General features: G+C 40.1%; 4 protein-coding genes across 5 annotated transcripts; 3 read left to right on the top strand and 1 right to left on the bottom strand.

Moving 5' to 3' along the window:
• Positions 1-4,325: 4,325 nt before the first annotated feature.
• LOC141773524 (D(1)-like dopamine receptor) lies at positions 4,326-7,010 on the top strand. Its single transcript, XM_074645375.1, has one exon. It carries the CDS (start codon positions 5,132-5,134, stop codon positions 6,632-6,634), a length of 1,503 nt encoding a protein of 500 aa, XP_074501476.1. The 5' UTR covers positions 4,326-5,131; the 3' UTR covers positions 6,635-7,010.
• Positions 7,011-21,781: 14,771 nt separating this feature from the next.
• LOC141774411 (fibroblast growth factor-binding protein 2-like) lies at positions 21,782-29,902 on the top strand. Its single transcript, XM_074647074.1, has 3 exons — positions 21,782-21,898; positions 26,351-26,630; positions 28,590-29,902. Exons 2-3 carry the CDS (start codon positions 26,356-26,358, stop codon positions 29,020-29,022), a joined length of 708 nt encoding a protein of 235 aa, XP_074503175.1. The 5' UTR covers positions 21,782-21,898; positions 26,351-26,355; the 3' UTR covers positions 29,023-29,902.
• Positions 29,903-45,506: 15,604 nt separating this feature from the next.
• ppp1r3cb (protein phosphatase 1, regulatory subunit 3Cb) lies at positions 45,507-48,076 on the top strand. Its single transcript, XM_074647073.1, has 2 exons — positions 45,507-45,690; positions 46,073-48,076. The coding sequence occupies exons 1-2, from the start codon at positions 45,677-45,679 to the stop codon at positions 47,097-47,099; spliced, it is 1,041 nt and encodes a 346-aa protein (XP_074503174.1). The 5' UTR covers positions 45,507-45,676; the 3' UTR covers positions 47,100-48,076.
• A 39,066-nt stretch (positions 48,077-87,142) lies between these two features.
• On the bottom strand, positions 87,143-139,027 carry hectd2 (HECT domain containing 2). Of its 2 annotated transcripts, none has more exons than XM_074647071.1 (22): positions 138,504-139,027; positions 133,038-133,179; positions 127,004-127,142; positions 126,748-126,850; positions 126,443-126,532; positions 125,363-125,427; positions 124,950-124,995; positions 122,809-122,918; positions 120,615-120,763; positions 120,316-120,439; positions 119,466-119,562; positions 118,629-118,736; positions 117,683-117,815; positions 113,958-114,046; positions 107,228-107,292; positions 106,625-106,718; positions 103,946-104,020; positions 99,113-99,200; positions 97,486-97,592; positions 91,650-91,765; positions 90,729-90,872; positions 87,143-89,669 (listed from the first exon to the last, which is right to left on the bottom strand). In XM_074647071.1, the coding sequence occupies exons 1-22, from the start codon at positions 138,585-138,587 to the stop codon at positions 89,549-89,551; spliced, it is 2,289 nt and encodes a 762-aa protein (XP_074503172.1). In that variant the 5' UTR covers positions 138,588-139,027; the 3' UTR covers positions 87,143-89,548. The 2 variants fall into 2 exon arrangements, with proteins under 2 accessions (XP_074503172.1, XP_074503173.1); XM_074647072.1 differs by lacking the exon at positions 138,504-139,027 and adding an exon at positions 134,005-134,146.
• Positions 139,028-144,179: the final 5,152 nt, after the last annotated feature.

Below are 144,179 nucleotides of genomic sequence, written 5' to 3'. Positions count from 1 at the left end.
CCTATAGGCAAATGAGCAACACAGTAGTTGTTTGTTCTTTAATATCACACATAGTTATGGACACACACACTCGCACACTCAAAAACACACACGCAAAGACATGAAAAGATGTAAAGAGAAAGAGTGTACACACACACACACACACACACACACACACACACACACACACACACACACACATACAGAACACTTACACAAGCATCCCACACACACACCAAGCAGCCGTCCCCGCCCCTCATCAGGCGTACCAAAACAGTCATTAAAGGTTCAACTCTTCAACCGTCAGCCGCCGCCAGATCTGCCACCAGGCGTGACTACGGCCGAGGAGGAGCAGCCCGATCGGCCCGCCTGCGTCAGAGGTGACTCTGCCCTCGCCTCGCGGCAAAGTGCAACACACACGCACACACAGATACATAAAACATAAATTAAAAACAAAGTGTACAGTAGCAACCACAAAGAATTAGAGGTTGTAAAAAAAGAAGAAGCAGAAAGTTCAGGTATGTGCAGGTACGCAGTCTGACACACACACACACACACATACACACTGTTCAGACATGCACATACCTACAAAAACACACCCACGGAAGTATACGCTGAAAAATGCAAACAAACAAACAGTAAACAATGAAAATGCTATCATGCACACAACCGGTCTGACAGATACAAGTTTGTACACTTCTATAATTGTGAGGACCAAACTCTCAGAACTTGAAGAACTGATGACAGGACAAATGTTGTCACTCTCAAGGTCTAAAAGTCAATTTTGGTCCCACAAACATTGAAGTAAAAGACAACACACACCGAGTCTGACCTTATCATGATCTCACAGCTCCCTACAAACAGGTTAAGTGAAGGTGTTGACATTACTGTGATCTCCAGGCCGACAAAAAAAAATGCATGCTTCTGGTCTTTATGGAAGTTAATTTGAGGACAGATTAATTTCACGCTTGAGGGTAGCATTGGATTCCTCAAGAACAATAGTGGAACTAAAACTGTGCCAATAGTAGAGCTCCGATTAGGCAGCAAGAACTACTGCGAGGCTTGGGGCTCCATTTTTGTTGTTGATATTTCAGTCCCACAAGTTACTCTCAGAACTCATCTGATTAGACAGTGGAGGAAAACGTTGTGTTATTTTTAACTCGGGGTATTAGGAGCAACATAAGCAGCACGCTCTACACACACTTTGATTTTTTGCCACTAGGATAAAAAAGTTTTTTTTTAGAAATCTGCAGTCCTGACATTTGACCTTAAAAAAGTTGTTGTGGCTATCATGCTACCAAACAACTGCTTATTTATACACCCAACAGATTCAGAGCAACATTATCATCCTGTTGGAGTCGTGTTTGTGTCCACCTGATGAATGTAAACTCCAATAGTCACTCTCCTTCTAGTTCTGGTTTGGTCTCCCCCAACTCCTGAGGGGAATATCTATCCGTTTAGCTACTAAATGCTCCACTATGTTCACCAGCTGGTCTCTACCTGCAGATCGTGTACAGTGGCTTCATCACAGCTTGATAAAAATAACTACCTGCTGCTGCTAGAAACACTGAGACCAGATAGTATAGGCCTAAATGTGTTGAAAACAAAAAACTACAATCTGCAAGAATTTAAAAAGCTCAGTGAAGCTGCAGTGTGTCTTTGACAATCTTAATCATAAAAAGGATACTAATACACAAAGCATTGATTCATATAGCTTTAACTATAACCACATTTATGCCTACACTCCTGCTCACTGCAGTCCAAATCATTCTGTTATGCTTTAGATTGGTTTGTAGCGTATAACCTTTTACTAGTAAATTAAACCTGAAACACTGAAAAGGCGAACTTACCTTAGATATGTGATCCATCACAATGAACACTGAATTGCCTTTATTTTACTTATTTTGTCATGTTGTTGTAACTGAGGTCATTTTGAAATCTCTCTTTTGAGGTGCATTCAAGAACAGCTGCTCAACAACAACACTTTTAATCCAGTAGTAATAAGTAGTTCCAGTATGCTGAGGCCCACAACTTGTGATGTGTTTATCAGAGAATAAAAGTTTGAAAAGGACAATAATGAACTTATGAGTAACTCTGAATATCTTAGTCAACATGTGTTGGAGTATCAAGACACAGCAGCAGACTGGTGGCGCCATCTGGTGGTTACAAAATGTCCCAAATTCACCTTCATCATCTCAGGTCATTTCTTAGTTGATGTAACTTCACACTAGCACCATAGTTATGAGTACTGAATCCATCAACTCTCAGTGGGCTTCCTTCATTACACCTCTATCAATCACAGTGGAGGAGATGCAGATAACCAGATGAAGGAGAAGACAATGAAGGTGTTAAGGGTTTTATACCATCAGTCTTAAAGCTTTATGGTTATTGACCAGGCAGCCTTTTGCAGCTAGTCACACTGGTGATGATACAGGACAGCTGTGCTATGAAGATGTTCAGCACAACCTAAATGACAGTATCGTTTGTGTTTTACTGAAATAAGTGTTACTGAGCCGCAAACTGTGTTTTCAGAGTTCCCTTGTACAGAAATAAAGCTGAGGTCAGAGGTGGATGTGCAAATTTGAGGCCCTTATTTTGTTGGAGCCACAAAAATGAAAACCTTTTTAAAGTTTGGTCCTTTAAAACGAATGCCTTGGCTTCTTTTATCCTAAAACAGACTCTACCCTACACTTCAATTCATGTTGATTTTGTGATTGAATTTGTGGTTCTAGCATGAGTGTCTGGATTGTAAGGACTCTTTGTGAACACAACTGTAGCTGGATGAGAAATAAATTCCTGGTAAAGAATGTAATTCACTTTTAAGAAAAAGTAACAACATCCCTTTATCTTCTGAGTGTGTCTCAGTTCACAAGGCTGCTGTTTAAAACCGTATCTTCTTCTCTGATGGATTTCTCCTGCTGTGTGTGACAAGAAGCCCTCACTCTTTTTATTCGGCACAATAACCTGAATTGAACCATTTACTGATGATGTTTTAAATCACTGAAACATTTTCTTCTTTCAGACTCTCCTGGAGCTGCGGAGGATATTTGATGTGACTTCTCAGAGACGACAGATGGCCACTAAAAAAGACAAAGAGACAGAAATGCAAAGCTTAGGTGTTTTTTGGTTCAAGTAATATTCTGTCCTTTAAATAGAATAACTCTCACTATGAACCCGAGATGCAGCATATATCATTCACTCATCCCAAAGAGACTTTTATCTGAGAGAATATTCATCCCTCATTTCTTTTCAGTCTCAGCTGAGACCAGCAGAGGGCCTCATAACAACCCACAGCATTATCTGCCATATAATGATCATTAATGGTTGTACAAGCAGCACATGCATTCAAAGAGATATGGGAAAGAAATTAATCTAATTAGATCCTAATTTGATTAGAAATTTGATTCAATGTTTTTCTACCACACAGAAGTGCCAATTCTTGGTAATTTATCTTATATTTTTGATCAATTAATTATTGTTTTGTGGTCTTTTATACGAGAATGAGCATTTAGTCATGACTGGGAAATGACACTTCTCTGTCATCACAATAACATTGTCAAATTGGTCTTGAACAATGTAAGAGATGCTTCTGCACGACTGCATTCATCTGTGAAAGACAAACAGTGAAAGAAATTGGAAGATGTTATGTTGATTCAGTTAGTTAAGGAACAACAACAGGATGTGAATGTGTTTTCTTGAACTGTCTGTGGTGCTGAAGTGTTCACTTCTATGTATGTGTGTGTGTGTTCAAAAGTGGGCTGTGGACAGTGTGGACAGGGCTGCAGTCATTGTTACATGTTGTGTTTTGTTGCTTATTGTCTGCGGAGATAAGAAAAAAAAAGGATCACCAATGTTGACTGAAAAACAACAGTTTTCATCATCCTATTGTTATTCTAGTCTCTATTTGTTAGCTCATATAGAAAAACACAACAGCAGAGAGGGCAAAACATCACAATGAAGATTTAGGAGGAAGTAAATTATATATATTTTATTTTATTCCAGCCTGCTTCTTATGGAAATAAATCCTACTTTCTTTTCTGTCAGCTTGTTTACTTCTGCATTTTGAAATGAGTGTTGACACAATCTGCTTCTATTTGAAGAGTTCATGCAGATCCTGTTATATATTAATGTAATGATGGTATTAATAGTGGTATTATAGTAATAATCAGTTTGGTTTGTTAATGATGTTTTATCATCTGTTGAAGGCATGATGTCAGATTTGACGAAAATCTCACTGTTCCTTGTAAATAACTGCACACCATTTCCGATTCAGTTAAAATAATATCATAGAAAATTCCTTTTATAATCATATTTATCTTCTTTTTTTTTAATTAGTTATTCTTTAATTAGCTTATTTGTTTCTCCCAGAGAGCATCTGTGTGCTTTACGCACATTTCCTAGGACCTAAATGGGGATTATCTCATAATTCAGATATGCATTTTTCATTTGGACTCTTTATTATTATTCAAAGCTAACAAGCTAGACACTGAACTGGATGACAGACAGTAATCTATTACCTGAGCTGAGGAGGTAACGAGCCCTGCAGATGTTTCCACCTGCTCGGAGTCTGAGCGTCACACTGAGAGAGGTGAGTCCACTGTGAGTCACTCTGGGACAAAAGACCGGGACAGAGACCTTTTTACCCTCCTGTGAAGACACTGAACTTCGACAGGATTCATTAATATCACTGCTATTAAGTTATTATCAATGGTGTTTTTTTTAAATCTTTATTAATATTTCAATTTCTGAGGATAAATACGCGCTGGGTATTGCTTTACGCATCGCTTGTCCAGAGAAAGGATCTCATTTTACGCACAGACGCATGAAGGATTCTTATTATTGAAGACAGTTTCTCTCACTAGTTTTCTTCTTCACTGTTATTAAGTAATTATCAATTCTTTTTTCAATTTCTGGAGATAAATACTCGAGGAGCGCTTTTCTGGGTATTGCTTTGCGCATCGCTTGTCCAGAGAAAGGATCTCATTTTACGCACAGACGCATGCAGGATTTTTAATTGAAGACAGTTTCTCTCACTAGTTTTCTTCTTCATTGAGAGATCAGAGGATGATTTGTGCGTCGAGAGCTGCTGGAAAGAAGAGAAGCGGTTTTCCTTGTGGATACTAACCACCTGTCACCACTTTCAATCAAAAAAATGGAAAACTACACGACGTGGAGTAATTTCACCCAAGTTCTGTCGGAGCTGGACGGTGAGGAAGAGGAGGACGACGAGGAAGAGGAGGAGGGCGGAGTTAGCGGCGGAGCTAGCAGCGGACTGCGCGTCCTCATCGGCTGCTTCCTCTTCCTGCTCATCGTGTCCACGCTGCTCGGCAACACGCTGGTGTGCGCCGCCGTCGTCCGGTTCCGCCACCTGCGCTCCAAAGTCACCAACTTCTTCGTCATCTCGCTGGCCGTGTCCGACCTGTTTGTGGCCGTGCTGGTGATGCCCTGGGAGGCCATCACTGAAGTGACCGGTACGTGGCTGTTCGGACGCTTCTGTGGGGTCTGGATCGCCTTCGACATCATGTGCTCCACGGCCTCCATCTTGAACCTGTGCATCATCAGCGTGGACCGCTACTGGGCCATCGCCAGCCCCTTCAAGTACGAGCGGAAGATGACTCACCGCGTGGCGTTTGTCATGATCGGGGTGGCGTGGTCGCTGTCCATCCTGATCTCCTTCATCCCGGTGCAGCTCAACTGGCACCAGGTCGGGGAGGAGGAGGAAGTGATGGAGGAAGTGGTGGAAATGATGGCCGCCGACGGAAGGAACTTCACAAACAGCAGCAGCAACCTCAACGCCAGTGTCGCCGCCAAGAGCTGTGTCGCCAACCTGAACAAGACCTACGCCATCTCTTCCTCTTTCATCAGCTTCTACATCCCGGTGGTGATCATGATCGCCACCTACACGCGGATCTACAGGATCGCTCAGACCCAAATTCGCCGCATCACGTCTTTGGAGAGGGCGGCGGAGCAGGCTCAGAACCAGGGCGGCCACGGTGTGAACCGGAACCAGCAACAGCACAGGCCCAACGACGAAGCCTCGCTGAAGTCCTCGTTTAAGAAGGAGACCAAAGTCCTCAAGACCCTCTCCATCATCATGGGGGTGTTTGTCTTCTGCTGGCTGCCGTTCTTCGTCCTCAACTGCACGATGCCGTTCTGCGACCCGCCCTGCGTCAGCAACACCACCTTCACCGTCTTCGTGTGGTTCGGCTGGGCCAACTCTTCCCTCAACCCGGTCATTTATGCATTCAACGCAGACTTCCGCCGGGCCTTCGCCACCATTCTGGGTTGCAACCAGATGTGCTCCAACAACACGGTGGAAGCTGTGAACTTCAGCGACGAGCTGGTTTCGTACCACCACGACACGACGCTCCACAAGGAGGCGCTGGTCCCCGCGCAGCCGCAGCAACATCCTCAGCAACATCCTCGCACCATCAACGTCGGGTCCGACCACCTGGAGGACATGAGCCCACAGTTTGACGAGGAGTCGATCATCTCCAACGGTTCCCGGAGCCACAACAGACTGCTGCTGCTTCCCGCCACCGTCCAGCTCGAGGACGACCCGGAGATCTCCTTGGAAACGATCACGCCGTTCACCTCGGCGGCGGGGCTTGAGAGTGATGCTCTAATACCAGGACAAGTCCACCAAGACGAATAGGACACAAACTGCATCGAGCTGATGGCCATAATTAAACAGGAAGTTGGGCTGTGTTGCCTTCAAAATAAAAGCATAAACTTGAATTGAACTGTAATCAGACTTGTCCGCCAAAATGTTTGCTGTTGATTCATTTGAAATAATGCAGGACTTTGAGGACTTTAGCGAAACATAACACAAGAAAGCCTCGTCTGTATAGCCTATAAGCTTCAGATAAAATGCCAATATTAGAATTTACTGAGTTTTAAGTGACTGCTGGATTGTTTTGTTCAATTTCTGTGTTTGCACTTCGTTAAAAGGAAGCAGATTTAGTTGAAATTTACTTGACACAGTAAAGTTGGAGTTTGAATGTTGATTTTTAGGGAAACAGAATGCTTTGTCAGACATTAAACCTAATTTATTACACTGAAGCACTGAATGTTTCACTTATTCAATTTCTGCAAAGTATGCACATGTAAAGCTGGTATCTGCTCTTTTAAGAAAAAAGGTTGACACAATGAACGAAGGTGAAGTTTTAAGTTTAAGGAGTGAGACATCAAGCTGTGTTGTTTCAGGCTCTGCTTCCTCTGAAGGAAGCATCCAGCGTAGGTTGAGCCTCTGGGTGGAACGGGCCTTGTCAGACTGTGATGAAGTGTTCAGTGTTGAAATGAGTGTGAAGAAGGCTTGAAATGAGACAGAGCAATCAAAATATACCAAGGACCAACATTTGTCTCGTGTCAACAGAATTAAAAGAAGGAAACTGCAAAGTCCAAAAGCACCTTTAAAGGTCAGTATTTTGGCTTCTTTTAGCTCTAAATTGCCTATATTTAAAATAACATTAAGAGGTCCTCTGCTTTCCAGAAGGAAGGTCATTAAATCAATTAATTCAAGTGAAAATTAAATTTGCAGAAATTCAGCGTTAACCAGGGTAACCAGGCAATGTTCGCCGAGATGTTCATATTTGGTATTTAACATTGATGTCCTGTGGAGTTGCAAGCAGGGACTTTCACTGTCGGTGCATTCAAGGACGATCCAGCATCTGAGAACTGAGAGACGGCTGCTGCAACAGCAACCTCTCTGACCAAATTCACGTTATTCTCTGCACATGTTTTTGACTTCTGGATTCCTTTTTTTTTTACAACAGAGTTCATCAGTGTAATCGTTTTGGTTGTCGATGATCATTTCTCAGGTGTTGGAGCATACTTGAATGTAATGATACCCATAAATACACCGTTCATAGCTGTACCTACGAAAACTAAATGCACTGATATTCGTAAATATATCCCACAAAATCAATTTGTACGTAATCCACGTAATCATGAGCCAGGAAGTAGCCTATAAAGAGCGACAAAGGAAGGGATGAGGTCCGGGTGAAAGGGTGGGTCAAAAAATACCGGGACTTTCATGTCCCGTGTGAAACCAGAAGTCAGTGTTGATTTATTTGTCACGTAACTTACATACTTAAGGTACGCCACTTCCAGAGTTATTTTAACCCAAACCACGATCGTTTCCTAAACCTAACTAAATAGTCTTTGTCACGCCACTTCCGGTGTGGCGACTCTGAACCATGATGTTTTCCTAACTAAATAGTTTTGTTGCCTAAACCTAACCAAGTCAAGCTTTTTCAAAACCTAACTGAGTAGTTTTTGTCAGGGAACTTACATACTTAAGTTACGTCACTTCCGGTGTGGCATAACTTAAACACAACCTTTTCCTAACTAAGTGGTTTTGTTGCCTTAACTTAACCAAGTTGTTTCCTGTGAAGACGGAGGTTAATTGAAGCGGAAATTTACGCTGTACATTTGTAGGAAAATGCACATAAAAATGAGGACTCACTTTTCACAAGACATCATACGAAACATTGTATGAGGATACGTTGTATGAGGATACGTTGTGCAGTGGTACGTTGTGTTACACAGTGTTCGGGCATACACATATATTACATTACTTGCCCACCGCCCCCTCCGTCGTTTGGGTCCAATCAGAAACATTTACCACTGAGATTGATCCATTCCCAGCTCTACATCACCTCACCACCTGCCCGTCTTCTTTTTTCGGATTAAGAATTAAAGTAGCTAATAAGGAATTAGTGTGAAAGCTGTTTTAATATTAATGCAGAGAACGATAACTGCTGATAATCTGTTTGATACGTGCTTCATTGCAGACCTCTGAGGAAAAGTAAGCCATGAATTACTCAAGTCATCAACCACGTTTGAAAAGCTCAACAAACCATTTGAGAGTCGATTAAAGCTGTTTGCATCTGCAACAAAGCAGAAAGTGTTTTACTGAGGTAATAACTGCAGCCAGAGCTCAAAACGCTTTCCCAAAGACTTAATATATAAACATGAAAACATTACAGATCAGACAGAACCATTAAAACCACCCGACCACTTGAACTAATGTAATGCTTTACATGCATTACATGTTATATCTGGGGAAAGAAATCAGGCTCATCAGAGCCAAAGAGAAACTTGTTTGCAGTTATCAGAAGCTCGTTTCAAACTGCAGCAGCAGGAGGCGTTTTGTTCCTGCAGAGCTCGAGTGGACCGGAGGAGAGTTCAGGAAGTCTGGTCAGGTAACCTCTGATTCATTGAACAGCCTGCCCTCCCCACACCCTGCAGATACATTATGCTGCATTTCTGCGGTTGTTCTCAAAATATGAAGGGACTCAAGTGTAATGAGATTGCTTTTTTCTTTATGCTATTGTTTCTTTACATTCTGAGATGGATTCTGTTCTGTTTGTTGGTGCAAAGGTTGCTTAGCTTTGTGAAGTCAACTTTTCCCATGCACTTTTGCAAGGTCTTAACATAATGTAACATTCATGTCATTTCTAATTGCAATATTTACAGAACAATACAACTAGAAAATATATGCTGATTTGTTGCAATAACAATGTTTTATGGTCATTTCAGTATTTTGAGAAAGCTTACCACATCAATATTTTTCTACAAACTGCATTTTAATAAGGTCAGAAGAAAAGATATTGCAAGAGATTTTGCAGATAGAGCAGTTGCAGTCTTTGACCCAAACAGTGAGGAAGTGTCAACATCTCATCTGCTCATAAGCACAAAGACTCCCTCTGCTTTAACCACCTGTGCTTTTCTGTTTTTTTGCATTTAGGTATTGATGTTATGCTGATTACCTTACAGTGAGTTCAATAACTGAACGAACTCCCAATTCTTACATAACTAAACCTGTAAGGAGACCAACGGCCAGGTCATAAGAACCTCTCAGAAATGATTGATGATGAAATAAAAAAACTAGTTTAGATATGAAAACAGAGTGAAGGGGGATTCTGGGCTTTCCTCTGTTTTTCTTTTTCCAGCGACTCTCTGTTTGCTCCTTTTATCTTCAGTCAGTAGTGGAGTTGAAACAGAGCGGAGGCACCCAGGGGCCACAGAGGGGACGACACCCTGAACCCCACAGGTGTCCTCTACAGGTTCAGCTGTTCAGTCTCACAGTGCTTCATCACAGTGTGTCTGTATGTGACTGAGAGAGACGAACATGGAGGTTTAGGCTGTGGCTCAGAAGGAGCGGAACTATATAATTACAGTTCAGGCTGGTCTCATACACAAAGTTTATTTTGAAAAGAGTGTATGCATGTAACGAGCAGAAATTGACACGTGTTGCTGGATATTTGTAGGAAAACGAACGAAAAAAGATTAATAACTTTTTACCGTTATATGATATATATACGTTGTTATATTATATACTTTGGTATATTCCAAAAAAACATAACGCGTGTGGAGGTTGGGGTGGTGGATGCATGATTGATTGTGCCTCCAGTTTTCACATCAACGATTAATGATTGCAGTTTTTTCTTTTAAATTCTGACCATGAGCTTTCTTTAGACTTAACCAAATAGAGATGCCAAACCAGATAACAGGCCATAACCTTACTGTCTGTATGGATATTGCAGGAATTATGCGAGTAGAAAGATACATTACAGGCAGATAAATAATCCGAAAATCAGTTAACTGAGCGATCACAAAAGAAGGCAGACAAAAGCAGAAAAATCTACAGTTACAAGACAACCAATATGGCAAAGGTCAGGCTGGGATATATATATATATATATATATACATACAGTATATATATACACTGAGACTAATGATCTAAAAGGAAGCAGGTGTGTGAGCAGGTGACAGGTCAGGTGAGGGGCTGGACTCAGACTGGGAACAGATTGTGGGTCTGCAAAGACAGGAGAAGAGGTGCAATATGACAAGAGAATGAGGGCAGAGAATCAGAATCAGATGGTGAGTCACAGATAAGACCATGACAAGAAACTAAATAAATAATCTAACGCTCCGGGCAGGGACACTTCTGTCCTGCAGCAGAGAGAAGCAGAAACCCTGATTTAATTGCAACATCAGCGTGTAGCTGAAAGCGACTACCGTATATCGAAGGACGCCAGTAAAACATCCCGCCTACAAAGTGCCGTACAAATGTAAAACAAAATTATTTCTATTCTATTGTCATTTATTTAATGCCTCTACCAAAATGACCTTTGTTGAACAGTAGAAGTATTATAAATATGCATACTATTAAAACTATTACTGATTTATTTATTAAACTTTTTTGCCGGCCGCTCCCCAGAGGAGCATAAAGTGAACGATGGACAGAAATGGAAGTTAGAAAAAATCCAGCACACAGATTTTGAGAGCAATCTCAACTTCTTCATATGAAGGACCTAAATAGATGCACAATAGACCACAGACCATGGATGTATAAGAGGTTGTTCCCTGTGCTTTTTCCCTGCGTGTTAAGCCTACAACTAATAGCCAACTATTTTAAATTCTGTTTATGTTGTACTACTAGCTACTGTTACTTACAACTAAATGTTCATCAACTAAATTAACACTCATATTGGCGTCTATTTATAAGGTATTTAAAGGAGCTTTCAAGTGTACTGTGCCTGTGGGGTAAAGTAGGGTTACTCTCGGGTTTCTGATCCAAGTCAGGAGATAAATGGCTTTGTTTTCCTCACACAGTTATCTACAGACAGAAAAAAAAAATCCAACATCGTAAACACAGACACAGTTGAGTGTTTTCATATTATGATACGGTCTGCTGCCCGAAGTCACCTCCCGCCCACAGGACGGATCCAGAAAAATAAAAAAACATGTCATCACTTGACAAACTTGGCCCATCCTTTAAAAACAGAGCAAAATGTAATTACACAAAACATCCACTGGGAAAATATCAAGATGAATATAAAGTTAACATATAGACAAATGACACCATTATGCTATGCTTTAATTATAGATAGGTTGAGGCAGTTCTCTCGCAGTTATGAAATCTTTCTCACACCTCTCTCTGTCTTCTCTTCATGTCTGCAGAGAGAGAGAGAGAGAGAGAGAGAGAGAGAGAGAGAGAGAGAGACTTTCTATATGACACAAAGGTCACTGTGACTTCACATCGTCTCTCTGTCCGTTTGTCTGAACAGGACAGAAAACTAAATGTAATGATGCTGTTCCAGAGGCTCAGTGGTATTTAAACCACATTCATTACAGCACTCACGTACCAGGCAATTACGGCACACACGCACACACACACACACACACACACACACACACACACACACACACACACACACACACACACACACACACACACACACACACACACTATACTCTCCTATATAGTCTAATGGCTTTTTGGCCCATAGGTTGGTATACTGTAAACTGCCAGAGAAAGTTACCTGCAAATACCCTCCATTACACTGCTTATCACACTACTCCAACCAAGTGTGGACTCATTCTGTTTCTGGTCAAAAATAGAATAGAAAATGGACTTTTCCCAGAATATTACTGCAAATGTGCTTCTTAATTCAAAATAAATTGCTAAGAGGGGACTTGAATCCTTGAGCGATGTCTACCTATCAAAGAGGGGCCTTCAGCGGAACTGTCTGTACCCATTCTTGTTTACCACAAAAAATTTCACACACACACACACACACACACACACACACACACACACACACACACACACACACACACACACTATGATTTGCATCCATCAACAAGGAACGACTTGAAAACCAGACGAACGAACACAACTGCATTAGTCAGTATAGCCTGACAGTAGTGCATGAGACAGGTAATCTGAAAATAATCATGTGCCTCTGTGTCCTCCGGTGCTCCTCACAGCATCTGCAAGATTTCACAGACCGGAGGAAAACAACCAATCAGAGCTGATCTGGAGTCTGCTGTCCAGCTGCTGTCTATGATCACTCGCAAACTCCGATCAAAAGGTCAAACTCGGCAGCGCTGATCAAATATGAATCAATATTGTGTTACTGTTATGCCTATTTCTCGCCTCAAATGTTTTCAGAATCATCTTGTAGTGTACTGTTCAGCTATAAAATGAGAAAGGTTGTGATCCAGCGCTATGTTGAGATAAGTTGAGGAAATACCAAGCACCGTCCACCAGCCGGAGCACAGCCAATAGGAACGCTATCTCTCTGAAATGACCTGTGATTGGCCAAAGTCTCCCGTCACAGGCTAGATTTTCTAAAGCCTGAAAACAGAGCCATGAGGAGGTGCAGAAGTCTAGTTTTCTCTCAGAACACTTGAATTACAATATGCTGAAAGGTTATTATGGAATTTCTGCCCAATGCTGCCACAAATATACTGCCTACTCCCACTTTAAGTAACAAGTAACAAATGTACTTATTTTACCTTAACCATGAGCTTTTCCTAAACCTAACCAAGTAGTTTTGTATCAATTCATAACGTTAATCACGTGTTTAAAACTGTGACTGTTTCACATCGTGCGCCTGTCGCTGGTATTCTCCAACGGTCATATACGTCGTTTTGGGAGTCATTGGCAAATTAGCTATTCTGTTGTTTAGGTATGAGGACGTGTTGGTATGTTAAAATTTTTTGTATGTTAGCTTTTGGTCTCACACGGGACACAAACGCCGTGTTTGTTTGATCCATCCATCACTCCTCCCACCACCGTTAGAGCAACTGATGTTTATAAAGAGCAAGAAGTCCTCTGAGTGTCTAATGACGGTTTACATTGGAGTTAGTTGAAAGCCTTGTGCGTTGGTATCAAGACGCCGAGGGTCGGTATTTGACGCCCTGCGAGTGAGACCAGGCTTCTTTAAACTGTAACTACTAGCTACCTGGGTCGGTGATACACTTGTGTGCCCCTTCCAGCAGCCTTCTCACTGTTTGTGTCATGCTCTTCCAATGAAGCCTGTTGGTGTAATTTATACTTTATCAGGCTATACTAACATTTGCAAACTTTCATGCAAAATCTGATGCAACCCGAGGCAATGTTTGTACTTATTACAGTAGCCCATACACTGTTCACTGACCTATAACAGTGCAAAGCAAGATACAGTAGCAAAAGAAAAAAAATGCCCAGTGAGCTGCAGTAAGGGCAGAATCAACTTTTAAAAGAGTTAAAAAGGCAAAAAACTAATATATAATGTTCAGTTATTCAGTGGGTTACTTCCAGATTTTGCATAAACCTCTTGATGCTGCCTGAGGAAGAGCACTGAGCTTGAACCACATTGAAATCCAAAGTCGCTGCCAATCTATGCCATTTTCTGTTTTAATAATAATGCCATCGAGGCCTTTATTGTTAAACATATTTAGCATATTGAATATTGTCTCCTCTCTGCATTCAATGGCTCCCCTCCATTTTTCTTTGCATGACTGAAATGTCCAAACCACGAATTATAAAATTAGAAAATAAAGAAAAAACAAAGAAAACAAATGGATGTTTTTTTTTTTTAAATATGCAATTTTAACTTCGCTGACATTTAATAGAAGAATAAAGGAAGTATCTGAGACGACGTCCCTCTGTTGAAATACGATTTGAACCGGTGATAGAGCTCATAATTTACGTTGCTATGTTAATATTTCACAACTCTATAATTGTCTCCTAAATCATGTGACACCGGGGGTTACCATTAATCAGAACAAGCTCTGTCTCCTCTCTCGACACCCACACACACCTACACCCACACACATTGTCTCCCTCCCTTCCTTTCCATTAGGGCCCTTTTAACAGCTGCTGTTAAAATGCAATCTGCATCAGGCTCTATTCAGATAAAAAATGATCAGGTCGGCGCCCTGCATTCAAACCTGGTGTTTTATCTGTTTCCTCCATATCTGCATTCGGCCCACATAGTGATTTCATTCTGTGTTTGGGAGAAGTACAATTTAAGGTTGGTGAGTAGATGGGGGGCGACAGAAAGTAACTAATTAGGAGGAGAATGCCCTCAACAGAAACATGGCAGCATTGTTGCAACACTCACAAATGACCTGACAGCGACAAACAGACAAACAAGAATGTCTTCCCAAGAACAGCATCAGTCGCTTCAGCCACAGACTCTATATAAGAAGTGGACGTAGTTAGTTAGTTTGTGGACTGCCTTTTTGAAGCCTCGAGTTTGGCTTTTTACCGTCGCCATCTTGGTTTTTTGCAACCAGACGAGACACGAGAGGGTGGAGCTAAGTACAACCGAATGCTGAATAAAATATTTTTAGGTGACCAAAAAGATTATAATTAACTTTCATGAACTGAAAACACTTTTCAGGGTTAAAGTTGTAAGACAAAATCACAGACAACTCCTAGACCGGACAACGCCGTGGTAGCGACCTGTCAATCACAAGGTAGCCCCGCCCTACAGCATCCCCTGCTTTATGGTCTATTTGACTTTAAATGGGACCATAATGTCACACCTTAGACGAGACAGGGCTCATTGCTTTGAGTAAACTTTAATGACATTTCATCTTCAAGCATCAGTGGCTTTATTCACTATCTTCTTTTGTTAAAAGGAGATGATTATAACTCATTTTTTGTGCCTTCACAGCCTCTTACTAACACAGGGAGCTTCATTTGATCCATTTGTATTTGCAGCATAGCTCCACCCAACTCCAACCTGAGCAAAAGTCTCATTAGTTAGTGAAAACACCTGCGTCAGTGTGCATGGCCACCCGTGGTCGTTTAGTTATTCATTTCTCTCACTCCCACTGCACATTGCGAAACGGCATGATCCTGAACAAATGCTACGGATAAATATCAGAACTTGATTTATTGAAAATTAAATGTATCTGTGTTGTGAAATGTATGACTGAAAGTACTTTAGAAACATTTCAGAACACATCTCAGAACATCTGGCTGCAGCAGGTAATTATTCTGTACTCACACAGCACTTCACCCTGGCTTTAACGTTGCTTTGCTAATGTAGCATTTCAATTACGTGACAGACAGAGTGAACCAGTTCATCTGAGACTGGTGAGGCAGTGATGAGGGTCAGTCAGACAGTTGTCATGGAAACGCCCCTTAAGGTCCTCAGGGAGGGCTGTTAAAACACATTCATCCAGCACTTCACTGATTAATCTCTAAGCCATTTATCGTTTTGTGGATTTCTTTTTATATGTGTCTAAGTGAGATTGTAGCCACCTGTTTTTATGCATTTTTACCATTTGCATTCAAAACAACAAAAAAAATATATTTACAGCTCAACTAATCATATGTTTTAATACTACTAGTGAATCAAACAACTACTTAAAGGTACCCTGTGGCCCACACGGGGTGTATGAGGTTGTTCTAAAGGAGATATCCAGACAGTTCACAACAATACAAGTGACTTTTTACTGAATAGTGAAGATGATCAAAGGTTTGTATGTTTAGGCTGGAGTAGAGTATAGCAGGGATGTGATGCTGTCCTGCAGCTGGAAGGTCTCTGTGGTCCTGAGGGTGCAAAGCAATAAGACTTTTTTTCAGAAAAATGGTCTCTGTATAGTCTCATTTCTTTTAATAAAATGCTGTTGTATCATGTGTCACCTCAGCACTGAACCGGGTTCAGAAACACCAGATTCATCTTGGATAATACATTTTGGAAGAAACTAAATGTCACTTAGGTAAAAATTTTGTATCAATTTAATGACAAAATGTTCTTCTGGATGATATGTCAATATTGTTCACCTTTCTTCCTCACAGTATTCACCTTTCTTTGGGTTTAGACAAAATACATGTTAATGTTTAAGAAGGTCTTAACTACTAGGTGAAATGATGTCAATAAAAATGCTGTTGAAATTACATTTATATGTAACCTATAGACATTTAAAACACTTTGAAATGTCAACCGAATTTAGTCCAATTTAGAATAGACAGAATAGACATTTAATTGTCCACTTGCATTGAAATTTGTCTTCACAGATGTGCATACACTTAAACAACTTCACAGACATACATACAGTGAAAAGCTTCCTTTGCCATGGGTTAAATTACATGAGATAAAGAAAAGAAAAAAATAAGTAAGTAATAGCCTATGGGGGCCAAACGGTTGGGATGGAAGTGCTAAAATATTAACTATTAATACATATCTTAAATAAACATCATAAAAAAAGAGCAGCCGTCATTAATATCTAATACAATCACTTGTTAAGTAAGATGACAGAGGATGAAATAAAAGGATTAAACCTGAACATTTGTATATGTCTTGACCTCCAAATCACCACCTAAACCATAAACAACAAAAATTGTCAAAGAAGACCTGACCTGAGCACCATGGCTGTACTTCCTGTATTAACTGGCATTGCACAAAAAAATAAATGTAAATTGCTAGGACAAAATAATTGCATATGAATATAATTTGTTTATGTGCAAATAAAAGACAGAAATGGAGCATGAAATGAATTCCAACATCTCCAACTCAACCGTCCTTACTGCAGCTGAGACATGTAACATCCTTCTCATCATTAGCAGTTTAAACATGCCAACAGAGAGCAGCTCTCTCAGCTCTAAATGGGTTTTCAATGACAGGCAGCTCTTTTTCATCCTCTTTCCATCTCACCTTCTATCTATCGCCCCTTTTGTCTCTGTAAAACACACACACTCATACACACACACTCTTGGTGGTGGTTTGGTGTCATAATCATGGCAGTAATCATGCCAGAGGAGGTGACGGCGGCGATGGAACGCTGATTGCGGCCGCCTCTCAACGACTGTTGAAGACTAGAAAGTGGTCGCCTGTGTTTGCTGTCAAGGGCTCCGAGTCGTCATCACCAGCTCATCTCGCTCACACACACACACACACACACACACACACACACACACACACACACACACACACACACACACACACACACACACACACACACATACACACACACACACACACACACTGTTAGAGACAAGATAGTGACCTTACAGACGCTCCCGTCAGGTTTTCTGTCTTGTGGGGGACATAAAACAGAATAGTAAAAAGAGGGAGAGATTGGTAGCAGGTTGAGGGAAGCAGGTGTTGAAATCGATCCTCCAGGAAAAAGGAACAAACCCTGCAGCATGTAGAAAACTTGATAATTTGTGCACAAGAACATGACCACATTGTTAAGAATACTCCTGCCACTCCAGTTAAGATTTGTCAGAGGTACTGTAGAGGTTTCAGTGATTACAGAATTTAATGACAATGATAACTTTATGTATGAATGAAAACATGGTGTTGCATGTGCTTTGTGGCAAGAACAAAACGTGTAGAAGTTTGCACAAAATCTTAAATCTGCAGTTAATTTTAAAACAGAGGGACAGGTAATGAAATGGAACAACAGAATTTGGCATATTTGTTCTTCATGCCATTCAGCCTTCAGCTTTTGGACCTCTAGCAGATTACCAGATGAAGTGTTTCTTTTTCTAATCAGCTCTCTTGATTGTGTTTGTTTCCAGAAACCATCAACAGGAGGCAACAGAGTCCCACATACATAAATATCTGTTCTCCAATGAATTGCGACATGTAACAAATATAAAAGGACAGTCTCCTGGATGAAAGCCTTGTGTTGTTGGACACATCCACCTCCCTTCCCCTCCCTCCCGCCCGCCCGCTCTGTGTGTCTCTTTTACTCTTTAAACTACGTCACCACAGCATTTTACTTGTGCATTTATGGATGCCGCGGATGAGATGACATTGTAGTTAACGTAAGGCCTGCTGTGTCTCATACCGCTGCTAAAGGATGCCTTGTGTGTCGGTATCTAACGCAGATAGCTGTGACAAAGCGTCGGTATTTGACGCCCTGGGACTGAGAACGGATTGAAGCATAAGGGATGTACATGGTGTGTAAACATACAGATGTGAAATGAAAACTTGTTGGAGAAGCAAAAAATTAGGGTTGAAAAACATTTCAGTTGTGCACAGTATCTATTTATGAGTCACACACAAACCGACACCACTGATCTGCTTTTGACAAAACTTGAGTAAATGATGCTCATCATCCCCATCGCTACGTTCTGCCAGCCGGCTCAAGAGCGATGTGTACTTACAGCTGAAAATAAGGTGACATATTTGTTCCTGATTGGCCCAGACTGGGCGGAACAACATGTTTACCGTCGTTGGCTTGTTTTTCAGAACATCCTTCTCTCGCCAAGCAGATTTTTGGCAGCGTGCACGAAGAAAGAGCCGTCCTCGGATCTCCAGCAACCCCTGAGCTGAATGAGAAGGAGCTGGGCGGCAGTGACAGGGTGTCGGCGGGGGGTTAAGCCGTGACCCAGATTCCTGCACGAGTCTTTGTCCTGGAGGAGAGAGAAGATTCTCCTCATTCATCTCGCTGAGGGCTGAGCTGCTTACTCTTATAAATGCAGTGACAGAGGGAGAGAGAGAAAGAGACTCGGGCCAATAGAAAAGTGACTTTGAGTTTCGATGTTCTTTCATGAGACGGGCCATGCATTATGAATTATTTTGGGGATACGTAATGAGAAGCTCACTAGATTTTTGTTTATACTGTGTTTGTTTATGTCTCATTGTAAAATCAGCTGTAGATTTGTGCTGTAAAGGCCAGCGGCTCTGCAGGAGCTCATGTCACATTCACATGCAGTTTTGGTTTCCCTGATTCGTTAGTCCTTCTACATATTTACCATAGTCAGAGCTGTTCAGAGTTCAGAGCTGCTTTACAATGACAGATGTTAAAACAACAGCTACAGTACATATAACCTTGTGTAGATGTCTATAAAGTTTTACTTTTCCACTAAATTTAACTCAATTTTGACCTGAACTTTTGGTAGTGTATTGACCTGCAAATATTTGCTTACAGAGGCGTCAATCACCCAGACACAATAAATATATGACTGCATAAAAATGCTGAAATTGTTATATATTCTATTGTATACACAAAGTAGACAGTCAGTCAGTAGAGCAGATAAAAAACAAAACAAACATTATTTGCTATTTTTAGCAAGGTTATTACTGCCTATAATCATTCATTGGGTGCAACCAGGAAATTGAATTTATTATGCATACATGGGGATATTTTCTTTTCTTTTTTAAATTACATCAAGAGAGGACTCATTTTGGTGATTCAGCAAAGAGAAACAAACACTACAGCAAGCAGCCATCCCTCCTCTGCTCTAATTTGTTGGTGGGTTGTTCTGAGCATACTTTTGTGTCAATAATTATGCCATCCTCTATATGGTGAGTGGGAAGTTCAATCTGTCACGTGCAAGTCACAGACGACCCAGATCGTCACCAGACAGTAATATTTTGGCAGCATTTTGTCATATTAAAATTACAGAATGATGGTTTAAACCAGTGACTCTCAAAGTGGGGTCTGGGGACCCCCAGGGGTCGGTGGCACTCATGTCAGGAGGTCATTGAAATAATTTGCTATAAATTATAAAATTGCGCTGTATCATCAAAAAGTATTTATCTACAGATGGGGACCATTTGAACCAATAAAACAAGCATATTGTGTCAATTACTCCCTCCCACATTAGCTTTGGGCCAATAGAAACTCTGATATGATCGTGACACGTCACGTCAATCTGGCATGAATCAGACACTTCACTCAGTGCGCAACGAACCGTTCCTGCTGCTGCTTAGCTCAGCTTATTAGCCAGATAGCTAGCTGGCGAGCACGGAGAAATACTTGAGTCAGTCCATATCGTCAAGTGACGCTAAGCCCAAACGAGCTAAATTGAGAAAATATGACGCAGACGACCGGAGACCAAAATGCATCACGTGTCTTCAGGTGCTGACGAATGAAGCCATGAAGCCGGCCAAGCTAAAGCGGCATCCGATTACAAAGCACCCGGAATATCAGGGTAAAATAAAGTGGTGTTAACATGATTCAAATTGAAATGTGTTTTTGTTTTAGAATACAAATAGTTCCAATGACGTCTAAGAGTAAGAACGGTAGGAAGCATTATGCTTAATCGGTGTTACGATTTAAAGGACCTATATTGTAAAAAATTTGATTTTCATGTCTTTTATATCATAAAGCAGGTTAAAGTGATATACAAATACTGTGAAAGTATCAAAACATTCAATCCATGGAGAAATACACACAGACCTTATTCAGAAACTGTGTATTTGAAACAAGCCGTTAGGATTTCTGTCCATTTGTGATGTCACAAATCTACAATATTTATTTCCTGTTGCAGTGTATGCGAATGACATCAGCTGCTGTGTCTGGCTATGTATGTGCAGAAACATGTGCCAAAACTGTGCAAAATTCAACAGCACAGCAGGAGGAAAAGAAGAAAAATTACCATCGAGATATTCATGGAGAAGCTGGCGTCGTGGATATTCAAGAACGCAAAAGTGTACTGGACCATTTTCCAGGACCTGTGTAAGAAGTGGGGCGGTGCAGCTATGGTGCTGATCAGCTTGAGATTAAGGGGAACTAGCACCGGAAAACTGCATTGCTTCCTCTGTCAGAGATCACCTGATGAAGTCACAGGCAGGACGTGAGCTCTTAGGACCACCTCAGTGGTCTACATCGTTTTGTCTACTGTGATGGTAGGCTAAGTATGCTTTTCTTCCGGGCAGCTCCGGTTTTCCCACATTCAGTGCAAATAACATTAATAATTGATTTAATAAAATTAAAATAAATAAAATAAAATACGTTTCTGTGTATCTCTCATCATTTGCTGTAAGAGATGTAAATATTTAACTCAGACTGAAACTGATTCAGTTAAATTTTTGAATTTCACATTTGTATAAAGTACAAAGAAAACAGTGTGTTATTTTACAACAGTGTTTTTCATGTGAAAACCACTTGCATCAGCATTAAAGTTATAGTCATGATCCAAAATTGGTAGTAGATAACATTACTGTGACGTTGGTTCAACAGAAACATAGAGGGTTTTGTCAGGAGGGGTGAATGTGGGAGGTGTTCTTGGTTTTGGGTGGGCAGTTCTTCGTATAGTCCTCCTCATTCTCCGAACCCCCTCCTTCCTCCAGCCCTCCTCCTTTATCCTCGTCTTCTCCCCTCTTTTAGTCAAGTGTTCGTGGTCCCCACATTCCCACAGCAACTCAGAGCCGTGGAGCGTCACATGGTAAGAACACCGGGCCTCTGCTCACACTGAACAACAAACCCTGAACAACAAACTACTACTCTGCATTTCTGCTTCTTCCTAAAACTGTCAAATCAAATATGAGAGCGCGAGAGACAACGGAGAAAGATTTGTGTTTTTGTCATGACTTATTGATGAGGGCTGTATGTGGAGGAGTGGGGGGTGTGCTTTGAAAGGGGGGATTATTTATTTTTTTGGTGCTGTGTGCGTCTTTGTTTTTCATCTCCTAGAAACTCCTGTTAAAATGCTGCAGTGGAAACTGACTCATACTGATAAAAGATATCTGTTTTTATTCTTATTTCAAGATGAACATGAACTTGTGAAAGAAAATCCTGAAAATGTTCAAGGAAGAACTGAAAGAAAACTAATCATACCAAATTTGAGAGAAAAAATTGAACACTATTTTATAATTATATACAAAGATTTTTTTAAGCAACACACAGCGGCTGAAATCAGTAGTGGACTTGTTTTCCTCTTTTAAAAGATGCGGTTTGCTGTTGTTTCTCGATGTCATTGCAAAAATAATTGACTTCGGGAAATGCAATGACATTTTCTGTTTTGTGAATTCATTTATCCAAACTCGATGTTTTTATATCAGTTACATCACGCTAACGCATGCATGTGAGTCATGACAATCACCTCCGACCTCCTCTTTGTTATTGAACATCAGATCACTTCAGGCTCGGACACAATATTAAATTTTACAAATGATGAAAAACACGTAAATATACAAAAAATATATATTTACAGTCGACTATAGAATGATATGAAATGCTGACTGACATTGATCCCTCTTTGACTATAGATGCACAATGAGCCGTTATGGAAGGACAAAGCACAAAGCAGATGGTTTCCCTCTGTGTGTTATGCTTTATAACCGCACAGGCCGGAGTGGATTATCATCTTTATACCATGACCACTTATCACTATTCAAAATCAATTATTTCTTTAAATATACCATGGCCTCTGAGAATTCTCAATTGTGATTGGCTCGCAGGTGTCCCTTAATTTCTTGTAATATACCGGCAGTGTAGACCTTGTGGTACACTTTACATGCTGGGAGACAGGACAGGACCTTTTCAAATTGGATTCAGTCACATCAAAATGTTGGAAATATAAATATTAGTTTGTATTGTTTACGATGCCATTGGTAAATGTGGTATTTTGTTAACTTGCCACACAAAAAGTACAAGCGGCATGTGTCTTTTTGTGTGCTGCATTCAAATGGAGTGGAACCCACCCAGCCCTTACCTGTGCAGCCGTTTCCCGCTACCAGCTCTTTGATGCTGTTGGTGATTACCATAACTACACCTTGTCTAGTAACACAAGCGGAAGGATTTTAATTGTGTAGTAAATATATTTGTGATAAACTAACTATATAAGTAAATGAATGACAGATATTTTAAAATTTTATAACATATTATAGTTCAGCCCGTTTTACAAGAAAAGGCATATGAATGCCACGATAATGCGCAAGGCATGCAATAAGAATGCCTTTCTTGCTTCTCATTTGTACGCTTTGTGACAATGTGCAATGTCAATGCATCCGTGTCAGTATGCTAGAGTTCAGAGCTAGTGACGTAGAATAAAAAGTATTGTATTGTTTTAATCAATACATACCATAGACTGTATCCTATACAAGAAGTGGACGTAGTCACCGATTGGTTTGTGGACTGCTGTTTTGAAGCCTCGAGTTCGGCATTTTGTCCGTCACCATCTTGTTTATTTGCAACCAGAAGTGACACGAGAGGGTGGAGCTAAGTACAACCGAACGCTGAATAAGACATTTTTAAGCATCCAAAAAGTTTAAAATTAACTTTCATGAACTGAAAACACACTGTGAAAGGGTTAAAGTTGTAAGACGAAAACACGGGCAACTCCCAAACCGGACAACACCGTGGTAGCGACCTGTCAATCAAAGGTAGCCACGCCCTAAAGTATCCCCTGCTTTATAGTCTATTTGACTCTAAATGGGACCATAATTTACTAAATGAACATCATGCTGTATTGAAGAAGACTTGAAACTAGCGATTGAGACCATAAACTCATGTTTACAATGTTTACTGAGGTAATAAATCAAGTCAGAAGTAGGCTCATTTTCTCATTGACTTCTATACAATCAGACTTCTTTTAGCAACCAGAGGAGTCGCCCCCTGCTGGCTGTTAGAAAGAATGCAGGTTTAAGGCACTTCAGCATTGGCTTCACTTCTCAGACCCGGATGTAGCCCACTGATACAGACCTCAAGCACAAACAGAATTAGCTGCCTTACTATATCCACTGCAGGCTTAACAAAATCCTAAAATGTCATTTTCAGTTTTGCAGTAAGTTTTGGACAATGAGCCCGAAAACTCTGAGATCAGTTCATTTGTTTGTCTGTTTTGGTTCCCAATGTGAAATATAATGTAGATAGAGAAATAATAATAATATTGTACTAAAGTGCTGGATTGTAAAGCCCATTCATTTGTTTGTGGAGCGCTTTGGCTTCAACCGAAACAAAAACAGCACGAAGCTCCGGAGCAAAATTCTCTTTTTGATTTAATTTTCCACCTCATTACAACACAAACACATCAACATTATTAATGGAATTAATTATAACACGACACAACCTGTTTTGTTGTTCCAACTGTATCACATCATTATCAGTATGGTGGTACAGGGAAGCAACCTGTTCAGTGTTTACTGACCCAGGGGTGCAGCGGTACACAGGATATGAATGCTTTCACTCTCATCAATCCAGACTCTAATTGTTTGTTTTGCTGAATGCAAATGCAGTTAATTAAACACACGACATCTAACCTGAGAAACAGACTGCAGGCAAAACTAACAGACAAGGACAGTCTGATCACTGACTTAATTTTCACATTAGAATTCTAATAATCATGTTTAGTAAAGTAAAGATTAACAAGCCGATCTTATCAGCTGATATTGGTCATTAGTTTTGATAAATATGCAAAAAGACACTGCAGAGCATTACAGTTGTTATATTTATGCATATTTGATTACAATTGTTTTGTCTGTATGTGTTAGATTTTTTTTCTTATCATTAAAATAATTTTAATTTCATGGATTTCTTTTTTTTTCTGTTCAAAATATTTATATATTATAAAACATTGTACATTTTCTTGATATTTGTACATATTGTTCTAAATTTTTCAAAAAGAGAAATACATGTTGAAATAAATTATTAACCATGAGTTGAGCTGTAATCCTCTCCTCCACCCTCCCTCCCTCCATCCCTGCTTGTTGTTTGACAGCTGCATGTCCGGTCCGGACTCTTCTTGGGGGAGTGTTTCTGACGCTTGGCTGATTTTCAATAAGCCGCTGACAGAGACTCACACCCTCGCTCTGTGTCCATTGTCCATTTTTATTAACATTTAACACGTGTTGTGCCCCTCCACAACCCGGTCTCACAGGAAGGCGTGTAAATAGCATGACATTACACGGACAGTCCGCATGTCATGAGGACGCATTTTAGGCTTTTCGTGTGTCATTTTTATGCCACGCAACAAAATTGGTTGGGTTGAGTTGCATTGTGGGACATGTAAGATCCAGTGTTTTGGGAGCTTGATTATACTTGGGACTAAAAAGTAAGATATCTCAGACTCTGCTGTCGGCATAGCTCAAGGGATGGCACTGTCGGGACCCACTATCGTCTATGTTTTATACAAATATTAACCGTCCTCAGAGGAATGAAGGCTAGTGAGTTTGGTGATAATCTGATTTTTCCTCGAGCACCACCATGATGTTGACATTAGTGGTTTTCGAGTGAAATTTCTTGACAACTAATGGGTGGATTGCCATGGACTTTGGTACAGATATTCAGGACCCCCTCAAAATGAATTGTAATGTCTTTGGTGATCCCTTCATTTTACCTCATCAACAGCTGATAACAAATTTAATTTGTCTTTGGTTTATGATCAAATACCTGCAAACACTGATGATCTTCTCATCAATCTCAGCTGTGCTTTGTGTTTAGTATTAAATTGGCATGCTAACACGCTGAAGTCTGTTTTTAAAACAGAGCTTTTGCACAAGAAGAAACATCAAGATTAGAAAATAAAAATCTAATTTAGCCATGTTTGACCAATACAAGTCTCTAAAAGGAGCTGACAGAAACACATAGTTAGCAAATAGCTGCTTATTTCCACATTCAGCAAAGAGAGTACTATGATCTGATTGGAGTGGTGTTTGTGTCCACCTGATAAATCCCATATTCACTGTCCTTTTAGCTCTGTTTTTGGTCTCCACCAACTGCTGGTAGCCATAGGCAGATAGTGTTCATGGGTTTTTCTTTGCAACAAAAAACTTAGATCTAGAAGAGACTAAAACATCAACATTCAAATCAAATCTTAAATTAAACACAGGTGCTTCAGAAAATAAATTGGCCTCCATATTTTCTCTTTTTTTTACTGTGTCCAAATGTCTCCTCCCAGCCACCATGAGTGTCCTGCCGTGCAGTTTCCTCTTCGTCCTCTTCCTCTGCCTCCCCGTCCTCACCGAGGCCAAGCGGCAACCCGGCGAGGCGAAACCCGACAAACCCCGCACGCCTCCGCCGTCCCCCCAACCGGCCAAGAGACCTAGAAATCGCTCGGTGCCCGGCTCTGGAGAGCTGACCACCAAGGAGGGCCATAGCTGCACCTGGCAGACGTCTGGTGAAGGCCTGGTGAGCCTGCTGGTCAACTGCAGCACTGAGACACTGGGAGACCCGCTGAGGTGAGGGAAGCATTAACAGTAATATCTCATCTGACTCGACTCTTGGAAGGCCTTGATAGCACAATAACGTAATTCACCTTTAGTGCCCTTGAATTCATGTTGCCTATGAAACTGACTAAAGCCTCATTCTAATTTAAAGTCATTTTCAGTCATTTGAATATTTCAGGGGGAAACTTGTGAGAAGTGAGAAGGACACTCCAAACTGGAGCTTATTATTCAAATCCCTCCTGTGCTGAGTAGTTTAATTCTGGACTGTCTAATGGGGAACATTTGATACATATTTATGATTTAGACAAAACAGCTGAGTCGGTACAAGTTGGACAGTTTGTTCGAGTTTGACGCTAGCGGGAAGATTAAGTCATACAGTGTGTGATTAAGGATTTTACTTTTCAGGGCAGTCTTTGTCTTAGTAAAACTCAAATATGTCTGACACACTTGGACACCAGAGACCAGGCTCACATCCTCCATGTGGTTAGACTGGCTGTGCAGGGCAACGGGGACAGGACCCAAACGCAGACTGAGGAGGCTGCAGGGTGACTTCAGTGATTTTATTGATGAAATGGCATACAGGTAGGCAGACGGGCAGGTACACAGGTACACAGGCAGCCAGGTAGACAGATCCAGATAAACATACAGAAAATAGACACTTCAACACAAAAGCATGACGCAAGAAAGCAACTAGGACAAACCGACAATGTGCCGGTTAAATATGTGGAGGACTGATGAGGGAAATGAGGACAGGTGAGCAGGTGGGCGGGGTCAGTCAGGTAACTGCAGGGCTGATTAGGAAAGTGGAAACAGGTGAGTCAATCAAGTGATAAGGAAAGGAGGGAAAGTCCAGGGGCATCCGGTGGATGGATGGAAAATGGCGATGAAGGTGCCTGGGGAGGAGGGACAGAGAGAATGACTGTGACACACAAGAAGCTCAGGGAAAGATTGGGTTTTTTGAGATTATAGTTCGTTTTTGTCCATATCTATCCATCCACTATTTCTCTTGGATTGGGTGCCTTTTTTCTTCCTTTTTCTGCACAAATTTCAGCACAAAGAAGCATGCAAATATATTCATTGATTATTATTTTATCTAGACTTCAGGTCTCCTTAGACCCAAGACTGAAACCAACAAAGCAACAATAACTCTTGTTAGGTTAAATGAATGCCTTGGCAGTAAAGGATTACACTTAATAACTGTACAATAAAACATTTGACATACGTTTAATAATGCAGTTTTCATTGTTTCCTTGAATGTTTTGAACATCATGAACAAAATCAATTCTTCTTTAACATCTTTGACTGAATTTTTACAGGAGTGTTTTTGTAAAAAGAAAAGGAATATTTTTTTTAGCTGTACCTACTCAAACTGGTGACACTCTACCTCAGTGTTGCCTTTTACTATTAGAGGATGTTGTTGCAATTACAGATTCAGAGAAAAGGTGTGTTAGTGATCCCTAAATAGTCGTAGCATTTGTAGTCCGTTAATTGATGCCCATAGCACACACCGGAGGAGACAAAATTGCCTCCTACAAAGCTTTTTAAGTAAGAATGACTGAGCTCATTCTTTGGTAATCCTTTTTAATATGCAAGAAGACGATTAAGTTTTGTGCTTGTCAAGACACAGGTGTGCTATAAACGATAAGAAACATCTAACACAAAGTCCCAGGTGGTTTGCCTGAAAGTCATTTAAAAAATTTACCAGAACTCATTAAGTGGATTGTTTCTTTCATTAAGAAATGTCAAATTCTTCATTATTAAGAACTGATTTATTGTCAGTTAAAGACAAAAGTCAGATAGATGGCGACAGAAAAAAGGTGAATAAATTGGAAGAGAAGTTTCAATCCTTGCATGTATTTTGGTCAATTACAACATTTATGTACTCCTCTCCTGTCTCCCAATTTGTTGTTGTCTTCCACTTTGTTTTTCTCCTTTTCTTTCTTGACCTCTATACTTCTGTTTCTCCTCCAGGTATTGGTGTCGTTACGCCGGTAAACCAGACCTCTGCCAGGCCTACGGGGTGAAGTCCAGCCAGTACTGGAAGCAGCTGGTGGGCAAGCTGAAGAAGAGGCAGAACGCCTGCGAAGGAGAGAAAGTCCTGAAGGCCAAAACCTGCAAGAAGGCTCCCGCCGAGGCCCACATGAAGCTCGCCCAACGCAGTGGCGAGGAGGAGAGGAAGGGGGGGAAGAAGAGAGGACCGCCGGCCAGCAAGAGCTCAGACGGAGGGAAGGCAGAGAGGAGGAAGAAGAAAGAGGAGGAGGAAGAGGAGAAGAAGAAGAAAGAGGAGGATTGGACTGGGTTTGACGAGGAAGGAGTGGTGAATGACATGGAGCCGGTGCAGAGCTACTGCAGCGAGGGATGGCACTCTGTCTGCTCGTTCTTTGTCAAGTTTTTTGAGGGTTGATGGGAAACGATGAGGAAAATGAAAAGCTCATTTATAATACATGATGCAGCGAGTTCACAATCTGAAAACAACCTGTAGAAAGATGTTTTTTTTTATATAGCTAAGGAAACACCAGGCAGCTTATTTGTATTTTTTTTAAATTTTATTTTATCTTCAACTTTGAACTGCTTAATAGAGTAAAAGTGGAGATTTCAGCCACATTGACTTGGATTTGGGCGTAAAACAAAACCCTTTTTTAACATGAGCTTCTTCATAAATTATGAACATTTTACAAATGGGACCACCTAGCATCTAATTTGCAATGTTATAGTGGAGCGACGATTCAAACCTGGCAATCTGAATGATATAGAATCATTAAATCAAACCTATCAACACTGAATGGAAGCCACAATTCATTATAAATGTGCCTCCCAGTCATCACACACACACACACACACACTGACATCTGCTGATGTGGAGTGATAATGTATTTTAATGGAGAGAAATGAACCAATCTGATTAAATTTGACTCCAGTTTGAGTTAATTGAGAATATTTAGCTTTGTCGTATAAAGTGAGTTGTAGTTTTGCTCTCTAGAAATGTTAAATCAGCTGTATAAACTGTGTAATGTTGGAACCTTTTGACTAACAAATAGAAGTGTTTTGTTAGTAGTGTTTTGGTGAACAATCAGCCAATGATCATCACTGATGATGATGATGATGGCGATATTTTTGTGATGTGTAACTAATGTTTTCTATAAACTTTGTGTAATTGTTCTGTAAAAACAACCTGGTTAATGTTGGATGGGATTTGTGGCAGTTAAGCCCGTCGGCATTTTTTTTATATTCTTAACACTGTTTCTGGAATTCTACAATAAAAAACAAAAAATGCTTTAATTGTTTTCCGGTTCTACCATGTCATTTAAAACACTCACACATTCACCTCAGAGATGCACTTTATTATATACGGATATAATGAGATGATATCTTGACAATAACAGGATAATAATGTAGTAATACCATGGAATTTACAGAGGTTATAACTAGGACTGTCAGAGTTAACGCGATTATGGCGCGATTATAATGCGATTATAATGTGATTATAATGTGATTATAATGCGATAACGCAAACTTGTTTTAACGCCCACTCATTTATGTAATGCATAAATGCCACTTAGTGATTTTTAGGTTGTAGTGGCTCAGTTTAAAGTTAGAGTGAAGATACTGGCATCATATGAAACTAGAAAACCTAAAGAATCCATTGATGCCAATACTTTGTTGTCGGCAAGGAGGCTAAATAACGCTCCAAATTTATGTTAAATTTTGGCGAGGAAAAAAATGGCATTGCTATTTTCAAAGGGGTCCCTTGACCTCTGACCTCAAGATATGTGAATGAAAATGGGTTCTATGGGTACCCACGAGTCTCCCCTTTACAGATATGCCCATTTTATGATAATCACATGCAGTTTTGGGGCAAGTCAAGTCAGCACACTGACACACTGACAGCTGTTGTTGTCTGTTGGGCTGCAGTTTGCCAAGTTATGATTTGAGCATATTTGTTATGCTAAATGCAGTACCTGTGAGGGTTTCTGGACAATATTTGTCATTGTTTTGTGTTGTTAAATGATTTCAAATAAAATACATTTGCATAAAGCAAGCATATTTGTCCACTCCCGTGTTGATGAGAGTATTAAATCAAATCAAATATCTTGGTAATAATAGGGTTTGGTTTATGTAGGAGGTTTCTGAAAGGGCAAAAAGAGTAAGGGCTCACAGTGATAATTCCTCTAATCTGATTATATCAGTGTGATATTCTTTTAATGGTGTTACATCAGTGCAATAACGTAACAAGCACATACAAATTCCAGTAAATAATCAGTAATTACCAGAAAAAAACAGCACAAGTTCTGTTTTTTTTTTTTTCTTTTTTGCACCGAGCCTTCGATCAACCAACCTGTGAACGGGGGATTCAGTCTGGATTCAGGTAAACCTTTCAGGCGTAGCCACATTTCAGATATTTCATTGTTCTATCTCATAAAGTTATAAATTATGGATGAGGAGTGGTTGTTCAGACTGACCTTATGTGTCCTCTCTTCCTGTTTTTTTTCACTTTCAATCTCCTTCTCTCTGTGTCTCACATTAAGTCACCCTTCCTCATCTTTCTGGTAATGTTCCAGTTTGTTGATTGATTCACGCCGATGCAGTATTTCAGCATAGTAGTAAAGAACAGAGAATTACAGCAGAAAGAGTAGAAAAGGGAAGGAAATGAAAGGTGAGTGGAGGAGTTATAGAACACCACTGTTCCTCCATCTGCAGCACTTTCCTTGTTTTGGTTCTTCCACTGATCTCTGGCTGCATTGTGCTGCTGTAAACTGCTCTGTTGTGCTCTGTGAAGTGGAAAGAGACAACTTGAACTGCCAGAAAACAAATAAAGAGCTCCCAAGGTTAAGAAAGGCTCCACACAAGACAGATCTATGGGGGATTCATGTGCCGCATAACTGTAATCTTGAGAGAAACCTCCCACCTTCACAGCGGAGGGAGGTCAGTACCATGTGTTTCTTTAAAAATCCTCCTTTACTGCAACAACAGGACTGTTCAGTATAGTAAATATACTGCAGAGACACACGTTTTCAGCCTCTAGAGAGCGGAGCATCCTCACTAAAGCAGTCATTGACAGCACAAAGTTTTTAAACGCTTCAAGGTCTGCTGCTGTAATGGGTGCATGGTGGCGATGTTGACCAAGAAAAGAAAATAACAGTATCAGTTGTTTCAGTGAATGCCCCCAAAACAACGTTTAGGTTTAAGTGACCAAGACCTCTACCTCTACCACCTCTAGTGGTGGAGCAAATAGTGTGACCTTGTTATAGAGCCACAGGACGTCAGGGTGGTTGGATGGACTTTGACAAGGCAGACTGCTGTTCACTCCATGTTTACTACCAACGGTATCGTTTAAAAAAATGACGATGCCAGTAAATTTTGATGCCGATACCAATAAAGTACTTAATTTGATACCCATCATGTGAATGGAAGCTGTGTTTGTCCCATTGCTAATCGCCGCCACACTGTTTTTATTTAATTTCTTCTAGACCTGGGCACAAAAAGGATCAATTGCAGGTATTGTTTGACTGGAGAAGTTTCGATACTACTCTCCTGGTCCTGGCAGAGCCTTGCAGAGGCAAAGCACAACGCAGGTATAATATGCCATCAAAAAGCGTGCAAGGAACGCCATTCACTGTTTCCAGGCAACAACAACAGTTGCAGCTGTTATCTCATTGGTTGTGCTTTAAGAGGTCAGGGGCAAATTTGAAATAATTTGAACTTTGAGCGCAGCGCTTTTATGGCAATTTCAAGCGGAGCGCCACGCCAAGGGTAGTGCTTCCTCCTAGTCAGGCTCCACCGCTCTCCCAATTTGAAAACAGTGGCACAGCCAGCGCAGAACGATTTTATCACTGATCATGTGTGGGCTGCTTTAAGGTATTGAGTACCGATACCAGCCCTAACCAACAGTCAATGATGGTTTCTTTTAAGTATGACTGGATCTTTCCCCAACCTTAACCAAGTAGTTATTATTTGAATCAGGATGATGAAGGCCCCTCACCAAGCTATTTTACCCCAAACCATGTTTCCCTCCTCCTAACCAAGTTGTTTTGGGCTTTAACTTTATCAATATCACATCAGATTATGGTTTTATTTTGACGATTTATCTATTTAACTAGTAAGGGACCAAGTACAATATTAAACAATTTTTAACATTTGAATGTGGAAAGCTCGGATGAATTAGTCCTCCTGATAATTGTGGCATCAGATGAGTGAATGTTTATGTAAGTTGTTCAGGAGGGCAATAATAAACAGCAAGGGTGATGGTGTTGAAGGGTGTATGGTGTGGTGGTTTATGATTTTGGCTCACGTAGGCCTACATACAATTGTGCTAATTTGTATGCACTCAACAGCTTTAAAATTTTCAAGTACCACTGTCCATTCGGCACACCGTCTACAGAAGGACAAAAAGGCTCTGCAGCTTTAAAAATAGAACATTTAACTTTGCAGTGGAATGAGTCCCAAGGACAGAAAAAAGAGGGAAGAGCCGGGAATTTGGAGAGCCTGGACACCTCTCAGTGGTTACCATGCCAACAACCCAAGAGGCGGAGTGTGTGTGTGTGTGTGTTATAGTGGGATCTATGGCAATTTGGCAGGATCTATAGCCTGGAGTAGCCGGCAATTTGTTAAAAGGGGTTGTATGACCCTGTGGGCACAAGTGTGTGTGTGTGTGTGTGAGAGAGACACACACACACACATACACGCGCACACGCCCACACAAACTAATCTAAAGAACTTCAGTGTGAACTTGGAGAACTTTTTGTTCAGCTTTAATAGACCTGGTGATCAGGCATTTCTTCCCGATTCTGCATCCATTCATGTGTCTATTTATCCATTAATTAATCCATTCCTTCATTCATTCATGCGGTCATCCTAAGAACATGCTGACATGATAAAGTTACAATTCTGCCATTAGCATCCATACTGCAACAGCATTCATACTATAATAATGTTGAAATATAGTTATTTAAATATTGCTCAAATAACAGTTATATGTAACATGGACATCTTAAAAACATTCTTTTTTTAAAGAGGACCTATTCTGCTTATTTTCAGGTGCATACTTGTATTTTGGGTTTCTACTAGAACATGTTTACATGATTTAATGTTAAAAAAAAAAAATGCTTTACTTTTCTCATACCGGCTGCAGCACTTCTGTCTGAAACGCTGAAAATGTGTTACTTGGTGACATCACCACGTTACGGAAGAAAAGGCAGGACTTCCATCAAGGTGTTTCTGACAGTTCGGGAGCAGAGTTTCTGTGGGGGAGAGTAGCTCATTTTGGTGTGGACTTTGGGATTTGTAACTTTGCAGACCTTTTACATGCACAAACAAACCCTATATAACACACTAAAGGAAAGGGAAAAGCACTAGGTCCCCTTTAAACCAAATGCAGCCTTCTTAGGTGTTGAGACATCTCAACCAGCACGTCACAAAATCAAAACTCACCGAGTTATTGTGAAATAAGAATATGTACAGAGTTGATAATTAGCACCTAAGCTCTGACTTCATCACTCCCTGCAAGGACAAACAAAACAGAGAGAACTTAGACTCAGAGCCATTAGGTGGATAAGGGTGGTGGATAGTATTGTGAAAATCTATAAGAACAAGAGCAACAGTGATTCCAGCAGTTACTGCACAGTTTGCAGGTGAGCAGACTGTCATCCTCTGCATGCTAATAAAACCATCCAGTGAACTCTGTATGGAGCCATATGGTTCTTCCTTTAATTTGTCACCTATATTGAGTATATGATGTTAAAGTAGCACCACACTCAATTTGTCTGTCTCAACTATACCACCGGCTTGGCTTTGTATTTTGCTCACTCTCCACTTTCCACATGAGTATCTCTGCTGTATTTGGACACTCTCTGCTGGACCACCCCAGAGTAGACGCCAGTGTATCAGACGTAGAAATAGAACAGACACATAAGAGCAAAATTGGAAAAAAGTAATCAGGTGGATTGCCCGCTATTACAGGATTTTCACCTCCAGGACTCCAATACCCACATTATAACCACCTCTCCCACTTCACATCTCCACGGTGGACTGATTGTTCTTGTACAACACACACACCCACACACACACACACACACACCTTGGCGTGTGATATTGAAGCACAAGGCTTTCAAGTAACTACAATGTAAACCCATCCGGGTCAATATGAAACACTCAACACACAGAAAGTGGTCGGGGAGTGTGGTGACGTAACACACATAGGGTCGCCATAAAGTGACGCCAAGGGGTCTGACAAAGCGTCAGTATGTGAGGAGTTGGGATGAGAATGTGTTGCGCGCACACACACACACACACACACACACACACGCACACACGCACACACACACACACACAGCAGGGAGCAGCATGGGTCAGATCCTCCATAGATTCGGACACTAAGACCCCCCATGTTGGACGCTGGCTGTCTGCCCGTAAGGACTCAGGCACAGTGAGGGTCTGGCAGCTCTCGCCGCGGCTCAGCTCAGCTTTTATTCCTCAGCTTTTCTCTACCATCTTCATTTTTCCTCTTCCCCCTTTTTTAGTCACTCACTTCCATGCACACTGCCAAACAAATCCAAGGTTCTGCTGAGCAGATGGAGTCACTAAACCTTTCTGGGACACAGATTTCTCTTTCATCCTTCAAGAAACTTAAAGAGACAAATTTGGAGTCTAACAGTTAAAAACGGAGCTTCCAGAGCACCCGTTTCTTGTCTCTTGGTTGGACTGTATATTTAAAGTTGCAGACCTCTCTTGTCACCAAACATCCTTCTTCACCAGCTGAACGATCAGGACTCATTGAGTCTCATCAGCTTTTACACAGAAAATGAAGATTCTGATCAGCTGATGTTCTCATTTGAAAATGATCAGAATCTTCATCACAATCAAAGTCTTACTCTTAACCTTATCTACAGTAGTATTATAGTCTGCATATATACTGCCATTTTTAAACAGTCCTCCAACTTCAGCGAAAAAACATGTAATTCGTAAATGCTTAAAAACAGTCAATTTGAGTGTTTTCTTTGCGACGCATTTTAGTTCTTTAAGAGAATAAACAAAAACAGGTCCTACAATCTCCTTTGCAAGAGAGACCTGAAGAAGAGATAAGACACACAAGAGAACACATGCAAACAGCATCAGAAACAATCACATACAGTACATCTTCAAAACGTTCAAAATAAAAGTCTAAATTCATCCGATGCAATGAGACTTTCAAGTTTTAAAGTCCTTTGGGAGGTCATTCCATTAACTCAGTATAAAGTCATGGAAGGAAATCTTTCCAACAAATTCAGCATTTTCTTGTTGGGTATCAGGAGTAAGGCAGTCCTGGAGAACATTAGATTTTTTTGGGGAGAGAAGTGATACACTGAGGCAGCTTCATTCATAAGTAAAAATAACAGTGTGTAGTTCTCTTCTTGTCGCTAGTGAGGACCAGTTTACTTTTTCCTTTACTCAGCAAAGAGTAAGATATTTATTATTGACTCAGTGAAGAGAGAGTTTAATAGCAGTTGTGTAAATCTCGGGTAAAATCAATAAGTTAGGTATAGGTATCAGAGGACAAACATCTGCAGCTTTCCTTCCAGTTAAACACAACAGCAGCTGATCACAGATCAGTTCCTGTTTTCTCTCTTCAAGATGTTTTCATCAGTGAAATCAGCTGCTGCTGCTTTCCTGTTTGATTGGGACTAAAGACTAAAGACTAAACACTGCAGACACTCCTTAGCTCATGTTTTTTCCAAACCCTGGTTTATATTTCCAAGCAGCTGCATTAGTTTTAGTTCAGCGGCTCTCTGCTGCCTTCTGCTGCACAATGTTTAGAATTGCAAAATGTCTGACAAATTCCAGCTTAACAACTCCAGAATAAAGTGTTAATATTTACCATGAATTAATGAAGGAAATTCTTACTGTGTTATGACACAATACTGATATGTAATAAGGTCTGGAAAAGATTAATTTCAGCACATATTTACATGAGTAAATGCATGAAACTTAAAATCTAGAAAAAATAAACAATAAATATATATGAAAAAAAATAATGCTTGAACAAATCTCAGAGCTTTCTCGAACAAAGATAAAACCTGATCCATTGAGTGTTCATTATGGGGTGGTTTGAATGTTATTAATAAGTTGTTAATAAGGTAATTCTCAAGGGGTGTTGGTTAACTTTTTACAGTTTTTGCACAGCAACAGACACATGACCAGCTACTATTTTACCACCAGAGGTCACCGCTGGATCACTGAAGTAAAAACATTACATAATGTGGATGAGTGAGCAGAGCAAGACCTAATGGAGATACAGTTCAGTTTATGCAACATAAAGATTTGAATGACAAATTATTCATGTGGACGACAAGTGAGGGACCGAAATAGAGATCCGCTTAACATTCCCTGCAGTCACAGACGACTGACGTCACCCCTCATCATCAAAGTAGCGCCCAACAGTAAGAAAAAAACTGTCCTGCTTTAAGAGGAGCAACACTTTATTTCATTTCATTCACAAGACGCAAGTTTTATTTGTATTAAATGTTAAGCTTTTAAACTCTCACTGGTGATCTACTATTTTAAAATATTGATAAGGTGAGTTTAGTGGGTTTTGCCCCTTATTTCATCAGCTGTCTTATCTCAGTTCTGACCTGTTCAACAGTGACTGTCCACCTGATAGCAGCATGACAGTCAAAAAAGTGAAAAGTGGACATTTCACACAGCTGCTGCCTCTCACCTGCTTTCTTCACTCAGAGGTTGAGCTACAAGGCTGCTAACTCATACTGGCCTCATTGTCATCGCCACCTGTGCGATAACTGAGTTTAACACGTCTGGCTACTCATTAACTTTAAGACACACAAATCACTCCCATCCCCCACATCCAATATTACACTCTCTGAGCAGGAGAATGATATAACGTCTGTGGTCTGTCCTGCACTGTAGTATCAGTGGGGGAAAAACTTAGGAGGAATTGTACTATTAATGTCATTTTCACAACAATATAGGACTCATATTATAAAGCTTAATTGATAACTCATGAGAAAACAATACTTTTATTTATACAGAGACACCTATATAGAAGTAAAACGATATTTTCTAAGCAAATAATGAGACAAAGACAGCATGTCCTGTTCTCCTAAATGTTGGCGTGAAAACTATAGTTGTTTACATAATTTTGGATGAAACCATTACACCTCACTGTTTGAATGCAGTGGATTTTGAGTGGGCTTTCTGTTTGCACTCCTAAAAACAAACAAACAAAAACCTGTGTAGGTACGGTAAACGTGGGTAGGCACGTGTTTGTTTGTTTATTGTGGGGAGAACAAATTGCCCCCTCTGTGGAAAATCATTTGCCTCAAGAGACTTGAGACGGAAGACAATGACATCCCTTGTGATCACAGCCTTCATGAGTGAATTCATGCTGTAACCGGTCTAACTACTTTACGTAACACTCACGGACAATGCATCATATTTGATGAGCTGGTTAATGCAGCTTTAAAAAGAAATATGCAGGAAGTTGTACTACATTTCCCTCTGAAATGTAGTGGGGGAAAAATAAAAACACTAATATTACATTTTTCATTACACACTAGAAAACAAAATCATTGGATGGATACAAAACAGAGACAAAGTGAAGGCTTACTTTGTCGCCTCAGCTGTACTTATAGGCTCAGATGAATGACTTCAGTTTTGAGTGCTACTAGTAGCATGCTAACACACATCTTGCTAAACTTTTGTATTTAACATGTTTGGCAACTATTGAATGTTATCATGCTGTGTATTTGAGCATTACCATCCATGCTCACAGTTAGCATGTTTATAATGTAAGCATGTTAACATGCATGCAGCAACATTCTACCATTTTGCATACAGTATTAGAATGCTATGAGTACCGCTGAGGCTGACCAACGTATCCTCATCCCAACTCAATATGAATCAATATTATGTTTCGTTAATGCCTTTTTCTCTCCTCAAATGTTTTCAGAATCATCTTGTAGTGCACTGTTTAGCTGTAAAATGAGAAAGTTTGTGACGATGCCGCCATTGTGAAATCTGGTGAAGGAATGCCAAGTTATGGTCACATGACCGGAGCACAGCCAATAGGAACGCTCTCTCAATGAAATTACTTGTGATTGGTCAGTCTCCCTTCACGGGCTAGAATTTTTAAAGCCTGAAAACAGAGCCATGAGGAGGTGCAGAAGTCTAGTTTTCTCTCAGAACACTTGAATTACAATATGCTGAAAGGTTATTATGGAATTTTTGACCAATGATGCCAAAAATATATACTGCCTATTGCCACTTTAAACAAAAACACTTGCTTAGGTTCAGGCAATATAACCACTATAGTTAAGAAAAACAACATGGTTGGGCTTAAAACTACTGTGTTTGTACAGTGAAAATAAAACTGAATGTCGTGAACACGGGACATGAACGAACAGCTGATTGTAACATGACACACGGGACATGAACAGCGGTCTCCTGGATGAAAGCCTTCTGCTTGTTGGAAGTCATACAGGATCAGCAAAGTTAATAGGATTCAGGCAGTAATCCATCCAATTATTAGTTATTTCACCAAAGTCTTGGACTGTGGAAATGACCATCATTTCCATCCCATTTCCAAGTCACACAGATAAATGTGTCTGGATTTCAATTGTACAAATTGTTCAAAATTGGTTTAATTAAGTTTGCAAGGTGCTTCATGGTGATAGAAAGATTTTAAGAAAGACATTAAGAAGACAGCACCAAAAATAATGCAGTAAAAGAAAAAAGAAAATAGAGAATGCGTACTCTACAAGAGGTTTAGGGTCAGGGTTATATACAATTCAGCTTTCTGATCAATATAATCACAAGAAACCACTTCACACTGCTGCTCGATATGAGCCCAGACTGTCTCATTGACCTTGTGTTGTCCTCCCGTGTTGGACTGAAGCGACCGCTGGGCTGGACTGTTGCTGCTGTCAGGATATATTCACAAGCTTGAGCATCAGTCAAACACCAGTCAGATAACAATCTGGCCATGGACGCCTGTTAGACCAGCTGAGCCTGAGGTGACATGTGAATGTGTGGTGTGTGTGTGTGTGTGTGTGTGTGTGTGTGTGTGTGTGTGTGTGTGTGTGTGTGTGTTTGTTAATGCGGCTCACATAAGGACAAGAAAATGTGTCAGCCTGTATATGGATGGACATAAGATAATACTGCATACCTGTCCACATGCTGTATCCAATATGCTTCTATGTGTGTGTATGTGTGTGTGGGCAGGGCTGACCTCATTTCCCCACAGTGCTCGGGTGTGCCAGTTAGCAGGGTTAAAGAGGGATACACACACCTCAGCATGCTGAAACTGCATGACTGATAGTGACTTTTTTAAACTTTTAACTTTATTGATCGTCAGTAACACAGAAAAGCATTCAACCAATAAAAGATAAAAAGACTATCACTGGAATGTTTATCTGCTCCAGACTGACCACAGAGAGGACAAACCCTCCTTAAGATCAGCATAGACAGGAACCTGTTTGTCCTCAACTCTCCATTGCAGGTCATTTGACCTTTTTGGAGGTGGCAGCTCATAGAGCAGCTTCTACGTGAAAGCTTCAACACCTCCTGCTACTGTTGCTCACTGGTGCGCCTCCTGATAGCTCACACAGCTCCTGTGTGAGCACATTGCTTGTTGCTCCTGATAATCACACAAGCAATGTGCAGGGCCTCAGGCGGCTCACCTGATCCTGACACCAGAAAAGAACGTTGGATACCGGATAATTCTTGATTGAATTGTCCACTTGAAATGTGATTGAAATGCACCGTCTACTGGTTGAAAGTCCTATGTTTGTTGGACCCACAAGCAGTCTATCTCACTTTATATTCTACGTCACTAGCTCTGAGCGTAGCATATTCATTTGGATGCGGCAAAAAGCAACAAAGGCGTTGTTATTGCACACAATATGACTTTCAATTACCATGTCATTAATGCGCCATTTGGTGAAACCGGGCTGAAATGTTACAACTCCTCAAGACTGATTGCTGATTACACTTGTATGCAGATGACACTATATTATATGCAAAGGAAGACACAATTGAATATGCACATAATACTTTGCAGCACAGTTCTGACTTACAAAGATGACTCAACCGTGTTGCCTTTCTAATGATTTTAAATTTGAAGATGTGCAGGATTAATGGTTTCAATACACAAATAAAATGCTACCAGGAAGACAACTGTCAGCCTATTTCGTATTTATCAAATGAAGCCTTTGTATACATGTTAACTTTTGTCTTTCCTGATTGATCTAATTATAATTACTCAACTCAAAGTGTGAAGTGGTGAACTGATTTCTAATACTGAGTAAACTACAAAGCATTTTCAATTGTGTTTTTTGACTCAATCAATGACTTAACTGATTCGCTTTGATCTTGACCTTAGACTGGATTACTCTCACTGTAATGACCTGAATAAATGAAGGTGAAATGAAATAACACATGACTATTTTTATTCTGGCTATCATACAAGTATGCTTGATATTAGACTCTAATTAGGACCTAAGGGCTTATGGGAAAGGTCTGATAGCCTCTCCTGATCCCGTTTGTCTGCAGGCCATCGAATGGTTGCTACGTGAACGGTAACCGTGCCAACTGGCAGCAAATCACACAAGAGCCAACGATGTCACAAGGTCTGTCTTCTCTCTCTCTCTCTGTTACCAAAAGTGTCACAACCTTCCTGTTGTCTTCAGATCTGTCACATTTCTGTTGTAATGCTGACATTTCCAAACATACAAAGAAAGTTTACTGTCATGTTTGCACAAGAATGGTCTTTCCTGCAGTGGATTTCCAGAAGAGATTATTCCCAAGAACAAGAATTTAAATCTGAAATCCTGGTTACACAAAGTGGAACATGAAGCTGCTTAGTTAAAGTGAACAGTAGCAATACCACAATATAAATATACATCATTACAAAAACACTTGAGTTTAAAGACAGGAATATTATCAGTAAATGTTTACAGTACAAGTACTCATAAAGCAAATTAGTATATTTGAGTATATATATTATTGTATTATTAGTATTATTTTTTATGTAAACGTAATTTTAATTTAGCAGAAAAACAAAGTAACTAGTACCCATACTGTAGCTGTCAGATAGTGGAAAAAATATTGGAATATTAAATGTTAAAAAGAAGTATCATGTTGTGAAAAAAAAACTTCTGTATTCTTTAAGTATGGCATAAAACATTAAATTAAAGTACCTTAAATCTCTTAAATTTAGTACTTGATTAGTTGTACTTTTACATGTAGATGTCATTTCCACTCTGATTATCTTTCTGACTTTGTGAATGTGTGCACCACTGCCTTAGAGGTTTCTCACCTTTTTCATGATCAAAAATATTTTTTGTTCGATATTTTGATGTCGCAATGGTTATCATTAACAAATGTTGATCTTATTGCTAGTCTCCACTTTTTGCGGTTTATCGTACCCACTGAATGTTTGTATTTCTTGTTTAGCAATATGTACACAAGTAGCACGTGTGAGCCAGTAAATGTGACAGAATTTCAATTGCAACATGGAGAAAGAGATTAAAAAACATGTGAAAAGCTCCAAAAGAGATCACAAAAATGAACTAAATGTTTGTCTGATGTGTACTGGCTTTTATACAACATGTGCATTGTTCATTTTATATTTGTTATAATTATAAATATCAATGATGAAATGGCAGTCTGTACTGGCTGTTTACCTGCCTTTTGCCCAGTGCATGCTGGGACTCAGCCCCCCTGTGACCCCTGCTAAATTAAATGGGTTTAAAATAGTGGTGAAACAATTACTCCTTTAATGAAGTGATTAATGCATCAATCTGGAAATCAACTAACAACATTTGTTTATATTTATCAAGCCAAAATACCTGCAATTATCTGGTTCCAGCTTCTCAAATATGAAGATATTATATTTATTATATATATATATATATATATATACATATATATATATATATATATATTATAAATTATTGGGCATAAGCACAATATGTTACCTTGGTCTCTGGGAAATGGTGATGGACATTTTTGTTATTTTCCAACATTTTACAAACTAAACAATTCATCACTTCTTCCCAAAAATTATCAAACAAATTGGTAATGCCAGTAATGAGCCCTGTGGGTGGTTAAATGTATTTATTGTATGGATGGATGGGCAGTTATCATATATCATGGAATGGCAATCAGCATCTTTCGTTTGCTGGTTTTAGATAATTCCCTTTTTTGTACATTTCTTGTGCAACACCATTTCTTATAAACAGCTACGACGACAAAGCTGCAACAACCTGTGAGGTAACATCTTCTGACTGAGTTTAACCTTTGATTGAAATCTCTGACTTATAACTTTGGTACTTTGGCATCATGTGAACACTGCATGATACAAGAGCTCAATGACAGTAAACACCCAATATTGGAAAGCCCACATTCACCTCAAATAAGCCCACATTCACCTCAAATAAACAACTGGTTATTGCAGAGAGGACATGGCCACCAAATTTCAGCCAAAAGCAGAAAATAATTTCTTCTCATATCTCACAAACTAAATTATGGGTGAAAACATAAACTTCTTTGCTAGAGCTATAAAAGTTGCACATAAACGGAATAATTTTCGCCGTACAGGTTAGGTTACTGGGTCAGGAGGTTATGGCTGAAGATGTGCACTCTGATCAGCAAAAGATCAATTTTAGGTCCTGTTCTCCTTATGATCTACATTAATAACTGGGGGTAGCACGTAAATAATTATTGATTACATTTGTATGCAGATGACACTATATTATACACACATGAAGACACAATTTAATATACAGATAATACTTTGCAGCACAGTTCTGACGTACAAAGATAACTCAATGTTTTATTTATGAAAAATATTTTCTTCTCATATCTCACAAACTAAAATATGGGTGAAAACATAAACTTCTTTCTTTAAAAGTTTCACATAAACAGTGCAATCAGATTCAATCTGAATATCTAACTTTGATGACATTCTACATCTCCCTGATGAAAACTGTAAAGTAAGGTCTCTGTCAGCCATACTAGTTGCTTTATTTGATGTTTATCTTATAAAGCTGTTATCAGTGTTTTGAAACGTTTTATTGTTTACCTTTATTGCTTTTTACAGCATTTGAATTTACTTGGTTGTAAATGCTGCTATATAAAGTAATATGTTTTCTGATGCAATCGTGAGGCTATGTTGCCATTGATTTGATTAACTTTAGACAGCCAGACAAGGCTGTGATAAATAGTGTCTGTTGTCATTATGACCATGTGGAAGTGGCATGCTTGGTGCTTTGAGTCTAAAGTCTCCCGGTGGATGATACAGAGATACACAGAGGCATTGCAGAGGGCGAAAACCTTTCTCTGACCTGGAGGCTTGCAAAGATCAGAAAACAGTCCATATCTGGCTCTAATTCAAAGAAAACTCCTAACCAAGGCAAGACCCTGAAATCAATTACAGTTCAGATTTTAAGAAAGAAAGAAAATCCTGAAACAGACCAACTGGTTGTATCAGGGATTTGTCCTGCAGCTATGAAAGGGCTGTAAATACAGGTGAATGATATGGGATGGAATACAGATCAACAAGATGTTGGACATAGGGACAATTGTATTAGACTTGTAAATGTGAGCAAGAGACTCTGTCCCTCAGTTCAAACTACTTTGTTCTGGTTTTGGTTCAGATCAGCACGGCCTCTAAGGGGCTCAAACAGGGCTTCAACTCTCAGCCTTGTTACTAAATGATCAAAAAAGGTGGTCAGGATGACCTACAATTTCACATTTTGACCCAAAATTAAAAGAAGAAAGTTAAGTTATGTTCACCCATTTCTGTCAGTTGAAAAAAACGCGCCTGATTTGTTGATTCTCCAAATAAAGGCAACTCTCCATTTGATGGCTTTTAGGGTAATGTTTAACCCACCGCTGAAAATCAATGAAGCATAGCCTTAAAAATAGCATCTGTGTCAACATGTATTTGAGTCAAAACAACTGTGACCAAGAGAGGAATCCAAAACCCTCACATTTTACTTGTGTTTTACTGAAAATCTCTAAAACTTACTTATATTTTAATATAAGTAATCTTCACTAATTAGGAAAAGTGATTTTTCAAGTCATGTATTTAGGTCTGATCTGTGTTGACATGCCTGTAACACCAAGACAAGGGAAGAAAAGCCCACATCATTTATTATTTCATTTATACCTAAGGTGCTAAAAAGCCATCAGTCACATCAGATCAACTCATGACCCTCATTATGTAACACTGCAAAACACATTCCAGTAATCACAATGTCTCAATGTGGTCTATTTTTCACATTTTCAAAGATTTTTCTTCCCTTAAAGCTGTGACTTTTAAAGTCTCTTTATTTTTTATATAAATGTTTGGTTTGGGACATTAACATTTTGTGAATGTTTTTTTTTTCTTCTTTTTCTCATATTCTTTGAATATATAACATTTTAAAGATTAAATTTAAAATGTTAATTCTAAAAATGCGATATAATCAAGATTCACAGCTCTGATCTGTTTCAGTAACCCTATAAAGAACAATTTTTTTTTTTAAAGCGTCACCCTTCACTTTCTACAAAGTCACTGGGACAGAAATAATCCTGCTGTGATATGGTGTGGGAATCCCAGTCATGCAGAGCCGGAGGGTTTGCGCAGCACTCTGGAGTGAGTGATGTGAAGATCATCCCCAACACCAGCAGGGGTCCATCATGTTTCTCAAATAGCAGCTGAGTCAACAGCCTGAGGCATCCCAACCATGAGGCCCATGCAGGGACACTCCCCTATCAGCTGGCCGGCAGCCAGGCCAAGCTCGTGCTGATTGGTTGGCGACGAATTCCACTAACTTTCCATTGGCTGTTTGAAGAACCATATGACAGCATATGCAAATTGTCTCTATGTGGCAGTTGAAATCCCTGAGTGCTGAGCAAACCCAGCACTCTATGGCAGGAAGAGCAAGAGAGAGGCGGAAGAAAAGGAGGTGTGACCACAGCATGCACTTTTAGAAAAAGCTGCTCTGTAGCTACAAGTCGAAAAGGGACAGAAAACCTTTTTTTAAAGTCTTTTCTCTTTGGAACTTTTCTATTTTTCTTATTCCATGAGTGCTGCAAGGTAAGGATCAGAAAGCTTTTGGTTTTGCACAAGTGACGCATGTCATGCTGAAGCATAGAGATGATTGAAAATCTGTTTGAGTTTTTTTGTGCACGCTTTAGATTCTAAACATAGTTTAGATTTAATCTGCATTTTATAAAACAAGAAGCATAATTTTTGAAATGGGGACATTTCACAGAAACAGAAATTGCAAAGTATGGCAACTTCCTGATTGCAGAAGGGACAAGTTACATCAAACCAGAACTTTTTTTAAAGTTAGAAAAGTGAAGCCACTGTTCTAATCTGTCCCCTTTGTCTCTTTCCACCTCCCTCAAATGTCCCTCTCTCTCCCTGCTCCCCCTTTCACACCACCTCCCTTCCTCTCTCCCTCTCCCTCCCTCAGTGTGCTCAGATCTTTCAGTCCATCAGCAATGCCTGGCCCAGTAATGCCGATGGACGTGGCTATGAGATTCTACATCAGCCACTCTCCGCCTCCTCTCCGAGGTTTCCTCAGCTCCTACGAGGAGCTGCAGAGGACCAAGAACAGGGTCAACCAGTCCACCGCCCGCAGCCACAACCAGCAGCTCTACAAACCCCTGCGGCCATGCCTCAGCAACCAGCAGAAAGCGGTGGACGATGGCGGCTGTGTGGGCTGGAACAACGACAAGGCCGGCAAAAAGAAAGTGGTGTTCGCAGACACGAAGGGCATGTCACTCACCGCCATCCATGTCTTCTCCAAGTTCGACGACGAGCCGTATCAAAGCAAGCGCAGGGGAATCAGCGAGGATCTGCAGTTTGACATGATAGACCTGGAAACAGCCACAATGGATCTTAAGATCAGCTCGATGCGGAACCTGGCGCTGGACTTTAAACAGCCCTCAGCCGACTATCTGGATTTCCGGAACCGCCTGATTCAGAACTCAGTCTGTTTGGAGAACTGCTCGCTGCAAGAGCGCTCGCTGACCGGCACCATCAAGGTCCGGAACATGGGGTTTGAGAAGTCGGTGCAGTTGCGCTCCACCTTGGACTCGTGGGTCACCTTCACTGACGTTGAGTGCACCTTCATGAACAACGTCTACAGCTGCCAGGATTCTGACACCTTTGCATTCGTTTTGGAGCTGCCCACCCAAATTCCACCACAGAATTGCGTCGAGTTCTGCATCTGCTTCAAATCCCAAGGCCAGACCTTCTGGGACAATAATGATGGCAAGAACTACATTCTCAAGCACGTCGGCTGGAACGGAGAGGACCTGAACATTCGGACGCCCCCAACTTCTGTTGAGCAGAAGAAGCCATCAGAGCAAAAAAACGAGGGTGTGAAGGTGCTGGAGATGGAGTTTGACCAGTTTGGCAGCCCACGCATGTCCAACGGACTCTTTCCCGGCTGGCAGAGCTGGGGTCAGATTGAAAACGCCGTGCCTTATTGGTGAAAACATTGTTTGCTGAAATGGCATTGGAATAAGATAACAGAGACTGACAGGGCATTCAGTGAGATTCCAGCTGTGTTTGAGCTTAGACTGGCTCTCAGCCACAAGCTAAACTGAAGCAAACAACCTCAGATTTTTTAGCAGAGGATGTGTACAGACAGAAACCTAACTGTAATGTGCTCAACTGACCTGCTTCTTGCTGTAACATGGTCATTTGGCCCAAGAGACCTAATGATCTGTGGTTGGAGGATGAGGGATACAGGGGAAAATCATTTTTCACATATTTCTCTTTTGTAAAATATGAATGTGCCTTCTCAGAGTGCCTGCCCACTAAAATACAGACAATTTGTACAACCCACAACTAATGTTGAGCCCCTTTTGAGGGCCTGATGTATTGGTTAAATATGCACTGATTGAGATGTCCCTCTCAATGTGATGTCTGTAAACTGAAGAAGTGGAAATGGAGCTGATTAAGTCCTTCATATTGAAGGGAAAGTACGGGGAGTGCATGGCGACAAACTGCTTCTCTACTAAAATAATGAAAAAAACACACTAAACGTTTGCACCTTCAAATGAGAAAATAATTAAACATGATTCAAAATGGCCTGTAAATTGCACATGTCTGATGAGAAATGTTTGGGTGGTGTAATATTGAGTTAAGATTGTGGACGAACAGAGCTGCTATCAACAGATGTGTCACAAGAGAGCCTCTGCACGTGATTGGTTGTCTTGAACGAGGAAGACGTTTGGAACTTTCAGTGGTTAAAGTATGTCAAAAAAGTATGATCGAAGACGAATGTTAATATTTGTGCGATTCTGTGATGAGTGTACAGTATGTGTGGCTGGAAGGGGGATTTTTTCTGTTTTGAAACAATCTGTTTTTCTCGCTGTGAAGAGAGGTCTGTGCCCCAGCATTTTATTACACTTGAAGGTGTGTCATTTCCCTTTCAGAAATAAATTTCTATATTTGTGCTAAAATATTCATGACTCCTCCTTCGTTATTTTTGAATCCACTTTTTACATTTTTGATGATCAAGAAAAAACTAGGTGTTCATGCGAGTGCTAAATTATTTAATAATATATACACATGTAAGAATGATAATAAAAATAAATGTCAAAAGCATAATAATTTTGGTAATTTTTCAATCTTTCAGCTCTTTACACATTTCTCACTTTCCCAAATGGGCAAATGAGGAATAAAAAAAAGTAAAGTTAGTGGTCCAATTATAATCAAACAAGTACTTCCTGCACAATAGCTCATAACAAAAGCTTTTAAAACCGTGACTCATACATGACAACAAATCAAAATTATTCATGGTTCATGACACTGTCAAAGGTTTGATTACATAAGTGATGTTTGTAAACATAAGAGCAAACTATATGTAAACGATAGTCTTGGTTTACAAACAGCCGAGTTGCGTCATTAATTTATGCATACATAATTAGAGGGTGGGGCCTTTATTTACCTGAACAAAGGGGAAAAAAACAGGCCTTTATTGGAGAAAGGACTTTATTGTTTCTAAATTTTTGTCTGTATTATTATAAATCTAATTTATATACAGCTTAACATTTAAGTAAAGTACAGTCAATCAGAATAAATGAACCAATGAGGTAAAACAGTACTTCTGACCTCTAATTGTGTTATCCGTTTTATTTGTCCATACAGACTACAACTTAAGCTAACACTAAGACCTTCCCATTATTTGAAATACACATACAGTCATCAGTCGGTCAGTTTATGTTGACCTACATGATGCACTCATGCATGCAAGAGCCACCAATACAATCACTAACAAGATATTAAGTCCCACATGTGTACAAATCTCTCTCAAATACCCGATTCTATGTGCAAATCCATCCTGCACATACAATCTACCTCATGCATTTAGAATGTATGACTTGCAAAATTTCTCTTCATTTGTGAGGCCCTTAAATTAAACAAATAAATCTCAAACTCCATAGACTCCAGAAAACACTTTGGCAGTAAAGTCATCAAAATAATGCAAAACCCTCCATTTATTGTACATTTGATATGAAGATGAAAGCAGAAAAAAAGCCTCCATTGCCGGCAGCAGTTTGCAGTTTTTCTTCCCTCAGACTCATTTCAATCATCCATGCTGGATTCATATTCAGCAGGAAGAATGCTCACTCCCTTTCTTTGGCATGCACAAAGGAAGGACCTCAGGCTGGACCAGGATGAACTACCCAAGCCTGCAAATTCCTGCTTTATCATAGCTTTAACTCTTTAAGTACTAGCTCAACTTTGCTTTTCTGGGTATTTCTCTTATATAGCATTTACTCAAAGCACTTAACAGTACCATGACATAACATTTTCATGGATCATAGTGTATCCAGTAACCAAGTATAGTAGGAACTGATCTACACACTTGTATGTCTGTGCAGATATTTCTAATATACAGTATATATTTGATGTTGTTACTAGGGTTGTCAAAGTTAACGCAATAACGATTTAACGCAAAATTGTTTTAATGCCTCTAATTGGTTGATACCATTTGTTACATAGATTTTATGCTAAATTTAAAAACATTTTACCAATCGAGAATTGATAACAATGATCAGAAATCAATCCAAAATACCAAATTAAGACACCAGGACCTTGAGGAACACCATAGAAAAAGCCATGCTGTGATTTGGTATAAAAAACTTTTGACATCTTGAGATTTCTGCAGGAATTGCATTTTTCTGCGATTGGATGGCGAGCACTTCTGCTCTGGAAACTGCTCAGAAACCCCCTAATTGTAATCTACCTAGGGACGTCTTCCATCGTCTGAATGCTCTAGGTCTTTAGTTTGTGGCTGTAAAGTTTCATGAGGCTGTGATTATCTTAGAGGTCACCACAGGTCATTTTATACAGTGAGGTAAAATTAAATGGCGACTTTAGGGACTGACATCATCACACATGAAAACAATTGGGCTCTTTGGATCCAGAAGAGTCTCAGCTTTGCAGTCATACCCAACTTATGCATACTGTTTAGGGACCCCAGTATGCAGAAATATTCATACTGTACACGCCATTTTAGTATAGGCGAAAAAAACTGCATGGTTTTTCCTCGAAACTGCATGTGATTATCATAAAGTGGGCATGTCTGTAAAGGGGAGACTCGTGGGTACCCATAGAACCCATTTACATTCACATATCTTGAGGTCAGAGGTCAAGGGTCCCCTTTGAAAATGGCCATGCCAACTTTGGAGCATTATTTACCCTGCTGTACATGCACTAGCTTTTTGTTTGCTAGATAACCTAAACAGACTCCAGTTTGATCTCCAGAGGTGAATTGGACCTTCAGTTTTCGCCGTGGGGTTTATTGTGGAAAATGGAAAAGCTGATCCCATATCAGCTTCAAAAGACAGCTTCATCCTGCCCTCAACCTGCCCTCAGATTCCAGCTCATCTCCACCTGCTGGCTGATGGAACCACATTCCTTTAATACCTGTAATTTCCTGTTGGATCACCATGACCATCCTATTTCTCTCCAACCCTCCATCTTTCATTCCCCATACGTATGTAGTAGCATTCATTGTCTCACTGTTTATTGTGTGGCCTACTCTCATTTCCTTTCTCTGTTATGTTTTCCTGTTTTCATTCCAATGAAGGAAATGACAAGTGACCAATAGTGCCCTCCGCCCCCCACCTCCAGCCAAGACCTGGGCAGCTGGACTCCTGTGTAGCTCACAGTCTAACACTGGTCAAACATTAATGGAGGCTGGGCTGGATCCAGAGAATGACTGGACCCAAATGATGCAATGAGGATGCAAAGACAGAAACCTCCCATGCAGTGATAGTAAGGTCACGAAAAACAAATCCAAGCCTGTGGGATGTAAATGGGTTACTCAAAGTCATTTAAGGGCAATTCGGGGGCAATAGTCATCTTTATTTACTAATATTTGCTTCTCTTTTAAAGCTACGGGTGCAATTTATGTACTGTATAACACTGATTAGGAGCACAATGAGGATCATTTGAAATAAATTTAGAGGACAAAAACAGGATCACCATAAAAAGCTTTCCAGAACAAAAAAATACATAAATTTGTGTTTTTTTGTGTTGTGTCAGGCTGAAGTAAAGACTACGGTTCAATTTTAATTACATATTTAACCGTGTTTATTGAGCTGGACTATTTCTGTGAAAACACAAAAACACATTTGTGACCCTTGCAATGATGGGTCAATGACCGTACAGATAAGATGCATGTGAATAGAAAAGAGTATTGTGTGTGTGCCTGTGCATTAAAAAGAGAAATACACTGAATAATGAAGAAAGAATATGGCGTAAAAGACATGAAGATGTAGAAAAAATCCCAGGAAAACTAAATTTAATTAAAGCTGCAAGCAGCGATGAACGGGCCCTCGCACCTTCCTGTGGCCGTCAGGGGTACTGGCTGGACACTGATCGACGCGGCCAGGCACAATGAACCCGGAACTCTTATGAGCGCAATGACGCCTGTCACAAGACTCTACGACAAACGGTTCACAAGTTATGAAAGGGGGCGTGGCTAACGTCTTGGGGCGGGGCTATGAGTCTATATGGACATGTAAATGTCCTCAGGACTGGACCACCATCATGGCTGAGAAATTTGGGGCAGATCGTACTATGTACAGTGGAGTTCCAGCAACTTCCTGTTTCATGGCGAATGGCTCAAAATGGCCGCCTCGCCACGGTCAGATCGTTCAGTGAAAACTCACCATTTGAATAAATTTTCATCCTTTAGGTCTTAAGATGGTCCTGACCAAATTTCAAGTCGATCTGATTAAATCTATGGGAGGAGTTCGTTAAAGTACACAGCCTGTAAAACGCCAAACGTTAAAGGTGACTGACATGGGCCTTAAGACCCAAAACTGGCGAAATCGCACATTAAATACAAAATGCTGATTTCCTGTTGAGTTTTGCCATACCTCCAGAGGCTTTTTGTGCATCTCTACATGCTACATCTGTCTGCCAAATTTCATACATGTAGGTGAAACCGGAGCAAGGGCTCAATTTTTCCAACCTTTCTAGGGGTCGCTAGAGAGCCATTTTCAACAGCCGAGGCCTGAGACCCTTAAAATATCAAATTTTTCACCGCGTCAGATGTGTGCCAAGTTGAACAACTTTGGCAGGCGTCATTGCCTCAAAGTTATTGCAAAGAGAAGAACACTACAGTTCAAGCCTGCTGGCCACAAGAAGGTGCGCGGGCCCTAATTATGGCTAATCTGCTTAGATAAGGCCAGCTAGCAGCTCATTTCCAGCAAGAGGTGACTAACATGTCTGCATGGTTTCCTGAAAAGAGATTAAAATGATGATAAACTGTTTGTTTATATATATTCCATGTAATTTAGGCAGACTAAAAGATTCATCAGTAAGAATGAAAACAACACAGATCATTTAGTTCAACTGTCCTCCAGGCCAGTAAATCAAGTTCAGTTAGTTAAAGTCAGTACGAAATGGTAGCTAATAAGCTATCTGACTCAGATTTGTCACAAATAGCCCATCAACCTGTATGCCACACAGCAGCTACAGCCGATTCTTCTCGATTGCCTAAATTATTTGTATAGATCCAGCCTCCCTTTCCTAACTAGGTTAGTGTCCATGTTAGGACAGTAGTAATGAAGCATGGAGGCATCCCACAGGAAAACAGTGGGCTGACAGTGGGGGGGGTTCTTGGCTGCTGTAGCCTCGTTCCAGTATGTGTTTATTCATCCCAAACAGCCAAAGCATTGACTCATCGATGTCAGAGATTATAAGAATATTATATATTATTGATAACGTCTCAAAATGTATGTGGAAATAAGTTATTGTGAAATACACACAGAGGGGCAAATACATAAAGAATAGCACCACGAGTTGCGCATCATTTGCAACCGCTATCTTCCTGTCATTGCATCCCAAAATAAATGAATCTGAACTCTCTGGAGATGCTAATAATTTTGCTGTAACTGTGGCTATTAGCACTGATCTTTGTGAATTGGACTGTTTCGGGGCTCATTTGCATAAGGGGCAGATTTTGTGCTAAATGTATGCATATACAGTATTACCTCATTGAAATATGTTCAGCACAGAGCAGCTGTGTGCTTGGCAGTGCAGTTATGGCCGGGCAATCCTTTTTGTGAATTTGCCTCTGAGTATAATAGATGAATGAACAGGTTGAAACAGGTGAGAATAAAAAAAAAATAAAATAATTACTGTTGTTTTCAGTAACATGGAGGGAAGACAAGCCTCAGCAGAGACACCACTGCAGGTTGGAATCAAAACATCACATCAAACTGTCCAAAGAGAATGGATGGATGTCTCTCTCTCCCACAAAAACAAATAAAACAGCTACGTGCTCTTCACATGAAACAAAGAAAAAGGAAAAATAAACTATAGTGACCAGGTGGATGTTGGCGTGTTTGTTGTGTTTGTTTTGACAGGAGGTTAAGTTCAACATTTGTACTTTATATCGAGCACACAGATTTGAGTAGGTGTGTACTTGGACTTCACAAAATGAACAGAGTGAGTGTTTATGTCCTTTTTGACACTGTGTGTGTGTGTGTGTGTGTGTGTGTGCGTGTATAAAGTGTGTGTATCCAAGTTGAGAGGTCATATGGACAGCTCTTTTTCTGGCACGTGACCAGATAGATAAGGGATGAGTTGGGACAAGTGTTCTTATTTTAGTGTGTGTTTGATTCGTTTTACTGATCAGCCTGTATTGATCCTCAGGAGGTCCACCGGGGGGGTGCGGTTGTCAAACATTGAAGCCTTTTAGGACGTTGTTCTCAACAATTATCATCGGTAGTTTTTTCAAATGGTGGAAGTTCTAATATAAAGTGTTCACAACGAGGTCTAGGGATTATTCTGTAAAGACATGTTGGTTTGCTATTTCTGAAAACCAATTTTCCAATGTTTCAGCATCACAAAACAAATTTGATTGAAGAAGAAATCTTATAAAACACAATATGAAAAAAAGTTGACAAAATTGAGAGTTGTTGCAATTTATATTTCTCCCTTTCTCTGTCTCTGTGACGCTCCCTGCAGTTTGGGTGCACCTTGCATTCCTTTTGTCTGAACAAGCTCAAGTAATCTGTACTGTACACAACACCTGTTTCGATTGCATGGCTGTATTTTCTTCTTCATGTGACATGAAACTTGAGAGTTTTGGTGATAATTCCCAGTTGTTGTTGTTTTTTTTCAGTCATCAAATAGTGAGATCCAGACTCTTTTTTTTCAATTTAGCTGCAGACAATTGCTTGATATTTATTTTTGTATTATTTCTTTTTTTTCTAAACTTTGGATATAATCCTCAGGACAGCAGGATTGAAACATCTACACATTTAACGATCAATAATCACAGGGGGACGGCATTTAAATGGTTTTCACTCTAACAATGTGGTTGTTGTTGCAGGGGTTCAAAAGCTTTGTTATTTTGACCTATAGGTGAGTTAGACAGTGATAACCTCTGCTCACACATGTATGACCTCAAACACATCAAACCACAACATGTCTCCACATGCTTTAATGCACATGTGAACACACACAGAAGTACAGATAACTGTGGATGACTGCACAAAGAACAGAATCAAAAGTGAAGGTAGAAATATTTTTTCCTACTGTGCTTTCGCATGTATGATTGAGTCTGAGTGACAGTGGGCGAGGCTCTGATTGTTTCTCTCCACAGCTGTCGCATGCAACTCCACAGTTATCACCTGGGAAATTATAAATATTTGCTGTTCTGTTATTACCTTCCAAACACTGTGATTTTAACAAGTTAATACAACTAGCTGTGTAGCAATAAGCAAAATATGGAAAACAAAACAAAGTCCAACCTTCATGACCCCAAAACGCAACTCTTTTTGAGATATTGATTGCTGTTTTCAAAATAAAAGCCGTAAAAGATTATAAAAGCTGAGCTATTTTTATAAAACAAATCAGTCTAATTTTAAAGGAAATGTGTACCTATAGAAAAATAAATGTTAGGATACATTTTGAATGATAATGTAGATATAACTAAAGGACTAGACTCAAGCAGAAGAAACTACAATCACTTTAACACCTCAAAAATAACCCAAAAAATGAAGTGACATTGATAAAAGAAGAGTGTGATTTTCACACTAATAGGGCAAAAAAAGGTAGGTAGTAGGACAGTCACTTTTCAAAGCGTACGATTTCAACACTTCAGGTGTTTGTTAGTAACCATAAATGTATTTGAGAATATGTATTACACAAACAAACCTGTTGGAAATACAGTAGGCACAATGAGCTTTACTTTACTAAAGAGCTGTATAACATAAAATATGGATATGTCCTGAAGAAAGTCCACCAGCAGGGATGTATTTAGAATTTATAGATGATTATTTAAAAGGCTCACAGGTTTGAGGACATGTCTTTCTTAGCACAAAGGTTCTGTTCTGTGGTGAGTGTAACGATGGTTAACCAGGATGGAAATAGTCTGTGTGTAGTCCATGTTGGTCTGCTGAGGCCTGAAGAGCTGCTCGGTGCAACAGACTGTCTGTCTGACTAGCTGGAAGACGGCCATGATGGCTGTCTGTATGTGTAGACATGTAAGGAGGCCTATGAGCCAGAAATACACCCACACACGCAGAGGAATAAACTATAATTAGCACAAACACATGACTCATGACTATTGAGAACTGTCCCGTATTAGCCGCGACGTAAACGTAAATTGGTTTGTCCCGTACGGGAGCTCCCTTGTTCCGTTTTGGCTGCTCTTACAGATAGATCTGATCCAACAGCAGCAGCAGATCATGTGCTGATCATGTAAAGGGTGAGATCAGCGCTGACTTGATGAAAGCTTTATGTACTTTATGCCGTTGGGAATTCTCAATTGGCCATGGAGGTGAGAATGACCTAACTCATGCTTTGACAGAAATGCACAAGAAGGCCGCAGTAGCTAGTTGCAATCGTACATGGAAAAGGGACACGTTTTTTCTTCTTTTTTTGCTGTAAAGGTCCAAATTGTGATTTCTTTGATCTTTTATTTTATCCACATTTTGCCTTTCCAACTGAATAAGAATATGAATATACACTGTATATTTACACAACACCAAACCACACCATGGCACGCCACCTTTTGTGCCTTATTTGGTAGTGAGAAAGTTGGCAACCCTTCTCATTACTCATGATGTTTTCACATGTGGTGCCATGAGAGAAAGTAAGGTGGAGTCACAAATAAATAAAGTCCATGATGAAATTGAATGTTAATTTAAGCTACAATACAATGGGGACCATGATCTTTATCACAATCCCTACAAAATTGCATGCAATTATGCCATTAGTTATGTAACATTTTAGTGTTACCATATTTGGAGTCAAAAGCATGACTCAACTTTTCCTGCCTGGTCTCTGAAAGGTATGTAGGTAGAAAGGCAAGGAAAACAATCCAGTTAAGGATCAAGCAAAGGGACAGAAGTCCAAGAAGCAGACAGACAGACAGAGATGCACGTTACATAGAAAGCACATGAAACAATCTGCCAGAGAGTGAATGGAAGTGTGCCAGTATTTATACTGCAAGGCTAATGGGGAAGTGGGAACAGGTGTGCAGGTGAGTGGGGGAGGTTCAGGTAATGGTGGGAATTGTTTTACTGCAGGGCTGGAGGTTGTGACAGGATCTGAAATGACAGGAGAGTTATGTGGCAGGGGAAGAAGTGGAACTACAATCAGGTTGATGTTTTGACAGTTTGAAATGTGAGACAAACAATCCTTAGATCTTGCTGTTATGAAAACAATTTGGTGATATTTTTCAGTTACTTTTCTATTCTCTAATTTAATTAGCAAAGAATGATTTTTTTTTAACTCATTAATAAATTCCAGGGTTTCCCTGACATTGCACAGCTGTTGAGTGTCTCTGTCTAAAAGAGCTACTATCTAAAATATTTGAATTGGTGTGGTTTCAACAGAGAGTGTCAGTCTCCATAATTCCTATAAACAGATTCCGCATTCACATGTAGAATCTGTAGGCAACGGCACAAGATTTTGGTACCAGTTGCGTTCTGGTTTCCATTTGTAGTCCGAGTAGTATTGACCAATCACGTCCGAGCAGGCTTTAGTTGAACGCAGGTAAACAGTCTGTGTGGAGAGCTAAAGAGGCGGAACACATTGGCAAATGCAGTCTTAGAACTCACCAGCTATATCGTATGACGATGATTTAGCTTTTTATTGGTTTAAAATTATCTTGAAAACTGGCTATTTGTCGTGAAACAATCCATTTGTACACGTCACCGGGAAGTCTTGGTCCGGATATCTGCTGGCTACACCAGAGCCCCAGAAATACATCCCCGAACCCCCAGAGGCTTATCCGTCATTAGACCGGAAGCTGATGACGATGATTGCAGTCTCCAAGGATATTGAAATACTCTTTCAGAAGTATGTATGAAACAAAGACACAAAACCCAAAGTAACACTAAGTATATATCAGAAATGGAAAAAAATTATATTTATATTTAATTGGCAGACTTTATAAAATCCTTTGATCCCCACTATGACACAAAGTATAAAGCAAAAACACCTCTGTACACAACCAACTGTGCACAAATGCAGTAGTGAGGGTGTTCAGGTGGGACTATTTTCCTAAAAAAGAAGGAAAAAAAAGAAACAGCAACCAACAACAAAGACCTTCTTGTTTCAGTGCCTCCACTTTGCTTCGTCACAGAACATGCATGGGTGTTTCTTGGGCTGAGCTTCACACATCAGGGCCTTAACAACTGCTGGGAACTGATTTCTGACTAAGGGAAATGCCTCAGGTTTCAAGTATTTAGCTTTTGAGAGAGTCACAGCTGAAGGGCAGAGGATGTCATGAAACAGGTTTTCAGGTAGTGATCTTATGGCAGGTTAGCAGGGCTGCATGTGGTTCGTGGTCTTGACCACTCTACCAAATTTGGGTACAAAGTGCTGTTTCAGGTACCAGATTAGCCCTTCAGTACTAAATGTTCCTCAGCTGCTGCAGAAAAAAAAAGATTTTAAAGTGGCAGTGAGAACACGGCCTTGTGAGAGTTTTAACTGTGCTGGGAGTTTCATATTGGCAACTTTCCTGGCTCTAGTGCTGTAGTATAGAAGAGCTCTGTATTTGGTTCAGGCTTTAACAAAGACCAGAGGAAAGCTAACGTCTTTGTTTCACAGAAATTACTTTGTTTGCTGCTGCAAGTGTGAATATAATACTATCATGCGTTTATGGCAGAAGTTAATGAGACCTGCTTCACTTTATCAACCTTCACACAAACCTTTTAGCTCAGTCTATTTGTGCACCAGATGAAAGCAGAGTGGATGAATGTTGCCCAGTGGCGAGCTGCTCCTCAAAGAGCTTCTTTAGAAAAGTTCAGTTACATAAGAATGTTTAATGGCATCTTGTGTTTAATAAAGCTCACTGCTCCAAGACCGAACGTCAGCCAGTCAGTAGCACTTTATTAATGGAATAAACATGGAAAGGCTGCCTGGGAGACATATATACTTCTAGTCCTGCAAAGGACAAAACAAGAAGGAAGGAACGAAGGCAGAAATATGCGTCCCACTTAGTCATAAACATATATCAAAAATCCCTGTTTAGACATTAGTCTGTGTTGTACATCTTATTATGAAGGTGTGTTCAAGTCCACAAGCCCATAATACTGTGTCATGCAATGTCAACACATCTCTGTTAAACCTTGTTTGGACATGAACTGGAATTACTGAGTTGGAACGGCAACTCCAAAACAGCCTTGGTGTCGCCGAGGTGCCAATCGTTTCCTGCTGCTTATCTGAGCCCAGAGATACTTGAGGAGATGAACAATGACACCGTATTATGAAAAATATATTATTGTGTGTAATGTTTATACTGGCCATTTACCAGGTCTAAGTCTAAGTCAAATTTTAAGTTTGTCGACACAAGCCAAGTTGCAAGTGTCCATAAGCAAATATCTGAATGCTGACCATTAAAACAAGACGATATTTTATAATTTTCCTTTCAAAGCTATGTTAATATGGTTCATTTCCTGTCAAAGCAACGGGTGTATATTACTATATTATCAGATTAAATCAGAGTAGAATCAGAATCCAGTTTATTGCCAAGTTGGTTTTCACACACAATATATTTGCTTTTGGGTATCGGTGCATAGACAAGAATAGAAAATACAATAGAAAAAATTACAAAAAATTTATATATAGAAACAAAAATACTATTTAAAAAGTAATGAGCTAGGCAGGAAGGAAGGAAGAGTCAGTGTCAGTTGGGGTCCTGGGCCTTATAATGGGCCACTTGCAGATGGGAAGAAGCTTTTTTTGTGGTGTGAGGTTTTGGTCCTGATGGGCCGCAGCCTCCTGCCAGAGGGGAGTGATTCAAAGAATTTGTGTCCAGTGGGGCCGGGTATCGGTACTTTGAAATAACCCAGCACCAAGTGGTAACAAAACTTCTAGCTATACGTGAAATTGATCCTTTTTGTGCCCAGATCGAGAAAAAAAAAGAATATTTTTATTGTTTTGTTCAGCTCTCACTTGAGGTCCTGGGTGATGATGGAGCCCATGAAGTGGAAGGACTCCACAGCGTTGATTGGGGAGTCACACGGGGTGTGAACACCGGAGACAGCTGGTCAACGCAGTGCTTCAAACTAGAGGGAGATACAGAGTATGGCCCGGCTGTTTTGCGGGGGTTCTGCTTCATGAAAAGTCTGTTGATGTCCGTCTCCAGAATAGAGAGGGTCGTCATTGTGGTTGCCTCTGGGATGGGCGGTTGTGGAGAGGTCTAGGCCCCTAATGAGGTGGGGGAGCTGGAGCTGGAGGGCTGGAGCTGATGGATGGAGTAACGGGAGATGGTGTCAGGATTGTCCCATTGTCCTTCAAATCAACAGAAGTATTCATTCAGTTTGTTTGCCAGGCGCAAGTTGTTAAGCTTTAGCATCTCTCACTTCCTTGCTAAACCTGTATTTAGACTCTGTCCCAGTGCAGATCGGAGTGAAAGGCATCCCTAATCGTATCAATGGCCCTGTTCACACCTGGCTTTCACATGCATCCTGATTGATTCGATCACAAGTGGACAGCTTTAAGTACATCTGTTCACACCTGACATTAGAATGCGTCTCCACATGCGTCTTGAGTGACCACTTGTGATTGGATCTCATTTCCCCGCTCTATATGCAAATAAACTCGTAGTAAACACATGGCTAATACAGCAGCCATTGTGACGTAACATTACATGAATGTCAATAGTAATACCCTACATATTCGGGAATTTGAGTACATTTAATTAACATCAAAATAAAAGGTTATTGCACCGGCGGTCTTCCATGCCGCCGACACCGCTGCCTTTGCCAGGCAACAGCGGGGTGCTGAGCGATCACATCTTAATGCGTCCTCAGTGAGTCTTGAGTGCATTCACACCTGTACTTAGAACTGTCCACTTGTGATCCAATCACTGAAGACGCATGTTAATACCAGGAGTGAAACGGAGCCAATGATCAAAATATTCTCCTGTCGGGCACTTGATAAACTGTCTGTATTTGGGGAGTTCATGGCTGAGGTTACCTTTGTTTAAGTCAAAGCCGAGGACAATAACTAAGGATTCTGGGTTTGTCCGCTCCACACACTGTATCTGGTCATTGAGCGTGCACTGTGCCTCCTGCACAATGGCAGTGGAATATAAACACCGACAAGAATGAATTAAACAATTTCATGGCAGAGTAGAAAGGTTTACAGTTTTATGAAAAAAAATTCCAGATCAGGAAAATCACAACCAACCACTGTTAAGTGTACTGATATGACACCTGTCAGCCAATCAGAAACATCTTTTCAGTTGCCATGACACAATCCAAAAAAGACACATTCACATGTGTGCCTACAGCATACGAGACGGTAACAAACTCTTTGTCACATGTGTTGTGGTGTGCCTCCACCTGTCAATCAAACGGGGCGGTCAAAGCCAGGTTCAGGGTCGGGGTCACTGTCACACAGTCGGTGAGTGTTTGATGAGCTTCCTTTCAGGTGATAGAAGAGTGTAAACACTGGATTTTTGGACTCCACTGATCTGTTAAACTCCAATTGGGAAAATCAATAGAGGCGTGAGGAGGGTGAGGATTCCTCTTCATCCTTGTGGTCACATCAGCTCTGTCCAGTTGTTGCTTGCATGCAGCATTGTTTGATGATAAACACTGGGAGCTGTGAAGACTGCTCGGTTTATAAGATCATAAACTGAAGTATGTTTTACCGTAGACAGAATTGTAGCTGCCAGTTTATGTCACGTGAGCAGTTTGTGCGTCAGAGTACGTATTTGTGTCTGAGCGATGATTCTGGCTCAGCTTTAAAGGTCAGAAACAGGAGAGAAATATGCAGTGTCCTGAACTCCAAAAAGCAGATGACATTCCTCTGTGTTTTTGTATGTTGAGAGTGTGCCTAAATGGAAACAAAGCTGAGCAGAACCTCTTTCCCAGTGACACCACACATCGTATTTCAAGAACCGTATCATTATTTTTCCATGTTGAAGTCCACTTACTACACATCACATCGTCAAGTCTCTTTTAAAGTGAACTGTTTAAGATAAATGGTAACCAACGGCTGAGAACAAGAAGCCTGACAACCTGACTGAACTTCAGTCTGACATTGTGTTCATCTAAGCCAATTTCTGTTTGGGATCAGGGGTTATTTTGGCTTAACCGATCAGTATTGACTGACACATATACATTGTATCCCCTCAATGTGATTTTCAGATGACACAAACAGATGAGCAAACAACTTAATTTTTATGTTCGTTTAAGAACTGGAACTCTAGAACTGGGGAAACAGTCATGAACCAGCACAACATCCGACCAATTGAATGACTGAATAAATTGAAGATATAGGCGGCGATTCAGTGGTCTCTGGAACCAGGCTGAAGATATATACATTTTAAAGAATGAAAACTGTAGTATTCTTTGGTTAGTAGTCAGCAGGCTTCCCATCTAACCAAATAGGACAAGCAGGCCTCCCAAGGTCCTAAGGGGGGATAATCACCATCATTTTCTCAGCAAGAAGATAATACAAGCCAACCTGAAAGCAGTCATTAGTGTCATCCTAAATTTTGCAATGACATGACAGTGGCAGCTGAAGCTTTAACTTTACGTTTGAAATGATTTAAGCTGCAAATATCTGAAGTGACAGTCGAGCAGCACAGAAGGAGTAATGACCCTGAAATATTTCTGTTTTTTCCCACACTTGTTTTTTGTTTATCAGTAACATGACTCTATCACATCAACAAACATCTGATCTGAAGTTCAGACTGAAATATCTCCAGTATGCCATGATACGGGCAGACATCCATATATCCAAGAGGATGAGTGTGGATACCAGGTGATCTTCTGACTTTTGGACCATCATTTTTGGGTTCTAATAAAATGTTTCAGCAGCTATTGGATGGATTGCCGTGACATCTGATACAGATATTCATGGTGCCCAAAGAGTCCTGATAACTTTGGTGATCTCCTGACTTTTCCTCTGGCACCATCAAGTCATTTTCAACTTGTCCAATTTGTCCAATACTTTGTTTTATGGCCAAATACTGCAAAACTAATGCCATTCCCATCCACCTCAGCTGCAAACTAAGATGGTGAACATGGTAAACATTTAGTTCAGCAGCATCACAGAGCCACTAGCATGGCTGTAGACTCTTAAGCCGTGTTTCCACTGCATGGTACGGCTCTGACCGACTCAACTCCTCTCACTGTTGGTACCATGTCTTTTTCTCTATGCCATGCTCCCACAGTACGCCTCATTGTAGGCGGGATTCTTAGCTGGGCATATGAAACTGCAGTGACATCATCTTCAACGGGACACTCACTGAATCATTTCAAAGGCATTTGTGTGCGTAAGTGCGTCCGGCGTAGTGTACGGTGCAGTTTTGCGAGCTGCCATTTAAAAAAACAAACATCTGGGTCGAGTAAATTAAAAATTGCAGTCGCTATTGACGGTAGCTTATACGTTTATACGGTTTGTGCAGATTGTTTCATTGGTCTGCAGTGTTTTAACTTCACCTTCTAGTATTGGCTCAGCTCGCTTGGAACCTCAACTGAGGTGGTACCAAGAATGGAGCGGTTCTATTGGTACTATCTACAGCTTTTGCTAATGGAAATGCAAAAATACCTTATGTGTAATGAACTCAACTGAACTGGACTGCTTGCTCTTAGCCTTGTGCTATTTTTAGTCACAACGTGGCTAAAGTCAGCAGTTAGAGATGATAAGAGCTAAAGAAACTATAGACTGGTCGCCGATAGGGAAAGCTTAGGAGATAATGAAGCTCTGATAGAAAATGGGTGGAGATGTTGAGATGAAGATAGCTTTCCAGCTACAAAGACTTCTGTAAATCATAACTATAAGTAGAGTTCAGAGTTCTGAGAGTCTTTTTTAAGTCGTATCTGTTGTATGTCAACTTAGGCTGCTGGAGTTAAACACCCACTTTGGAAGGTCAATGAGTAATTTCTGTCTATACGACCATCACTTTGCTCCTACAAGAGCTGCAGGTACAAGGTAAAACTGATAAAAGACTACAATTCCTGAGAGTGAAAAATGTTCCGATTCAGTTTAAAGGTAAGTAACCAAGTATATTAACTCCAATTCTGTACTTCAGTGCAGTTTTATTGGTTAGTATTTCAAGTCTGAGACACTTTGTAGTCTGTGGTGTAGTGGTCGTTGATGAGGTGGGTGTATTACTAGGTAGATGGGTAGGTTACTGTGGAGGAAGTGGGTATACTCCTATATATTCCAATGGCTTTTAGGTTGATAGGTGGGTGTACTGTAAACCGCCTGAATAAGAGGTGGGTATACCCAGTATACCTGCGTATACTCTCCTCTACAACACTGTTTTTAGACCTAGTAGACAAACTAATCTAAAAATGCCTCAAACACCAGTTATTGCAAATGTACATACATTTTCTTTTTACATTTCAGAGTGTGTGCTCATTTCATCTATAAAATCATGGTGATCAGGTCTGTATCTGGACCGTGAAATGCTCTGATAAATTGGTGTGTTCCTGCACTAGACTCCTTCCTGTCAATGTTTTGCACTTATTGCTTTAAGCAATCAGCCAAATGCTCATGCCTATGTCTAAATGGCAAACATTCCCAGGATCTAATAAAAGATCCTCCCATATAGACAGACCTTTTTTCAGCATAATGGACCGACTTCTTTTATATATGTCAGCTGGGGTCACGTTTAAGAAAGAAGGGCAGCTATTCCTGTAGAGCGGAGGCAGCTGATGGAGGTTTGCCGCAGGAGTGTGCAGCTGTAACGCGATGCCACGCTAGTGCTGCCACGCCGGGTCCACGCTGTGAGAGTGTGATCAGCTGGAGAGGGGGAGGAGGGGAGAGGAAGGTAATAGGAGAGTGGTGAAGGCTGACAAGAGTTGGAGAGCTGAGGAGAGAGAGAGAGAGTGAGAGAAAGAGAGAGATGTGATGCAGAACTAAAGAGCCTTTCAGAGCTCTGACCTCAACTAGACCTTGTTCAAATCTAGACTGAGCTCTGTGTGTCAACAAATCCATCACTTACCATGTAAAGTATTGTGTACAGCAGAGGTCACAGTAAGAATTAAGGACCCTTAAATAATCTGAGAGAAAATCATCGTGGTTGATTGATTACATTTTTAACTTTTCTTTGGGTTCATTAAAATAACATACACTGCATGTAAAAGGCTCACAAGAACATATCCCAGGTCTGCAACCTGCACTGGAAACTGAACTTGAATAAATGCTGAAATGGATGGAAAGTAAAATCATTAAATAGCCTCAAACTACGTGCCGGCCGAGATAAAAAGCATCCATTAGCACCAGTAATGCACTTGCAGGAAGGGCAGCGCTGAGGTTTTTTTTGTCTGAGAGGGAATGTTAATGGGGCCTTGTTGTGTCTGCTGTCAGAGAAATGTAACGAGGAGAAAAGAATCACAATCAATGTGACTCTTTCTGAATAGACAACGAAACAAAGAGAGCAGAAGCCTCATCAAACCGCCCACACACACGCATACAGACACACAAACTCCCTCCCCTAACAAGCTGTAAACTGTTGCATCCACACACATAAACACACACATTAATAGACTGCGTACTCTCATGAATGCAAACAAACAAGCACACAGACATACATGAGGGCTGAGCAGTTGTCACCCTTCATCTTTACTTCCACTTGGCTAACATAGAAACACACACACAAGTGTGGCTACATGTTTACTGTCTCTGAGGCTACTGTCATTCATCTCATCACACAACATTTTTCTGCACAAAAAAAAAAATCCCAGAGGTCCAAAGTTCAAATACCAAATGGGTGACAGTAAAGGAAGAGGGAGATTCAGAGGTCGCTTTGACTTTGCACTGAACTAATGTAACTCTCTCCTACACAGGGGCGAACTGGGAGTGAAATTCGGCCCAGGACTTTGAGATGGAGAGGCTTTTGGCAGTAATTTTAACACTAATACAGTTTTTTTGGTACAAAGGCGTAGGTTTGTTTAGTAGCCTGATAGTAACTTCTGTTTGACTGTGTGATAAACCTGACTAAACTTAAATATTTACCAGTGCTCACAAGTGTCTCCTGATTGCCTGCAGCTACAAACATCTCTAAAATGGCTCTTTCTGCAGACAAGTGCAAGTGCAACATACAAAAGCCCCCAGTTTAAAAGGCACTGCTCCAAGCCCCATTGGTCTGCCTACCAAGCCGACATCCTTGTTGTGTTATAAAGAGAATCTGATGATGCTGAAGACCTTCAAGACACTTTAGGATGTCTTGCTGACACCTGCCTCCTCAGTCACCACTGCACTGATTCAAAACAAGACCGGCTAGGCAAGCCTAGGTGAGCTGGAACACTAGTCACAGATTGTCAAGTTCACGATGAAAATTATGAAAACAAGACTGGCCCTCACAAGACTGGCCCACAGGGAAAATTCACGAGCTTCCTAATGGACAGCCCGTCACTGCACCAACAAAATTTAGTTCCCATACAACTAAACAGCATTCTCAATTATATTTTGAGGGAAACCTGTTTTCTCCCGGTTTACGAACCCAGTTTTAAACAGTTTTAAACGTGGTAAATTTTGTAAATTTAAACAAACCAAAAATGCAACATAACTACTTTATTAGTTTTAGTAAAAAAACATCATGATTGGCTTAAAATGACTACATTTGTTATGTTATTTAAGCTATGGACGTTAATTAAAATAAGTGAACATTGACTTGAACAGCGAAGAATCCTGTACCACTGTCTCTGCAGTCAGTGATGTCAGCATCTGCAAATATTCCAACATATTGCATCCTGAAGGATTTAACTAATTGATAAATAGGTGAATATGAAGGGCATTCACTTCATTGTGGTTCCTATTCACTAAGCACAGCAGGTGCAGAATGAGGGTGACCTGATTAAGTGGTGTTGAAAGTCACACAACACGGTGCTGACACACAAGTCCAGGACAAAATGTAACAGGAAGCCACACATTCGAAGCTACGGAAAGTAATGCACTTTCCCACAAAATCAATTTGTATGTAATCCGCGCAACTGTGAACCAGGGAGTATAAACGTGTTGCTTGATAATCGTAGGAAAACACATAAAAAATGAGGAATAATTTTCTTAAGATATCATACGAACTGTTGTATGAGGATACGTTGGGAGATCACAACTATTTCAATCAGTTTCAGCCAAGAAAATAGTTTAATCAATTTAAGATCTCAATTTAAGATCTTAATTATTCTTATTGTTTCATGTCACCACCTATACATTTTAATCTGGTTGGCATTATTATATTTTTCAGGTCTTTGGCAAAATGTAGTGTTATGTAACTGGTGTTTCGTTTTGTAAGTTACATTAGTGACGTTTGTCATGTTATGTTTGTGACGTTACATTTGTCACGTTACATTTATCACATTTGTCACGTGACAAAAGTGTTTCATTGATGTTTGTGACGTGTTTTCTGTAATTGTGTTATGTTGTTTCCACTACATGTTTTACCTAGTTTACTTACTTATTTTAATCCCAACCATGACATTTTCCCTTACCCTAACTGAGTGGTTTTCTTGCCTAAACCAAAGTTAGTGGTTATCTTGCCTATACCTAACTGCGGACGTTTGTGTGGCGTACAAATGACACGCAAAAAGGCTAAAATCTGTACTCGTGACACACGCAGTGTCATTTGTGTCATTAATGTTCAAGTCATGCCATTTATACGCCTTCCCGTGAGACTGGGTTGGGCAAACAGAGCAAGTCTCCTAAAGCTTTCCAAATCATCTTACATATTACATAAATCATTTAAAAGGTCTGCCCAAAAGTAAGACACAGAAATCGGCTCCCAGAATTAGCTTTGGTTTCTTTGTCTCCAGTATGGCGATATTTATCAGACATTTTGTGAATTTCTTCCACAAAAATGCTGTTCAAAAGTTGCATATTGTTCACAAGCTGCATTTTGTCTTACAAAAGAAAATATGGTAAATCATATTCTAAATGTTCCATTACATATTCATGGCCAAATATGCACTTTCTACATGAAATTAGTCACGTGCCATGTTTCCATGTAGATGTACTGAATGTATTTAGTTTCAAGCGGTGACACATTTGAGTACCAACAGTTCAGACAGCTCTAACAGGTGGATGTGAGATATGGATGGAGTCTGTGACAGAACATGTGAGCTGGAATGAAGGCTATGTGGGGTAAAGGTATACTGTATACAACCCTTCAGAGAGGATGAGGGTAAATAAGATGAGACAAGTGTGAGGGAGGTCGAGTGGGTAGCAAAGAGCTGGAGGGAAGACGAGAGAGTGTTAGAGAGGTGAGAGAAGATTCAAAAGTAATGCACTTTCTTTGAGAGTTGAAAAATAATTCAGAAATGGGTGCGAGAGAGGATGAAACTAGGTAAAAAAGAAGTAAAAGACAATGAAAGTTAGTAGAGGACATTTTGGATAAAGAAGTGGGAGAAAAGAAAAGTTTGGACGGAGAGAGGTACTGGGAACAGAGCTGGGAACAGAACGATAAATCCCAGAGACCTTAGGATGTCCAGAGTGCAGAACTGCAGCCAAGTCCTCACATGATCCTGAATGTGCTGCTGTGACAGAGAACATAGAGAAGGAACAGGAGGTCAACCCCTGGTTCAAGACCTACAAAGCTAGTGCATATATTAAAATATTAATATAACTTATCAGATTCATGAGAAAAAAAAATCTCAACAAAAATGTGAAATTATAAAATTGCATTTAAGAATTTAATAAACATTTTCAGGAGTTTCTGTAACCACTTGTGCACAAAGCTTTTAACTGGCCACTGAACACTATATTTGGGAACCCTTATGGTTTACACCAGTCATATATAAAGAAGGTGAAAATCCAACAACAAGTTAATCTTTCGGACAAATAAGCCTTTTAAATGAGAATGAAAACCTTTTCTTTTAAGATACGTTGACATCTAAAGTAGCGTAAATCATTTAAAAAAGGTTCATGTAGAATTATTAAGCTTCATCCTACAGAGGTAGCTGGAGATGCAAATGCTAGTGTTATGGTATACCCCTGTCTGTATATCCTAAAAGTTTAGAGAACTTCCCAATTACCCTGTCACCTAAAATTGTAATTGGGCATTGAACTACTTTTGACTAAAATGATTAGATCAGAAGTCAGAATAGAAGATGTAAAGGTAACAGGACACGTTTGTAAAATAAGTCTGTACGCTGACGATGTTATTATTTATCTACAGAAACCTACAATCTCCACATGCTCCTTTTGTTTATTCTAAGGGTACATTCTAAACAAATATTAGTTGCTCAACAAAAATTGAGTTAAAAAAAAAACTCTGCACAACACAAAATAATTTAAAAAAGCAAACAGACATATAACTAGTAAAATATTTATGATCCTGGTCTAGTCAATTACTCTATATATTAGGATATATAGATGTTAAAGTACAACATTTTAGGACAAAGTGTGCTCTTAAATTACATGTGTTTACACTGCAGGAGGAAGCTGATTGGCTGAGACTCAATCCTGCAATCTGCAGCCAGTATGAGAGGATTGTACTGTGAACACAATCTGGGCTCCAGTCCAACAACATGGCTTCATAGGACCTCAGACACATACGTACATTCACTTGTTGATTGTTCATGCTGAAGAAAGAACATAGGGGTCTAGCAATAAAACCTTTATAGAGCTGATGCATTGTTAATATATTTCATTCTTATTTACCAAGAAGCAGAAAATGGTTCATACAAACACACAAGACTAGAGGTTGCTTATGGTTTCTGTAGTTTTATGGTATTTTTAGGCTGTTAAAGATTCGGCTAATGTTATAATTAATCTAATCAGTTGAGACAGCTGGGGATGTGAATTTAGTTCACATAATTTCATGTGGTATTATGTTAAAACATGTCACTGTATGCAGTTTTCTTGTATAATAAAAGTGAAAAGTAAAGTGAAGGGTTTGGATGTATGTGTCATCTGTTTTCTGATTAGTCATCTCTGCATGCATTTATCGACTGACTGAGTTGGAACTCAATAAAGGTAACTAAAAGAGGATATAAACTACAAACCAAAATAAGCAATATGCTGCAGTAAACCTAAAAGAGGGAGAAAAAAGATATTCATCATCTTGTGATTGTGTTTTTTCTCATGAAGAATAACATATTGTGTTCTGGAGTAACAAAAACTAAAAAATTTTAAACTTGCTTTTGGGGTGTGGCCGCCACCACCCACGTTGGCGTAGTTGCATCATCACAACGGTTTTTAACGTGAAACTTGCTGATGTGACACAATAAAAATACCATTGTTGTTTGTAATCAGCGTTCCCACAGTGTTTGCTCTGAAACCACCAACGGTAAAATTGAAAATGCCAAACTAAACCCTGTCAGTCATGATGTGGGTTCTCATGTAATACTCACTACACCATTGCACACGTCACTGTCAGGACCAGGGTTGAGATCCGGAGTCCTGAAATCTTTGAATGAGTCTGGGGTCACGCTTTGATCGAGAAATGTTGCAATCTCAATATGTGCTATAAATAAACACTTACTATGTATTATTTTATTATGATTATGTTTGAGCCTGACTGAGTTGCTATTTTATTTCACTTCATTGATTTAAGCTGGCATACCTCTTGGATCAATACATTCAATAAGAAAGGTTAAGAAGAAAGGAAAAAAATTAACTAAGGTGCACATTAGAATAAGTAAAATTAGCAACTGCAAAATTTATGGCAAACATAACAAAATGCTGTTTTGACAACGCTTGACAACGCTTGGCAACAGCGTTGGTCCATCCCGCCCGTGGCGGTGATTGACTAATCGTTAGTTGTCCCATGCCGCTCATTGGGACGTTTGATTTTTCCGCCAAGAAAACGCCCTAACTGGGTGGATTCAAAGATCTGGACCCAGGCAAGCTACTCTGGGAAGTGTCCAATTTTTATTCACTCTGATGCTAAGTCTGATTTAGAAAAACTCCACGATTAAATAAATTAAATTCTTCCTATTTTTCCTTCACATTGGAAAGGTTTCTTTTATCATCTGACTATCTGTCACAATCTGCACCAACATCCACTGTAAATACTAATGTCACATTACAGAAAGGATGCAGCATCAAAATGTTAATTGATTCTGACTAATGCAACAGAAATGAAGTAATTACTATCCCCTCAAGACAGACTCAGCTGGTTATGTAGAAATTCAGTATATCCAGAGTTGCACAACACAGAAACACACACACACATTCCCAGGGTGTGACTCCAATTTACCCAGCTCACAGTCACCGGCTGACTGGAAGAAGATAAATCCTCCTTCAGTATTTGAAGTCACGGCACGGTCAATATTGATTCAGTGATTTCCTTTCTTATGATTTCATCACAATAATGTAATGACTGACTAAATACTTCATTCTAGTCATTCCAAAGATATTGACTTTGGGTTTGGTATAGTGTCCTCAGACCTTAAAACCATATGCACATATGGTGGGAAACATGATGTTAAATGCAAGAATGTCCAACATGTGAATGCATCTACTTCGAATATATACGATGATGATTTCAAATGAACATCAGGGATGAAACTGACAGAAGTTCGACAACATACTAGAAGTTTAGTTTCAATGCTTTTTAAAATGACACTTCTTAATGCATGATGCAATTAAGGTGCTCTTGCACAATACAGTACAATATGCTTCACTGATCGTTTCAGATAACTCAGATTTTATTATAATTTGGAAGAGTAAACATGTCTCTGGTGAAGACAGTTTTTTTTATATTGCAAGTAAGCCAAAGTGTTTTACTGTGCAGAGAAGAACAAAAACACAAAGAAAAGAGAAAAAAGAGAGAAACTTAAAATTGAAAAAAAAAGAAAGTATAAAGACACAGATATGTCCTTGATAGATCACTTCAGAGGAAATGCTTTTGTAGAATTTCTGAAGGAGGCATTGTGTGTTTGGTATCTTCCTGAAACAGTTTGAAGTGCAGTATGTCTCCAAAAAGACACAAGAGCCCGGGACAGAGGACAGGTAAAACTTGATGTATGGAATGATGACTTTCCAAACGAAAAATATTGTCATATCCAATATTACATTCAAACAGCACTCAATTATCCAACGAAAATAAAGCTGAAGCAACCTTGTAGAATAAGTAAAACTGTTGGGTTTTAACTGATGGTGAAGACACGGGGCTGGGCACCTCAAACTGCGAAAATATTTATTTTTAAGACTCTGTTTCTCTGGTGATTTGTGGTCACGCTGTACTGCTGCCAAGTCTTTTGGTTTGTACCAAGTTCTCACCTGATTTGATGGTGTCATTTCTTGCTTATCTTCAGTGCACAAGTTTACTTGAGTGATGCAATGTTAAACTGGCGGTTAAATGGGTGGTGACAACAGAGTTGCATGGCATCAAGAGAAAGGAGAGAAAGATGAACACAGTTTGCTTTGTAATAATGTCTTTTTTTATAAATTGGGGCAACTCCACATGCAAACAAAGAAACAAAACCAACAAATTCTCATCTCAACTCGTCACATACTGACGCTCTGTCAGACCCCTCAGCGTCACTTTTTCCGTCGTGGTAAACACGTGCTTAACATTGTGAATTGAACAAAAATACACTGTTTAGGATCAGGCAACAAAACCACTTAGTTAGGTTTAGGAAAAAACGACATGGTTGGGCTTAAAATTACTACGTTTTTACAGTTAAAATGTGACTTGACGTTGTGAACACAGGACACTAACAGTGGTCTCCTGGATGAAAGCCTTGTGTTTGTCTTGCCCATCCACCTCCCCCCCTGCTCTGTGTGTCTCTTTCGCTCTTTATAATACGTCACCAAAGCACTTTCCTTGTGCATTTACTGTTGCCGCGGATGGGTTTACATTGTAGTTAATGGAAGATCTGGTGCATCTGCGAAAGGATGCGGCGGTATCGAACGCCCTGGGAAGGAGAACAGGATGGAACTCCGCATGCAAACAAAGAAACAAACCAGTGTGACCAGTGTTACCATCTGTGAAGTTAAAAGTCCCTTCCTTGTTTACTGAGTAGGATGATGACTTGCAGGTTAAAACTTCAGACAGAGCTATTGGCTTGGGTTTGAGTTGCACCTGTTGCAAGATTGCTTCCATTTAAGTGAGTGGTCATGATGTCTTTCCTGTTTGCTCAGTAAACCACAAATGGCATCAAAAGTCACACCCAACGCTGACAACTGATGAAATATTAAACGACTCTGCTACTTTTCTTGTCTAATCATGTTACATTAGTGGGGTGAGGGAACGTCCGGGCTCTGAAATGCTCTTCCTGCTGCTACTGCGACATTAAGTTCAGCATCACGTCTATATCCAGACGAATTAGGTATATTTTTTTCATTTATATTTATAAATTTGAATAAATCACTCTGTAAAGCACTTTGAAATTAAGTTTTGGTGAAACCTTGTCACCAACTTTTCCCTCGGGATGACCCGGGAGATTTAACTGAGAGGTTTCTTCCATCTACTCGCCGTGACTCAGGGATTATTCTACCTATCTCCCATATTCATGGGCCGACACTTAATGAAGATAGATCATGTCGATGGGGTCTAAGTCCTTCTCTGTTATTAACCTCCATAAATGTTGTAATACACTTACAATTAATTTCACCTCATTGTATGAGATTGTGTCCCCTTCTCAATATGAGAAATTGGAGAATAGTAGCAGTGATGTAAAGATTGTAAATGAACTAAACCATAGGAAACGCGTGTATGGTTCTTTACAGTAATGGGAGACCCTATACATGTGATGCCATGGGATTATGTGGGTATAGGTTTATTTTAGCTCCCACCATATCCCAGGAGTTGTCTGTAAAAGGTTGAGGTCAACATTTCAAGAGACTCAGAATGATATATCGACTGTCAGAGATAGATGTCACTTCTAAAGGGAATGGTCATGTGTCTGCATGTCCAATAAGGAATGTTAAGACATATAGACAGATACTCACTGAACTTGAACCTGGTTTTAAGTATTAAGTGAAGGACAACGTGGTCTAAACTGGATGAAGAAATTGAAGGGAAAATAAATGTTTATCATTAATCATGTCTGTCTTGTGTGGTAATGGTTTATTTATTCAATGTGGGTTTTAAGGTTGTTAGCAGTTTTCTTAATAAGGCCTGAGGAATGTATTTTGAATGCATTGGTCTAGAATGTTTTAATTTTACATTCTTAAAGCCGTTTTGCACCAAGAACGGATTTTCGTCTGAAAAATGTGCATGTAAATTTATAAAAACTGATTTTGTGGGTTTTCATGAATGCTTGCAGACCCCTGCAGAACATTTGTGCGGGGTGAAAAATATTTGGACAGAGATCGATTTCAGCGGATTTCCGCCTGTGGAAATATATGTTTGACCAATGAAATCATTTGTTCCAACTGATCGCTGTTATTCTGTATAATAATCAGCCATGTGCTTCTGTTTGTTGCACGGTGAGTGTGTATTTTCGGGGCCTTGGAACAATGTGCGCTTGTTTTTGGAGTAACGGACTGTCACTGACAAATGAGCTTTTTTGGGTCTAATGGGACATTTTTCATATTATTGGTGTTTTGAATAACAATGGGCTTTTAATAGTAAAACTCCATCAACACAGTGATAACGAAAAACAAGTGTTAAATATCAAGGAAACTAATCAAATTCAATGGAAACCCCTCAAACAGTTTCTAAATTAACTCATAGGTTTCAGTATGGCATAATTACAAAACTTCTAAGGAAATGGAGAGAATGTGCAATGTTGTTTCTCTGAAGGGACAACATGATGGTGAAGGGAAGTGAAGCAATTTTAAAAGCCATGGTTTGTTTTTGGACTTCATAGGAGCACGTCCTCTGCTCTGAAAAAAGTTCAATATGACAGAGAGACTAAATGAAAAGGAAGTCAAAAAACAAACAAACAAAATAAAACAACCTCAGAAACAAATTGAATAATTTGGCATTGAAATAAAATACTCATATGCTATATAATTATCCGTCTAAATAAGATTCTGATTTCATCATGTCTTGGGTCTATCAAGCCATATATTGTCATTTATTTGGTTGGGGTTGAGGAAGTCGTCACGGTGTTTGTCGTACAATATTGGATGTATAGAAACCAAATTGATTAGACATTACCCCATTTTGGCTGCAAACTAATTATGACCTGGAGTAAATGACATATGTTGGAACAAAGGATTGTAATAGTCAAACATATATTTCCACTGGCAGAAATCCGCTGAAATCGAGGTCTGTCCGAATATTTTTTTTCCCGCGCAGGATGTTACACAGGGGTGTGCAAGCATTCTTAAGAACCCAGAAAATCTAGTTTTTACCAAGGTTTCTGTGGCTGGACCCAAATGCAAACACTAGACAACAGGTAGGTGAAGAGGTAAGTATTTTATTACAGGAGTTTTTGATATTACTGGCTGGTGTTGGTGGTGGTGACGGGAGAGAGGGGTTCCGGGGATTCAAACTTACTGGCGGGCTGGGTGAGCTGAAGTGGCAGGTACGTTTTGGAGGGTGGAGAGCAGCAGCTAGTTGAGGTGAGCAGGCAGGCAAACAAACAGATAAACAGGAAACAAACTGGCAAGATCACTAGCAGTAGCTGGAAGCGTGGCACATTGACAAACCATGAATGGCAATGATCCGGCTGTTGGAGCAGGTTTATGAAGTGAAGAGGAGCTTGCTTGATTGGTAGACAATCAAGCAAACTGTCTCCTGCAGGAGATTGACAGGTGTGCTAATTGCAGGAGACTGGCAGGTGTGCTGATTGCAGATTATGTCCAGGTGAGTAAAGAGAGAAAGGACATGAGGTAGGAGGGAAACAAGCAAACACACGGATGAAATCAAAGCAGACGTTACTCATACTAAAAGGCAGAAAAAATATAAAAACACACTCACACCAGGCAGGCAGGTGTCACGAAGGAGAAATTGTAACAGCTTTGATTAATTTCCGTGCAGATTTTTGGGACGATTATCCGTGCTTGGTGAGAAACGGCTTTGAGCCTGCTTCATGTTAGCTAGCTAGGCTATAACTAAAGTTACCGTTACACTTTAAAGCTTAAATACTTTAATGTGTAAGGAAATTAACAATAAATAAATAATTGGTTAGAAGAAGAGGTCATCTTTATTATGAACAACTTCTTTACAGAGATTATTTCACTGGCAGCCATATAACAGTAAATCTGAGCTTTGTGATTACTTCAAGTAAACTGTAAGTTAACTTTAAGTTAAAAGTCAAAGTTATTCTGAACAAGTTTTGTTGGATTCCTTCCTGGAATTAGTGATCCCATTTTTGGCAAGGACACACGTAGAAGTTGTATTTTTTTTAATTTTTTTTTGGGATGGACTTCTTCACCAGACTTCTTGAATTAATTTGCATTGCAATTTCCTCCCACATTCATCGTTTTCCGTTTGCTGTTATTTGCGGCGATGTTTTCTTTTATTGTATTCCAGAAGTATAATCTTTTCCTCTTCTGACCAATTTGGTTTTCTGTCTTGTCTTCTGGCATTTTTTATTTACTATAGGCCAAGTTTGTGAGACGATAAAGGTGAGGTCAGGTTTCCAAAATCTCTTTCAATGTGGTAAATGCCTTAATGTTTTTCCTAAACTAAGGAAACATTAGAAGAAAACTTAAGGTGCTTTGTGCAACCGGCCCCTGGTTTCAGGATTGGTTTCTACTATGTAGATATAATATATGATGGTCCTCACAAGTATAGAATTACAAAAGTGCATGTCTTTACTTTGAACATAAGCTTCCATTCGATCAGCTGATGGAAGAAAAAATAAACACACATTAGCAGCATATCAACGAGGAACATGGAGGAACACCAAGTCTCTGTTTGACCTGAAAGGAGTGACTGACCCTGTAAATATACACCAGGCACAGAGCGTGAGCTGCTTATCAACGGGGTCATTTCAACTGATTTACTTTCAGTTGTACCCTCAGATGCCTGGTAAACATAGAGTAGGACACAATGACAATTAATCCAGATTTATGTGCTGGACCAGTTTGATATTTATCGCTGCATTTTTTATATTTAATTATTCATAACCAATCGAATTTGAGTCAAGTCCAAGACTGGATACTTGTTATGTTTGCTACTTGCATTGACATATGGATCAGCCCGATATACAGCAGTTTGTGAAATAGTCATGATATTTAATGTATTCATTCTTGTACATAGACTTAACCTTATACTGCATGCAGAGGTGGTTCTTTTCCATTACACCCCCAGCCAATAGAGAGCCTGGGACAACACTGCAGGTCAGGTTATGTTTAGTGCTGGATATTTGGCATACGCTTAATGCTGTTTACAATTAGAAGATTGTAAACAACATTAAGCATCTGCCATAACTTGCCTGAGATGACTTTTCCCTGGAAACAGATGGACATACTAAAGATAGGTGTTTGGCATCAGTGGCAGAGATCTGTTGAAAGAGGTTGAGAACTATTTTCTTCATGGTGTTTTAAAAGAGACAAGAAGGTTAGCAGGAGAGCCGGGCAGAGGACTGAGCACCGGAGCCAATTTTAGCATGAACTATGAGCTCGCTGAGGCTCTGATGCTACCTGACAGGCTTTCTCGGGTTATAATGTGGCTTTTTAAAGCCGTTTCGTGCGTCACATCAATAAATCATTACTTGAGACAGTGGTATGAGGAGACTAAGTGACAGCCTGTGGCCTAAATTTTAGAGTCGACAACGAGGTCCTATTTGGAGGGGAACCTTACTGGATCGCTCCATAGCACAAAACAGTTTAAGAGAGCACTGTTCTTTCAGAGGAAACAGATAAAGATAAAGTTTCTGATGATGTGAGATAGTGAAAAGGAAGTTCAGCTCAAGTGTAAATTTGCACTGTTGACCAAGAGCAACCCGTCTTAATGGAGCGGATTAGTGTTTTAACCAGCTTGTTCTCATTCCTAGGGTGTAAAATACCGATGCTTTGTCACGGCCATCGGTGTTTGATACCGCTGCCCAAGGCACACCTAAGCGCCAGTATAAAACGCACTGGGTGTTCCATTAACTACAATGTAAACCTTTCCATTGCAACAGTAAACGCTCTGATAAAGTGCGCCAAGAGTGTTGTGACGTAGTTTAAAGAGCGAAAAGACACACGCTGGGTGGGCTGGAGGGGAGGTGGATGGGTCCAACAAACACAAGGCTTTCATCCAGGAGACCGCTGTTTTCACAACTTTCAGTGTCATTTTCACTTTACAAACGTAATAGTTTTAAGCTGAACCATGTATTTCTTTCCTAAACCTAACTATAGTGGTTTTGTCGCCTAATCCTAAAGTGACACCGAGGGTAACACTATCTCTTTTTTTCTTCTTTTTTTACATTTAGAACTATATCCAAAGTCTAACATCATTAAACTTGTTTGGGTATTATGTATCTCCTCACTGAGACATCCAAACAAAAAAAACACACAAATATACTGCAAAGCTCTGAAATGTGGTTTGCAATTAAAAAAAAAAAAGTAGCCTACAAATCAAGGTATTTGTGCTAAATGTGTACTTTCTTTTAGCTGGCAAAGCTAGCTAGTAGCATAGATAGAGTGGTTACTATAGCATGCCACTATAATTGCAACAACACATAGGTACAGTTGATGGGAACTGATAATACCGAACTCACTGCTGTAAAAGTGGAACCTGCTAATGTAGGAAATGACTTTGGTTGTGACCTCTGTGTCGATCAGAAACCTCTTCATTGATTAACTAATTCATCCTCCAGAAAGAATGTTCTCCTGACTCATTCAGCTAAATGACTAAATTATATATGAGGAGATGGAAAAGTGGAGGAACGGAGCAGACCTTTTCATTACTCTCCAACCCAGTCTCACATCAAAATGTGAGACTGGGTTGTACTCTCCCTTCGGTGTGATGAGGAAGCCATGGCACAGCTAAATAAGCTGCTTGTGTAACTGTTCTTGCTCTCTGCCAGGTCTTTTTTCTCCTTCAGACCAGGTTGTTAATGTCTGTAAATCTGTCGAGTCAAACTCTGAAACTCCTCCAGACCGCCGACGGGCCGAGAGTCTGCTGCACACAAAGACTGCTTCTTCACATCTGGAGCAGAAACAACAAGAGCTTGTAGGGCCCTGTTTGTGTTTGTCTCTCTGTGTGTGTGTGTGTGTGTGTGTGTGTGTGTGTGTGTGTGTGTGTGTGTGTCTGCATGTGTGAGAGAGAGAGAAAAGGATAGTGAGAACAAATATGAGTTGGTTTTTCTTTTGTTTGTTTTTACTTGCACATTTCCAAAACAAGCACTAGTGATACTGTCTTAACAAAAAAACATACATCTTCCTTTCTTTTATTTTGTCTCTTGCATATTCTTTATCTATAAGAAATGACAAAAGACAGTTTACTTTATATGCTGATATAAACTGTCTTTTGTTTTGTATATCATACATGCGGTTTTGTGCATGAATATCTATGATGCAAGTGCGCATGCAGAGTGTGCATGCATAATGAATGTCGGTTTCGTTCTCAGCGCGTGACTCAGTCAACCCGTTTATTTTGGCCTACACACCTGACTGGAGACAGCAGCATCAGGAGTCAACGGAGGACAGCAGCCTGCAAGTGGCCTTGATAGTTTACTGCAACTTTACAGACAGGAGGATCAGTAGTGTGTGCAGAGTTTAATATGGCCCACATATTTAGGTCAAAATCCATTGGCCATTTGTGCAGCTGATGATTGTCTGCAGACCAACAGATTTGTGTGCGTGTCTCTGAATTTTAATTATGTGAATATGATTAATTTTTGCAGTATTTGTGTCTATATTCTGTACCACAAATCAAACTAAAACTTTGATCAGTATATTTATAACAACATAAGTTGTGTTCACAATTTCAGTGTCACAATAAACCAAAATTCTTTTTGGAGGCTTTGTATCTGTAGCATCACAAAATGACCTGTTACACCCATTATCTTTGTGAGAAAGGTATTAAAACAGCACCAACCTTAACTCGGCCGCACCTCGGCTCTAAATGTCTTATATAATATTATTACACGGCTTTGTTGAATAGACAGCATTAGCGGTCTGTTATTTCTTTATAACAGAACGTTACTATGGGTGCAGTTCTGATGTCGGACTCTGGCTTGTGTCTAAATATTGATTTCTTAAGTAAGTAATAAGTACTAGTGTAATAAGCAGGATAATGCACAGCGAGCCGGTCGTTGTTGTGAAATAAACCCTGACAGGGCGCACCCCGATGCTTACATATACGGTTGTTTAAAAACTCAGTGAAGTTGACTGCTGCACTTTCAACCATTACAAGATACAAAATTCACGGCATCCAAAACATTGTGGTAACCAATTATAGGTAATCAATTAAAAATAAAAATAAAAAGATTATGCACATTTTAGAATTTGCACCACTTTGCTATTTCAGTTCAATCCAGGCTCAGGTTACTATCTATGCCAACTATCTCGGCTTCTAAACAGTTTAAATAAAATGTACCTCTATTGATGAAAAAAAAAGACATGAGGACATAGATGCTAAATTCATCTTTATGTAAAAAGTGAAACATTTCAGCATATACAGACTCTGTATTAAAGAACGTTTTAATAAGTTTAGAAATATCCACTACTGTTTCTAAATCTAAGAGGTGATCAGGTGATGTGAACACCTGACATAGCAAGCATCAGGCTACATTGACAGGAAGTGATGAAACTGGTGTTGTTTGATACTCGAGGCCGAACTGAATCATCGCTTCGAAGGAAAATCCAAAGTTGATGTTTGAGTCTCCTCCATTGTCCCTCCACCAGCCCAGCGTGGGACCGATGCTGAGTCAGACTGGCTTGACAAATAATTTGTTATGATTGGTTGTGCCTGACTAATTATCAGGTATGAGGTGTGTTACACAGAACAATAACAGGAGTGCCTGAGAGGTAAAACAAAAACAATTCTGAAAATGTATTTTATTATCATCATTATTATAATTAAAATAAGTCAGACATTTTCATGTTGGGTAATTTCCATCCAGGTCCTATCACATTGCGGCTCTTAGGCCATAACGAAAGAAGAGAAAGAATAAACAATAATTTTTATGTAAAGAAATGGCAACAGGATACATTAAATACAACATATCATGCATATTTCCAGGTCCATACTTGTATTTTGGGTATCTCATATACAGTACCTGTATTCACTCACTGTCTGAAACACTCCGTTTTAGCACCTGTCTCTTTAAGCCAAGTCTGTGAGAAAAATATGGTGCACCTTTGCAAAAATAGGCCCAATCCCAATGTCCATAGACTCACAGATTGTGAGGCTCGTTCCCGCAAAGTCTGTCCGTGAGGGTTTAGGGCTGTTTCACTGTCAAATTGTCAAGTCCTTGAGAGCTCTCTCGCAGGCATTTTTAGCCCTTTATGAACACTTCCCGTAAGTCTGCATTTCTGAAAACTTTGCCTGAGGGAATTACGGAAGACTTCACACGGGTGTTCAGCCAGTCATATTTAAATTTACACAGAAACATTAACATTAAAGACTTGGAATGGTTCATTAAAAAGTGTAATGCACGCATTAGACTATATTACACACTTGTTTTATTAATCAATCAGTGCAAACATATGTCATTTAGCTGGCTCAAATGTACTCCTAAACCTAATACTGCATGCAGAGGTGGTGCTTTTTCATCACACCCCTGCCACTAGAGAGCCTGGGACAGCACTGCAGGTCAGGTTATGTTTAGTGCTGGATATTTGGCATGTGCTTCATGTTGTTTACAAGCAGAGAATCAGCTATTACAATCAGCTATTCGTTCGTGTCCCGTGTTCACAACTTTCTGTTTCATTTTAACTTTACAAACGTAGTAGTATTGAGCCCAACAATGTTGTTTTTTCCTGACTAAGTGGTTTTCACCTTGTGGACAGACAGAGAGGGTGTGGTGGCCTGGAAGGGAGTTTGGGTGGAGTGAAGGAGGATAAAGAGAATTTGGGGGAAATCGGCTTAAGTTCTGGTCTGCTCCTTCAAATGTTTTCCAGGCATTTGGCATCAGTGGCAGAGATCTGTTCAGAGAGGCGATTACTTTCTTCACGGTGTTGAACAAGAGACAGTTAGTGAGTGGATGTGTGAAAGTGTTGTATGGTGTAAAATAAAGATTAGTGCAGCCAAATCAAACCCGACTAAAGAAAACGTGGTGTTGGGGGGAGAGCCAGCGATGGAGTGTGTGTGAGAGAGAGAGAGAGAGAGAGAGAGAGAGAGAGAGAGAGAGAGAGAGAGAGAGAGAGAGAGAGAGAGAGAGAGAGAGAGGAAGAATGGGGCTATATGCATTCTGGATGGTCCTTTGGCCAGGTGCACCCAGTTGCACTCAACGTGTTCACGTACAGCGGTTCACATGATATGTTATGAAATAGTTATTCCTCCTTTTTCGTTTGTTTTCCTACAAATGTCCAGCAACACTTGTCAATATTTGCTCGTTACATGCATACAGTCTTTTCAAAATAAACTTCCATTTTCACAGGAAACAACTTGGTTAGGTTTAGGCAACAAAACTACTTAGTTAGGTTTAGGAAAATATTGTGGTTTGGCTTAAAATAACACTGGAAGTGGTATTACTTAAGTACGTAAGTTACATGACAAATAAATCAACATTGATTTCTGGTTTCACACGAGGTACGAACGCCGGCCGCCTGGGTGAAATTCCGGTGTTTTTTGACCCCCCCCCCATCTCTTTTTATTTCCTGGTTGGCAATTACATGGATTACATACAAATTGATTTTGTGGGATATAAAAGAATTACAGTGCGTTGCTTTACATAGGTATAGCTACGAACGGTGTATGAGAACAGCCTGTTACAATAAACTCCTACAGGCCTGGGCAGAGCCAGACTGTCACAGTCCTCAGTGATCAGGACGGAAGCAAACATTCAGAAATACAATTTTGCTGCATCATCGTGTCATAACATCACAGTCCGTAAGGACTGAAGTCATATTTATGCAACAAGTCAATATGAATGTTGACCCAAACTGGTGAATGTCATTGTGTAACTCCAGTATGAGCGATTGCAAGACTTTACATACAGTACTGTACAGCCTCCTGAATATCAACTACAAATGTTTAAAATAAACTATATTTAATTCAGCAGTTAAGCTGAGGCGGGAAAAAATAAATAAAATATGATGAAAGGGTCAGTTGCACAGTCATTTAAACCCTGCTCGAGACCCACCAATGTTACCAACCCATGCACGTCATTACACACACATACACTGTTTAAGGAGGAAGCTGTACTGCGATTCCATCCTGTATTCATACCTGCAACAATCAATAAAAAGTACTGTTTTGATCAATGTCTGAAGGGCAATAAAGAGTCATATTTACTGTTTTATGGCACAAAATGAACACCTGTGGAGGTTACTAGGACTGCTGATCAATACTAATATTTCACTTATTAGTTTTCCGGGTTCTGCGGTTTGATTTATGGTTTTGACATCACTGTGTTCATTGCTGTGATTTTCCATTGCCCCAAATATAATAAGACATTATGAGTTGCCATAAGATATGGATGACTACTGAAAGAGAAAGGAGGCTTTCTTGCTGGTCACACTAACTGCTAAGGGTTGTTACCAATATGGCATCTGAGTGAACCAATGAAAGTTCTCAGAGACTCGTGGTTCAGCTCTTAGTAACCGCAACTTCAGCTTGTTCTCAACAACTGATATCCTTGTCAGAGAGATGTTTGCACCGATACACAACAACAGATCCAAGTCTGTCAAAAAACTGATCTCCAAATAAAAAAAAAGATTTGTCCTCCCTGGGGACTGGCCGAAAGGTATCCTGGTGTGTCACTACCCGTGTTTAATGATGCTGGTGTTGCAGTGGATACAATTTTCTGAGACTTTGATTCATGAAATAACTGGAATTATTGCCTTGCTGTTGTATGCCTCTGCCAACCAGTAAAGTTGCACTTTCCATGTCTGTCCCAATGACATCACTTCATCATTTTATCCATGTGAAATTGTCATAATTAGAATTCTTGAGTTATGGCCAAAAGCATGTTTTGTTGAGGTCACAAAGACATTTGACCACCAAAATCGAATCATCCTCGAGTCCAAGTGGATGTTTGTGCCAGATATAATGAAATTCGCTCAAGGCGCACCTGGGATATCGCTTTTTGAGAGAGTGGAACAAACTTAAGGTCAAAGTGAACTTTGACCACCAAAATATAACCGATTCATCCTTGAGACGTTTGTTCCAGTTTTGAAGAAATTCCCTCCAGGCATTCCTGAGATGAACTGAAAACAAAATACTAATTGCAGGTGCAGAGGCATACATTTTTTTTTAAGTAACTGTCCCTACACTGTCATTCTGAAGTAAATATCGTAAATATAAAGTAAATATATATGAAGTAATATCTATCCTTTTTAATCTAAGCTGAATCAATCAATCAATCAGTTTACTGTATCATTACATAATATTTTAGCATTTTTTTATGAGTCCATGGTTACATAATTGGCCTAATTCGTCTCTGCATATGTAAGAAGAAGTTGCTGACGACACACTGTGTCATGGACGTTTCTGTCTGCAGTCACTGTCCACATGACACTAGGACAGAGGACAGAGGACAGACTGCACACAGCCCTCTACAGACCCCCAAAACAAAAACAAAAAAAGAGACTTTGACTAGAAAATGAGTTTGTGTCAATAACAAACCACCAATGCTCAGAGTACCACCTCCACTATGATGTGCCTGAGTAAAATAATATAATGTGTACATTATTATGACAGAAACAGATGAATAGAAGGATGAACTGCATGTTATTGAATGAAGAGATCTTAAAGTGTTAAACCACACTGAAGCAACAAATAAAAAAGACCAACTTAAGGTCATTGTTCCAACACTTGGCACTACAGTGTGATTATTTTTTAAATTAATAGGGTGAAATTTGCTTAGTCAGCCAGTCTGCTCTCCTATTAAAAAAAGATAATGGTGGACTGTTAGCGGGTTACTGAGTGACAAAGCGGCGCTGGCCATGGCCTACATATTTCTGTTTGTTTAATAAATGATAAGATCCCCCCTTCCCAGCTTTGAAGTAGGGCACCTCGCCACCACGGAGAGACACAGAGAGAGAAAAACAGAAAGTAAGCCTGAGAAAAAGCATCATTGACCATTATAATTGGTGTTTACAGTAAAGGAGAGAGAATCACAGAATATGAGGGGTGTAAAGGTGATGTTCATGACCAAAACTCACTCCAACAGCAGTGCAGCCATTAACCGTTTCATTGCACCTCTCCTTTAACATCTCGGACTGTAAAACTGCATAATTGGTTGTACTGTGCTACCAGCCAGGTCTCACCAAATGGCGTATGAATGACATGGTCATTTGTAAGTCATTTTGCGTGCAATGACAACGACTTTGTTGCTTTTGGCTTGGTTTGTGCACCATGTAGTCTGTACTGAATGCAATGTAAACACATCTTCTTGAATATACTACGCTCAGAGCTGACATAGCGTTAAATGACATGCGAAGAGTCATTTCAGATAACGCCTAAAATGCGTTATAGTTACACGCGGAAATGTCTTGTTATTTATACGCCTTCCATGAGATCGAGTTGTTTCTTCTGTTTTTCCAAATCATAATAGACTTGTTTTCGGTCCCAGTCAGCAAGTAGTTAACATGTTTCACACAAGGCCAAGGCGTGCTCTTTCAGGCTGTTCTTATACGTCGTTCGTAGCTATAATTACGTCAAATAATGCACTGTAATTCGTGTGTAATTCACGTAATCATGAACCAGGAAATATAAAGAGCGAGAGTGAGAAAGAGAGAGTGAGTTTCTTTGTGTCTCTTTGCAGCTGCTTTGCATCTATTTTTAGTTGTTTTGGACTTTTCTGTGTCTCTTTGTTGTAACTTTTGTTTCTTTGTGGTAATTTTGTTCCTCTTTGATTGACATTTCATAGATGAAGGCCAGAGGGGCCCGTTGAGTAATCGATCCATGTCTGTAGGCAGGCTGTTCTCATACACCATTCGAAGCTATACCATCAAAAACAAATGTACTGTAATGTGTATATATATTCCACAAAATCAATTTGTATGTAATTCACGTAATCCTGAACCAGGAAATATATAGAGCAACAAACGTCGCGAAGGGAGGTCAGGGTGGATGGATGGCTCAAAATACCGGACCTTCACCCAGGAGACCGGCGTTAGTACCCCGTGTCAAACCAGATGTCAACATTGATTTATTCGTCACGTCACGGTGTTATTTTAACCCAAACCACGATCTTTTCCTAAACCTAACTAAGTTTTGTTGCCTAAACCTAAGGAAGTTGTTTCCTGTGAAGACTGAAGTTTATTTTGAAAAGACTGTATGCATGTAACGAGCGGAAATTGACACATGTTGCTGGACACTGATAGGAAAATTAACGAAAAAGGATGTATAACTTTTTCTTAAGATATTATACGAACCGTTGTATGAGAATACGTTGGCTCTTTACATCAGTGAAGGCCAAATGTTTTGGGAACAAATTCAAACTTGGGAGTGTCAAAGTATTAACTTTATACAGTGTATTCAGATACCTTCACTTTTTTTTTTTTTTTTTACATTTTGTTATGTTGCAGCCTTTTGCTTAAATTATTTAAATACAGTTTCCCCCCTCACCGATCTACACTTAATACCCAATAATGATAAAGCAAAAAAACAACAACAAAAAAAACTGAAGTACTCTCTGGATCAGGTTTTCATTAAGAATATATCTGTACTTTGTTCAGTTCAGTTTCCCCTCAACACCGACCATTCCCCCAGTCTGAAAAACACATGCTGCCTCCATCATGCTTCATCGTTTAATATAGGTCCTTTTCACAGCAGCCACTTTGACATATGACAACACACGTGTAATTAATGACATTAATTATGCCCCTGATCCAGTGAGGTGTGCCATGGCCCCGGTATTGTGCATGCTGGATCACTGGAATGGCTGTGTCACACTACATATAACACAACCATAATTAATTTAATGAATTGCACCTGTGTTTACCCTGCAATTACATGTCAAATGTCTGCTGTGAATAGGGCCTATTGTTCAGGTGATGAGCTCTGGTTGGTTTTCTCCAGACACAATGCTTAGAATTGAGGCCAAACAGTTCAATCTTGGTCACATCAGACCAGAAAATCTTGTTTCTCACAGTCTGAAAGTCATTTAGCAGGTTTTCTCGTTGTCTTTAAGCTCTAGGAAGAGTTTCTCTAAGCTTCTACGGCAGACATTTTTTGCAGCCTTCTACAGATCTGTGCCTCGACACAGCCCTATCTCTAAGCTCTGTAGGCAGTTCCTGTGAGGCCTTATATAGGCAGGTGTGTGCTTTTCCCAATCAGTTGAATTCACCACAGGTGGACTCCTATCAAGGTGTAGAAACATCTCACAGATGATCAAGAGAAATGGGAGGCACCTGAGCTGAATTCCAAGTGTCTGAGAATACTTGTGTCAATGTGATATTTCAGTGTTTTATTTCTAATACATTTGCAAAATATTCTAAAATCCTGTTCTTGCTTTGTCATTATGGGGTATTAAGTGTAGATTGATGAGGGAGAACATAACAAAATGTGAAACAAGTGTAGGGATCTAAATACTTTCTGAATGCACTGTATATAACCTAACCCCACTACAACCCTAAACCAGTATAAATGAATGAATTCAAAGTGAGTTGTCTCGAACAAAAACAAGTCAACAAATCGATTTGTAGAGAGTGACGAACCCTCGTCCACTTTTACTGAAACGCTGCAGTACATACAGTACATTACATTATATAAGACTTGAGCAACAGTACAGTATGGTCATTCCCTATAAAGATAGAGTGGCATTACAAACTGCTGCAACTCAGGACTGTACAGAAGTTTACACAACATTTAACAAATACTGATAAACCTTGTATTTGTTAAATAATAATAATAAAAAAGCATGACCTTTTATCAACTTTAAGTGCCGTCTGCACTTTTCAAACATCTGACAAGTGAAAATAATTACATCTCAACAAATCCTTAGAGTCAGTTTGAACTATTTCCAAACTGATCTTTGACTAGACTGCCATCCCACTGTATAACCTGACACAGATTGGTCCCATTTACAAACAACAGACATGGGTCAGACGAACATCTAAAAAAAAAAAACTGAATTTCTTACATCACATTATCCCAATTGACCAGACAAGAGTTACATAATCTCCCGTTTCAAGGCCGTAAAATGTGTCCTTTTTTTGTAATCAGCACAAGAATGCTGACATTGTTTTCCAGTCAGCTGCTGTGACGTGACGTGAATGTTTCACGAAGTCCTTCTCATACAGATGCTTGGAGAAGAGCTGCTTCTGGCTCCTGCTGTTGCACTGGACGTGTCGTTAAACGATAGAAAGGATCCGTTGTTTTATGAGTCAATGAGCGACCCAGATCAGACTGATGTGAGCTGCCTGGCTGTTGCTTGGTAACTTCTGGGTTTTCTGCCAGTTTGCGGTTGAGACTTTAGACAACTTGCCATGGCAACCCTATATGGGACATTGCTGAGTGTTTAAAACCAGCACTGCTCAGCTCCAGACAAGAGGCGGCAGTGGCATTAAAGCTAAAAAAAAAAGAGAGTCTCCATTTAATCTGATCTTCAATGCATTTCGTCTACAACAAATGATCAAATAGAAGCCGATCTTCACTGATCTAATACGATTCTATCAAAGTTTTAATGAAGTCTGATGCTGTGTAAGCAACTGTGACTGAGACATAACACTTCATATTAAACACGTTTACATGCACCAGGTTACAGTGCGGAAATTTAAAATCACTGAATGCCAGAATTAGGAGCTTTACTAAAGTTGCTTTACAGGACTGTGATTATAGTTTGATGTAATAATCAATAATTAATTAATAACAGAGCAGGACATCCAGAAGATGGCTTCTTTTCCCATCCTGCTTCATCCTCAACATCTACCATCATCTCTGAGCCCGATGGCAGCCACGATACAACAAACACAACACAAGAGAAACCAAAAACAAACACCGAGCTGTCGATCCATAGCTCTGCTTCAACTGTACCGTAATATTACAACATGTAGAACACAATTAAAAACATTTCTGCTGCAGCCTTTTGTTCAATAAAACAGGCTGCAATGTCAAAATACAACAATAACAAAACGTCACGAGACAATCTATATCTCATGATACACGATAGCATTCTTCTCCCAGCAAAGCTTTTTATATCCTGACAGTGTGCTGCAAACAAAGCTTAATGATATAAAACACATTTCCTATGCCTTCATAAAAATATAGATATTGGAAAAGTCACCGAAGCAGTGACGTCAGAATGAACACAAAACCGGAAATATTAAAACCATACTTCTCAAATCTTGAGTGAACTCCGGAATATTATTTTTCCATCTTTTATCTTATTTTTTGTGTCTTATTGCTATCATAAAAATTATTTCTTTATCTCACACTGAATGATGTAATATTGCTTATTGAATTTAATTTGAGCATTTGTAATTTTTCTGTTCAATTCAATTTAACCGGCTTAATGAAGACGTACTCGACAAAAATAACACAAAAGTAAATATCAATGGTGGGCGAATACCTGCTCATCTGTTAAAGAAAATAATAGAATACTAATAATAATTACCTGAGCAAACCAGCAACCTATTATAATTTAAGAGAAGTTTACTGTTTTGTTGACACAAGGTTTCTAGAGAACACATATGATCGATCATTGATCAATGGTATGAGATCAGAAATATTTAAAACTGTAACTGTGATTTGAGCAGTAAAGTTTCCGGAAGGTTGACACTGAAAGTTATGTTCTTTTAAGTAAAAATCTAAAATATAACTGTCTTCAATCAGGGTTATTCTTATAGTAGAGCTAACATGTGCAAATAAAAGGATTCGTAGTGTTCCTCTGCAGCTGTAGCAGGAGGAAGTTCCCGTCTTATCAAAGTTCAACAATCCAACCCCAAAATAACATACAAACTGCACTACAGTCCATAATAATAGTGTTTCCTCTTACAGTCTGATCCACGACCACATAATGTGCGTTGTGGTAGTTGTGACAGGTAGCTAGCGCTGCTAATAGTCTGTGGGTGTGTGTGTGTCTGTGTGTGTGCAGGCTGTTCACTCCAGGCCGAAGCCCTCGGCGTTGGAGATGGCGATGGTGAGTTTGTGCTTGAGCTCCTTCCTGGTTCGATACGGAGGCAGACAGATCTGATTAAAGCAGGTGTGAGAGATCGGCAACCTGCAGACAGAGATAGAGAGAGAGAGAGAGAGAGAGATAAGGGCGGTTGAAATGTTATGTAAACTATATGTCTTGAAACATTAAGCTGTCAAAGTTCATTTTGAACCATACGTCAGTAATAAAAGGTATAGGGCGTAAAGGTATGTGGGCGTAAAAGAACAGCGGTGGATCAGCTTGTCCATTCTCTGACCCAGATTCAGCTGTTAAAGTTCAACAGTGTGTTTTATCTCCTGCCGTCTGTGATTAGTTCAGTATTCACAGAGAGAACTGTCACAGTGTTACAGTAATACTTCACCTGCAGTTATCTATGAGGCAATTCAAACACGTCAAAGTGAGAAAGACAGCTGAGTCAGTGAAGGCTGACGTGGTTTCCTGACTTTTTCTCACACTCTGTTGCCTGTAGATCGCTGCAGGTATGTGCGGATTACGAAACAATGAGCCCCTGGGCTCAGACATGCACCACCTCTCCTACAGACACACAGACGTCATATTTGTTTAGCCTCTTTTTCTTGGTGTTTTGTGTCTCTGAGTAGCTGCTTTGTGTCTCTTAATTTTGTGTCTCTTTGTGGTTGTTTTGTCCCTTTTCATAGTCGTGAGTCTCTATTAGTCATTTTCTGTCCCTTTATAGTTGCATTGTGTCTCTTTGTAGTCATTTGGTGTCCCTTTGTAGTTGCTTTGTGTCTCTTTGTAGTCATTTTGAGTGTCTTTGTAGCTGCTTTGTGTCTCTTAATTTTGTCTCTTTGTGGTTGTTTTGTCCCTTTTCATAGTCACTGTGAGTCTCTTTGTGTCGCTTTGCACCTATTTTGCATCTCTTTTTAGTTGTTTTGGTCTCTTGTATTCCTTTTGGGTCTCTCTGTAGTTGTTCTGGTCTCTTTGCTGTCATTTTGAGTCTCTTTGAGAGACATTTTGTAGGTGAAGGCCAGGTGTGGCCCACGGGCCTGTGCCAATCCATCCATGTCTGCAGGATATTATGTATATTAAAGTTATGTGTAAGACCAGGCTTCTATCTCTCATTGTGTTCAGTGTACATTTCCAGTATCTCTCAGTTCTGGAACCTACCAGTCAGTCGGAACGTCGATCTTGGAGACTTTGAAGTTGAGGTCGGCCATACCTCCGACGGGAACGCGGTCACTTCCTGTGGCGAAGTGGAGGAGCTTCTTCTGTAGCTCCAGAGGGAAGGCCAACACCACGTCCCAGAAACACCTGGTGCAACACAGAACAAATATGCATTGCATTTGCTGCAAAGACGCCTCAGTGGGACCAGGATGAGAGGTGCACAAGAAAATCTTTCCACAACCAGGATGTTTGCATGCAAAGAGATTCTATAATGATAGACTGAGAAACAAACAGGCGACAGTTCAGCAGACAGACAGACTGAAGTTGTGTAACAGGCCTGCAGCTGCTTGTTGTCAGCTGTCTGCACCGTGCTGGGTTACATTATCTGTGGCTGACAAGTGCTGGCTCGTTTTCGGCCCCTATTGATGGAAACAAAAGGACTGAAGGACATCTCTCTCACTCTCTCTGTGTGTGTGTGTGTGTGTGTGTGTGTGTGTGTGTGAGAGAGAGAGACTTACTTCCTGTTACAAAATGAATGCCTTGTAAGCAAACATTTGCAGGTTAAACACACTAAAAACCATTACACTTACTCAATCATCACTGACTTTCACTTGTATTGATTTCCAGTCCCAAGCAGCAATGCAAGACAGGACAGCTGAAAATCACTAACATTTTGATTTGCAAACTTTGTTTAAAATAACAATTGCTATAATTTATAATAAGCAGACTGTCCTCGCCACCAAACATTGGTTGGATAGTGACTTAACTTGAACCACACAGTCGGATCTGTCTATTCAATAGAAAAAAAAAGTTTTGTAACTTTGTCTATTGGAGTCTATTAAGAGGAAACATGTGATTATGAGTGTGTGTGTGTGTGTGGACTTCCTGCATCGTGTCAGTAAACAGGAAGTGCAGGCCTCTTACCGTACGGTGGTCTCGGCCTTGCTGTATCCTTCATACTGAGCAGCTTTCTGCAGAGCGCTCATGTCGAGCTCTGGACTCCCGCACACCAACATCTCCACCTCCTCCGGCCGCAGCAACTGCAAAAACAAGAGACACATAATAAATACACACTGTACTGACAGAATGACATACGAGTACTGCAGATTTGGTGTACAATTTAAGATTTTATTTTATTATATTTTGAGATTTTATTCAGATTTTCAAAATGTGTAACAACAGCAAACATCTGGCAAGCATTTTCACAGATATAACACAAAAAAAAAAAAATCAAAAACAAGGTCAGCCCCTGTTTTTACATCTTATAATAACCCACACATTTATGTAGAGCAACAACAAATAAGTGTCGTCATTATCTCTCAAAAATGTCACATAACATAATATAACGCAACGTAATGTAACATAAAAAAATAGGGCTGTCAAAGTTAACACGATAAAGCCATGTTATTATTTGAGCATATGTTTTATGCTAAATGCAGTACCTGTGACGATTTCTGGACAATATTTGTCATTGTTTTGTGTTGTTAATTGATTTCCAATAATAAATATATACATGCATTTGCATAAAGCAGCATATTTGTCCTCTCCCGTGTTAATAAGAGAACTGAATACTTGACAAATCTCCCTTTAAGGTACATTTTCAACAGATACAAAATGTGCAATTAACTGTGGACAATCATGCGATTAATTGCAATTAAATATCTTAATCGTTTGACAGCCCTAATAAAAAAACAATGCAACATAAAATAATGTAATGTAAAGTAAGATGAAATAAGTGAACATGTTGTAAGTATCACTCTAGCTGGCCAGTTCAGTACTTGGCACAACCCAATGATTTTATGAAAACAGCTGGACAGACGCACATCAGCCTGAAATTTCCTCCGAAAAACGTCAGCAATCGAACGCAACAATCGTTTCCTCTGAATGGTGTAAGAAAATCAAGCAAGAGCAACACCACGAGTAAATGAGGAGAGGAAACAGGAAGTTATGCCTCATCAGAGCAGCTGATAACAGAAAATAGGTCAAAAAGTCAACCTCAAGGGGGTTTACAGTATACAAGTCTCTTCTTTACATCCATGTAAAAGTGAAACTGCATTATAGATTTCATGAGCCGCACAATTTACGACTTAATGTCTTACTTGTTGGACGAGTCTGCACACAGGAGGAATCTGACTCTGCAGGTCGCTCATGTAGGTCACAACATGCTAATTATAAGAAGTAGATCACTTATGTAATTATACATATAGTAGATTCACTAGTTCAGTAGTTGCTCTGACAGAAGGGTACGGATGAAAATAGTTTAAAACTAAATGCTTGTGACATTTATGGTGCCAGCAACTAGCCCTCCCTCACACAGAGGAAGTGCTTTGACTGACTGCCAAAAACTCAAACCACACCAACACCCACAACTTAACTCAGTGCCTACTTCATCACATCCTGACACGTCACACATTGCGGACGTGACTGAAGGATCGAACGCAAACAATATAATACTCTTATCAACATGGGAGTGGACAAATATGCTTGCTTTATGCAAATGTATGTATATATTTATTATTAGAAATCAATTAACAACACAAATCAATGACAAATATTGTCCAGAAACCCTCACAGGTACTGCATTTAGCATAAAAAATATGCTCAAATCATAACATGGCAAACTGCAGCCCAACAGGCAACAACAGCTGTCAGTGTGTCAGTGTGCTGACTTGACTATGACTTGCCCCAAACTGCATGTGATTATCATAAAGTGGGCATGTCTGTAAAGGGGAGACTCGTGGGTACCCATAGAACCCATTTTCATTCACATATCCTGAGGTCAGAGGTCAAGGGACCCCTTTGAAAATGGCCATTACAGTTTTTCCACGCCAAAATCGCAAGTTGTGTTAATGCTTGAACTTGAACGTTGAGGAGAAAATTGTAGGATTTGGAGGTGCTATGAGTTTTACTACAGATCCATATTAGAGATCAACTAGATAACGTAGGAACGTTGTTCATCCAAACTGCAGGAGGAAAAGTTAGCAGGCAAAAGCAGTGAGGTTAGTTGTTATCTGCAGAGCCGTTTTAGTCTTAACAGTTTAGATCAGCCCGACCCAGATTCAGGGTCTTAGCAGATAAACTGCAGTCAAACTGTCCGTTTGTCCGTCTTATCTGCAGTCGGACACACAGAGTCGGCTCACTGTGTTCCCTCTGCTGCCAAGCAGATCGGAGGTGGGACTCCCAACAAAACTCTTTGACAAAACACACACATTCCTGCATGGCTGTTTGACCTTAAACATTGAACTATTTAGGCCAGGACCCAAAAGGTCAGATGTCAGAGGTCCAACATAAACTAACAACACTTCCCATGAGCTTCTGTAGTAAAACTACTCCACATCATTAGAGGGACCTTTGAGACATTTCTCTCTGCTCTTTTTTTAGCAGCCAGAACTCAGCAGCAGCTACCAAGAGTTTGTTTCTTTCTGTGTTCAATTTCACCAAGACTACCAAAAATATTAATCCAGTTATTATTCACATTTAGCTTAAATATAAATAATGTATTCATTCTTTAAAGGAACTCCTAACAAAAAAAATAAAAAAATATAATTTGTATAAAAACGAAAGGGGAGAGAAAAAAGACAACAATTTAAAAAGAACATATCTTATTTATAGTCTTTATAAAGATTTTAACACCAACAAAGTAATAATACAAGAAGAAAAAAAAACATACTCCTTATCATAAGTGTAGACTGTATATAAGAAGTGGACGTTGTCACCGTGACGTCACCCATTGTGGACTACGGTTTTGCAACCTCGAGTTCGGCATTTTTGGCCGTCACCATTTTGGTGTTTGGCTGCTGTCGTCTTGGGTTTTTTTGCAACCGGAAGTGACACAAGAGGGTGGAGCCTTCTTTAAGCATCCAAAAAGGTTATGATTATCTTTGATGAACTGAAAACACACTATCAAAGGGTTAAAGTCGTAAGACGAAGACACGGACAACTCCGTGGTAGCGACCTGTCAATCACAAGGTAGCCACACCCTAAAGCATCCCCTGCTTTATGGTTTATTTGACTCTAAATTGGGACCATAATTTACTAAATGAACATCATGCTGTATTGAAGAAGACTTGAAACTAGCGATTGCGACCATAAACTCATGTCTGCAATGTTTACTGAGGTAATAAATCAAGTGAGAAGTAGGCTCATTTTCTCATAGACTTCTATACAACCAGACTTCTTTTTGCAACCAGAGGAGTCGCCCCCTGCTGGCTGTTAGAAATACTGCAAGTTTAAGGCACTTCCTTATCGGCTTCACTTTTCAGACCCTGGAGTTTCCCACTGAGCATAACACAACATTTTGAGACAATATGAAACTGCAAAAACAGTCAACAGTCAAGTCACATGAAAACTGTAGGTGAGCACTTGTAAGGAATAAAAGAAAGACATCACAGGTTGGATGCATGTTGTGGTCCCTCGGGGGCCTTTGACCCTCATCAGGGGTCCCAGGGTTCAACAAACAACAACATGATCAGGTCAGAGTCAGCAGCTCTCTATCAGGGAGAGCTAACATTTGACTAAGGAGGAAGACAAACAGCATTTACTGCCTGAGCTCCATTTTTGGGCAAAATGTGTCTCTGTCCATGATGGAGGAGATGAAAGAAAAATCCAACAGTTAAATTCACAAATGTGTCTTCTGCTCTCACCTGTAACTTCCTACTGAAACAAAACAGTGACTCAACATAAGAAAGTTTTCACTGTTGCTGAACAGGAAGTGATATGTGACATACCGGCATGTTTCAAATGTTGTTCCAGGAAATGTATAATCACAGTTTATCTTGAAACAAGCCCGAGTAAGTAAGGCCATTGGATTGATTTACTCTAGAAACCGTGTTTCAGTTCAGGTCAAAGAGAGAGCTAATTGGTTTTGATATCTCCTGTTTTTCAGTCAGCTGAGTCATATCCACTCTGAGTGATCAGGTGTTAAGATTAGATGTAATGACGTCTGTTCATCTTCAAATTGATAAAATAATCAGACCTAAAAATGACTGTACCACCAATTATATATGCAACAATGCTGTTTTAGAGACGGCTGATGAAATTATCTGAGGGACGAAAGGAGTGAGTATCAAACCCTCTCCAGTACTCGCAGCTATTCTATGACCATCTCTGTGCAGATTCACCAGAACTCAACTAATAGACCATTTCAACAGAATTTCATTGGGAGGCACCCAGCTGTTTACTTCCTATTAGCTGATGTCATTCACGTACACTGCAACAGGATATAAACTGTGACACATTTGGAAAGTTTGACTTTTATTACTGTGAAATAGTCTATACTGGATTTTTGAGGTCAAAACCAGTAATTTTGAAATGACAGTGACGAAAGCAGAGAGGGGATTTCTGGCACAACTTCGCCTACTTCCAAGGTTCAGTTCCAGGTCAAAACTCCAGCAACACTTGTATTATATACAATAAATTTATTGTTTTTTGTTTAAATCGATTAAAATATTTAAATGTGATTAATCTCATGATTGTCCATAGTTAATCGCAATTAATCGCACATTTTATATCTGTTCAAAATGTACCTTAAAGGGAGATATTTTTAAGTATTTAATACTCTTATCAACATGGGAGTGGGCAAATATGCTTGCTTTATGCAAATCAATTAACAACACAAAACAATGACAAATATTGTCCAGAAACTCTCACAGGTACTGCATTTAGCATAACGTATCAGTGTGCTGTCTTGACTATGACTTGCCCCAAACTGCATGTGATTATCATAAAGTGGGCATGTCTGTAAAGGGGAGCCTCGTGGGTACCCATAGAACCCATTTTCATTCACATATCTTGAGGTCAGAGGTCAAGGGTCCCCTTTGAAAATGCCCATACCAGTTTTTCTTGCCAAAATTTAGCGTAGGTTTGGAGCCGTATTTCGCCTCCTTCGCAACAAGCTACTATGACATGATTGGTACCAATGGATTTCCTAAGTTTTCTAGTTTCACATGATACCAGTATCTTCTTAAAGTAACTATGTGTTGTTCTATATACTACAAGTGCTGCTGGACTTTTGACCTTTTTCATGTCCTGACCTTGGGACTTGTCACATACAGTATAACCAATTTATTGTTGTTATAAGTAGAGTGGAGTTGAAACATCAAATTTTCCGACCAAAGCAGTTCCAGTCTCATGTTGCTCTCTCCATATGGAAAGCAATGTCAGCAAGTGCATGCCAATGACGTACACTTAAAGTACATTTCTGGCTGCAATACTGAGAAACTGGAGGGAGCGACTGATGGAGAATTTGCATGGAATATTTATGCAATAAACACGCGAGTTGTGAAAGTAAGCATGCATGAAATATTAGCTCATTATTTCACTCCTGATTACTGTGACTCCGTTCAGTCATCTTATCTGGCTTTTACGATGTTCAGGAATGTGAATGAGTTTACGATGACCGAGAACATGAGCTGAGGTTTTGACACATGGACACTGCATGCAGGGATCATTTCTCCATTTGGGAATTTTAGAATTGGATGAAAGTGTTTTTGCTTTTGGCAAAGAGCCAATAGTATTTTGGGTCTTTGTTCTCTGAAGTAATCTAATTGTACTGTGTAAAATAATCCATGAGATGCCCTACCTGATGTCTTGATAGTAAGGTCTGTGTAATTACAATCTTTATACTTTAACTCTTCCAGTGTTTTGTGCATTATTTCATGGGTCCTGAGTGTTTTTATATACAGGTTCCACAACAAAGTCTCTACTGTTTTTTATTTACCCTCAGCAAGCACACACACACACACACACACTATGGACTCACCATGAGCGCATCGGAGGCACAAACACTGTGGAAGCCGTGGTAGAAGGCAGCAAACTGTTTATAGATGGATTTATTCAGCAGGAAGTCGACGTAGAGCTGGACGTACTCTGTGGCAAGAGAGAAGGAACACAACAGTGTGATTTTAATATTCCATTACAAACTTTTACCCATTCAGCCTCCAGTCTTTAACACACAGGGGGTGGGGGGGGGGGGGTGGGGGGACACTGGCACAGAGCTGGACCTGGACGGCAACAAAACCGGCCGCTAGATGGAAAAATTAGGTTTAATAAGAGGAATAAAGTTGACGTTCTCAGCTCGACTTCATCCTCTTAAAAAAGAACAAAGAGGCTTTTGAACCGCGCCAAGTTTCTGTGTCGCTGCTCGCATGAAGTCAAACAGCACATGAGGAGGATTTAAACACTTACTGTGGAGTACAAACTGGACACGCAGTACAGTAGTTTTCTTTCAGGCTGGTCTCATACACCATTAGTAACTATACCTACAAAAAGTAATACACTGTAATACGAATATATCCCATGAAATCAATTCATAGGTAATCCATGTAATTGTGAACCAGGAAGTATAAAGGGCAACAAACGCCGCTTAGGGAGGAGGTCGGGGTGGATGGGTGGGTCAAAAAACACCAAACTTTGGCCCAGGAGATCAGTTTTCGTGCACCGTGTGAAGCTAGAAGTCAACGTGGATTTATTTGTCACATAACTTTTGTACTTAAGTAACACCACTTCTGGAGTTATTTTGACCCAAACCATAATATTTTCCTAAACATAACTAAGCAGTTTTGTTGCCTAAACCTACCAAGTTTTTTCCCGTGAAGATGGAAGTTTGTTTTGAAAAGACTGGAATGGAAATTGACACGTCAGTCAGGTGTTGCTGGACCTTTGTAGGATACGTTGTTTCTTTACAGTGCGATGGTAAAACATAAGGAGCACCTTGATTATATTTTCCCTGTCTGCACCCAATACAAGTGCTTTGTATTGAATTCAGTAAAGAAATCGTGGTTGTTAAGGTATTGTTTCCAATGTAAATACGATATTAGCCGTGCCCCAAGGCAGGCATCAAGGAGAGAGAGGGTGGCTGCCACTGTCGTGAATAAGCATGAATCATTTCCACTGGGGATGGAACTTTTCAAAATCCTGTTTTCCCCTCACTTTTATAGTTTCAGGTTGATTTTCTACAGAATATGTCATGGATGAGAGACTACTATAAGGCCCTGAAGCTAGTCTCAGGTCCAGCTCATGTCTTTCACTGTGAGTTTGAACTTCTAGAAGATATAAAGTCTCCCAAGAAAATAAACCACTGCAGTCATTTATACTGAGATGTGTTTCCAACTTTATGAACATAAAAGGTGCAGCTGGTCTTGGATTTGAGCAATAGCCATGTATGGTTGTGAGTAGTACTTTGCGGCTGTTTGGATGATCTGCTCTTTATTGCATTGTGGAGCATCTCATCCTGGATTTAATCTGTGTTTACTCTATTCCAGTCTGATCAAGCAGCAGGATGCAGCTTCATGTGTGCCAGTGAGCACGTATAAAATGAACTCCAGAGTCATCCACTGCTTAAGTCAAAAAACATGCTGAGTTGTTGCTGTGACTCGGCGTGGACTCACCCTTCCTGTTCTGCTTAGTGACGGGAATTTTGTCTCCTCCAGGCTTCAGGTTGTGGGACTTCACCACGCCCATTTCCTCCTGGCACACCTGCAAGACACACAATAACACCCAGACACTGTATGTCACATGGGTGATTAAGAACTTCCAAAACCTTTCATCATCTCTAAAGATGATAAATGGCTGCATTTATATTGGGCTATTATCCAGAGCAATTTACAATGGCAGCAGGCTGCCATGCAAGCTGCAGGACCATCAGGATGTATTTGGGATTTAGTTTCTTGCTCAAGGACACTTTGAAAATGATACAGCAGAGCTGAAAAAAAAAAAAAAAATGTTATACATAAATATATATATATATATATAAAAATCACTTTAAAGTGCATTGTATTGGCATGTAAGTAAAAACCAGTCTAAAATGTTAATGTTTAAGATTATATTGGAGACGATGATCTCACGGTGAGGACAAAACTTCGGGAAGTTGCTGCGCCCGGCCAAGAAATAGTTTGAGCATGGAACAACTTGCCCTTTGTACACTTTGGTTTTGGCAGTATTATTAAAAGGTACAGTGTGTAACATCTGGTGGCATCTATTGGAGAGGTTGCAGATTGCAACCTCTCCCATGTGCAAAGCGTGTAGTAGAACTACGGTGGCCGCTGTGAAGAAGCGAATGGCCCTCTCTAGAGCCAGTTGTTGTAAGAGTAGCGTAGGTCATTTGGAAAATAGCAGAATCAGTGCGTAGAGCGTGTGTGTATGTGGGAAGTGAGTGGTGAAGCAAGAGAGTGAGCTAGTGGAGCAAAAGACAGAGTTAGTTTAGCTCTGAGAATATCAAGTGAATGTACAGTGGAAGTTGCAGTTTGTGCAGAATAAATGCTCCTCCAGACCAACAGAGGTTTCCTGTGTCTTGTTTCCCGGTGGCTGAGTGGAGCGACGGGGTTTAACTCCAGAGCGAGTACCGTTATCGACTCCGGCCCAAGCAGGAAAAGTTAACACAGTGTTTGGTTTGTCTGTTCTGGGCCCCTGTAGAAACATGGTGGCCGGCTCTGTATGTAGATATAAACGGCTCATTCTAAGGTTACGAAAACACAACGATTCTTATGATCAGGTGATTATACACTAAGGAAAACATACATGTTAATATTATACTCCATTTCTGATCATAGATCCCCCTAAATGTTAAACACTGGTCCTTTAATGTAGGAATAAACAAGCGAGATATGACGTGTTTGAGATTTAGATGTGCTCTAGCTTCACATTTACAATGTTATGATTGTTTCTATCTATAATTTTGTCATCCTGATTGTTTATAATGTAATTCTATTATGTTAGTTTATTCTGTACACACAACATCTATTGCACGTCTGTCCGTCCAGGGAGAGGGATCTCTCCTCAGTTGCTCTTCCTGAGGTTTCTTCATTTTCTTTCCTTGTTAAAGGTTTTTTTTGGGGAGTTTTTCCTTATCTGAAAAGAGGCTCTATGGACAGAGGGTGTCATATGCTGTACAGGCTGTAGAGCCCCTTGAGGCAAACTTGTGATGCTGGGCTATGTAAATAAAACTCACTTGAGTTCACTTGACTAGCATACAGACATGAGTGGTATCAGGGAATAAGCAGATTTCCCAAAATGTGTGTCAACAACACTTCATATATAAACACATCAATCAAGTTGGGGTTTATGGTTATAATAAGGTTAAGGTTAGGGTGAGGGGCTATAGGGAATGATTTATGTCAATGAAGGCTTTTGCAAGTACAGCAGTACAAACTTGTGTGTGACAAATAGAGAGGTATAAATGGAGTAAAAGAGACAAACATTGATGAACAAACATACAGAACAAATAGGGAAACACAGTGAGAGAGAGAAGTGACAGAGAGAGAGAGAGAGATCCAGTGTACTCTAGGTCAGTGGGTTTGTCTGTGCCACAGTGGTGTGACTGTGACTGACTTATATCACAGTCAGCTCACACTGAGGGTTAAAATAACACCTGTACTCAGGCTCTTACATAATGTTTCTTCTCACATATGTTCCGGCTTCATATATAACCCCTGCTGCACCATATAGTGTTCCATTATATGTGGTTACTAGGCTACGCTCAGTGGCAGAATGCAGTCTGCTCTGACACGCCTGCTTCATAAAACATAATGATGTCATGTCACGTAAAACCTAGTAAACTTTCTGAAGATATACAACAACGTATCCTCATACAACGATTTGTGTGATATCTTACAAAAGTTATTCCACATTTATTATTCCATGTTTTCAGTTTTCCAGTAGGGCTGCACAATTAATTAAATATTAATCGTGATCACAATTTTTGCTTCCCACAATTAAATGAACTTGATCGCCTGCGATATTGACGTTTAAAATGTGCGTTCTGCTCATAGAAAACACTACAGCATATCAAACCAAGCGCTTCCTAAACTAACAGCCGGCCACCAGCAGGTGACCGAGAGGTTTTGGGTTCACTTTTGGGTATAGATATTATCTATACAACCGATAGGTTTATGATTAAATTAAGAGCATTAAATTGTTAATCTAGCTCTTATTGTTGCTAATTTTGCTCTTGAAGTGCACCAGATTGAAGCATTCACTTTAAAATTTAGCAAACAAAGGGGTAGGGTGAACATTCCTGTATTTTTTCATATTACAATATAGCAGAAAAAAGTCAGTTTTTTCCAACATCGTGCAACCCTAATTTGTACAGGAATGTAGCACAGCATGGAAGTGAAAGCAGCACTCTGTTTATTTTAATGTGAAAGTGTAATAAAAATATGTTGTCACTAAAATCGGTGAATAATAGTGAAAAATAATCGTGATATCAATAGTGATCAAAATAATCGGTATGAGCATTTTGGCCATAATCGTGCAGCCCTAATGTCCAGCGTCAATTTATGATCCAGTCTTTTCAAAGTAAAGCTACTCAGTTAGGTTTAGGAAAGTAGTTAAGTTACACCACACCAGAGTACGGAAGTTACGTGACAAAAACTACTCATGTTAAAAGGTATAATATGCAAGAATTTCCTAAAACAATGTATAGACTGATACAAAAATAATCCCTCTCAATCATCACTTATGCCCCACTAGAAGTGTGTGGTGGTGTCTGTTTCTCACAGACTACTCGGGACTCTTCTTGGCGTCTGCAAACAGCCTCTGGGCCCCACGTGGTGGACTAACCCCCGGCCAATAACAGCGCACAGGGTGTGCAGCCCGTTTAGGGTATTGTCACGCCCCTCGGCTTCTCAAGGCATTTTTCTTTTTGTAGGTATAGCTACGAACAGTGTATGAGAACAGCATGAGATATAAATGGCTTATTCTAAGGTAACAACAACACAATTCTTATTTTCAGGTGAATATACACTAAAGAAAACATGTATATTAATAGATCCCCCTAATTACTTCTTGCCACAATGGCTGCCTTAATGACTTGTAATGCAATTTGCAACTTGTTTGTTTAGTTCAAAGTAAATAAATTGGTCTTGTGGGAAAATAACTCATTGATAACAGAACACACAGATAATCATCATATGTGTTTGGTTTCAGGGAGGTAAAGGTGAGCAGTTGGTCAATATTCCTGTACTGGTCTGTTACTGACACTGAGATCAGGACAGGTATCTAACCAGGAAGTTGGACAAGCTTGGGGCACGTTTTGCTGTAAATTCAGTCTGCAGGGCTTCTTTACTTTAAGATTTGAGGTTCAGTTTAGGTGAAAGAATAAAGATAGTTCGCCCACATGCAACTCTACTAATTAAACATAAGCGATGTCAATTACTTTCAAGCACCAAGCCTCCAAAATAAGTAGGCCAAAGTAATCATTATCTGAAGGTCTGCATTCATTACCGCCAAAAGAAACACAAATGATGCAGATTTTCCATTTAGTTAACAATCGTTGGTCATCTATTATCCATAAATGAAAATAGTTAGGGCTGGGTATTGTTTGAAAATGTTACGCCTTTTTGATACATTAATTTGAGAATTATAAACATGATTTTCTACTAAATTGTTTTCTTTCATTTAACAAAAGAGGCTTAAGTTCTCAAATGTTAATTGTTGTCTAAGTGGTTCCCAACCTATTTTCCTTGAAGCCCCTCCCTACTTGTATCTAAGAATAGCTGATGCATATAATTAATTAACTATAATAGTATTAGATAATTATTAATCTGAACAGACATTCAATGCCAGATTTAAGTATTTACAGTTTTTTATACTATAAATTTTTTATACATTGAATTCTTTTACTTCGCCTAAATCCTGGTTATTTCATCCTATCAATTTGTTTCTTAGAATATGTATAGTATTTGGAACCAAGCCGTTGGTGCTTACTGAAACATTTTAATGATTGAATCAATGTGCGGTATGATGTCAGTGGGACTGATCCAGATCGCCCTCTGGTCTAGAATTAACTTTATTAAAATCACACAGCCGTGACAACGGTCACAGCTGTCTGTCAGCACCGTCAGACACTGTAAGCGTGACAACTGTGGGGTGTGTGCCCTGACTGTTAACAGAGTGAAGAGTTTTATATGTACTCAGATCTTTCTCACATCATCAACAGTGATAATAAAATGAAAATAAAAACCTGGCGAGTAGGTAATGATTTGCAGTTAAGTTAAACAACCTATCAAGTGTACCGTAATGTGAGACTGACAACAAAGATTTTATTTCTTCTTAGCTTCCTTCACGTAAGTTTACAAAAAAATTTTGGCCATCGTTGTGCTTTAATGCATTGAAAACGAGTAAAACTGCATGTAACAAAGAGACTCTTTCTTTTGCTATTGCTAAACTCAAACAGCCCCGTGCATCATGATCCTCACACCCAAGCTTTAAATGTATCTTGATACCTGGAAGGTGAGGTAGAAGTCTTCCTCTACATTTCCCTCGTAGCTCAGCAGCTCTCCCAAACCGTGAGCCAGCTCCTGCAGACAGACATGAGAGTTCAGGATTAGGAAAGATCTTTTAGAACATCATACAGTAACAGGTTACCGGTTCAATCCCAAATCAACTGAGAGAATGAGAATCAGTGACTCCTCTTAAATAGACGTGTTTTCACCCGAAAGTCTCTGTCTTTTTACAAGAAAGATATCTAATGATAAATACAGCTTTTAGACCAGTGAAGAGATTTTGGTGGCGATCAAGATTCCCAATTTCCCCTTCGTGTTAACTATGAAACAGCTTTTTTGACGGATCATCAAACTAAGAAGACAAGTGACAAGCTGTTTCAAATGCTGCATTGCCTGAGGCCTGGGCTCTAATAGGTAACACCCTATGTCACTATTTCAAATTAGCGAATATCCGAACACACTTAAGCAGCGTTAGCAAGCTCCACTTGGTTGGACAGATTCATTTGATGCATTTGCTGAATAACGTTTGCACATTATGCTTATCTGGGGTCACGCTGACACCAACTGCATGCCTCATATCTGATATCCTGCTGTTACGTCAAACACATGGCCCGTTTTAGCCTCTCAGGGGTGTGTGTGTGTGTGTGTGTGTGTGTGTGTGTGTGGAGTTTTCAACCTTCACAGCGAGGAAGGTTCTGGATGTGAAACCGCTCGAGGATCAGATATCTTTGAGCGACTGTCAAGAGAAAGTTCAGGATCTTTCGCTCAGTGCTGCTGCATAACAACGGCGGATTGTTCCATCTGACACAGTTACAGTAACAGTGTGCCTCTGTTACAACGTGAGGACAAAAAGCAAAGACACTATTCTCACTGAGCTGCAGACTAAAACTGTCGGCCCCTGCAGAAGGTGTGTGGTGTTCAACCATAGACTGTATAAAATATGTATGCAGTCTCAGTGACATCACCCGTAGGTTTCTGAAGAGCCGTTGTGAAGCTCAAAGTGAGTGTCGTTGCCATCTTTGCAATGATGACACAGCCAAACTCCCGGCTAATCCAAACATGTGCAAAGAGGTGGATCGTCGGTGGAGCTGAGTCAGCCAGGGTGACGCAGCAGAGCAGGCAGCTAGCAGCTTGCAACCTGGTACGGCACCCACCTGTCACTGAAGCGGCCACGTCCTCATTATACCAAACTTCAACCCTTAATATAAGTTAAACGGCTGAGTTATATAAAAATCCACCTCCTGTGCAGTTGTCATGGACGGGGACATTAGCTATAGAGACCAAAACCATGTTCTGTACCAGGCTGTAAACATGTTTATTTCTGCTGTAAAGTTGGGCATTTTAACATGAGGGGTCTATGGGGATTGACTCGCTTTTGGAGCCTCAAGTGGACATTCAAAGAACTGCAGTTTTTTGGACTTTTCTCAGGATGTCCTCAGGGTGCTGCTTGCCTTGTTCAAATGCACCTCAGTCTTTGTTAGCAACTGCACCTAAAATACGGTTGTCTGTCAAAAAAGGCAGTTACTCAACTATATCTTGTCATTTGTTCAAGTAAAAATTTACCCTACTCCAGCAGTTTTAGCTGACATCTATTTCTTTTTACTCTGCTGTACTTTCAAATAATAATAATAATAATAAAAAAGTTTAAAAACAAGTTTTTGTTCTGCAAAGGTTTTCTACAAACTGCATTCCTCCTAACTGCACCCATGACAAAATAACAACACTATGAGGTGGAAGTGTTCACACACCTCTATTTCAAAATGCAGAGCACTCTGTGGTGCACACGATGTGAGTACAGCGTGTACAACTGCGATGTACACATTGGCACGCAAGAATGTGATGGAAAATGTATGTGTAGGGAGAGAAACAGAGGGAAGTGAGATGGAGTAGTTGAATGAGCGCCACATCTGGGAACACTCGACAATTGAAACAAAACTTTATAACTCTTTGTTTCATCAACAAAGTGTTAGATGTGAACTTTACCGAAACAAATGGAGAAAAATCTAGAAAACTATGGCATGTTTAACTAATTTGTTCTCAAAGAAGACAGTAAAGTATAAAAACAAGAATATGAGTGTGCATGGCTGAAGGTGAGCACACTGGATACAAGAAAATCACATACTTTGCATATTATCTCAAAAACTTGAAAAAAGTAAACAAATGTACAATTAAATAATAATTGCATGTTAAATATACTTAAAGCGTGGTAAAAGTTGGAGCAAAAGACAGAATGCATGTAAGAGTTTTGACTCAAAGTTAACAGAGCTGAATCTGTTATCTGGTGGGAAACTGAACTTCAGCCTGACAGCAACACATGAAGTTAAATTTAGACTTGACAAAGATGATGATGATGAGAGGGATTAGGGGGGTGAGAGTGAACATAGAAACATTATAAATTACACTCTGGCACCCTCTAGTGGCAGCGCGGAGAAATACAATTGTGACCATCCCATTTTTTTTTTGTAGAGCTGTACATACAGAGTGATTGGAGTTTCTACCAATATGTATCAACAAACAAAACATAAATACAGTACCAACGCTGCTTTGTTGCAAAGTGACACTCCACTTATTAAACATCAGTCTTGCTTTTAAGATATCACATCTCATCATTCTGTCACAGAAGATTTTGAAACACCGTCTGGAATTCAAACCACTGACTTGTCAAGCTGAGACACATACCGGCATGATCTGCTGCAGGTCGTCCAGGGTGGCGGTCGCCATGCCAACAAGGGTATTTTGGTCACATGGTACATTAGGTGGAGTGAGGAGCTTCCTGTAAGAGTGGACACACATAAGTTACAAATTACAATCATTCCTCTTGGTGTTGGAGCAGCAAAGAGGAAAGATTTCTACAACATCTATATGTCTATAGTATTGTTTCATATTTTTATTGTAATTTGTTTCCTATTCTATATTTATATTTCTTGACTTTTGCAGTAGTTACTTTTATTTTTTCTTACCATCTTTATTGTTATGCACCAAAACACCAAGGCAAGTTCTTTGTGAAAACCTACTTGGCAATGAACCTGACTGTGATTCTGCTGCTACCTGTACAGAGGCCTACAGTAAATGGAAACGCTCTCATTGTCTTGATGTGGTGATTAGAGGTCACCCAGCTTTCACAGCCACTGAGAAGTGCTGTGATGCAGCGTGATTAACATTTGATCAGATATAAGTAGATGTCTCTGTCATGAAAAATCTGAGATGATGTTTGTTCTATTCGATCAGTGCAGCAGTCCTTAGAAAACATATTGTCAACGTATGATGGAAACACACGCCTACCTGTAACAGTAGAGGGGGAAGTGGATGTCCAGAGCGATGCTGTTGTAAACGGCTAAGCCCATCAGCTGATAACACAACAGGTTAAGGAGGAAGTAACTACTGACAGGTCAAACACACACACACACCAACACAGATACTGTAGATGTGCCCACACAAAACATACCTGTATGTATTTCCACCATCAACTTACCGGTGCGATGATGCTTCGTGTTCTTAAGCGGCTTAAATATACAGTGAGCATCCACAGGTAAACAGGACAAAATCAGTAATTTTCAGACAAATAAAACTAGAGAAACCATTTTGGGATGAGATCACACCAGCCATGACGCCAGGGGCCAATGGGGCCCTTTCTCCACTTCCTACCCGGACCACACCCATCTTCAAACTCAGCCTTCATTTTGATCTCAACTACACACCTATAAAGTTTCGTGACTACATCTTGCACGGTCGTGGCGCTATCCGCGTTGACAAAATCTGTCCACAGACATATAAACACCTAATCAAACCTCAGTGGTAGTTCCTGCTACAGTAGGTGTCTCCAGGCCCACATTTAGCCATGACGACACACACACAGATTGACAAAGTGAAAACAATAGCAGCCACACGCCACCGCGGCTGGTAACAATCACCGGGAGTCTGTAGTGGTCTGTAGCAGCCCCATAAAACAACCTACTTTTCATGAGCTCAGTTTTCACTTTGTGAAAACAATCTGTTACATGACGTCATATAGACAGCAGCTTGACCCACCACCTCTTAAAACTACCAAATCCTTTAATTAACAATCTCAGAAATCGTAAGCGATAACCAAAGACAGTAACATCCACTACCTGACAGGTCAGATGAGGTTACGATGGGACATCTCTGGCTCCATAGTAACAGAGTAATATGGTTTTATCTTGCTTTAAATAAAAAAAAAGTTCAGATATCCATACTCGTTTATCTTAGAATATGTACAGAAAACTTCTGAAACATGATTCAGACGTAAAAATCGGATAGAAGAAAACGTCAGTGAAAATGACGGCGAGAATGAAAGCTGGTGGAACAGAAGTTTATGAAAACATGGAGCTGAAAATCCAACACAGACGAACCACTGAAATTGATAACATCGATAACATCTGGAGTGAAGACACGTCTCTTCTACCGGTGTTCAGTCTGAAACTCGCAGCGTAAAATTTGACCTCATGTCAGTTGACAGACAGTGTGTGTGTGTGTGTGTGTGTGTGTGTGTGTGTGAGCTGAAAAAAAGACCAAACAGTCTGAAGCCAGAGTTTAACGTAGGCTAAATGACTTCAGTGTGCGTGTGGAGTTCATGTCCTGAACATCCACCTGCAGGATTTTGTTTTGTTTATGTCCAAAGGGTGGTGGCCTCACACACACGCACACGCACACACACACACTCATACACACACACACACACACACACACACACACACACACACACACACACACACACACACACGCATACACACACACACACATACAAACAGACACATACACACACCTACACACACACACACACACACACACACACACACACAAAGTGTCCACAGCTGCCACATCTGGTGACCATATGTGGTGTAATTGTGTGTGTAGGTTGAGTGTGTGTCTGTGAACTGAACACTACTGATTACAGGTAGGTGACACACGCACACACACACACATGCACCCACGCACACACACACACACACACACACACACACACTCACAGACATGTAAATAAACAAACTGTACTATTACCACAACCATTAAGGTCATTATGAAGTCAAACACACACACACACACACATATGCACACATACACACATGCACACACATATATCAAAGAGGGTGTAACAGAAAAGCATTTAGAGGCCCTCGTTCATATATCTTCACTTTATAGGACAGGCATGAATAAAGCTCTCTCTCTCTCTCTCTGTCTCTCTCTCTCTCTCTCTCTGTCTCTCTCTCTCTCTCTCTGTCTCTCTCTCTCTCTCTCTCTCTCTGTCTCTCTCTCTCTCTCTCTCTCTCTATGCCCGCTCTGTTTCACATTACCTCTCTGTCTGTTTTTCTACCCACTTCCTTCTATTTTCCAGACTGTTTCTTAAACTTAGTGTTGCTTCACTGGTGCAACAGCAAGACGAGCCACAGAACAACAAACAGATCTGTGAGAAACAGATTCTGCAACATTCTGCAGAGGTTACAAAAACACAGGAAATAAAGAATGATCCACCTTAACGCTCTTATCAAGCACGTATTAAATTCAATTATCACACAGAGTAAGCCTGGAGCTTCCTTAATGTTCTGGAGCTGCGTTGAAATTACACTCTTTTCCTACTGTGCCCAGTTGGTAATACAGACACATGCATGTTGGTCTGCTTACACAGCACTATCTAGAGACTCACTTTCAGTCTACAAATTAAGAGAAGCTGTGTGGTTCGTAGTCAGCGAGACATGATGACGGTCTATATTTCTATCAAAATATTAGGGTTGTACATTCATTTTCATGTCAAAACTGATCAGAGAGAATACTGAAAATGCTGTCTGAATCATTTGATTCCCTTTAAAAGGTACAGTGTGTATGATTTGGCGGCATCTAGTGGTGTGTTTGCAGATTGCAACCAACTGAGTACCCCACCGCCCTCGCTCGGAGGTAACCATAATAACAATACTTTAGGAGCAACGGAAGTCACACGGCGGTTTTACACTCTACCACTCACGTTACCTCAGTTTTAAAAGCGTGGTTGAGAACTACGGTGGCCTTCAGGTAATGTAAAAACGTGAAAGGCTCTCTCCAGAGCCGGTATTTGGTTTGTCCGTTCTGGGCTACTGTAGAAACGTGGCGGACTCCGTGAAGAGCACCCGCTCCCTATGTATATATGAACCGCTCATTCTAAGCTAACGAAAACACAACAATTCTTAGTTTCAGGTGATTATACACTCATGAAAACATAGTTATGAATATTATATTCTGCAAATAGATCCCCAAAAATGTCACATACTGTTCCTTTAAATATAGTAAGTTTAAGGTTGTTAGTCTGGTGACAGTATAATACAGAGCCAGGCCTACTAGGCTTTATCTATCTGATAAATACAGTGTGCATATGGATATTTCTGTTTGTTTATACACATAGTTTTAGACATGAATCTACACATCTGGTTCTAGATGATCCCAGTTTGCAATTATCTAACTCTCCTCAATCATTCAGCTTCAACAAATTGTTCTCTACCAAACTTCCGATCACCTGCTCTCTCCCCCCGTTTGTTGTTCAATACTAGATTACCAAACTGACCTGCGGCCCCCGAAAGCCCCGGCTTCACTGTGTGGCAATCGATTTGTACTAATTGAATTTATGTAATTTTGTTTGGGAAAATGCTTTTATCTGTTTATCATGTTCATGACTAGTTAGCTTATCTTCTTTTAGTGCAGCTTTTTTGTCTGTTTAAATTTTTTATTACAGTTTTATATGCTTTATTTTCTAATGTTGAGACCCTGTTCTTCATTATTTCATATTGTGCTTACATATTGCATATTCCCAAATGCATCTGTGTTTAATCAAAGTAGCACACAGCCAACCTGTGACTATTGAATACTGCACAGATTGCACAATGAGCCAGGAGACAGGACAGCTGCAACGCCTCAATCTCATCTCTCTACGGTCTGTCTCTCTCTCTCTTCATGTCCCACTCTGTCTCTCTTCCTCTCTGCTCTCTCATCAGTGTTTGTTCCTCCTTGTTTACATCTGTTTATAGTCTATCTTTCCATCTCACCCCCACTGCACCTCTTTCTTTCTGCTTTTCATTTATCTCTATCTCTCTCCGTTGGGTTCTCTCTCTTTCTCTCTCTCTGTTGCACATTTTCTCTCCACCGCTCCCTCTTCATCTCCATAGTGACGCAACGCTACCATGACGACTCAACAGGAATGGGGGAGATTGATAAATTAGCTCTTAGCGCGGGCACACATGTGGAACATGCATAGAACACCCAGGAGCACGCACACACACACACACACACACACACACACACACACACACACACACTTAGACACCACATTCATTAACAAACACATTTCCCACCCTTCCTCCTTTTCTCTGTCTTCTCTTTTTTGCTCTCTCCATCTGATTTTTTTTCCTTGCACACTCACTGTTCCTGCCCTCAACCAAACACACACACACACACACACACACACGCACACACACACACACATGCACAATAACCTGGCGAGGAACAGGCAGCTATTAGGTTATATAACCTTTTGACAGTTCCCATCTGGCCAGTAACTAAGGCTGAAGTGCTGGATCGTTCTCTATATACACATATACTGTATATACACACACACACTCACACAGTCCTGAAAGTACATTTTACAAATAACAACAGCAGAGCTGCACTGCAGTATTTGAAACTATAAAAGAAAAAGTCACGTATGAATGTTTCACAGAAATGTATCAACCGTTTGTTATTACTCAGTACTGCAACTGTCTAATGAATGTAGGTACACATGGTGTAACTATTGCAAGTGTCGGGCAAAATAGTCTCATTTCCTGCTCTAACAAGCTGCAAGTGGAGGAAAAAATGTGCAGCTGTCTGAGGTATAATGTGCTCTTAAGTCGCAAAGCTGCTGGGCACAACCCAGTCTCCAAGACATTACATATGCTTATTAATTAGGGCTGTCAAGCGATTCAAATAGTTAATCACGATTAATAGCAAATTTTTTATCTGTTCAAAATGTACTTTAAAGGGTGATTTGTCAAGTATTTAATACTCATATCAACATGGGAATGGGCAAATATTAGCAACACAAAACAATGACAGATATTGTCCATAAACCCTCACAGGTACTGCATTTAGCATTAAAAATATGCTCAAATCCTAACATGGCAAACTGCAGCCCAACAGGTAACAACAGCTGTCAGTGTGTCAGTGTGCTGACTTGACTATGACTTGCCCCACACTGCATGTGATTATCATAAAGTGGGCATGTCTGTAAAGGGGAGACTCGTGGGTACCCATAGAACCCATTTTCATTCACATATCTGGAGGTCAGAGGTCAAGGGACCCCTTTGAAAATATTAGCGCAAGTTTGGAGCATCATTTAAACTCTTTTGCGACAAGCTAGTATGACGTGGTTGGTACCAATGGATTCCTCATGTTTTTTTAGTTTCATATGATAGCAGAATTACTCTATCTTTAAAACTGAGCCCGCAACAACCTAGAATATCGCAAGTTGTGTTAATGTGTTAAAAGAAATTAGTGGCATTAAAACCCGATTATGTTTTTATCAACATAATAAGGAATTGTTGTTAATTAACATATCTGGCAGGTCAACTGTTCACTGGCGGTGTTTCCCTACAATATCCGCTCTTCCAAAAAAAAAAACATCATCTTGCAGCAACAAAAGCATTAATAAGCTTTGTTTCATAAGACAAGTGATTTGAAACACAAGATATGATGTGTTTACTTTAATATCATTTAACCAAAGCCAGGATCTTTCCCTAACCTTGGGTGACTCCAGACATCAACCCAGGTCTCCGGTGTCTTAGTCCTCGCCACCCACCCAGCCACCTCCTTATGACTCCTGTGTGGTACAAAACCTAAACACAAAAAAAATGTTGCCTTTGAACATGAGCCAGGCAGCAATTACATTTCCTAACAAAACACAAGTGGCACAACAATTTGGTAGTATATAAACATCATTTCTAAGACACAAGGTTGTTGGATAAAAGCTTCGATATCTGCTTTGAAATCCTCTACTCATGCGTTATCTCTTCAGATCCCAGCAGGTATCAGGTGGATATGTAGTTTATGCACATGAATTACTGTCAAATGAAGAATTTATACCAGTAGTTCAATAGTTATTGCCCATGATTCACCACCTAAAATACTGAATGTGCATGCTGTGGGTTTAGAGAACTGGCCCTGTTTTTATTCCAACTCATGCTCTACTAAGCTGCAGGACTCTATACTTAAAAATACAGAGAAATTGAGGTGTTAGATCTGTATGAGTATGACTACAACATGTCTACATACACTTTAAAGACTACAGCACTGCTGGCAGCATCTGCAGCCTGCAGTGTTCATATGTAAAACTTTTTTTTTCTTTTACAATACTCGGTTGAGCTTTCAAAATGTTTTGACGTACGTGTTACGTAAGAGTATGTGGGTGTGAAATCGCTGAGGACGTCTTGTTTAGGAGAAATGATTCAGTTTGAAACCTTGTCTGTTTTATTATATATTCTGTGCAGAAAAAAAAGTGGTATTTAGTTTGAGACATATGTGTTCTGTGTGCAGATTTACAGCCTAAATACACACATTATAGTATCTCTTTCCCCTCTGTGGTTTAAAATAGAGGAGTGTTATAGAACAGTATGTGAGAGGGGGGAGTAAAAGAGAAGAGTACGTACTGTATATGTGTGTGTGTGTGTGTGGCCGTCTGCACATACTAAAGTCTGAACATCCCAAAACCCTCTGCAGTGAGACATAACAACTAGAAGCTGTGAAACCACCAGAGAACTATGAATATAATGGAAGAACATTAAAATGCTAAAGTGGTCTGTTCGTGCAGACGCTAAACAAGCTGCTCTTGCTGGGAAAAAGTCAAAAATGTGCAAACAAACAAAATGTAAAACCCAAACATACAACCATGGATAAAAACATACTCTCTCCCCCCAAGAATATATAACACCCAAAGACCCTTTAAAAGCAGTGTGTTTATGATCTGATGAGTTTTGTTTCTTTAATAATAAAAGGATACAGTCCCGACCAACTGGAACTCTGAATAGTTGTCACACTTCCAACTGCTGAACCAATGGCAGCGCGAGTCCTTCATGTAGGTGAACATTCCTGAAAAATAGAATTAGGTTTAGCACATTTCCGGCGGTTAATAAATCAATAAAGGCTGGACGAATGAGAGATTGATGGACAGGCGAGGGAAGGAGAGGAGTGGAGGAAAGATGGAGGCAAGGATGGAAGGAAAGAAGTTGAAAGTGAGGAGGAAATGAAAGGAACAAAAGGAAGATGGATAAAAAGAAATAAAGACAGAAGATGCAACAAGACATTAAGGAAGGAAGGAAGATAGTAAAAGGTTAATAAATTGGGTAATTATGAACAACTTAAGGCAAGACACTACAGGCAAAATACTTTTTTATGCAATGGTCAATTTAGAGATTTTGAGCTATTTTGCTTCCATAACATGTCTTCTTTTAGACTAGTAGAAAGAAAACAATCCAAAATACTCATTTAGGTGTTTATTTTACTACTTTGTATATTCGTGTCTGCAGATTTTTCCTAAATTCAACAAATGTTAGCATTATATAATGCCTCATTTGCATATTTAAATATACAATTTCAGAAAACTTGTAATACAAAAATCTAATGGTCTCTATGTAAGTAATCAACTGGGGGAGTTTCATGGTGCTATCTATAAGTTAAAACCCCTATTCACCTGTAGTGTCTTCAACATGTATGGAATTTTACAAGACATATCTTTAAAGGCCGTTTTCTCAAAATGATTTTTCTCTCATACTCTGAGCCAGAAATCTCCACTTCAGTAGCACTTACATCCACCAAAACTTTCCAGTTTCATTCCTATCTGAAGGTTTTTACAGAGAGGTTTGTTCATACATCATTCATAGCCTGATTTATAGAACATTTAGGGCTGTCAAAGTTAACACAATAGTAAATATGCTAAATGCAGTACCTGTGAGGGTTTCTGGACAATATTTGTCATTGTTTTGTGTTGTTAATTAATTTCCAATAATAAATATATACATACCTTTGCATAAAGCAGCATATTTGTCCACTCCCATGTTGATAAGAGTATTAAATACTTGACAAATCTCCCTTTAAGGTACATTTAGAACAGATAAAAAATGTGCTATTCATTTGCAACTAACCCGCAAATATAACTACGGACATTCACACAATGAATCACTATTAAATACTTTAATTGATTGACAGCCCTAATAATATTGTATTCCTAAAAGTCTATTAAACATGAACCACTTATTGTATCAACTTTTTAGTTGATACGGTGAACTTAACTTGAATTTTCTTATCCATACATCCAGTAAACTCTTTACATTTTAAAACAGATGTATTTTATTTTGTAATGTAAATTTCCATTTCAATGTATTTTTTCTATTTTACTTTTAACAACAAGAAATCTGTGTGGTCTGAGTAGTTTATTTTCGCTCTGCTGTAACAGCACATCTCTTGTCGACAGCGAGTGTCAGAGCGATACAAAAGGGACGATGAGCAGGTAGTTAAGTAGAATAAATCTGACAGAATGGTGAAGCGCTGAAGCTTTTCCAGCTCTAACTGAGAGAAACAGCAGCAGTCTGTTCTGAGACAAGACCCACATCTGGACCGCTCACATCTCTGAACACCAGAAAACTGACACCGCTTCACGCATAAAAGAGCCTGTGTGTGTGTGTGTGTGTGTGTGTGTGTGTGTACACCTGCCTGTGTGCGGCTGAGTCTGTGTGTGTGTGTGTGTGTGTGAGAGGCAGAGCCGGGGCTTTCCCTGCGCTGCTAATGAGGGGAACACAGCTTTCATTGAGTGTGTTGCTTTGGGCCGACGTCCCCTGGCACCAAAAACACAGACGACCGCGGAAAGACGGAAAGACGATGGAAAGAACAACTCGACCAGAAGAGAGAGAGAGAGACACAGATAGAAAGCAAGAGAGGGAGAGAGAGAGAGAGAGAGAAGAGACATATACAGACGGACGTTCGCTCGGTTTCCATTCAAGTATTTTTTATGCAAATTCCAATGTACCGAAGGAGAAAGGCTGAATCGAAACAGCAAATCTTGGAGAATATTCTATATCAATATTGTAAAAAGGGTTTTATGCTCACATGACGTGAGAATGCTTCTTGTGGTTAAAGGAAATAATATGGAAGCAGCAGTGATGGAGACACACTTGTTGAATGAAAAAGGAGAAAGTTCAGCTTGAGAAGTGTTTTACTCACATTTATATCAAACCAGTTTGGATTTGGATTAAAATAATGTCTGTCGATCACCTAGTCAGTGTGACTCCACTCCTTTTACGGACATTAGTTGGTGTCCCAAAATATGTTTACAGTCAAGTGGTCCACAAATTGCCTTCTGATGCCAACAGAGACAGAATCATTCCGCTGTAATGAATGTCAATGTGGACAGTTTTTGTTGGATACTGTCGCCGACAACAACCTAAAGAGAGTGAGCCCTGTGTGCGTTACTATGCATGAAAGTTTTCCTCCTCACAGGGACAGAGGCGTGCTGCTGGGAGACCGAAGATAAACTTGAAAAGACAACCAACCAGCAGGGTGATTTTGGGGAGATTTCTGTCGTTTTAATTTGCTAATTTAATGGTCTGCCTACAAAGAAGGACCCCTGACCTCATATCTTGAGGTCAGAGGTCAAGGGACCCCTTTGAAAATGGGCATGCCAGTTTTTCCTCGCCAAAATTTAGCGCAAGTTCAGAGCGTTATTTAACCTCCTTCGCAACACGCTTGTATGACATGGTTGATATCAATGGATTTGTTAGGTTTTTTAGTTTCATATGATGCCAGTGTCTTCACTCTAGCTTTAAAACTGAGCCCGCTACAACCTCCGAAAGATCGACTGCGTTAATGTGTTAAAAAAACGATTTTGTGTTAATGCGTTATGATCGCGTTAACTTTGACAGCCCTACAAAAAACAAAAGAAAACAAAAAAACATGTGGAGATGAAGTGGATTGTGCTGCAGTGGTTTCATAACCACTTTTCAACACTGTATGGGGCGAAGTTGATACTCGAAAGATTGATTTTTGGTGGACTGTTCCTTTAAAATGGCAGGATTGGAGAGGATCAAAGACAAACGGATGGGAGAAAAAGAGAGGAAGCAAAAGAGACAAGGGCACACAAACAAAGTGACACATGGATATGGAGATAATTAGAGTCAGGCAGTCAGTAAAGACAGGAGAGTAAACTGAAAGGAGAAACAGACGGAGAGACATAACAAGTCTAGTCTGAAATGAGAGTTTGTTGCTGAGTTTCCAAAACCAACACTGACCGCTTTTCTCAGCCATCTGACACTTATTCCTGCTGCAGTTTCACCGACCTGAAAACTCACTGAGCTTGTCCACTGAGACCTCCATCTCATAAAAATTGAGTTTTCATTTTTATCCAATAAAAATCGGATTTACTTTCCGCTTGTTTTCAATTTAAGTATGTCTTCACTTTCCATTGACTTTACATCAAACTGGATTTCCCTCCAGATTCTCGGCGTTTTCTCTTGTTCTCTGTTGAAAGATGTCATCTTTTCCGTTTTCTTTATTCACACCTGACTGAGGCTGTTTCATGGACATAGTTTATAGTTCGGTAAGAATGACCTCCAGTAAGACCACCGCAGGGTGTGTGATGTCAGCTGAAGGCCTTCTGTGCTACACTGTAGACATACTGCACACGATCGCCGACATCCCAGACTGTGACTTCTGTGAAGCAAAAGTGTGTCTCACCGTAGTCTGTGTGGAAGATCTGTCGGACCAGCAGCAGGAACCACTCCTTCGTCAGGCCGCCCATGTCCAGCCCCGCCTCCCCGACAAACGTCACCCGCAGCTTCTTTTTCAGGTCACACCGCTTCCTCATCAACTGGAGAGAGAGGAGGAGACAAAACAATTACATAAGATTTATCACAGAAAAACAGTTGTTTTTCACACAATTCTGAAACCAATATTTTAACCCTTTACTATAGTTTTTAACAAAAACTGTCACACAGCTGTTTCATTAAAACCTCAAACATAAGTATGAAAATGTTATGATCCTTTATTCCTAAACTTCTGCAGACCAAAAAGGACAGAAGCATGTGGACAATCTTAAAACTCAATCATCACTTCTTGAAGAAACTAATTTAACATCACTTAGACATAGATTTTAGGGTTCACATGAGATTTACAGTTAGGTTTAGGTTAGACTGAGCAACTAAGGTTGACACATGAATGTAGAACATTAAAGCCGTTCTTGCTTGTAGAGGATGCACGTAAACACACTACTTACATGCATACAATATATATGCAGATATGTAAATTTTACTGCAAATTAAAGTTATTTTGTTTAACCTGTTTGTGCCCGCCACAGACATTTTAAATTTTTAATCTTGGCTTGAAGCATTCTCTTGGCTTGCCTAAGCAAAAAAATGTTCACGTTTGTAAATGTCTAAAACAAGTCACGCTGCATGTCTCTGAATAACACCTGCGTACATGTTCGCCCGTAGAGACGGAATTAACTCCCAGGTGTTTTCCTACATAACTATAATGAATTCTCTGCAGAGGAAACACGACTCCTCTTCTCAAACTTGTTAATTATTTTCTCACATAGTGAGACCTTGTTATGTATTCCTGCTGTTATGAGTACTCTGGATTAAAAACAGGTGAGAAGAGTGTGCATGTGTGTGTGAGTACTAACCTCATCCAGTGAGTCGCTGAGGAGCTGTGCTCGTCGTACTTTAATGTTGAGGAACAGAAGGTTCATGTCCACTCTCTGCCTGCGAGAAACCTTACTGACAAGGCTTTGCTGTGAAAAACACACACACACACACACACACACACAATTAAAGTGCGTAGAAATGCAGTTGATGCTTTGTGCACATCATCTCTCACATTCTGCCTGCTTTCTAATTTTCATGCATCTTTGTTACTCTACTTCTATCTTTGTGAGGACCATATGAATGAGGAAAAATGGAAATGGAGGTCATCACTTCTTCAAAAGGAGGAGTTAAAAGCAGTTAAGGCTGGAACAAAGACTGTATATAAGAAGTGGACATAGTCAGGTGACATTGGTTTGTGGACTACGGTTTTGAAGCCTCGAGTGCGACTTTCTTGTTTTCTAGAACCAGAGGTGACTCAAGAGGGTGGAGCTAAGTACAACCGAATAAGACATTGTTAGGTGACCAAAAAGGTTAAAATTAACTAAATGAACATCATGCTGTATTGAAGAAGACTTGAAACTAGTGATTGAGACCATAAACTCATGCTTACAATGTTTACTGAGGTAATAAATCAAGTGAGAAGTAGGCTCATTTTCTCATAGATTTCTATACAATCAGACTTCTTTTGGCAACCAGAGGAGTTTAAGGCACTTCAGCATTGGCTTCACTTTTCAGACTTGGATGTTGCCGCCTGGGCTGGAATTAGATTTAGGTTAGGGTTAGGGGCCTGCATGCATTATTTGAACGATGTTCCTCACAAGTCAAGAAGTACAAAGATGTTTGCATATGTGTCTGAGATTGTGTGTGTGTCTCACCCTGGCCTGACTGATCATCTGTTGCTCAGAGTCTTTCTGGATGATGGCTTTCTTCACCACTGTTGAAAGGATGAAGGGGAACTGACAGAAGGAAAACCTGAGGAAGGACCAGAAGAAATATGAAAAGTTAACAACCCTGAAAAGGTATTTCTAAATCTAAAAACACTTCATTCTTGACCAACTCTCGAGTGTTTTTAAAATCATAGGCTTTACCCAAAATGAGCAGACTCCTGAAATCGACACCCGAAATGAGCAGAGTTCCCCAGCAAAGCAGCCAGGAGCTTTTTAGAGGCGATCGTTTGAACTGTAAACTCTGGATCCATTTCCTTTATCAGACAGTAACGAGCCGTGACGCAGCGTGAAACAGACTTCACGGCTTCTGGGAGCGTTTCCAGCCACCATTCTGGATAAAGTGCAGCTGTGGGAACGTTACTTCGTCTCTGCACAGTCTGACTTCCAGGAATCTTCGGAAGGAGCTAACATCCCTCTTGGTCACGGGTGGTGAGTCAAAGCTGATGTGTTGTCACATCTGTTAGCATATCTGGTACTTGTTAGCGGGCGAGACCAGTGACACTTTCCCAGGGAAAAGTCACTACTCATCGTCTATTCCACAGCTCCATCGTTAAATATGCATTTACTATTCACCAATAATGAGTCAGTGTTGATGTCAGCGTCTTTGAACATTACACCCAAGCAACACATCTGTTACACAATACTGAACGTTTTCGTCAATGCAGCGTAAGCTGGTATGAGAGCCATTCTGGACACATTCAGTCAGCAGCAGATGGAAAAGCCAGTCAGCTCACTGGTTAAACTGGAGAGACAAAGAGATGGACATACTATATCTGACCTGTTTGAGTTGCCGTAGCTCTGCCAGGTCCTGTACTCCTCCATGAAGTCGATGTGCTCCAGCGTGATGTTGTAAAAGTCAGTGAAAGGCATGATGGGAGCGGAGGAGACACTGTTGGCTGCATCTGAGGACAGGAAAAGAAGAAAGTTGAATGTGACAAAAAGATTGATGAGTGTGTGTGTGTGTGTGTGTGTGTGTGTGTGTGTGTGTGTGTGTGTGTGCGTGCGTGTGTGCGTGCGTGCGTGCGTGCGTGCGTGTGTGCGTGCGTGTGCGTGTGTGTGTGTGTGTGTGAGACTCACTGAACAGGCCGAGCACTTTGGTAGCAGAGGGGATCCACCAGGAGCACTTGGCCAGAGGAGGGAGTTCGTCTGGTTCTGCAGGAAACAGACGGGTGGAGATAAACTGCAGGAGGCGCTCTACCAGCTGCCTGAAACGCCTCGCCGACAACCTGACACACACACATACACACACACACAGTTAGTGTTGGTTAACATCAGCAGAATTGGCAGAGTCCAAACTGCACATACCCTGAAATATACACACGCACAAAAATAGACACTTCAAGAGAGAAAAATAGCAGCGCTGGATGGAGAGATTTGGGTTTTGGGATCTGAGCAGAACTAGACAGAACTTGTAATTTAACGCAGCTCGCTTGTAAATCATCACCACATACAGGACGCTTTCTGCAGGGCTCCTTCAGTGCTGAGTGCAGAGAGACGCGCAGAAGATGGCTTTACATTTGTATTCGTAGGCTGTGTGTCAAGTTTTAAAAGCTACAAGATTTTATAAAACTGTCTGGTAGTGGATTATGATTTGACAACATGATACATTAACATAGAGACACTATTGTAGAGTTATAATGCAGTGAGTTGGTAAACACCATCATAGATATAAAACAGTTCTATATCTATGGAAACCACCCTGAAAAAAGCATTAATCTGACTGGACACTAGTTTAAAAAGGCAGGGAAGAGCCAATATGACACCTCAATTTAATTTTAATTCAGATACTAAAATGTTTAATTCTGTCTTAACACAAAGAGAGTTAACCTACTGTAAGAAATACTTTTTATTAATTATAATTAACTTAATTATGATTTATTTAGGGCTGTCCTGAATACCATTTTCTAGGGCTTTGAAGCTTCAGTGAGAAATATTCAAAGGTATTCGAAGCTTCGGAACAGCGCCGCTGCCGCGCTACACACACGCAACTCTACACATAACAAACAGCGATATCTGGCTGGGAATAACTAACAATAATTCATGTTGAATATGAATTATGAATAATGTTGTGGGACTATTCCTTATTGCATGGGCTATTTTTATTTATACATTATTATTACATACTGATATATATATATATATATATGTATATATATATAACAAAAAAAATAAAAAAAGAAGCATTCGAACACTGATTTGGAGGTTGATTACAATCCCAGTCAACCCTAGACTTATTATTATTATTATGACTGAATTATGACAATGGATTTTGATGTCAACTTTTGATACTTGACAGTTTTCAACGCTTGGTGAAACAGATTTCAATCGCTTCTCAAAATGTATTGAGTTTTCAAACCCAGGCCCGGTAATAGTAGCATGAGCTGTAGACTACATCAGCACAGCAATGTGCTCAAGCCTTTTTTTATTCCAGGCTGGGTAGCGATGCCACACACATGCCATCCAACCGTCTGATCAACAGTAATAGCCTGTGGTAATAAACAAAGATGATGATGATGAAAAACAAGTTGATTGCTAAAAAGAATGCAACTGCTGCAGTCTGTCAGAATTTAGGGTTTGTACCAGACGACGAGAGAGATTCTGTTTGTGCTATCTGCATAAGCAAAGCGAGCGAGAGGAAAGTATTTCCAGTTTGAGATGGAAACGCTTCAAATTTACGTTCCCATCGCACAATAAATCGGCAGCTAACCCTGCTGCAAAGACCCGATGACAAGACCTAATCCGCCTACACGTCCAGGAGTTATTTACAGAGCCTCAAATCACATATTTCCCTCAGAAGGCTTTACAATCTGTTCAACCTACAACAGCCTCTCGCCTTAGACTCGGCTTGGACAAGGACACACTGTGAAAGGCAATAGGCCTTTTCATTGCCATCCTGTTGCTAGGGCAACCGTTTTGGTCCCTGTTTACTTCCTGTCAGCTACTGCATTAACAAACATTGTAACAGGAAATACAATGGGTCCATTTAGAATGTCCAGTCTTTTCAAAATAAACTTCCCAAAAAAACACAAATACTTAGGTTTAGGAAAAGATCGTGGTTTGGGTTAAAATAATTTAAAAAATGACGTAAATTAAATAGCCTACAGAAGTTATGTGACAAATAAAATCAATGTTGACTTCTGTTTTCACACAGGGTACGAACGTCGGTCTCCTGGGTGAAAGTCTGGTGTTTTTAGACTCAGAGAAAGCTATGGCAACTTGGCTGCAAACAAACAACAAAAGTTGACACACACCTACACACACTCAGACTTACTTCTTTAGCCAGTGAACCAGGAAGTGGTGGTCGGCCTCGGACAGTGCTGCGATCTGCCTCAGCAGGTGAGCGTAGATCACATAGGTACTGGTGCTCGAATACTGGGGGTTCTACACAAACACACACACACACACACACACACACACACACACACACACACACTATATGTCATGTTGTGACAAAGCAACCACTGGTAGTTTAGCTTATGGTGCCTTCAAATGAAACTCATGAGCTTGCATTTACGTTTAAGTCACGAGAACACCGCTGCTAAGCAACAGCAATATCAACGTTACTGACAGCGCCTAGAAACCTCAGCCAACAATTTAGCAAGCTAGCAAGCGGCTGACGTAATGCACGAAATGCAAAGACATAATGACAGAGGAAAAAGATGAGGCCGTTGGGAATATCAACATTTTCCTCAGACATATTATAAAATTACGAAGAAAAACAATATACGACTAAAATTACAATATATTAAGTTATTATGCACCGAAAAATTTACTTCCATGGCCTTCACCATTTCTGACAACGTCAACAAACACGTCACAACTCGTAAACCCTCCACTTACGAGGTCGTGAATACCACAAGAGGGGGACGTTCATATGGACTCTTCTTGTGAACACAGTAAACACCACCCCATTTGAAGGCACCATTAGTTAATACTTCAGCTCTGGGAATGTGGTGACATCACTAAAAAGAAGTCTGATTGGTCACAAAAAAGAAGAAAAAAAAAAACAAGCACTCAAACTTATTTGGAAGAGAAAATGAAAGCACAGAGTCAAAGAAGGTTGCTCGTCTGACTTCATTAAAATAGTATTTAGGATGAGACAACTGGGACACAGTTAAGGACATTAACTTGTCAAATAAAGTTATCACCACCTGGTTTACGAATATAGGCTCACGAGAAGAGACTTTGTCACGTTAAAAGGAAATCAAGACGGATTCATCTCTGGTTGGGTTCTTCAGGTCAGACTCAATCTGGGTTTAAATGGCTGTTGTTGTGTTTTCCTCATGACTCACTTTGAGTGTGAGAACACGAGGTTCTGTCTGTTAGACTGCTGTTTGGATGCAATGAGAATAACAACACATGACATAATAAGTGAGATAATTCCAAAGAGGTGCATTCAGTCTTTACAGGGTTTTATAACACAGATGAAGAGAGAAGGAGAGAGAAGAGAAGAGTTGGATGTGTAGCTTGCAGAGCCTATAAAGGAGGGAGAGTCGTCATCAGACAGGAAACCAGCAGTCCTCAACTCCAACATGACCTCACCCAGTTTCAATCTGTGTGTGTGTGTGTGTGTGTGTGTGTGTGCGGTTGTGTTCTCATGAGAGTTGGAAGACGAGGCGAGTACTCAAAGTCAAATGGGACAAAATCAGACATTTGGTGTGTGTGTGCATGTTGATGGAGCGTGGAACCACAGTGGAACTACTGTAGATTCCTGACTTTATCTGATTCTAATCCCCCAAAACCATATATGGAAATCAGACTAGACAGAGACAGAGAGAGAGAGTGAGAGAGAAGAAGAGAGAGAGAGAGAGAGAGAGAGAGAGAGAGAGACAGAGAGAGAGAGTGAGAGAGAAGAAGAGAGAGAGAGAGAGAGAGAGAGACAGAGAGAGAGAGAGAGAGAGAGAGAAAGAGATCAAAATAGGATCAAACATTATCAAAGAAAGAGACAGAAATGAAGGGCAGAATTAGAAAGAGACAGAGAGAGGTGCGAGTGAAAGATTTGTGTCCAACAGCACTGATGAGAAAAGAAAAAAGATTGAAGTGAAGAAAAAAAGGGTGTGGGAGAAAAACAGAAAGAAAAAAAATAATGAAAAACAGTCGTTTGACCAAAATCCAAGTATTAAAGGGACTATATGTACGTTATTAAGTATTAACGTGTTTTAATCGTTTTCTATAAAGAATGAGACCTTCAGCGACTTTCTGGATTTCCTCTATCAGCCTGTAGACTATTTTTTGTTTGAAGAATGCGGGAGATTTTTTTTTCCGGGAAAATCCAACGGATGTGACGTCATGCGTGCTCACAAGTGCCTTTACTATCTTCAGCTTCGCTTACAGGGCGAACAGTGTGCAATGACAGCTAACGTTCAGTTAGAAATGGAGTCCGCTAATGCCAAATAACCTGAACTGCCTCACCTGAACAAGAATGAAATAAGCTCGCAGGTCATCTTTTGTCCGAGGCCTGAAAACAGAACACACACAAACCAAAACCGGTCAGAACGACTGCGCTGCAGCACAACAACACCAGGCATATACAGTATAAACTAGCTCCCTCTTTGTGCAAAGCCAGGTTAAACAGATCAAAGAGCTGCAGTGAAGAAACAAGAGTTGGAACTGACATACATTTGTCAAGTCTCACTAAAGCAAGTTAAGTGACAAAAAAAAATCAATATCAAATCCATTTTACTATTAATTTCTTAATGACCAAATTCTCTGATATGAATTTGTATTGTTTGGAAATTACATTCAAGCTGAAAGACATTAAGTAGAAAAACAAATGAAGCAAATGGATCTCAAAAATGCAGAATGTGTCACATTAGTGTTCTCACCCTTTCCACTCCCTCAGCAGGCTGTTGATGATCCCTTTCAACACTGACTTCTGGATGTCCTGAGGCTAAACACACACACACACACACACACACACCAAAACATATTCAGCTTCTAAAACACAACAAATCAGAAGGTTGCATCAACATTCCTGAATGTCAGAGACCCACAAACAGAAATGGAAACACTGGCCGTCATATTTATCTAACCTTTACTTAACCAGAGAGGACACAGAAGAAAAAACTCAAGGCTTTCATCCAGGAGACCTCTGTTAGTGTCTCGTGCGTCACGTTACAATCAGCTGTTGGTTTGTGTCCCATGTTCACAACGTTCAGTGTCATTTTCACTGGACAAATCCAGTAGTTTTAAGCAAAACATGTATTTCTTTCCTAAACCTAACTATAGTGGATTTTTTGCCTAATCCTATAGTGACACCAAGGGTAACTATAGTGGTTTTGATTCTGAAAATAAAATTACGCTGAGGGCGTGATGCCAACGCCAAGGGACGTGACGCCAAAGCCAAGGGGCGTGACAAAGCAGTGGTATGTGATGAGTTGGGATGAGAACGTGTTGGACTGGACTGAACTGATGAATCCAGGCAATTTCCTCTTGTTACATGCATACAGTCTTTATAAAATAAACCTCTGTCTTCACAGGAAACAACTTTCTTAGGTTTAGCTAACAAAACTACTTAGTTAGGTTCAGGAAAAGATCGTGGTTTGGCTTAAAGTAACTCTGGAAATGGCATTACTTATGTATGGAAGTTACGTGACAAATGTTGACTTCTGGTTTCACACAGGACACAAACGCCAGTCTCCTGGGCCAAAGTCCGGTGTTTTTTGACTCACCCATCCACCCTGACCTCCTCCCTATGCGGCATTTGCCGTACTTTAAATTTCCTGGCTCACGATTATGTTAATTGCATACTAATTGATTTTGTGGGATACGCATAAATTACAGCGTTTTCTTTTGTTTGCTTTTCGTACGTATATCTACGAACAGTGTATGAGACCAGCTGGACAATATTGAACAGATCTAGAAGCAGTTTGATGGTGAGCTTGTATGTGTGTGGTTTTGCTTACTGTGCTGAGCAGTGCGTCGTAAACAGCGTTGACAAACTTGGCGTTGACTCCCGAGTCGTCTATGGTGTTAAATGATCCATTCGCCTCTCGCTGGGAAAAGACGGAGGACAGAAAATCAGGAAAGAAAAAGGAAGGAGAGGGTCATGAGAAAAAAGGAGGAAAACAGCAGAGAAAAGAAAAATGTTTTCCCATCGTAAAACGGTCATGGCGTCTGGTGAATTTTAACAGCATCTAAAACAGTTTTCTCACAACAGGCATTCTGCTGAGAGCCAGACTGTGTGTGTGTGTGTGTTTATGTGTTGTACCTTGAAGGCAGCGTTGATTTCTATGAAGGAGTCGAAGGTGGTCAGGTAAAACTCTCGAACCTCCCTCCAGTCACCTGATTGGACGGCGCGCTCCATGTCCTCCCTAGTAACACACACAAACACATGATGCTTAAAAAGACAAACCAGGCCTGGCTCCAAAATAACTTGTTTTAGCATCACTAGTGAGGTGGTCTTGTTTTATGAGGAGAACAGTTTTAATGTTTTGGATCCCAGTTCAGGGAATGAAAAAACTCACTGAAACTCCTTGGTGGTCTTGGTACGCAGGGGGATGATGGGGTCGGAGGGGAACGGAGCTTTGACCTCTGGGGGAAGAGTGTCGATGGAGAGCCGCTGCTTCTGACGAACATCGCTGCAGATCGGAGGCAGCTCTCTCCCTGGGTGACAAAAACACACACAGACAATAAAGCACTTATTAACTGGGCTTCCAATAATGTACATGTCAGCTGTGGAGGAGAAATCCACATGGCAGAGCAACATGAAGAGGATCCGCTCTCTATGTAGATAGGAGGGGCTCATTCTAAAGTAATTAAAACACAACCATTCTTAGTTTCAGGGGATCATACACTAATGAAAACATAGTTATGAATATTATATTTCATTTCTGCTAATAGATCACCTGAAATGTTACACACTGGTCCTTTAAATACTTCTTTGAACAATTATTCAAAAATAAATCTGGATATAAATGTGTTCCTGAATATGCACCCACAATCTCTCTGTTACCAAACACTCTTTTTAACCATCTGAGCTATTCTGAACTGAGCTACAGTAGAATTATTATTATATATATATATATATATATATATATGGAGTTCAGATGAAATCATCAGCTGAATTAGAACATTAATAAACATGAAGTATTTTCAGTGTTCATTATTTAATTGTTGTAAAGGTCATAATGAATCAATGTATGTTGATGTAATCTAGAGGTTAAAAATGCAGAAATCGGTTACTTGTTTGGACTCGATTGCAGATAAATATATTTTTAAAACAAGAGACAAATGATATATTTGAAACTGACTCTTATGAGCCATCGGAGCTTTCTGAGCTACATCACCTCTCACACAGGGAATGACGATAGATCATAGTATATATATATATACTTATATCATAGATAGTTATAGATATAGAGCTCAGATTAGAACATCCAACTGGATCAGGATGTTCATCAGTAACATAATATGGATTATGAGGTCTGACTCTCCACTTATTAATATTATTTCAGTCTGCTCGTTACCAATTGAGTTGAACATTCAGTCATTTTACTACTGAGAACATGTTTGACACTCACTGGATTCATGGAGGATGAAAAATGATTCAGCAATAAATTAATTAAACAATCAAAGCAGAAAGCGCTTTGGTAGAAACATCAAACTACTAAAGACTGCTAATAGTGTTTCAATCAAAGATCGAGGGAAAAGGGAAAAATGAGCTTGACAGCAAACTAAACAGAGGAATTGTTTGTACTGTTCTTATCTGGAAACATATAGCGTCGTAGAGACTATATACAGCAAGACAAATAGAGACGAGATTCAGACTGAGACAGAGATGTCAGTGATGATGTTGCTTCCACACACACAAATGCCCAAACTATAGCTATTAGCCTCAATCAGTGTGTAATCACTGAGGCCCGGCTGCACTACGTGACCACAATGTACAACGACACACACAGTTATTCAGAATCACACACACACATAAACGTGTTCACCCATCCTCCCACACTTCTGACCGTCTATTCATCCCCTTTATAATTAGCCTCCTATTGTCTCTGTCTCCACAGTAACAGCAGTCACCAGCAGGCCTGTCCAGGTGCATTGTGGGTGCTCGTTTGGTAGGCATGGACAGATAGATAAAAGCGACACAGAAGTACAGAGGCAGGCAGACGGGTACATGACAATGTGAGCAGGTGTTACATCACAGGAACCCAAATGGTTCTTTGTGTGTTAACGGCGGAGGAGCTTCAGACCGAGGGTGGCGCTGGAGAAAAAGGTCATGAGGTCTTCAGAATTAAAAGAGTCCATCGTTTGGGGAGCAGGAATGTGTTCAGGAAATTTCATGTGAATCTATGCAATAAATTCTGACATTTTTGGCCTATTATGTCCAAGGAAATCACTCCAAATATAAGTCCATGTTCCTGAGTTCACAAAACAATAAGATTCATCCTCTGGTGACCACGACTATTCACACCACATTTCATGGAAATCTCAGCTTTCAATATACCTCGTCATGGATCAAAGTGCTCACTGTGAATCATCCTCTGGGGACCATTGAATATCAAGCATGTTTCATAGCAACCTGGCCATGAAATGTATTCATCAGTTTAGCTGACGGGAGCAGATGGAACGTTGAGGTAGTTAGGCTCTGCCTCCCACAGGACAAAGACAGAGAAAAGTAGAGCTGATAAGAGCCGGAACAAGGAGGAGAAAATCCTCTTAACCTTGCTCCTTCCATCTTTGCATCCTCTCTCCTCCTCCTTCACTGCTTCATAATTACCACCTGCTTTGTCAGCTTGTGCGTCAGCCAATTTAGTCCTGACAGCAACAAGTATCGGTCGTCATGACACCCTTTAGTGAAAAAGGTCACCTTTGAGACCTCCGAGGACATCCTCCTCCTCCACATCCTCTTCTTCTGTCTTTCATCAAAGTTTACTCCAACACGGCCTTTGATGTCTTTTATAGAGGACAACCTTCCTCAAGTGTTGCCATCAAGTACTGTCCATTAATTAGTCATGTTAGTGTTCCTGCTGGGGTTTAATGAATGAAGCAGTCCACAAACATCGGACTGAAGATGGGCTGCTAACGGTGCATGGTCATCCAGCATGACAGGAAACAAAATAAGGGGATTTTCTTACGAAATGCAACAAGTTCATTATAAGAAATCCTTTTAATTAAGGAACAAGTCACGGTTAAAATTAGGGCTGGGAGATCATCTATCGATCTTCTATCACAATATAGGTAATTTGATATCTGGATAACAATATATATCACAATATAGCATGTTTTCTGGTAACTCAATAAATAAATATTCTATATGAAATATCCACATGGTAAAGCCTATTTTTGTAGACTCTTGTGAGAATTAAATACTTGACAAATGAGAAGTACTGACTTTTTTTCTCATTTTAAGAATGTCAGAGCACATTGAACATCACAGTTTAAGTGAAATTATCTAGCCTATATCGCAATAGAAACGATATAGAAAAATACATACGATAGACAATTTTACATCGGTTTGACGATATATATCGTCATATTGCCCTGCCCTAGTTAAGATCAAACCCTTACTAAAAGAGTATTCCTTATTGGGGTTACTTATTCAATTAAAAAACAGCAGTAGGTAAAACTCCGCCAACCTTGGTACAAGGCAATGAGGCCATGCAACATGTATTCTGACAATTTTACCCCAATTTTACGCCTCGTATTAAAATGTGAACTCTATGTGGATACGTTATCTGGATTAGGAATGCAAAGCGCATTGGGATCTCAATGCAACTGGATCGGCCAGACAACATTTGGAGGTGGTCAGGCTCGCACTGTTGGCTATTGTCACAGTTTTTATGTCGGGAATATTTATCGCAAATGCCACAATTCATTGTACAAACCTCAAACATATAATTGTTTGCTTTGAGCATTGAGGAAGTTAAGGATGTTCAAAGGAGAACAGAGCCAAGAGAACAGAGGTAGATGACCTTCAAATGTGCCAGAAACTTTTTAAGAACAAGAGAGAAAACAGACGTATTCACTCAACCAATTCTGCTACAGTATTTTCTTCTCTGTAAGCACTCACTAAATCCTGCTGCAGTTTCCCTGCTGAGATCAATAATGTTTTTAATCTTTCTCCATAACAAGCTGGACTTTGATGCCAGTGTTTCTAGAAAAGGTGTCATTGTTTTTGATCTCGAAATGAAACTCAGGCGGATCCCTGCTCAGCTCAGCCTCCGCACACAAAACCATATTTGACAATATTAAAAGGAAATACAAACCTCCTGTAATACTTTACAGATGAAATAGCAAATTGTGGTGATTATCCAGCCGGCCGGATGACTGTAACAGGCCCGAGGAATGCTACACTATCTGATGTGTGTGTGTGTGTGTGTTGAGTGTTTTCACTTTCATATGGTTTTCATTTGGGGCGGAGGTTTGCATAATTATTCTGGCATCAGTAGCCGTGGTGACAAAGCGGGCTGGTGAGCGCTCCGCTGGGTCTGCGTTCTCACGGCAGTCAGAAATAACCTCGCCTTTTAACAGGAAGCAACCTTCCCTCTAATGTCAAAACGCTGACGACGAATAAACAATATAGATCCTCATGGTATGGTTTTGATCTTGATTTTGTTTTCATCTCTGTTCTCTGTCGCAGTGACACAGTTTCATAACTGGTATTTTTGATTTTACTAAATGTCCTTTGCCAATGCTTTAATTTCTGAGAACCTGAATTCAATCAAACATAAGTAAACTTTCATTTTTCATGAGACATACTGAGCAGGGAGGATACCCAAACACCTTTCAACCATAAAGCTGAAATGGCCGAAAATCAAGAAACTAAGCTTTTACTTCAGCCCCATAAAAATGCCTCTTACTATCTAATTAGAAGTGTGATCCTATGATTTTCTGCATACTGCGAGATTCTTTAAATGCACGGCCGGTCACCAACTGGAAAACTTGAACAGCTTTTCTTCGTCTTCTCTTTTTTGTTTTTTTCTGAAAACCTTCCATTTTGGAGACACGAGTTGCTGCCCGATGTCGTTGCTAGCAGCTCAGCATAAACAGAGTTTGAGCGCATACATCAAGCGTACTGTAAACAGAGGAAGTAACACATCATTACATCCTAGACGAGACAGAGACCACGGTGAGAACAAAGACGAAGTGAACACACCACACTCGCATTTAGACTGCAGTTTGGTAACGTTTGATTGAAATGAACTCATATGGAGGCAAATAAAAAAAGTACTGATGTCGCTTGTTGCACAACTTGAAGTCAAAACTACATATAGGTACAGCGAGCCGGTCACTGTTGTGAAATCAATCTCGACAGGGCGATGCATCAAGCAAGACCACCCTGAAACCCCAGCGGTGCGGTGTTGCATCACCCTGAAGGGGTTTATTTCACAATAACGACCTGCTAGCTGTACATTATCCCGATTATCACATGGCTACTTACTTAAAAAATCAATTATTTGACACAAAAACGGTCCTCCAGAGTCCGACATCAGAATTGCGCCCATAGCAACGGTCTGTTATACATAGCAACGGTCTGCTATAAAGAAATAACAGACCGTAGAACGCTGTGATTGACCATCCAGAATTGAGTATTCAACAAAGCCGTGTAATATTAGGAGTTAAAGTCGATGCTACATGTTATATTGCAAACATAAACCCTTTTTCCACCCAAATTAGAGCAGTTTTTTTAAACGCTGGAAGTAGACAAGTATGCCTGAAGATTAGTCTGTTTAGTTTTTTTTATATCTGTTACTTATTCACTCTCTCTTCAAACTCGGTGCAGACTAATTTGGAACAATGTTTGAGCGCTCTTTGGATGGAGACAGACGGAATTTGTTGCTGATATGACAAAGAAAGCGCTGGATGGGTGCGGTGGGTGTGCGTTAGTTGCAAATTAAACCAGTGAAACATTATTAAGACACAAGGTGACTCTTCTACTTTTTACTTTTGCCGATAGAGTGACAGTTTTTTTTTCTTAAATCTGGTTTTGTGAAAAATAAAACAATGAACTGAGGTGCACTTGTTTCTGTTACAGTCACAGCCACACCAATACACACAATATTGGTCCAGGCAGCAAGTCCCAAATATGAGAGACGGATAAAATACTCCCACATTTTCCTTAAACAGGCATAACAGTTTGCCAATGTGATTATTTAGTGGGTTTTTAACATTAGTTATCATGTTTCAGGACATTTTCGAGACTTATGTTTTCATTTTCTTAAAGCTGGTGCAGCGATCTGTTCCTGGACCGGGAAGAGAGATCTCACCACACAACACTTTTTTTTTCACTTTTCTCAATTGAACAGCCAGCAACAGTCTTGAAAGTCTAATGTGAGAATAAGACAACGTTTTGGGGGTTGATTTTTGATAAACAAGGTCCTCTTGTGACAAGCACAGCTCCCCAACATGCTTCTAGTAACCAGAAGTGATGAGAAAATGACAATGGGCAAATTTATTTTGAAAAACAAACCCCCAAATAATGTGCCTTACCAATGCATCAGGCTGAACTGTTGTGTTTGATGGAATAGAATACAACAGTGGACGTGAACTCACCGTGTCTGAGCCACTGGGTGCTGGTCAGGGTGCCCGTCATGCCGCCAGCGAAGCCCCGCCCCCCTGCGTCCCTCCTCTGGCTCAGCGTGGAGATGAAGGTGCCCAGAGACGGAAACGGCTGCTTAGCTCCTCGCCCGAAACCCTGGTGCAGGAAGATGACATCATCACCACGGGGAACAGAGAAGAAGAACTTCTAATGATGTATCGTTGGAGACATTCACAATGAACATCTCATAAAAAAAAAATCTAATAGCGAGCGTCTAATTACTCGACACTAGTAAAGCTACAGCAAACTTACAACAATAAATATTTCGTATACATATGTAAATATTGTTATGTATTTCTAAATACTTCTTATGTACACTAACATAACATGGACAAATCTTCTTTGGCATGGATCCCTAAATCTAGTTATTTAAATTCAAATTCCATACAAATACTTTGAAGTTTAATAATGTTACCTTTTTTTTAAGACGAAAGTAACAATATCTCTTTACATTTGAATGAAGAAAAATCAAATCAAGTACACATAAAAATGCAGCATTTAAAATGTAAATGTACTGCTGCAATTTACTGCAATTGATTTTTACTTATCTGACAAGATATTCACTAATACTGTATATCTGTAATAAGCCAACAATATCAATGATATTGATATATCAGACCTGCTAATAATGTAAATAAAAGCTACTTGTAAAGGTAGCTACAGTGACTGAAGCGATATGTAAAGCTCAAATACAATTTTAGAAACTGGAGATCAGAATATGCAATATTTTGCATTTTACTGACAATAAAGGAGGCATGAAATGGCCAAAAATGTGAGATTAATGATTGAGATTTTTTACACTTTTCTGGAAAAGATATCTTAAATAAATAGCTACCACCTGGCAGACAAAGCTAGGGGACAAGTTTACTAATAAATTCACTAAAGCGACTCTCTGCGTTCTCAGATGTTGAGGTTTCTCACCAGAACGGGAACTCCTTAAATCAATCCAGACTTTCAGCTGCATGAACAGACGGTGATAACAGAATAAAAACCAAACTGATCTAATATTTACTACATGTTCCCTGTGACTAATCACCTTCTGATCTTCTGCTATGTCAGACAATGTCTCTACAAGCTGCAGAAGAGCCACAAGTGCAAGCAGAGGAAGACATGAAGAGGAGGGATTTAGAGGAGGGGGGAGAGAAAATGGAAATCACAAGACAAAAAGGAGAGAGGGAATGAAGGAAGGTGAGGCTTGGAAAAGGGGATATGAGGGTGAAAGAAGAAGGGAGAAATTTGAAGAGGATGAGAGAAGGGACAATAAAGAGCAAATAAGTGGACGAAAGAAAGGGAGGAGAGCAAGAAAGAGAGGGAAAAGAAAGGGAATTGATGTAGATGAGACGGGGGGAAAATAAAGATGAGGAATAAAAGGGGGCAGACATGAAGGACTGATGAAGCAGGGGAAGAAAAGAGAAGGTGGAAGGGAAGAGGAGGTGGAGAGATCAACAGATGAACAGCAGCCGCTCCTGACAGCAGCAAACACACTCACACACACACAAACACACACACACACACACACACACACCAGCAGCAGCGATGTGTTCAGGGGCTGCAGAACAGAAGGAGCAGGAAGACAGTTAATCCGCCGCTCAGAATGAATCAGTTTCCAAAGAAATGAGACCTCGAGGAAAAATCTGAACAAAATCACAGCCTTGGCATTGGCACACTCACACACGCACACGCAACAAACACACAACAAACACACACACAACAGACACACACAGAATTACTACTGTTTCCATGTCATTATATTATTTTCTCTCTTGTGCACAGCAACATAGAGAGAGAAAACAAAGGAAGGTTTGTCTCAGAAGAAACAACCTCAGATAGTAACAGCTTGTGTTTTTAGAGTTATGACAAAACACACAGACAGACACACACATACAGTACACACAAACACATGTGCATGTTCATCTTGTGTCTTTGAACAGGAGCTCTATCTCTCTGAGGGATCACTAATGAGATACAACAGTGACTGCACGAACACAACGCAGGTTCTATAAAACAGATCTACTAAAATCACTAAAAAGAACGATGTCTGTGAAATCAACACAAGGCTGAGTGAATCTAAAGACTCATAGGTTCAAAGAAAAAGCAGCATTTTCAGCTGAACTAACAGTGCAGTGGTCCCTTCATCATGATCTATATACATACATCTAAATGTAATGTTACTGGAAATCAATCAACAACACAAAACAATGAAAAATATGGTCCAGAAACCCTCACAGGTACTGCATTTAGCATGGCAAACTGCAGCCCAACAGGCAACAACAGCTGTCAGTGTGTCAGTGTGCTGACTTGACTATGGCTTTCCCCAAACTGCATGTGATTATCATAAAGTGGGCATGTCTGTAAAGGGGTGACTCGTGGGTACCCATAGAACCCATTTTCATTCACATATCTTGAGGTCAGAGGTCAAGGGACCCCTTTGAAAATTGACATGAGTTTTTCCTTGCCAAAATTTAGCTTACGTTTGGAGCCTTATTTATCCTCCTTCACGACAAGCTAGTATAACATGGTTAGTACCAATTGATTCCTTAGGTTTTGTCGTTTCATATGATGCCAGTATCTTCACGCTACAAACCTCCGAAAGGTCGATTGACTTCTAGTCTTGTTCATCTCATGTTGGTTCGCTACATCCTTGCACCTAAAAGTATAATTACACTCTTTTCTCGGTGCAGCCACAGAGCAGCCACATCACACTCCTCTCTCTCCTGACTCTTTCATTATCAACGTCACACAGCCCCGCCCACTCCGGCTGATTGACAGGTGATCTCTGGGAAACGTGGAGCAGAGACACCACTGTGACGCTCAGTGAGCAACAAACACAGAGACTACATCCAAGTCAGTCGCCATTGTCACAGTTTTCCTTGATGAAACAAACACAGACTACATCCTGGTTCACATCTGACAATGATGAACCGTTTTCACAGCGTTTTTTTTATCTCAGTGAGTCTTGTGATGTCAGTTCTGTCCAACTCTGCTCGGTCCTTCAGTCTGAGAGGAAATCCTGTCATCCAGAGAGAAACCACACCAAGAGGAGCTCCACATCTGACTCTCTCTCTCTCTCTGACACACACACACACACACTTTGCTGTGCGGACCCTCCTCTCTCTCTCAGCTGTTTATCTCTAATCAGATCCAGTAGATTATTGTGAGACTGTGTGTGTTTGTATCAGTCAAGGCTGATGGGAGAAAAGAAAAAGCAAACTTCATGGTTGTGCTCTCTGGTCAGCTTTCAAGTGCAACGGTGACCAAACTTTTTCACTTGGAGAGCCAAAACTGAGACTTATTGTTGGGCTGTTAAGTAAACACATATTGTATTGTATTGTTAAGATGCAAAATGGTACTAGGATCCCAACTTATCTTAATTTAAATGCCTTTTGTCCATGTGCCACTGTCTCGTGATTTCACTCTGTCATGTCATAACGTTTCTTCACGTTATTGCTTTATACTGAAGTTCTTCTCCTGAGTGTCTGTTAATGAACAGGTCTGCATAAACATGATGACCAGGTATTTACTTAGACCAGCAGTCCGTTAAAAACGTGTGTTAAATCCACGTCCAATATCCCACACCAAGTCACACTGATAACGGCCGAGCGGCGGTACATTGGGTTCAGTTCTGGCACCAGACGACCAGACATGAGCCCACTCTGGCTCGTACGTGGCTGCCAGATTTGACTATCGGTTTGAGTTGATTTAGGCAGAGAAATCAGCTCTAGTTAGCAGTTCTCGGGCCAGAGATGACTCACAGAATTGACGGTGAGGATGAGTCTGGCAACCAGCCGTGACAGATTTAGGACACTGTTGGTCCCTTTGGCTCTCTGGGTGTGAAAGTGCAGTGAGAGAATAATACCATATACTGTAGGAAGAATCAGACAGACAGAGAGAATCACAGACTGAAGAAAATAACCAGATAAACTGAAATCTTGGAGATCTGGAGAAAATAATAAGATGTTTTGAAATGCTGAAGGAAGCTTCCAAACAGCAGCTCTGCTTTCATTTCTGTTCAGGTGAAAAACAAACAGTGAACAAACATCTGTCTTCAATTATTCTACTGTTATTGCTCTGCGATACAATGACAGCCCACTCTATCTAGGACCTTTTTCATCCAACCTTTGAGCCTGAATTTCCTCAGATCAGCTCGCGGAGCCAGGAGACTTCTGAGGAGGAATCAGAGAATCGGTCTGACTGAAGTCCCGGAGAAACGAGCTGCAGAGGGAGGACGCATGCAGCAACTTTATGGCATTTCCAGACACAACCCAAGTCAGTCTGAGCAATGACAGACTATTTATTGGTCAAAACCATCTGATCTGCACATTCCTGCTCACTGACACTATGGAGATGACATCAACCAGACCAGCCTGCAGACCCCGCCAGTCTGCTCCAACGTGACACCCAGAAGCAAACTTAAAACACGCCGACAAACAGTCCAACAGTCCAACAGTCAGCTCCCTGCTATGCATTTAAGAACACAATGATTACATCATCGGACGCCGCTGGAGAGCTGAATATGTCATTATGTAAGACGGGAGCATCAGTTTTTCCACAAGGAAAAAACTACAGTTGTTCCAGTTTGCTGTCACTTTATGTACACAGCATGTTAAAGTTCAAGAGATTACAGCAGAGTCTGCTGGATATCAGATATGTTATTATAGAAGGATTAAGGAACAAGTGAGGAATTATTGGACTACACATTTGCATTAAAATGAGATGCACATGCAGATGATCATGTAATACTCTTATGCCCCCACTACTTAATCATGAGTTGTGTTGTTTGTAATAAAACAAATAAAATAGCAGAGAAATAGTAGACAAAACTGGAGAAATAATAATTACAGTAAAACATAAACATCAGTCAGACTTTATAGCCGCTGGAAATACATATCACCATCACCATATAATAGTGCTTTCCTTTTTTATTTTTATTATTATTAGTGTGTTTCTAAAAATATATGTTCATTTTATTTTCATTAAACTGTTGATCTATTTTCATCTATTTTTTAAATATATATATATATAAAGTATAAATATAAAAAACACAATGCTAATTAATATTCACTAATCATATAATAGTGCTTTCCTTTTTTTATTATTAATGTGTTTTCAAAAAAATATATTATTTTTATTTTTATAAGAAGGTTTTTTTATCTATGTGTTATATATATATATATATATATATAAAGTATGAATATAAAAGCCTCTGCAATTTGTTTTGCAATATTTAGACTAATATTATTATTTCTAATTTGAAATAAAATTTAAAAAGTCACTCATTGGATGCTAGGTTACTGATTTTCCCCACTTTGAGGTACACCATCAACATATAAAAGAGCATATTTTCTGCACAACAAAGACAGAAATTAAGGTAAAAATCCATTTGTTGGAAGATAGATAAAGGGAAAAGTTGGTTTTCTTACAGCAGAGGAGGAGCTGTTGTAAATTGGTGGAAGCTTCTCTCTTTCCCTCTCAACTCCTGACAGCGAGAAATGTTCTCCATCCATCCTCTCGGCGTGGAAGAGCTGAACAAAAGTTGTTTTTTTCTCCCCTGGAAAGACTCAGTCCTCTCCAGCCTCTGTGTTGCTGCTCCTCGGAAGGCTGCGCATGTTTTTACCCCGAGGTACCCGTCTGTCTGCTCGGTCTGCTCCGTTAGTTCACATAAATCAGGGAGATTCACATCCTAGAAGAACCGGAGTGAAGTCTACCTTCGTCGGACAGGTGGGCTCTCCGTTACGCACAGCACCTGGCGCGTAAACGTCTCCAAAACGTCTCTGGTGGAAACCTTAAAGAGGGAGAAGTTGCGTTCGTTTCAAAGGAGTTTTTAAAACACGTTCAGGGTTCAGGGTTTAGCAGCTGCTTCTTCTTCTTCTTCTCCTCCTTCTGTCCCTCTCTGCTTCGTCTGTAGGAGAAGCTGCTACACTGCGGCTCGGCGCCATGTTTAGAGGAGGAGGAGGAGGAGGAAGAGGAGAGGAGGAGGAGGAGGAGAGAGGAGGAAGAGGAGAGAGGAGGAAGAGGAGGAGGAGGAGGCGCCTGGAGTGCTGAGCCTGGAGACAGCAGACACACACACACACACACACACAGAGAGAGAGAGAGAGAGTAACGGGAAATGGGAAATGGGGTTTGGATTCACAATAAAAGTGGGAGCCTTGAAAGAAAGAAAGAAAGAAAGAATACAAATTTCCTAAGAAAGTATGAAAGCCCATGTCCACTAAGAAAAGAAAATTAATAGATGCAATGTTAGGAAAAAAAATAAAATAATAATACTAATAATACTAATAATATATATATATATATATATATAAAATAATAAAAAATAATGTGTGTGTGTGTATATATATATACACACACACACATTATTTTTATTTTTATTTTAAGTCAATATTTGACTTACTATGTGTTTGAAACCATTGATTCCATGAATTTGACTTTGTCAAGTATGACTTTCAAAATCATAAAATCAAATTTGAAAGAAAGAAAGAAAGAAAGAAAGGGATAAAACTTGTTAAAACTCAACTGTACTGAACAGAAGGGAATCAAACAAACAAATAGAATAAACGCAAGAATACAAATTACCTAAGAAAAGTATGAAAACCCAGTTCAACTTAGAAAAGAAAATGAATAGATGCAATGATAGGAGAAATAAAAATAAAAGAAATAAAACATTGTGAGGTGAATCAAAAGTATGACTTTTTAAGTCAAACATTTGATTTACTATGTGTTTGAGAGGAATCTCATAATATTGAAATTCAAGTATGAATTTCAAAATCAGAAAAACTAATTTTATTATGTACTATCTTGTACTTTTTACTTTAAATTAAAAACACGTCAGTATTTTGATAAAAGGTGTCTTAATGACTTAAAAATTAATAGCCTAATAATGACATAATTTTGACTTAGAAAGTAAATAAACAACAACTTCATCAACTCAACACATTTAAACAATTTGAATAAAGTACACACTGTAGAGTATAGAAGGAGATCAGGAAATGAGGCCAGCAACTCTCTCATAGGGAACAAAAAATAATAAGAAAAGAATGTTAATTATTTAATTCTTCACTCATCTCAGTGTAACTAAGTTGTCAGCTGTGAATAGTTGCAGCACAATTTCTGTTTACAGATATTTCTGCTAAGGTAAAAGAGATCGCTTCAGGCCATGTGGACTCAGGCTGTCTGAGTGGCAGGTTAGCAAAAAGATAAAAGGGGCACCAGCACGCAGAAACTCTTCTAGCATGTAGGGCAGCCTATATGACACTGCATCATGCTTTCTCAATTTTATGGGCACCCAATAGTGCACCTGCATCTCCTTTTCTCCACTGGAAGGGCACCCAAGAGGGCACTTCATCATATTTGATCTACCAAAGGGGCACCCTAAGGCACTTCATCATCTGTTTTTTTCCACTGGAAGGGCACCAAAGAGGGCACTTCATCATATTTAATCAACCATAGGGACACCCAAGAGGGCACTTTATCGCATTTTCTCTAATGGATAGGCATCCTATGGAGGGACTTCATCATGATTTCTCCACTGGAAGGGTACTATAGAGGGCACTTCATCCTGTTTTATCTACCATAGGGGCACATAAAAGGGCACTTTACTATGTTTTCTCCACTGGAAGGACTTTACTCACTTTATCATGTTTTATCTACCAAGGTTGTTTCTTCAATTAAATGTATTTCCTGTGCAAGTGATTGACTTGTGACTGTATGAAACGTTTCCATCTTTTCCCAATCCTGTTACTTTACTCCATACTGTTATACCTCCTCCCTCAGTAGGACCTTTATTTTGACAGTTGTGTGAGGAAGTGAAGTGCTGTGATTCCTTATGTCTTGACTGTGGCCCTGCAGACTCTGCGTCACAGCTACAGTTTAACTTCTGTCCATAATTAGTGAGAAACAGGATCCGGGCTGCAGGCCAACTCTCACTGAACATAAAGAAACTGAAGGGCTCCTGATGTCGCAGAACTCTGTATGTGTGTGCGTGTGTGTGTGTGTGTGTGTGTGTGTGTGTGTGTGTGTGTGTGTGTGTGTGTGTATGTGTGTGTGTGGTTTCTCGGTAAAGTTGAGATCATCTGAACTCTGGTCTGGTTTCCTAAAATCAGCTTCAGTGTTTCTGCAGGTCCTGGAAAAGATTTGAGGACAGTTTTAGATCTGATATTCTTGTAATGACAACTTTGCTTTTGTTGTTGTTGTTCAGTTTTATTTCAAAGCCAATAGTAAGTTTTTTTTTCCCTGGGGAAGCAAAAACTAACTTTCATTTATTCATTTTTGAAAAATCTTGAGCATCAGCTTTTCTAAATTTGGTCGAGCGGAGCCGTCAGGTTGATCTCTGTTTGTTTTCGGAGCTCAGACTGTTCAGTCCGTGCGGTGCGTTACTGTATAACAGCAGATGTGTTTTGCTTCAGCTTTTATGGCGTCTGGGCCTCAGACTCTCAGTCCAGCCTCTCTGCTGTCCTGTGCACCTGATGTGGAAACACAAAGCCTGCTGGGAGTTTTGGCACATGGTTTAATGTACAGAACTCTGAGCAGAGTCTGTAGTAAACAGACTTATTGCGTTGATATTTTACACTTTTTCTTTTTTCCTTCGTGGAAAAGGGAGCTGGGATTCAAACCTGGGTGTTCGTCGTTTACGTCGGGAGGATCAAGGCAGCAGACTGAGGCACCAGGCACCGTTGCATTATGGGAGTCTTATGTAAGAGCACATGGGCTGTGGCTGACTCATGGATTTATGGGCTGTGGGCTTCTTCTGCAAACACGTCCAGAATACGACACGAGAGCTGGGGAGCGAATGTATGAGTCAGGAGACGAATAAATAAATAGGTGAATGAATGAATGAGTGAATGAATGACTAAGTGACCAACCAAAGGATTGCTTATTTGATTTTCGACGATGAGACATGTACAGCATGTATTTGTATGTATTCCAACTGAGACTGGAAGGTTGCTGGTTAACTTATCTTCTCCAGAAGACTGTGAGCAAGGCATTCATCCTCCACGAACCCTCCAGGGCGACAATATGCAGGGTTGACCTTGACCTCTGACCTCTCTGAAGGAATGCAAATATATAGCTCTGTCTGATTTTGGAGACAAAACGGTTTCCTTCAGAAGACAAACCATCTACCAAAGATTCACCGTAGCTCCTAAACCCGGAGGCTGACACTAGTGGTGCATTCAGGTGCTTCTTGTTAATCTATAATCAGGGCTGGGTATCGAACCTCAATACTTTTTGAAAGGACAGAAATGTGTCCGTAGCACAGAGTATCAAAAACTGGCATTGAATGTTTGCTGTCTTGTTTACTTATTCTTTGATCAGATATTTCCTGATTTATTTCATAATTCATGGTTGCTTTATGAAGTTTGTATATGACTGCGTGTGTTTAGCCATGTTTCTACAGTAGCCCAGAATGGACAACCCACACTGTCAACTTTTCCTGCTTGGGCCGGAGTCGATAATGTTACTCGCTCCTGTCGCCGCCGCTCTCTCTCTCTTGCTTCACCACTCACTTCCCACGTACAAACACACTCTACACACTGGCTCTGCTCCATTTGCATTTTATCGTCGGCCACTGCAGTTCTCCAACACACTTGGCACACGGGAGAGGCTTCAGTTGGCTGCAATCTCCTCACCTCACCGCTAGATACAGACCCACTGGACCTTTAAACTCAATAAAAACTTTCACAATACTGTGAATTTCACAAATTTTGACATTGGATTTCAAGATATGAAATCCTATTCAGGCTCAGGTCCATCTGGGTAGATGAGTTACAGGGCTTTGTCAGTTTGTACTTGGATCAGTGAAGAGTTGAGCTGAAGGTAACTTTCTTCCTCGCTACACTGAAAACTGTTCTTTAAAAGAACAAGAAGTGTTACTGATCACAAAAATAGATAACGTCCACTGACTGACAGACTAAATATAAAACCATTTACCCTCATGTATCCGACAGCGAGTGTTCCTGGACTAAACTGAACAGAAGTTGGGAAGACTATAGGACCAGTTGGCAGAGAGGAAACCCTGCAGTATTTTTAACCCACATAAGCATCAAAGCTGCTGACCTACACAACTTTCTAAAGTCTGGGCACTCCTGGAGAAAATTGCCATAAAGAAAAAAAAAGGAGAGAAGAAAAACAGAAGCCAGCCTCCGGGTTTTCCACCCTGATCCTAAAGAAGGTCCTGTGCAAGAAAAAGTTACAGATTTGATCCTCGTAACAGGCCGGACTCTGAACCTCTGCCTTTTCGCTCACTGGAGATAAAAAGCAAAAAAAACACGTTTATTTGAAGATAAACATGTTTATTTTGAAGATGTGGTGAGTACAAATGCATGCTGGGAGATCCTCTGTATGATGGTATGCTCTCAGACCTGCACCTGGTCCCTGCTGAGAGAGCTCAATGCAGAAAACACAAGCAAATGAATGAAACACATACTGTATTGTCACATTTAGACAAAAATAGCCAAATAAAACACAAAGCAAATTGAATAGCACATTTACTCCGGTGGCGTGTGTGTGTGTGTGTGTGTGTGTGTGTGTGTGTGTGTGTGTGTGTGTGATTATGAGAGGATGATGGGTCGGTCTGTTCGTCCACTGTGGTCACTGATGTGAGAACACAGAGGAGTTGAGAGGGAGGAGAGGCATCAGTCGTCAGGAGGAATATTTGGTTTGATTCATAGCAACGCTTCAAACTGTGGGAGAGAGAGAGAGAGAGAGAGAGGAACAAACATCTGGGAGAGAGAAGCAGAATCTTCTTTTCAGACCGTTTGGCAGCAACACACACGCCTTTCCTCAAGAACCAGAGTGGAGAGAGAGAGAGGGAGAGGTTACTCTCGTTCAACTGAGATCCAGAGAGAGAGAAGGAGAGGAGGAGAGGAGGAGAGGAGAGGAGAGGAGGAGAGGAGGAGGGTCAATGGTGCACACATTTCCTGCACATGAGGGTGTGTTTCTGTATCCGTTCAGAACATTTCAGTACACAAGAGTGTGTCTGAGCAGCACTGGAAGAATGAAAAGATGAAAAAAAAGAAAAGAAGAAAGAACTGAAAGCAAAACAAGGGAAAAATATTGGAAACAAATATATAAAATATGTATAAAAAAGAGGAAAATTAACA

This window comes from Sebastes fasciatus, chromosome 9 (genome assembly GCF_043250625.1).
Source record: "Sebastes fasciatus isolate fSebFas1 chromosome 9, fSebFas1.pri, whole genome shotgun sequence".
NCBI classification, from domain to species: Eukaryota; Metazoa; Chordata; class Actinopteri; order Perciformes; family Sebastidae; genus Sebastes; species Sebastes fasciatus.
Note: the sequence above shows the minus strand (reverse complement) of the source record. Positions and strands in the feature narration are given on the sequence as shown.

Coding starts and splice junctions, on each gene's coding strand:
- LOC141773524 (XM_074645375.1), top strand. CDS start 5,132: ATGGAAAACTACACGACGTGGAGTAATTTCACCCAAGTTCTGTCGGAG.
- LOC141774411 (XM_074647074.1), top strand. CDS start 26,356: ATGAGTGTCCTGCCGTGCAGTTTCCTCTTCGTCCTCTTCCTCTGCCTC. Junction 26,631..28,589: donor ACACTGGGAGACCCGCTGAG/GTGAGGGAAGCA, acceptor TTTCTCCTCCAG/GTATTGGTGTCGTTACGCCG.
- hectd2 (XM_074647071.1), bottom strand. CDS start 138,587: ATGGATGGAGAACATTTCTCGCTGTCAGGAGTTGAGAGGGAAAGAGAG. Junction 125,428..126,442: donor ACGACGCACTGCTCAGCACA/GTAAGCAAAACC, acceptor GTGTGTGTTTAG/CCTCAGGACATCCAGAAGTC. Junction 104,021..106,624: donor ACCTGCAGCAGATCATGCCG/GTATGTGTCTCA, acceptor GTCTGTCTGCAG/GAGCTGGCTCACGGTTTGGG.